A 121,896-nucleotide genomic window follows, 5' to 3' on the forward strand; every position below is an offset into this window, starting at 1 on the left:
CTTATTGTTCCTCAGTGGTGGAAGACATTCTAGCAAGTCATTTCGAGCTTCTAGTCCAACGTATCACGCTCACTAGATGGCAATCTCAATTTAAACAACACAACAAGAGGTTCAGAATTTCGCTGGCTTGGCTTTATTTGTCAGTCTTGTTTATACCAGAGTATGGAATGAAGCACATATTAGTATCAGAAGTCCTTACAATGATACCAGACTTATTACTCTCCTCTAGAATTATCCCAACAGAACTGTGGCTAATAAATATATTAAGATAGTAACTGTTCTCAAAAGAACAGATACAATTGATGACTGTGCAGATTCTCTGAAATAAATGATAATTAATTGAAACCCTCAGCTGCCAACAGGTGGTGCTGAGAAAATGTGTGCCCAGACCGGGACTCGAACCCGGGAACTCCTGCTTACGTGGTATACACTCTATCCATGTGAGCCACTGAAGACACAGATGAATAGTGTGACTGCAGGTACTTATCCCTTGCACGCTTCCCATGAGACCCACATTCTCAACTGTCCACAATCTACATACGTACTGTACGTAATAGATATTTGCCCATCCACTCATTACTCGCGCACACTAAGGTGACGATTCCCGTAAGAGTTCGGGCAACCTGTGCGCATTTGCACAGACAAAGATCAATGGCTGGGTAGCCTATAACTATATATATGAAGATAGTAACTGTTCTTTCAGGAACAGTTACTATCTTCATATATATATCTAAAAACAAAGATGATGTGACTTACCAAACGAAAGCGCTGGCTATCGATAGACACACAAACAAACACAAACATACACACAAAATTCAAGCTTTCGCAACAAACTGTTGCCTCTTCAGGAAAGAGGGAAGGAGAGGAAAAGACGAAAGGATGTGGGTTTTAAGGGAGAGGGTAAGGAGTCATTCCAATCCCGGGAGCGGAAAGACTTACCTTAGGGGGAAAAAAGGACCTGTATACACTCGCACACACACACATATCCATCCACACATATACAGACACAAGCAGACATATTTAAAGACCAGTCTGCTGAAGGTGCGTGATCCACCAAGTTTGACCAAGGGCAGATTGTGATGGCTCAGAGGCTCTTCATGAGCATGTTGGAAACTGCACAGCACGTTGGGTGTTCAAGTGGTGATGTAGTGAGCGTCTTCGACATGTGGCAAAACCAATGTGAAACCACATCCAGACGTCGTGGGGTTGGGCGGCCACCCATCATTGCACGTGTCGAACGTCATAGGCTGTGCAGACTGGTAAAACAGTACTGGCAGTGAACTGGGGTGGAAGTAACACCAGACTTAATGCTGGGGAGATTACAAGTGTGTCTGAACACACAGTGCACAGACCACTCCTAATGATGGGCCTCTACAGCTGAGGACTTGTACATGTGCCAATGTTAATGCCATTACATCGGCAACTACGACTGAAATGGGCATGTGACCATCAGCACAGGATGTTGGCACAGTGAGGGCGTCACACCGTCTGATGAATCCCGATACCTTCTTCATCATGCCAATGGGAGGGCGCGATTCTGTTGTCTTTGAGGGGCACATCAACTCGACACCTGTACTGCGGTACGGAGACGAGCTGATAGTCGCTCCATTTGTGCTCTCGGGAACATTCACATCGGCATCCATAGGTCCAGTGGAGCTCGTGAAAGGCATCATGATAGCCACAATGTATCATACACTGTTTGCAGGCAACATACGAGGTGCATTCAAGTTCTAAGGCTTCCGATTTTTTTTCTAATTAACTACTCACCTGAAATTGATGAAACTGGCGTTACTTCTCGACCTAATCGCCCTGCAGACGTACACATTTTTCACAACGCTGATGCCATGATTCCATGGCAGCGGCGAAGGCTTCTTTAGGAGTCCGTTTTGACCACTGGAAAATCGCTGAGGCAATAGCAGCACGGCTGGTGAATGTGTGGCCACGGAGAGTGTCTTTCATTGTTGGAAAAAGCCAAAAGTTACTAGGAGCCAGGTCAGGTGAGTAGGGAGCATGAGGAATCACTTCAAAGTTGTTATCACGAAGACGTTAGCTCGATGTGCGGGTGCGTTGTCTTGGTGAAACAGCACACGCGTAGCCCTTCCCGGACGTTTTTGTTGCAGTGCACGAAGGAATTTGTTCTTCAAAACATTTTTGTAGGAGGCACCTGTTACCATAGTGCCCTCTGGAACGCAATGGGTAAGGATTACGCCCTCGCTGTCCCAGAACATGGACACCATCATTTTTTCAGCACTGGCGGTTCCCCGAAATTTTTTTGGTGGCGGTGAATCTGTGTGCTTCTGTTGACTGACTGGCACTTTGTTTCTGGATTGAAAAATGGCATCCACGTCTCATCCACTGTCACAACCGACGAAAAGAAAGTCCCATTCGTGCTGTCGTTGCGCGTCAGCATTGCTTGGCAACATGTCACACGGGCAGCCGTGTGGTCGTCCGTCAGCATTCGTGGCACCCACCTGGATGACACTTTTCGCATTTTCAGGTCCTCATACAGGATTGTGTGCACAGAACCCACAGAAATACCAACTCTGGAGGCGATCTGTTCGACAGTCATTCGGCGATCCCCCAAAACAATTCTCTCCACTTTCTCGATCTTGTCGTCAGACCGGCTCGTGCGAGCCCGAGGTTGTTTCGGTTTGTTGTCACACGATGTTCTGCCTTCATTAAACTGTCGCACCCACGAATGCACTTTCGACACATCTGTAACTCCATCATCACATGTCTCCTTCAACTGTCAATGAATTTAAATTGGTTTCACACCACATAAATTCAGAAAACGAATGATTGCATGCTGTTCAAGTAAGGAAAACGTCGCCATTTTAAGTATTTAAAACAGTTCGCATTCTCGCCGCTGGCGGTAAAATTCCATCTGCCGTACGGTGCTGCCATCTCTGGGATGTATTGACAATGAACGCGGCCTCATTTTAAAACAATGCGCATGTTTCTATCTCTTTCCAGTCCGGAGAAAAAAAATCGGAGGCCTTAGAACTTGAATGCACCTCGTACACCCCATGACGACGATCATGTTTCCTGACAGCAGTGGCATTTTTCAGCAAGATAATGTACCACATCACAGGACCAGAAGTGTGATGGGGTCTTCTGAGGAACACAGTGGCGTGTTCTAATTGATGTGCTGGCCCCCAACCCACCAGGTCTGAACCAAATCGAGCACATCTGGGATGTGATTGAATGTGGCGTCAAAGCTCATCACCCCCTTTATGTAATTCATGGGAATTAGGTGACGTGTGTAAAGATGTGGTGCCAACTCCCTCCAGTGACATAACAAGGTCTCATTGCTTCCAAGCCATGATGCATTGCCACTGTTATCGATGCCAAATGTGGTTATCATGTAGGTAGTCATTACATTCTGGCAGATCAGTGTATATGTACATCTAATGAAATACTAATAATAATAAATTTTGATGAGTACATGTCTATGAGATATGGAGGTTCAAATAAATGGTTCAAATGGCTCTGAGCACTATCGGACTTAACAGCTATGGTCATCAGTCCCCTAGAACTTAGAACTACTTAAACCTAACTAACCTAAGGACATCACACAACACACAGTCATCACGAGGCAGAGAAAATCCCTGACCCTGCCGGGAATCGAACCTGGGAACCTGATATGGAAGGCAAAAGTGCAGCAAAGAATATTTTATTCTGATGTTTCCATGTGTGTGTTAGAGTAACAGGCTTGAAGGCAGTATTTTGCATGAGTAAGTGCGTGATCTGGTGCAATCTTGGAAAACTGATTACTACAGTGTCAGTATATGCTGGTTGCAGAGTGCTACTACACACACGGTAGTTGAGTCACATTGCTGGCAGTCTGCATTGGCAGAACTGTTTCCCATTAATGTGGTTTCAACACAGAATTTATGTCCTTTTTGGCTCACAATGGAGTCCCAATAAACCCACACCTATTCGTGCTATAAAGTCACACACAGTTATGATGGGTTGGCATAGCGAGTGTGTTATTAAAACAGTTCTTAAGGAAATAAAGTGATGAAGATTAATAACATACCAAGGACACGAACCCCATAACTCTATTATATGTATGTAAAAATGAAGTGAAAAGTGCACTAAATGTTAGACAAAACTTACGTGATTATCAAAGAATGTATACAATCACATTGTTAGAACTAAGATGTTTTAACCACAACAGAATTCAGATTACAAAAATGTTGGCAAGAGATGTCATATATTGATGGACAACTGACTTATACGTTGTTAAGTTGGAGATTGTTGGGACCCAGTGAGGACAGTCCAAATTAGGGAGTAAACAGTAACGGGAGGTGCATGCCAACTGAGGGAACTGTAGGAAGTTGCCCCACAGTAAAAGTTTCCATTCAAAGATAGATCAGGGGTGTCCAACCCTCAGCATGCATGAGACACAAAGTAAGTATCAATGCGACCCAAGAAGTTAGCATCCATCACACAACCAGTAAAAGAGAAAAAAAACTGCATAAAATTCCATTTCATAAAGTTATGATCCAAGTTTTTATTTTTTGCTCAGTGGTTAATTGGTAGTGTGTTAAGTACACTGATGCTCATAAACTATGATAATTGCAGAATGTGGTGCCACACAATGTCGCACTACACAAAACTGGCGCTAATAGCATAGGCACATAGGGAACATACGTGACACAGATATGTAAGTCCACGGTATTGGTGATAAGTTGAGAAAACTGTCCTGAAACACATGTGCTACAAAACGCCACTGTTTCCTGTGCATGTACCCTGACATCAATGTGGGATATGATCACCGTGCACACGTACACAGGCCGCACAACGGGTTGGCATACTCTGGATCAGGTGGTCGAGCAGCTACTGGGGTATAGCCTCCCATTCTTGCACCAGTGCCTGTCGGAGCTCCTGAAGTGTCGTAGGGGTTTGAAGACGTGCAGCGATACGTCGACCGAGAGCATCCCAGACGTGCTCGATGGGGTTTAGGTCTGGAGAACAGGCAGGCCACTCCATTCGCCTGATATCTTCTGTTTCGAGGTACTCCTCCACGATGGCAGCTCGGTGGGGCCGTGCGTTATCATCCATCAGGAGGAAGATGGGACCCACTGCACCCCTGAAAAGGCGGACATACTGGTGAAAAATGACATCCCGATACACACGACCTGTTAACAGTTCCTCTGTCAAAGACATGCAGGAGTGAATGTGCACCAATGATAATCCCACCCCACACCATCAAACCATGGCCTCCATACAGGCCCCTTTCATGGACATTAAGGGCTTGGTATCTGGTTCCTGGTTCATGCCAGATGAAAACCCATTGAAAATCACTGTTCAGACTATACCTGGACTCGCCCGTGAACATAACCTGGGACCACTGTTCCAATGACCGTGTACTGTCTTCTTGACACCAGGCTTTATGGGCTCTCGTGTGACCAGGGGTCAGTGGAAGGCACCTTGCAGGTCTCCGGGCAAATAAACTGTGTTTGTTCAATTGTCTGTGGACTGTGTGTCTGGAGACAACTGTTCCAGTGGCTGAGGTAAGGTCCCGAGCGAGGCTACCAGCAGTACTCCGTGGCCGTCTGCGGGCACTGATGCTGAGATATCGGTCTTCTTGTGGTGCTGTACACTGTGGACGTCCCGTACTGTAGCGCCTGGACACGTTTCCTGTCTGCTGGAATCGTTGCCATAATCTTGAGATCACACTTTGTGACACACAGAGGGCCCGTGCTACGATCTGCTGCGTTTGACCAGCCTCCAGTCGCCCTAGCATCCTACCCCTCACAACGTCTTCGGGCAACGGCCTTGCCGCAGTGGATACACCGGTTCCCGTGAGATCACTGAAGCGCTGTCGGGCGTGATCGGCGCTTGGGTGGGTGACCATCCAGCCGCCATGCGCTGTTGCCATTTTTCGGGCTGGACTCAGCCTCGTGATGCCAATTGAGGAGCTACTCCACCGAATAGTAGCGGCTCCGATCAAAGAAAACCATCATGACGACTGGGAGAATGGTGTGCTGACCACACGCCCCTCCTATCTGTATCCTCAGCTGAGGATGACACGGCGGTCGGATGGTCCCGATGGGCCACTTGTGGCCTGAAGACGGAATGCATAACATCATCAGTATGTGTTCTTTGAGCCATTTTCAACACACAGTCGCCATTAGCGTCTGCACACTTACTCGCTGCACCGTACTCTGACATGCACCAACACACCTCTGCATATGTGGACTGCTGCCAGCGCCGCCGTGCAGTGACTGCAGGTCAAATGCACCGCATTGTCCTACCCCGAGGTGATTATACATGCAAATCGCCAACCTGAGCATTGTTTCACCATGCATCAGCATTATCCTTAATTTATGAGCATGAGTGTATATTGTGTGCAGCCCAAAGATAGTCATCTCCTTCCAATGTCACCCACGTAAGCTAAAAGACTGAGCACTCCTGATCTAGATGCTGTTGTAAGGTGTAACAATAGGTGGTGGTTGTAAAGAGGCACGTCCCAGCCTAAGCTGCTTCTTCTTTTTCATTTCAGTGATCATAGGTCATGTCGACCAAGTGCTGCATCAACGAACTGCTTCCATCTTCTTCTACATCTCACTGTCTCCCTCCACCCTGCAGGGATTTCTAATACTGCGACATCCTTCTCTATGTCATCTTTCCAACGTGTGTGAGGTCGGTCCAATGGTCTTGTTGCTTGGAGAGTGCCCTCAAATGCCTTCTTAGGAATTCTGTTGGTTTCCGTTCTAGCAACATGCCCAGCCCACTGCAGTCTCCTACTTTTTAATTTCTGGACGATAGCGGGCTGCTTCATTAGCTGATAAATTTCAGTGTTCTTTCGAACTCTCCATATGCCGTTCTCCAACATACATATGCAGAAAGCTTAATACTTGCTCCTGAGAACAGCAATGTCGGTGGATTCATGGCAGGTTAGAGTGAGGTGGGAATAAGTATAGCTGCTGGAACAGCAATCCCCACTCCTGAGACTTTACCCATCGGGTGGGGAAAAGTGAAACAAAACAATGTTATTGCTAGCCCTATCAGGAAGAGTATGGACGTTTAGCTTTCAGCTGAATGCTTTTGCTTCCAAACATGGAGTTTTTTTTAAATATGAAGGCCAGGAATGACCATACTTACAGAGACGGAGAAGGGAAAGGACCTGAACATGTCTGGCCAGAGCCACCACGGAGGTGCAGAGCCACAAGTGACATCGATCTGTGCCTGCAGAGTGGCGATCGATTGGCAGGCCGACTACAGATAGGGAGGAACGGTGTGAAGCCACAATCTTTTGAAAACGCCAGATTTTTGTGTCCAGAAGAGTTCTCAGTCAGTTTGGTGGGGTGCCCACTCTGTGTCACTCCACACCAGCCTCAGCTAAACTCCAATTTAGTCTGTTTTCTCACTTGGAGTGCTGCTCAAATGTCTGTAGTCACTGCTATGTGTGTTAACTGTCACTCCACAGATTCAAAGACACTTTGCGTTGCGCCAACAGTCGAATTCCATGTTTTCTTCTAATGCTTAGAAGTAGTGTTCAGTCTGGATGCAATAAACAAGTGTATTTCAGACACCTGAGTTCCTCAGTTCTCCTACAAATATCCTTATAGAATCTCAAAATTTGCATGTCTCTTAGGCACCCTGTGACAGCCGATCCGAGCAAGCAGTCATCTGCTATCACTGGAAGTTTGTCTTTCTGCATTTTCTGCTAACTGCTTAGAAACTGCAAACTGATTTCAAATCCCCTTAATGTTGACAATGTTTTAATTTTGTCATTAACAAACTCGTTGGATTACACTCGTGTAATATTTACTCACTCTGCTCCCAATTAATTCCCTAGTTGTTTATGAAATTTATATTTAAAAATGATTGTGCAAAAGGATGATTTCAGATGAGTGAATGTACATAAATATTAATAAATAGAAATGTACAGGAATTGATTTTAGTAGATGTTAAATCATGTTGTTACGAGGGTCACTCCAAAAGAAATGCACACTATTTTTGTAAAAATACAGTTCTAATTCTGCATGTGTGAAAGTTTTACAGTGTGTAGATACATCCTTCCCGCTTGTTTTCGAACTTAGTTCAACCTGTTCCCGTGAGTGGCGCCGTGACAACACATCTTCAAGATGGCTGCTACACTTGACGTTCGTCAGAAGCAACGTGCTGTCATAGAATTGCTGTGCTGTGAAAACGAGACAGTGGCAAACATCCACAAGAGGTTGAAAAAGGTGTATGGAGATGCTGCTGTCTATCGCAGTAGAGTTAGTCGATGGGCGAGCAGGTTACGTGACGAAAGCGGGCACGGCAATATTGAGGATTGTCCTGGCCTCGTACTGCAGACACTCCAGACAATGTGCAGAGAATTAACGAATTGGTGACTGCTGACAGACGCATCACAGTGAACGAATTGTCATGCTACGTCAGGATAGCGCAAGGAACTGTTTGCAGAATACTGAAAGTGTTGGCGTTAAAAAAGGTTTGTGCCACGTGGGTTCCCAGGATGTTGACACTGGCTCACAAAGAAACAAGAACAACGGTATGCAGCGAACTTTTGGAACAGTACTAGAATGGTGGAGATGAATTTCTTGGAAGATTTGTGACATGTGATGAAACATGGCTCCATCATTTTTCACCAGAGACGAAGAGGCAATCAATGGAGTGGCATCGTGCAAATTCACCCAAGAAAAAAATTCAAAACCACACCTTCTGCTGGAAAAGTTGTGGCTACGGTGTTTTTCGATTCCAAAGGACTCTTGCTTGTGGACATCATGCCAAGTGGAACCACCATAAATTCTGATGCATATGTGACAACACTGCGGAAACTTCAAGTTCGACTGAGTCGTGTTCGACCACATCGGCAAAAGCAGGACGTTTTGCTGTTGCACGACAATGCACGGCCACATGTCAGTCAAAAAACTGTGGAAGCGATCACAAAACTCGAATGGACAACACTGAAACACCCGCCTTACAGTCCTGACCTGGCTCCATGAGACTATAATCGCTTTGGGAAACTGAAAGACCATCTTCATGGAACAAGGTTTGAAGATGATGACTCCCTTGTGCACGCTGCCAAACAGTGGCTCCAACAGGTTGGTCCAGAATTTTACCGTGCGGGTATACAGGCGCTGGTCCCAAGATGGCATAAGGCAGTTGAAAGGGATGAAAATTATGTGGAGAAATGAAAAATATTGTTCCTAAAGGATGTATCTGCACACTGTAAAACTTCCAAACATGTAGAATAAAAGATGTATTTTAAAAAAAATAGTGTGCATTTCTTTTGGAGTGACCGTATTTTATAGCACAATGTTTCTCTTAATTTTTGGTCATGATTTCTCAAATATACTACTTTGCAGTGTCACAAAAAGCTTTCAATTTCCAGCCATACATTTTAATGCTGGCCAGGAGGTGCACTCCACACATAAAGTACGAGTGACAAAAATTATACGTGACATGCATATTTCAAAAAGGAAGAGTAAGGAATTTAAAGTCATATTTTCCCTTGTTCAAAGTTCAATGCCAGGTCACAAAAAACCTTTTGTATTTATATCTGATGATGAACTACAGTTTCAAATATTGAAATTTATCCCCGAAATTCAAGTGAACTGTAATATGTACAAATGCACTACCTACAGCGACATGTGAAAATTTGTGTCAGACTGGGACTCTAACTTGGATTTCCTGCCAATTGTGAGTGGACATTTTACTACTTAGGTCGTCCAAACATGCTCCCACTTAATTTGAAATTCAGGAATAAATTTAAATAAATATATAAGGTGAAGATGGGCCTGTGACGAAAATGACAATGACGGCCTATGATTGAATTTTCTCATTTTGAGAGTACTGAAGGGCGGTCTGTTTTAATTATTAAAAACAATTCAACAGCCAAGATTGTATAAAACACTTCTTTATTTAAAACAATTGGTTTCAACAGACTTTGCTGACATCTTCAGGTCTTAAAATGTTGTGTTGTAAAACATGTTCATTTTACGCTGCACCTTACGCACAAGATGTCAAGTGGACAAATATCCGCACATTATAAAAAGGATTTTCGTCAGCAAAATATTTAAAAAACTAAAAACATACCTTATGGACATGGCCTTTTGCACATGGTGCTTTTATGTTTTAAAATAGTTTTTTAAACATTTTAGCGATGAGAAACCTTTTACAAGGTGCCGATTTTTATCCACTTGACATCTTGTGCGTGAGGTTCAGTGTAAAGTGAACATGTTTTACAACACAAGATTTTAAGACCTGAAGATGACAGCAAAGTCTGTTGAAACCGGTTGTCTTAAATAGTTTTTTATGTGAGCTTGGCTGTTGAACGGTTTTTTACAATAGCCCATGATTTCACATTTTCTTGATTCTAAAACCAGGCACAGTTATCGCGAGATGTGCAAGTGTGGGTAAATGAATTAATAATCTACGAAATGACATAGACAGATTTGGGTTGGACCGGGGAGTATGCTCAGATAGTCTAAGTGGTGAGACGGCCGCTCACAATAAGCGGGAAATCCGGATTCGAGTCCAAGTCTACCACATAGATTCATATGTTGCTTCAGGCAGTAAATTTATACCTATTAAAGTTAAATTGAATTTCAGGAATAAATTTCAGAAACCTTCTGGTTCCCGGACACGCACTTTATCCCTAGTTCATGATTCCTACCCATAAAGTATAAATGAAAAATATTAACATCAAGGACGTGCATTTTGGGAAGGAAGAGAATGATTTTTTAACATATTTTTCCATATTTTAAGTTCATTAGCACATCACTTCGAGTGCTGTAGTCTTTCTCTGCTTCGGTATCGTAACACAAACCTTGCACTGGTTATATTTTTGGCCTTCTGCGGGAGAAACATCACATGTACAGCAGAGATATATGCTACCATGATGTGCTTCGTGAAGAATGTTGTTTCACCAATTCTGGTCAACAGCAGAACAGTACTGTTGTCTATGACAGCAAACTATTTACGCTGCTGGATTTCACATTTTATCAAGGTCAAATTCATCATTATGATTAACCCCGTGGCACATGATGTCCGCTGTAGTGGATGGCTGTTATTGGTTACTTTTACCTTCATTGTGACCATGTTTTTACGTCTCCAATGCATGCAGTCTACTCCAGTGGACACTCTCCACCTGGTGCTGCCATCTGTAGGATGATAGTGGAACTATTGGTGTCTGTCTGCATACAAACATCACAACTGATCAAGATGGCATTTTCGAAGCATGGCTGTGCACCAGCATGTGCTATTTCAGTCAAAAGCTTCTATGGGTGTTCAAGATGCAGGGTAGGAATATTGTTATTGAATCTAGGTAGATACTGCTCTATTTCTAAATAATCAAAGATTGCTAAAATATATTTTTACAGTTACTATGAAGCAAAAAGTATCTGTTCACTGCAGTGGACATCATGCAATAATGGCGTTGATCATGAGCTGTCTTACAACGTGACGTAGTAACTCAGCACTGAAACAATTAGTTTGTTTCTTATTTTACAGTTTTTAGTATAGTTTCTTAGTTTAGCATAGATCTTATAATTTGTGGCACATGAAATCCTATAATTAGTCCCAACATTTCAAAATTCAGGAAGTAATCAAAGAGTTGCCATCCAATTCAGAGTGCACACTGACAGACGAAACTGACAATGAAGTCAGAGAACCAGCCATTGAGAAACGTAACTGTGGAAACAAGTTCCCGCTCTGACGATAATGGCTATGATTCTGAGGATAATGAGTGTAAAATTCCATGTGATGCTACAAGTTCCCAACTAGTGAAAAGAACACGGCTGTCAAATTACAAGTGCAGCAGATCAACAGTAATTACATACCACGACCAAAATTTACCGGTGTGGGAAAAATAAATATAACTGGAGAAAGTCCTATTGATTTCTTCGCAGAAATAATTTCTGACGAAATGCTGGAACACATTATGTTTCAAACTAATCTGTATGCTCTTCGGAATGTCAAATTCCTGAACTGAAAACATTTTTAGGTGTGAACATAGTGATAACATATATCGAGTACTATTGTAACCGATCATACTGGTCATCAGATGAAGGTCTAAGGACGGATTTAGTAGCCAACTCTTTACAGTTAATTGGTACAATAACATATGGCATTTTCTTCATTTTGTGGGTAATAGCACAGTGGTTCAAAGCAACACAGATTGTCTGTACCAAATCCGTGCATTTCTGGAGCGTCTGCAAAAAAAAAACTTTCTCATGCTGCAGAAGCTGAGGAGCGTCAGTGTATTGATGAACAGACGATACCTTTCAAGGGACATAGCAATATCAAATAATATGTTGCTAACAAACCAAAGAAATGGGGACTGAAAGGCTGGGTGAGAGCTGGTTCTTCTGGTTACGTCTACCGTTTTGAAGTGTACCAAGGTGGATCTGGTGGGAGGCAGCCAGTTAGTGAGTTTGGAGCTTGTGCTGATGTGGTTCTACAACTTTGTGATGATATCAAACACAAGAAACACAAAGTACAGAGTGCCGCACATAAAACCGGCCCCTGTGCTGAAAGGAATATAAATTAAGAAAATCAACGTACATCATCACTTTCTTGCATTTTTATTGTACAGTTTCATTATTAACTATGTAATTAACAGTTTAGGTAAGAGATTTACTTATAATCAAACAATGTAAAATCCAGGATGGAATGTAACAATACCAGAGAAGGAAAGTTGCTACTCACCATATAGCGGTGATGCTGAGTCGCAATAGGCACAACAAAAAGATTCACACAATTGTAGCTTTCGGCCATAAAGGCCTTTGTAGACATACATACACACACACTCATGCAAATGCAACTTGCACACACGTCTGCAGTCTCAGAGAGTTGAAACCACACTGCGAGCAGCAGCATCAGTGCGTGATGGGAGTGGCGACTGGGTGGGGTAAGGGGGAGGCTGGGATGGGGGGGGGGGGGATTTTATTAGTTTAATAAGCATATTTTAGAAAGGAATTTAAAGTCTGTGTTCTAAATGTTGTCCGCCAAAATCCAAGCAAAGTTGTACACGTCGAAGCGTGTTAAGGAAAACACTTTTCAGTACTCTTTGGGGAATGTTCAAAATTTCTTCACATATGTTCTTTTTTAATGTGTCAAGTGTTCTGGGATTGTTGCGGTAGACTCCAGTCTTTAGACGTCCCCAGAAGTAAAAGTCACAAGGTGACAAGTCAGGAGAGCGGGGTGAACACAAGCCCTTACTAATGGTCCTCTCTTCTGTAAAAATCAGTATGTATATGAGCTAAGGACAAATCTGGCATATGAGACGTTTCCCCATCTTGCTGGAAATATGCACAAGGTTTTTCGTTTGCAGTTAACAGGGTTGAAAATTCATTGTAGAGTTGCTATTAAACATGTGTGTTAAGTTTCATAATGGCCCAATAATTCTGTTACCACATACAGCACACCATCCACCAATTTTTAAATTGTGTAATAGCTTTTGCAGTATGCCATGGGGACTCTTTGTAGCCCAGTGTCTTGTGAATTAGCGTAACCCGGCAGATGAAACTGAGCTTCACCTGTCGAAAAAAAGGAGGAACAGATCAAGATGTCCCCCAGTGACATTTTCCAGCATCAATTACAGTAATGTGTACGCTTACCCTTGTCTGCTTCTTTTATTTGCTGAACAACACTCACACAGTAAGGTTCCATTTTTAAGCCACGAAGGATGCGTTGACATGACCTGCGAAATATTTCTCATTTCTGTGATAATCGTCTTGTTGACTTGTAGGGACTTCTTTCAATGTGTGCCGTCATGTGTACCACAACTTCTGGTGTACGTACAGCCGGTGCCTTATTTCTCTTTGAATTAATAACACTGCCTGTCGAATGCCACTTTCTCACTAGTCTGAATCGTTGATTTTGCAGGAATATTACTTTCAGGAAACTTTTCATGAAAAAGGTCACGAACAACTTTACTGGATTCAGATTGCATGTAGTCTTCAACAACGAACACACGTTCTTCAATGGAGTAAGGCATGACAATGAAGTACACGGATTATAATGACAACTTTCCGTATGAACTACTTACACGCTACTGCTGTTGGAAGGTGGCAAAGAAACTGACAAGCTAGTAATGCTACTAACGCATGTTTGCATTCCGGTTCAGGCCAATTTTATGTGCGCCACTCTGTATTTTTCAAGAACTTATTTACACTAATTCAGGAGGGGGGGGAAGCATTTGGGGCACTGGGACATGCCTAGTAAACCAGCTTTTGAGGTGCTCAGTCAGTGCTTCCTTCAGACAAAGACATGAGAAAGGGCACACGAGAGACTGTGCACCTGTCATGTGTAAAGAGGGCATTACCATTATAAAATGGTTTGACAATAAGTGTGTGCATATTAGTTCCACCTGTGCTGGTGCACAGCCAATATCACAAGTTCAGCATTGGAGAAAGAAGGAGAACTAGACAATCAGTGACCTCAACCAGTCAGCGTCACATGTTACAATATTGTAATATAGGAGGTGTAGACATCATGGCCCATTGCACATCCACATCACTGATGGAAACAGGCAGTGGTACCTGTGTGTCTATTTTCATTGATGTGCAAGGTGGTGCCAGTAGGTCAGTGCAGTGCTGCATCAAACTCAGTAGAAAAGCGAGTTTATAACAACTTGGTGTGTAAAAAATGCAAAAAAAACATGTGATGAAGGGCATGCTGTATGTGAAGAGCAACTTCTGGTTACATGAGAGGTGTGTGAACATTAACCTAAAGTTTGTAAATGATGATATTTGCTAGACCTGTGGTGATTGTGTGCGTGACGAACGTGAAGATCTTCTCAATGTGGTACACACAAAAAACAAAATTATCAAGTTATTAAATCGTGATATTGAAACCCTCAAGAAAGAAATAGCATTCCTGAAACAACAAAACAAAAAACTCTTAAGTGAAAAAAGTTTGTGGTCCAGTGAAACAGTGGTGGAAAATAGGCACAAAATCAGTTGTATTGATATTGTTAAACGTGATTTGCAAACCAAAAAAAGTGCAATTTATGATTAAACAAACGTAATATCAAACTCAGAATATGTCAAAACTACAAATAAATTTATATGGAATGCAGTGAAGTCCAAAAACAGAACATGAAGCCGTCAAGAAAGTGAAAAACAAAAACAAAGCACTAGAAACGGTGTGCCAGTTACATTGAATAAGTTTTCAGCTCTAGACTCAGCCAGCAAAACAATGAATAGTGCAAGTGAAACTAAATATAACAAATCCTCCGATAAAGGCCGAAACAGAAAAATTCTTACGCCAGGGAGCATAAAAAAGTTATTACTGATTGTGGACAGCCACAGAAAAAGGCTTTTAGCTCCCCTTCATGAAGCTTTACACAATGAATATTCTGTATTCGGCAGGAGCTACATTATGTGCTGTAGTCGAGAATTTATCAGAAATAAACATTCTGAGAAAACACTACCTCATTGTAATCATTGGCGGCATAACGATGTTTACAAAAACGAGAGCAAGTCAGCACTCGCAGTTTACAGGAAGTTATTGCCAAAACTGTACAACACAAATGTTACCCTAATAAACGTAACAGTGTGACATGATCTCCCGCAGTAGTTGTGTGTTAATACAGAAATTGAGTGCTATAATTTAGAACTGCAGAAACTGTGTAAAAAAATAAATCATGTGTACTTGCTAGACATAAGCAAACTGAAGCGTGATGAACATACCAGGCATGGGTTTCACTTAAAACAGACCTGGAAAGCTCAAGTTAGTGAACCAGATAACAGAACTTTGCAAGGAGCTGCATAAAACCACAGACCCAACCATCTTAGATTATAATCAACAAGTTTTTTCAAGCAACAAGATGCTACTGAACTAAACCCCTTGGATTGGAAAGAACCCTGTTCACATGCCAAAGAAACTGACTTGGAAGTGAGTAAATTGTCATTACAGTGCAGTGTAAAAGACTTGTGTAATAATTCGACTGATTCAGAATATCGTGTCACATAGTGTTGTAAAATATCAGTGCCCTTTAGAATAATGCATCTAAATGTGCAGTATCTTAGGAATAAACTCAGTTTGCAGCAGTATTTGTGGATGAGAATTCACCACACCTGTTAGTAATTAGAGAACATGGGCTAAAAGACAATGAAATTGAGTATTACAAATTAGGTGGTTATGTGATATCAGACAGTTACTACAGGCAACAACACAAAAGGGGTGGGGTGGCAATATTTGTAAACGAACATCTTCCATTTAAGAAAATCTCATTTGTTGAACAATACTGCAAAGAAGGAACGATTGAAATGGCTAGTGTTGTAGGCCACATAAACACTCATTCAAGTAGATTAGCTAAACATAAAATTATTGGTATGTACCACCATGCAAATACAGATGTGTTCTACTATTTTGATAGACTTAACAGGGCAATTAAACAGGCCCCACTGAACTTAGCATGGTTGGAGATTTAAATATTGATGCAAACTCCTGTAGTATAACCTATTTGAAAATAACAGATACATTAAACTCTTATAATCTCACAGATATAGTGAACTCTGACACTAGAGTAAGAGTCAAGCTCCAGTAGGATACATTATGTAATAGTCAACAAAAATGTAAAAGACAGTGTTAACTTTCAAAGTGCCGATTTTCATTACTCAGATCACTATTGGCAGGTGTTAGAATGTTTAAGGTTTACTGTACATACAGCCCGCCCCCCCCCCCCCCCCCCCCCTATGAACCATGGATCCTGCTGTTGGTTGGGAGGCTTGCATGCCTCAGCGATACAGATTGCTGTACCTTAGGTGCAACCACAACGGAGGGGTATCTGTTGAGAGGCCAGACAAACGTGTGGTTCCTGAAGAGGGGCAGCAGCCTTTTCAGTGGCTGGATGATTGAATGATCTGGCCTTGTAACACTAACCAAAACGGCCTTGCTGTGCTGGTACTGCGAACAGCTGAAAGCAAGGGGAAAATACAGCCATAATTTTTCCCAAGGGCATGCAGCTCTACTGTATGATTAAATGATGATGGCGTCCTCTTGGGTAAAATATTCCGGAGGTAAAATAGTCCCCCATTCAGATCTCCGGGCGGGGACTACTCAAGAGGACGTCGTTATCAGGAGAAAGAAAACTGGCGTTCTACGGATCGGAGCGTGGAATGTCAGATTCCTTAACCGGGCAGGTAGGTTAGAAAATTTAAAAAGGGAAATGGATAGGTTAAAGTTAGATATAGTGGGAATTAGTGAAGTTCGGTGGCAGGAGGAACAAGACTTTTAATCAGGTGAATACAGGGTTATAAATACAAAATCAAATAGGGGTAATGCAGGAGTAGGTTTAATAATGAATAAAAAAATAGGGGTGTGGGTAACCGACTACAAATAGCATAGTGAACGCATTATTGTGGCCAAGATAGATACGAAGCCCATGCCCACTACAGTAGTACAAGTTTATATGCCAACTAGCTCTGCAGATGATGAAGAAATTGATGAAATGTATGATGAGATAAAAGAAATTATTCAGGTAGTGAAGGGAGATGAAAATTTAATAGTCATGGGTGACTGGAATTCGAGAGTAGGAGAAGGGAGAAAAGGAAACGTAGTAGGTGAATATGGATTGGGGGTAAGAAATGAAAGAGGAAGCCGTCTGGTAGAATTTTGCACAGAGCATAACTTAATCATAGCTAACACTTGGTTCAAGAATCATAAAAGAAGGCTGTATACAGGACAGAGATTTAGGAACCAGGTTTTAAATTGTAAGACATTTCCAGGGGCAGGTGTGGACTCTGACCACAATCTATTGATTATGAACTGTAGATTAAAACTGAAGAAACTGCAAAAAGGTGGGAATTTAAGGAGATAGGACCAGGATAAACTGACTAAACCAGAGGTTGTACAGAGTTTCAGGGAGAGTATAAGGGAACAATTGACAGTAATGGGGGAAAGAAATGCAGTAGAAGAAGAATGGGTAGCTTTGAGGGATGAAGTAGTGAAGGCAGCAGAGGATCAAGTAGATAAAAAGACGAGGGCTAACAGAAATCCTTGGGTACCAGAAAAAATATTGAATTTAATTGATGAATGGAGAAAATATAAAAATGCAGTAAATGAAGCAGGCAAAAAGGAATACAAACGTCTCAAAAAAGAGATCGACAGGAAGTGCAAAATGGCTAAGCAGTGATGGCTAGAGGACTAATGTAAGGATGTAGAGGCTTATCTCACTAGGGGTAAGATAGATACTGCCTACAGGAAAATTAAAGAGATCTTTGGAGATAAGAGAACCACTTGCATGAACATCAAGAGTTCATATGGAAACCCAGTTCTAACCAAAGAAGGGAAAGCAGAAAGGTGGAAGGAGTATATAGAGGGTCTATACAAGGGCGATGTACTCAAGGACAATATTATGGAAATGGAAGAGGATGTAGATGAAGATGAAATGGGAGATACAATACTGCGTGAACAGTTTGACAGAGCACTGAAAGACCTGAGTCGAAACAAGGCCTCGGGAGTAGACAACATTCCATTAGAACTACTGACGGCCTTGGGAGAGCCATTCCTGACTAAACTCTACCATCTGGTGCGCAAGATGTATGAGACAGGCGAAATACCCTCAGACTTCAAGAAGAATATAATAACTGCAATCCCAAAGAAAGCAGGTGTTGACAGATGTGAAAATTACCAGACTATTAGTTTAATAAGTCACAGCTGCAAAATACTGACGCGGATTCTTTACAGACGAATGGAATAACTGGTAGAAGAAGACCTCGGGGAAGATCAATTCGGATTCCGCAGAAATACTGGAACACGTGAGGCAATACTGACCCTACGACTTATCTTAGAAGAAAGATTAAGGAAAGGCAAACCTACGTTTCTAGCATTTGTAGACTTAGAGAAAGCTTTTGACAATGTTGACTGGAATATTCTCTTTCAAATTCTAAAGGTAGCAGGGGTAAAATACAGGGAGCGAAAGGCTATTTACAATTTGAACAGAAACCAGATGGCAGTTATAAGAGTCGAGGGGCATGAAAGGGAAGCAGTGGTTGGGAAGGGAGTGAGACAGGGTTGTAGCCTCTCCCCGATGTTATTCAATCTGTATATTGAGCAAGCAGTAAAGGAAACAAAAGAAAAATTCGGAGTAGGTATTAAAATCCATGGAGAAGAAATAAAAACTTTGAGGTTCACTGATGACGTTGTAATTCTGTCAGGGACAGCAAAAGACTTGGAAGAGCAGTTGAATGGAATGGACAGTGTCTTGAAAGGAGGATAACGAGGATAATGGAATGTAGTCGAATTAAGTCGGGTGATGCTGAAGGAATTAGATTAGGAAATTGGACGCTTAAAGTAGTAAATGAGTTTTGCTGTTTGGGGAGCAAAATAACTGATGATGGTCGAAGTAGAGAGGATATAAAATGCAGACTGGCAATGGCAAGGAAAGCGTTTATGAAGAAGAGAAATTTGTTAACATCGAGTATAGATTTAAGTGTCAGGAAGTCGTTTCTGAAAGTATTTGTATGGAATGTTGCCATGTATGGAAGTGAAACATGGACGATAATAGTTTGGACAAGAAGAGAATAGAAGCTTTCGAAATGTGGTGCTACAGAAGAATGCTGAAGATTAGAGGGGTAGATCACATAACTAATCAGGAGGTATTGAATAGAATTGGGGAGAAGAGGAGTTTGTGGCACAACTTGACTAGAAGAAGGGACCCGCTGGTAGGACATGTTCTGAGGCATCAAGGGATCACAAATTTAGCACTGGAGGGCAGTGTGGAGGGTAAAAATCGTAGAGGGAGACCAAGAGATGAATACACTAAGTAGATTCAGAAGGATGTAGGTTGCAGTAGGTACTGGGAGATGAAGCTTGCACAGGATAGAGTAGCATGGAGAGCTGCATCAAACTAGTCTCAGGACTGAACACCTCAACAACAATGTACCTACAGCAACTAAGAAAACTGAGAAGGAGTAGATTCTGAATAGCATTAACATCAGAACCTTCAAAACTAATTTAGCAGAGGAGAAAAAGGGTCAGAAAACAAATGGGAAAATTTTTATAGGACAGTGCTGAAGCATTTCGACTGCTGCTGCCCTCTCACAGAAATAATCAGGATAGTAACCAACTCTTGTCTTGAAAATAATACTCGGCTGAAACTTACACTTAGGCTGATTAAGTTAAGGCAGAATATATATGATCCTGACTATTTATATAAGAAACAAAGCTAAATATATTTAAGGAAAGTACAATCAATCCAAAAAAACTTTTAAGACAGACCTTTCACACTTGAGGAAACAGGTAAATAATGATGCACTAGAGCATTCAACCAAAATAAGTAAGGTATCTTGGAGACTAATTGATAAACATCGTAAAGTCACCAGCAAGGGACAGAGAGAACCAGTTAGTATTAGACACGAGGGCCGTCTACTGAAAGATCCAAATTAAGTATGTAATTTATTCAATAACCGTTTTATCTCTCCTTTTGTCCAACCAGCCCCTATTATAGATATACAGGCTGGAACACCAAGTGATGTCATGGTTGATATAGAACTGGAATTTATGGAGGTGAATCAACAGGAAATATTTAACACAATACAAAAGCTAAACAACAAGCATTCATCTGGATGGGATGATATCACAAGTGTGGTGTTAAAGAAATGTGCCAATTAAATAACTAAACCCCTTACCTACCTTATCAACTGTACTATTAATGAAAACATATACCCAAATGCCTTAAAAAAAAGTGTAATACAGCCAATCCATAAGAAGGGAAGTAAAGAAGTAGTTTCAAATAGTAGACCGATATCACTAATCCCTATCTTCAGCAAAATATTTGACACAGTTATCCTATCATAACTCACAATATTTTTCTCAAGACACAAAATGCTTACCTAAGCAGACCTAAGCACAGCCACTGCTGTTACTAGTTTCTTCCATGAAGTATACATCAATATAGAACGGGGTATGCACACAGCTGGAATATTCTTTGACCTGAGCAAAGCTTCTCTTACAAAAAAATGCAAGCATAGAGTATCAGTGATGCATCAATCAAACTAATATCTACCTATCTGGTGGATCGGAAACAGTGTACTAAACTTACACATAAAACTGACAATAAGATCTTAACTTTTGTATCCACAAGTGAAACAGTGCACAGAGAGTCCCTCACAGCTCAATTCTTGGACCTTTCCTCTTTTTAGCATACATTAATGACGCCGTACACCCCTTTAACTCACACACTGTAAATTGTGCTGATGACACCTCAGTTCTATTTCATGGTAAAGATTGTGAGGAACTGAAATTTTCAGCAAGTAATGGGATACTAGAATTAAGTTCATATTTTCATGCACAAGGATTAAAGGTCAATGTAAGTAAATCCCAGATGCTAATATTTGCAACTGGCAGCTCACACCACTCATGCATAAATGAGGTATGCAGCATAGTGGCAGAGGAAGCAAACAAGTGTAAATTTCTAGGGGTTCATCTGGATTCAAACCTCCAGTGGATTACCCACATTAACGGTGTATATAAAAAAGTCAGCAATGGGCTGTATCTTCTTAGCCAACTCTCCAAAATTGTGCCCACCCACACGCTTGAAGCTATGTACTGTGGGACAATCTATCCCCATCTTAGCTACTATATTTGGTTGCGCTGCAGATATACACCTTAACAGAGTAATATTGCTACAAAAAAGGAGGGTTAAGTATTATACATAGACTAGGTTATAAAGACTCTTGCCATAATGTTTTCAGACAACATAAGTACTTCACCATATACTCTTTGTATCTTTATAAATTAATTACTTTTTTGTCTCACAGATAACTGAAGTAACTAAATGTAGTGGTATACACGACCACAACACCAGGTCCAAAGGAATCGACAAAGAACAAGATTAAAAATGACGGAACATATACTAATGGACTGATATGGTATAATAAACTGCCCGAGTCCATTAAAAACAGTAATAAAAAGCAATTCAAATCAAAACTAAAAGAATTCTTAACTGAAAAGTGCCTCTATTCACTCAATGGATTTTAAATGGTTAAGTTTAAGAGCTGTAAAATAATGTATAAAAAATAATTGGCTGTATTAATATGTGCAGGATGTATTTTGACAAGCATCAATTTACTGTTTAATTACTATCTGTAAGGCTAAGATTTAAATGTAAATAGCTCTGGGCACAATGGGACTTAACATCTGAGGTTATCAGTCCCGTAGAACTTAGAACTACTTAACCCTAACTAACCTAAGGACATCACACACATCCATGCCCCAGGCAGGATTTGGACCTGCGACTGTAGCAGTCGCGCGGTTCAGGACTGAAGTGCCTAGAACCGCTCGGCCACAATGGTCGGCATCTAAATGTATTTCATGTTTATAACTGTACTTGACATGTGCAAAAGCCATCATATTGATGACTCCACCCAAAAAGAATCTAAATAAATAAATGTGGCTATTGTGAACTCTTGGTTGCTATATAGGCAGGCAAGAAATGATATCTGTCTCCTTGATTTCAAGGTGTCAGTGGCATGATCCCTCATAAACCTGGGAAAACAGGAACAGTCACCAGGAAGGAGAGAAAGACCTGTTTCTAGTCCCAAGATCCTAGAAAAAGAGACCAGTTTGTAAAGCAGCAGATGAGGTGAGATTTCATGAAGGGAATCATTGGCTGAAACTTTTGGACATAAAAAATGCAAACAGATGTAATGATCAATCTTGCAAAAGGAAAACTAAGTATGTTTGCACTAAATGTAAGGAACCCCTATGTCCAAATTGTTTTGAGAGTCTCCATACAAAAAGAAATAACTGACAGATGAAGACTCGGGAGTTCCTAAGTGCATAGTGTCTACTACAGCGGACATCTGTGCATTTTTTTTTGTAAATGACAAACTTGAATAAAACTTTGTATTTTGTGATAACAGGCATTGTTGTTTACTACATAAACCACTTTTCAAACTTTTTTTTTCATTTGTTAATAATTCATGCATCACAGTGTTAATTCAATCTCTCCCCAAACATATCTCAATGGCTTACCTCCAAACTGAATCCCAGAAAGATGATACAGACATTAAAATATGGATGTTCTTGAAGTCAATAACATGGCCTGCTTGAATATAGAGCTCTGTCGCGGTGGATTTATCAGGCTGAAGCACATCGGTGTAGTATCAATGTCCTGTACAATTTTGTTGAGCTGTACTTAAAACACATCTGATATATGGAAATACACAATGGCAGAGAATCTCATACATACTTCACTTCTGTAGAAACAAGTTGCCCTTCACATAACCAATGAGCTTGGCTATCTTTGGTGCTGCTGGATAAATATCTCTGACTACATTTAAAGAGGATTTGATGGTTAGAAATCAGATTCTGTACAAATGGAATGAAGGCCGTGGACTTGAAACTTTCTCTTCAGCTTGTTGAGGCGAGACATGTATGAACTGTGAAGCATTGCGGACCTTCCATTAAGGTCAGCTATTAAAATCAAAAACTTTTTTGAAGTATTTGAGTTCTTCCATCATCCTTATTGGCAATGATATGAACCATGATATGAACCTTGCATACAAGTGTGCGACCATTGGTTCGCACAGGATAATGACTGCTGTCAACTAGCAGCTACAGATCTGTTTGTGGCAGTACAAGAAAGACACCATGTCCCAGGAAGCCATCGATTTTACAGTGAACCAAGACTTCCAAGAAACTGAGCCTTTTCTAGGTGTGCGGCAAATTGGATGTTGGCACAAATGGGATTCGTATGATTGAAAAGTGATGAAATTTCTCCTCATCATGGAGCTGTACTACAAAAGTGTGATCCATATATCTCCGGAGGATGACAGGCTCAAAACATGCAGGGACCAATATCTTCTCCTGGCAGGCAGCTATGAGTTACAAGGGACTTTCCATGGAAACCCCATACAATTCCATATTAAACTGACTCACCCTACAGTGGAAGGGAGCATTTTACCACGCCTGTGAGACCTCGACCAGAGTTGGAGTGTGAGACTGTAAGCATATTGTCATTTCGCTGGCTTAGTTGTGGAGTATCTTTGCGGGCAGCCGTGTCTGGGGAGTCGAGCGCAGGACACGGAACAGTTATGATGTGTAGTGTGTAGCTCTGCATGTGTGAGGCATTGTTAGTATGGACAAAATAAGTAAATGATTCAGAGGAAAGTGCGTCAAGAAGTAATTTAAAAATGAGCAGTGCTGCTGTTAACATATTTGTGTATTCTCTCATTGCGTGTCGTACCGTACTGTATCAATCATCCGCGCCGTGTTCGGTCTCCCAGAATGAACTGATGTGAGTCAGTAGAAATAAGTTACCATAAAAGAGTGCAGTCAAGTGCCAGTGTCTTGTAGCGAGAGTGAGAACATGCGTTCGGTCATTGCGTTCCGCATTATCAACAATCAGTCGCGCCGCGACGGTTACGCACACGCTCGTACAAGTGAGAACTGAATAATTAACTCTATAATCAGTGTTATATCATTACTAGTGTCAAGGAGGACTGGTATCAAAAGAAATCTGTGTATGCATGGCGAGTGTAAGAACTTTCGTTCGATTACTCGGCTTGCGCATAATCAAGAATCATCCGCACCATGTTCGGTATGCGTATGCTCATCCAAGTGATATTGAGGACAGATAATCAAGACTGTCAATTGGGATAAACATTTATGACTTAGAGTGTAAACAGTGCAACCTGTGATTTCCATATCGCCTCAGAATAAAGATGTTCATACCAGACGTAGAACAGTGTTGTGCTAAACGTTGAGTGCTCCTCTTACTCGCTTACATATTTCGATAGATAATTTCAGGCAAGCCAGCAGCAGTGTGGAGCAGAACAGTACGACCGCCGTGGGATTACCAGGTACGTGGTGTGGACAGGGCGCACGGTCAAGAAACGAGAAGCCAGTTTAAGGTACCGCCACAAAATTAGTACTCCTGGGCTGTTACAAGACTTACTGCTAGCTGAGCTGATATTCCGCAAGGTGAAAGTTAAGATCCTTGGAAAAGGCTATAGCAAAAAGATTTTAATTGATAGTAGAGCTAAGATAGCAATTGTAATTTTATTTTTATGTGTGAAGATTACTTCAAAAGTCATGGAAACTAATTTTTGTCTCAAAAATTAAGAAATTCTGAAATGTGCAAATGGAAGGTTAGTTCTTATGTAAACATTACATGTATGGAGATCGATGAACACACACACCACCATAAAGATATAGCACGAGAAAAAAGACCAAACAAATTTTGTCATTTTAAACGCATTTCACTGTCAGTTTCTACAGGGCAGCAACACGGACGTGTGACATCTCAAGAGTCCCTCGAAATCCATCACACACTGCCAATGCTGTGGGGGACACCGAATACCTGTGGTCTCACCATAAGTGAATTGTTAGATCTCACGTGTCACTGCTGTGGCAATGTTTCCATCTGTTCAAAAGTATGTACCACGCGATGACTCTTTCAGTTGTGGTATGAGGTCAAACGCACAAGGTGGGGCAGTGGTAGCACACTGGACTCGCATTTGGGAGGACGATGGTTCAATCCCGCGTCCGGCTGTCCTAATTTTGGTTTTCCGTGATTTCCCTAAATCGCTCCAGGCAAATGGTTACTTTGAAAGAGCACGGCCGATTTCCTTCCCCATCCTTCTTTAATCCAATGAGACCGATGACCTCGCTGTTTGGTCCCTTCCCCCAAACAACCTCTCATTTCCTAATCTAATTCCCTCAGCATCACCCAATTGGTACAGCTGGTGAATATGGTGCATGCTCCAGTGCTTATCATCCTCATCACATGAGCAGATTCCACATATGTGCTGCTGTAGAGGCTCTCACGTTCTCCTGAAGAATTAATGCATTGTGTAAACGTTTTGGATGTTTCTCCCGAATAGCGTATCCTAAGTGTCATTGCATGAAAGTGCGACAGTAGTACAGTGCATTAACAGTTTGTCTATGTGGGACAAAATGGCACAAAATCACTCCTCTAATGTATAGGCTATGATGACCATAAGCTTGGCAGGAGAGGAATTGCGACAAAATTTCTGCCTGCGTAGTGAACCTGGATGACACCGTTCTGCGGTCTGGCATATCAGTTCTAGCTCATAGGCCCTGGTCCAAAATTCATCTACGGTGACAATTCTCACACGCATATTATCAGTTTCCACTTCACTTAGCACACAAGGCACCCACTTGGCAGCAACTTTACACACCTGTACTTGGTGTACAACTTTGCTTCCGACGTTTTTCCCCCAACATTTGAGTCTTTAATGAAACAAATTGGCTACACATGTATCATTCAAAGTATTTTCCATCGCTGGCCGCTACTTTCTCCCATCTTTCGGACATTGTATGAATCCCGCATCAAAAAAATTGTTCATCTTTTGAAGCGATCCACGAAACGATCCAATTTGTGACTTCTTCGTGAGATCAGAAGTGTTGGCCACCCAGGCCATGCGCCATTGATCTAAACATGTGATAGTCAGAGGGAGCAATGTCTGGAGAATACGTCAGGTGGGGTTTCCAAGTACATTTTGACCTCTTTTGCAACATTTGGTCGAGCGTTGTCGTGCTGCAAAATCACTTCATCATGCCTCTCCCTGTACTGCGGCCGTTTGTCTTTTAATGCTCTGCTCAAACGCATTAATTGCATTCCATAATGAGCACCTGTGATTTTTTCACTTGGCTTTCACACCTCATAGTACACGAAGCCAAGCTGGTCCCACCAAATACAGAGCATGATTTTCGAGCTGTGAATATTTGGTTTGGCCGTCGACGTGGAAGCATGGCCGGGATATCCCCATGATTTTTTGCATTTAGGGTTATTGTAATGAACTCATTTTTCGTCCCCAGTCACAATGCTGTTTTCTTCATATTGAAGCAAAACCGTAACACCTCCCACAAATGACGAAAATTAGGCTCATAAACTGACATTTTCAATTAAGGACAACTTTATGATGCAGACACAAATCGACTAATGTTTGCATGAGGTTATGTTGACCGAGGTCCCAGCTAACTGGCTGACATCTGCGATCTGTTTCTTTCGACTGCTACTTACCATTGTCGCCACCTATTGGAAACGGTGGAAGCAAAGTTGTACCCTTGTAGCTTGTCACGTAAAATCCTGTTGATTGTTGTCTTCTCAATTGCAGTATAGTGCTGAAATTCCTGCAGTGTCTATCTTCTCTCCTTCACCAAGCACTGTGTGTTCTGGGTATGAGCACAGCCCATACACATACTGACAGGCTGCCTGGATTGGTGCATGTCGGCTGTTGAATCTCTGCCACACCTGAATGCACCAATCCACTGAGCAACTATTCAATAGGGTAGAGCAGCAGTTCCTACCATTTCCACAAGCTCCGTGTGGAATTATTGCGCATTCCTTCCATGGTGAACTGCAATCTTTATGTAAGAGCACTGTTCAAGTTGGCTAACATCCTTCTAGAATGACTGCTGCACTCACACCGTGGTCTCTCTTTGCACTTTGTTCTCTTGAGAAGAATTCCCATCTAGCATCATGTCATGTCACTGGAGGTTCTTGGGGACACTATTAATGCCATGTAATGCTTGTAGTTTGTCATGTACTATCGAGTAATGTTGCAATTGACAGTAAACATGTTTGCAATGACAAACTTTTTTTTGTCTTTTTTCTCCGGCTATATTTTATGGCAATGTGTGTTCATCCATCTCCCTAGATGTACTATTTACATATGAACTAACCTCCCATTTGCATATTTTAGAAGTTTTTAATTCATTGCCATTTTCGACACAAAAAATAGTTGCCATGACTTTTGCAATGACCCTCATGTACATTAGTACATTATTAAATTTTAAATAACATATTTTCAAAGAACCAGAGTGTGAGGACAGCCAGAGCCAGAAAATTGCTTATGCAGCTGAAAGTGCAGTGGAAGAAATCTGTTTGGGCAAAAGATCTTGATGCCCACTGCCTGGATGAGCGTGAGTTCCACCTGTTGGTGAGTAAACACCTCCACAGGGAACTCACTCATGAGGAGTTCAAAGAGAAATTGGGGACACTTTGACACATCTATTCTATCAAAATGAAGGTCAGACGTAACGGCAACCTCATTTGCATCCGCAAAATTAAGATTAATATTAAGAGGGGGGGCAGTTAAAAAGCAGCCTATATAGGCAGCAAATATGAGGGCTGCCCGGAAATTAAAGGCTGTTTTCTTTCTTAAAATCAGGAAAATTTTTCGGCCCGCAACCAGTTTGACACTACAGGGTGTTCCACTTATCTGATGACTGCCTGTGCAGCGCAGTAGAAGCCGGGCAGCGAGCGCTCTGCTGCCTGGTGATCGGATGCCTTGTCGCCCGTTTACTGCTGTGGTATGACGTGACTACATTTAAAGTACAAGCAAATAAATTTTTTACTCACCCGTGTCAGGCAAGGAGATGCTGGAAATGCCTGCCATTATTTACCACGCATTTCTGACATCTACTCAATAAATTATTAATCACATGATGTTCTCTGAGATATCGAATTAATTTATTCATGGATATTATCCTTGATATCCTCTATCATGTGAGGATTTGTTATGTACACTTTGTTCTTCCGTGCACACCACAAATAAGAATCACACAGACCTAAATCAGGACTTCTAGTGGGCCAGATATAATTACTAATCACTCTTTCATTGAACACATTGTGGATTGTGTGCAAAGAAACATTGGCTCTATGAGCCCTTGCCAAATCCTGCTGAAAAATGTGAAGCTGTGCAAATATCTCTCACTTGTAACTGTGTCATTAAAAAAAATTAGGCCTATTATTCTGTCACCACTAACTGCGCACCACACTCCTACTTTCTGATTGTGACGGGGTTCCTCATGAAGCACAATAGGTCTATCTGAACTCCAATGTCGACAGCTTTGGGAATTAACATACCAGTGCAAATGGAATTGAGCCTCGTCTGAAAAGAGAATGAGGCAAGGATCCATTTCAAAGTCATGCACTTGTTTTAAAGCCTGTTTGCAAAACTTAGCCCAGTGCACAGGATCATCAGGTCGAAGTTCTTGTACTCGTGGTACTTTATACGGCCTTAGCCCAAACAGCTTAGCACCTCTTTGTAGAGAGGTGCATGATATTTGTGTTTGCTTCAATTGGGGAATTTTCCAGGCCTTTGAACACTTCCCATTTCACAAAATTTATTCACTACTTTGTGAACTGCATCTCTGAACAGTACGAGCAGACTCTGTATGCACATATGAATCTTAAATAAACACTCATTGTGGAATTGAATAATTCGCTCTTGCCACTGTTGCTTTGCAAACTTTGCATTTGCAAACTTCACTATTATACTTTTGATGGCTGTATCACTGTTCGAATGACACAGGCTGACAAAGTGTGTATGTCTGTACCGCCTTTAGGCTAAAACCCACAAGAAAAGGAGGGGCACACTGCAGTCCCACGAAACCTGTCCAACTGGCAGGCACGGTTTCCGTAGCCGGCCGGCAATATGCCGAGCAGGCGGTCATCAGATAAATGGAACACCCTGTATTACTGGACTTCCTCATCAGCTTTCCAGACAAATGTTTCTTTAGTTGAAGGACGAGATGGAAATCGCTGGGCATCAGGTCAGGTCTATAAGCCGGATGGCTGAGGACATCCCACTTGAAAGATTGCAGGAGAGTGGTGGTTACAGCTGCCGTATGGGGCCAGCCGTTGTTATGCAGCAAAGAAATGCCCTTGCTCAATTTTCCTCTTCACTTCTTTTGTATCATTCTTCAAAGTTTTTTTAACACTTCACAATAATGATTAGTGTTGATTGGGTTCCACTTTAGCAAAAATTCAGTGAGAACTCCTTTTTGATTCAAAAACACTCTGACCATGACTGTGCAGTCAGGGATCGCCTGATGAAATTTGCAGATGGGAGGTGAACTGAGGTGGCACCATGCCATCGATTGCCTTTTGGACCCATACACGTGACAGTAAGCCCTCGTTTTGTTTCCTGTGACGACTGAATTAAAAAAACTCATCACCTTCCCTTTCATTTGCTTGTGAACCTCTGTCAAAATTTTTGTCACCCATCAGTGCAGACCTTCTGTACCCTTTTTTTTTCTTAATTAAAATGGTTTGGATCATTGATCTGCTGACTTCTGGAACCAAAATTGCGATGTTCTGGCCTGTCAGACAGTGGTCTTCATGAAGTTTACCATCCATTTTCTCCATGAATGCACCATCAATTGAAAACCTCGTTCACCTTTCTTCCTCATCATGCACACTAGTTTTACCAGTTGAGAACTTGGCACACCACTTCATAATATTGTACCAATTAATCGCATAGGCATAAATGACAAATTTCAACTGGAGGGAACTTCTCCATGTTAATAAAGTGAATAACTGTGCACATTTCGCATTTGGCAGTAGCCTGCAGTAGAACGTCCATCTATAACAGCAGCCACAGACAGACTGAATAAACTACCAAGTTGCATGACTGCACATTGTGAAGAGGGAAGCCTGCACTACAAGCAAGTGTTGCCAATTAGGGAAAAATGGTGCCTGTACCACTGCAAATGGCAAATGGTCTTTAATTCTTGGACAATTCATGTAAAAATTGAAAAGATCAGAATGTATGATACATCTAAATACATATGGGGTTTTATGCCAGGTCAACATTGAAAGTTTCAGACTGTGGTGTCCTGCATATTTTTGTCGCAATATTATATAATCCACCGAGGGACCTAATACCTTCGGTATTCCTCAGCTACCTTGCAAATTTAGGTTCACTAATATTAACAGGAGATTTTGACACTCGAGCTATAGCCTTTGGTGACACCATGACAATTTGAATTGGGCCACCTACTTTAATTTCTACAGCAACCTAACTCGAATTGATTGTAATATTGCCACCTTCATCAGCAATGTCGGCAGTTCTACACCTGATCATGTAGATTAACACCTCCATTATGCCAGTAAATATCAAGAAAGAAACATGAAAGGTAATACCTCAACAGATTAGATGTCAAAAAATGTAAGCAAACATTAACAGTTTCATTCCATGATTTCGAATGCTGAACCAAAAAAGATGACATAAATGAATATTGCGAAAGAATTCTTAATGCCTTAAACAGGGTACCTGATGTGTGTTCTCCTAGGACTTGTTATTACATGAAGACAGTGATGAATTAGACTAAGTAATGTAGTAGGAAATCAACTAAAGTATTTTGCACACAAAAATGGATCAAACCATTCACAAGTTTGACCATATATACTCATCTCTTTTTTGGAAAACCTTGAAAAAAAATATCTGGTGATGCCAGTGAAGTAAATCCGCAACTGGTCCATCAAGGAACAATTGGTGCTGAAAATAACAAAAAGTTGAAGAATTTAAAAATGTTTTAGATCAAATTCAACATCCTTCTGATGACATGTTTGATTCACAACGTGAAAAAGTACTGAATGAACAAATAGAAGTGCTGATCGATACTGACTTACAGTTAGGCAAAGATTAAGCCTTATTGCTCACTAAAATTACTTACCAAGCAATTACTGCTGCAATAAACAATGAAACAGTGCACCAGGTACTGATGCTATAACCTGGAAAGTGTTAAGGTCAGCACCACATGAATTGATTAAATCCCTCTGAAATTTATTCGGCATCATTATTAAGTAACAAAAAATTCCAATGTAATGGAAAATAGCCAAAATTATACCAATCTTAAAATAAGGAAAGCATCCAATGTCATATTGTCCTGCATCATGACTACCCATTATAGGTAAAACTTTCAAAACTATACTTCATACCAGAATTCAGAATACTGCTGAGAAAAATAACATAAATACCTCGATCCAAGCAGGTTTTAGGAAGGGAAACTCTGCTGCAGACCCAATATTTAGAATCTCCAGCAGCACTCATGCCTTAAATTTTGGAGACTGCACTGGCACTAATGTTAGATATTGAACTCTTGACTATATTTTATTTGAATAAAGATTGGCTTCCCAAGCAAATTTGTTAAATTAATAACAAGTTGTCTAGAAAATAGGCCAACTATGCACCAGATAAATCGCAGTGCATAAACACCATTCTTTTCAAAGATTGGAGTTCCTCAAGGCGCAGTTCCATCACGAGTATTATACAGGGTGTTTCACTAAATGTGTTTGCCTCTATAAGTTACAAATTAGGTAATGGAAATATTTATTGCAGTAGGTCACCATAAGAAATGTTACACTGTCTGCGGAGCTATGAACATAGTTTATTGTGTTATTATCCAGAGTTACAGCAAAAAGATACAATATTTTAAATGGAACAATAGTTGTTTGTATCATGCACTGGAATCAGTAACAACAGCTGTGTAAACATAAATTTAAATTACATTCTTATCACTTTTAGTTTGGGAGCTACATCCCTTCAAAGTTTCAGGGGCAGATACCACACGCTGTACATAATACATGGCTGTGTGGTAGGTGACAGATGTTCTGGCAGTGGGAAGTTGATTTAAATGAGATGTTCAAATGTGTGTCTATGTTCCTGACTGCACAATTCCATGCGCCTTCTAAAGGATCTGTGGATGAGATGTAACATCGCCGGCGTCACGGAGCAACATGCATCCTCGATGCGACGTTTTAGATCATGTGGGGATGTGGGCTCAGTGACATAAACACGATCCTTTCGATATCCCCACAAAAAGAAATCTAATTGTGTTAAATCGGGCAACCTTGTGGGCCATGAATGAGGACCGTGGCACCCCAACCACCTTCCTGCAAACCTGTTGTTTAGTTCTTCCACAACAACACGCGGGGAATGGGCTGGGTGACCATCGTGCTGCATCCACATATGGACTCTTGTGTGTAGACACACGTGTTCAAGGAGAGCACCCAAATTGTCGACTATGAACGTGCGATATAACTCACCTGTTAGTGTATATGGGAAGTAGCATGGACCGATGATTTCATCCCCAAGGATTCCACACCATACATTAATTGACCACCTACATTGACGGTCGACAGGTCGTACCCACCAAGGATTGTCTGCGGCCCAGCAGTGCATGTTATGGCGATTCACTGCACCATAATTTGTGAACATGGACTCATCAGAGAACATAACACCTTATAAAGATGCCAGCATGAAATTACGCATGGCCCATTCACAGAATGTAACTCTTGCACGGAAATTGTTCCCATGCAGCTCCTGGGTCAGTGACAGGCGGTATGAGTGAAACCTGTGTCCATGTACTATACGCCACACAGATGTGAGACTGACAGCAGCGACTGCAGCATCAGCTCGTAACCTGCCATGAGGATAGTGGTGTACTCCAGCTAATACAAACGCCTACGTCTCCTCACTTCTTGCAGTTCTTCGTCTGTTCCTGCGGCACATAACCAAGCTACCTGTTTCCCAAAGTCGTCTTTCGGCACGTAAGAACGTAATGGCTGCCGAAGTTCTTCGCCTAGGATATCTCACGGCATACGCCATGGCTGCTTCAGTGGCACCGTGTCGGCACTCACCGAGCATCGGCAACAAGTCAACGTACTCGTTGTTCGTGTATGCCATCTTCATCCGATGTCAGTAACTGTGGTATATTGAGCCCCGTTTGTTTGTGTGGCTCGAACTGTCGGGTATACGGCCGTGTGCGGCGACAGTTGGGAGTCTAACAGCGCATCGAGGAAGCTTCTCGTTCCATGACATCGGCGACGTTACAACTCGGGTGCACCACATTTAGAAAGCACATTGCGTTATGTGCAGCATGTGTGGTATGTGCCCCTGAAACTTTGAAGGGTTGTAGCTCCCAAACTAAAAGTGACAGGAATGTAATTTAAACTGATGTATACACAGCTGGTGTTACTGATTCCAGTGCATAATACAAACAACTATTGTTCCATTTAAAAAATTGTATCTTTTTGCTGTAACTCTTTGGATAATAACACAATAAACTGTGTTCATAGCTCCACAGACAGTGTAACGTTTCTTATGGTGACCAACCACAATAAATATTTCCGTCACCTATTACTTTGTAACTTACAGATGAAAACACGTTTAGAGAAATACCCTGTATATGTTACACACTTCAGACATTCCATTACCAACTAAATGGAATGAAGGACTGTCACTGTACACAGACGATGCTGCCTTCTCATGTCATGCACCAATGGCAAAAAGTCTAGATAGACTCATTACAGGATATGTTCACATGTTGGAAACCTGGATAGCAGAGTGGAAGATATACACAAATGCCCAAGAAATCCAGCTTATAATCTTTCACTTCAAAAACCTCACTCAGTACCTGGCATAAAATACTGAAAATCTATGTATATTACTATGGGGAAAAGAGGGACTACCAAGAAACACTGCCAAGTACCTCGAAATAATTTTAGACAGTACCTTGACTTATAGATGATCAGTTATAGAGCTAATAATGAAGGCTCGGAAAAAGACTCAAGACTTTTAAAACTTATAAGAGGAAACCTTAATGGTACACGTATCTCGACACTCATTTGTACATACAGCAACTTCACTAGCCAAGTTATGGAGTATGCAGCATCAATTTAGATAACATCTAAAGCACATGCATCCAACATCTTTAGTACTGAAAGAGAAATCATACAAGTAGCTGCTAAAACTAACCCAAGCACCAGTAGGGGCATCTTATATTGCTTGGTCAACATGTAGTCACTGGAGGAATTGCTCTCAAGACTAACAGCAAATTATGGAGTGTCCAGATTAATAATGGAATCAAAAACAATAGAGTTATTCAAGCTACCACAATTTAAACTCATTTTTCCAAGATTCAAATATCAATATTGAAGGGTGACATCTCATTCTGGGTCCGAGATGCCCCACTTCCCATTGGCCGACAAAGGATATTCGCAAGTTAAGGTAGTCGGTAAGTAGGACCCAACCCACTTTCTGGAGGTGTTTTATGGTCTGCACAGATTGGAGTTGTGCTGATCCTGTGTTATCGACGAGCCGGGTTGCGAACGGGCACTTCTATCCGCTGAGTGGAGTTGCCTAATCTCTGTGGTGCTGCGGATGAAGGGCACGGATAGAATGTGATTCCACGACATCAAAGAAATGCTTGCCAGAGAACAAATGATGTCAAAATATTTTTGTACCAATTGTTAGCGGTAGTGTCTTGATGGGCTCTGCTAGATATACATTCTCTTATATGACTGGAATATGTGAAGATGTAGTCAATCTGTCACAATCTAGAATTGTATATTATAGGCAATACCTCAAGTTCAAACTAGCTCAGTACATTATTCCAATGGATATGTCGAACAACAGAAATCTCTTTCAGCACCTTTCGATACAAAAGCAGTAGTAGTCTGCCAAGTAGAGCTGATCCATAGCTAAAGGGGCACTGGTTAGGTTAGCAGTGCCCTTTCCACACAAGAAATAAGGTGACCAATAAATATATCACAAGTAATTTGAAGAATCAACCTACAAAAATTCTACAGATTGACTAATGAATCATTTTGCATATCATCACCTATCACCAAAATATGAAAAGCGGGAAGAAACATTTCAGTATACACCTACTGCTATGAGGGGCTTTTGAAAAGTCTGTGCAAAAATAAAAACTGCTTACTTGTTTGGGGTAAACCTTTTTTATCTTTCGACATAGTCTCCTTTTAGACTTATACACTTCATCCAATGGTGTTCTAATTTGTTGATCCCTTCCTAATAATAGGAATTGTCCAAGTCTGCACAATAGCTATTAGTTGCTGCAGTCACCTCGTTTGAATAGAATCTTTGTCCTGCCAGACATTTCTTCATATTGGGGAACAAACAGTAGTCTGAGGGAGCCAAGTCTGGAGAAGAGGGGGGGCTGTGAAATGAGTTGGAATCCTATTTCCATTAATTTTGCGACCACAACTGCTGAGGTGTGTGCTGGTGTGTTGTCGTGATGGAAAAGGACTTTTTGGCGGTCCAATCGCCGGCGTTTTTCTTGCAGCTTGGTTTCCAAACAGTCCAATAATGATGAATAATATGCACCTGTAATAGTTTTACCCTTTCCCAGATAGTCAACAAGGATTATCCCTTGCGAATCCCAAAAGACAGTCGCCATAACCTATCCGGCCGAAGGACTGGTCTTTGCCTTTTTTGGTGCAGATTCTCCGTTGGTAACCCATTGTTTAGATTGTTGTCTGCTCTCAGGAGTATAGTAATGTATCCAGGTTCCATCCACAGTGACAAAACGATGCTTAAAGTCTTGCAGATTCTTCCTGAGCAGCTGCAAACCATCCTTGCAACACTTCACATGATTCCGTTTTTGGTCAAGCATGAGCAGTAGCAAAACCCATCTTGTGGATAGCTTTCTCATGTCCAAATGTTTATGCAAAATATTATGTACCCATTCATTCGAGATGCCCACAGCACTAGCAATCTCACACACCTTAACTCTTCTGTCATCCATCACCATATCATGGATTTTATCCATGATTTCTGGAGTCATAACCTCCACAGTGCGTCCAGAATGTTCAGCATCACTTGTGCCCATATGGCCACTCCAAAAATTTAGAAACCACTTAGTGCGGAGTCACCATAATGTTTATCAAGCTACTCTTTAGTCTCCTGAGGCGTTTTGCCTTTCATAAAGTAATGTTTAATCACCACACAAAATTCTTTTTCGTCCATTTTTTGGCAATCAATCGACTTCCTTGATTCACACTTGGTGTGTGTTCTTTCCAAAGATGCTACTAACTAAACATGACCTTGGTATGCATTGGTGGTGTCATCTCTCGCACTTTGCATGGGCTTTTCAAATGCCTCTTGTATAGCACAAGCAATAGTAATAAGATATCTGGGCCTTTACAACTTCGAGGGAGTTCTAGAAGACCAGGATTTACTGTCCAAATGAACAAAATGAGCAAGATGAGAACACTGACTAAATGATATCAAACCCGACTGAAGTTTTTAGGGAGGTTTTTCCTCGGTAGTCAGGCAAATGTCGGGGTTGTAGATACTCCAACATACTAACAAAGGAAAAAGAACTTGCAACAACAGAAGACAAGACCTCAGTCCCAAAAATTTCTAAATAAATAGTGTCAATATAAAATAACTGAATTACCCCAAGGTGATGATGTGCAAATTCCACAATATTTACTCGGAGCAATTGTCCGACATCTTCAGGTGGTTCAACCCTGCTGGTAGCTAGGTACGACTGACGGTATCCACGCGTTGGTGCCCTGTATACATGCGCGCAATGAATGTGCAGGTGCAGAAATCACAAACGCGCAATGATTTGCAGATAGATGGTGCAATACTAAAACGCCCTCAGTCAAAAATCGCAGAGTGGCCCTCCTATGCATGCACTGTACGCTATGTTTGCTAACAGTGCAGCCAGACGTCACTAAAAAACTATACTAGATCAATTTTATGATGAGTCTGTTATCAAAAAGATCTTAATTTTTTCATAATTATTTAATAGCAGCCAATGCACAGTTCCAGGCTCAGTTGAAATCCCCCATCCCTGTTGGTGAGATTATCAGCTGTACAGATACGTATTGCTTCCTTAATGACGCAATTCCAGAAAGATGATGGCGGGGATAAAACTTCCCACCTTTTCATAACTCATGTGATGTCCTGTATTCAGACAGTGTTCTGCAATTGCTGACTTTTACAGTTGACGTAGGCTTGTATGACGCTGATGTCCGTCACAGTGTTCTTGTACTGTGCGATATGTCAGCCCTAACATACTGCCCCACACTGACAAGGAATCTTGTACACACCACATTTACTCAGGCCAAGATCATCCTTAACCGAACCCAACAGGTTCATCAGTTTTGCAGATGGTCAAAAAACACATTTAATGTTATATCTTCCGAGGACACTTCCAATTCTTGATGACATGGCACCAAAATATGGCAAAAAGGCCAAAATGGTGGATGTCTTTGTATTTTCATTCTGCCCCATAGACTGAAATCGCTTGGCCCTGAATGCATTACGTATCTGTCTCTCAGAATAACTGCTTTGTTGGAACACTGTCTTCAAATGTTGTATTTCACTTGACAGGCTTTCAGTATCAGGTACCACATGCGCTCTATTAACTGATGTACGTAACGCACTATCGCATTGCGCAGGACGATGGCAGCTTGTGTCCTGCAGATATAGATCTGTATGCGTTGGCTTGCAGTAGATGCTGTGTCCCAAGGTTCCATCTGCTTTCCTTCATACCAAATCCTCAAGGAAGGTAAAGTACCGCCTTTTTCCACTTCCATTGTGAAGTGTATATTTTGATGGAGTCAATTCAAATGCTAAAGAAATGTAGGTAGAGTATCAAGCTCATGTGGCCACACCACAAATGTATCATCCACATACTGCATAAAACAAGAGGGTTTGAGAGAGGCTGACTGTCATGCTATTTCTTCAAAGTCCTCCCTAAAATAACTGGCCACCACAGGAGATGAGGGCTTCCCATGGCAACACCGTCCACTTGTTCAAAATATTGTTCATCAAATAAGAAGAATGTTGAAGTAAGCACGTGTTTAAATAATGCTACTATGTCCTCCTCAAACTTGTTGCTACTTTGCTCCAAAGAGTCCTGCAAAGGCACCTTTGTAAATAAAGACACAACATCAAAACTTACTAAGAGATCTGACGATTTCAATCTAAGAGTTTTCAAGTGACCTATGAAATCTTCAGAGCTTCGAATATGATAATTGCCAACGAGAGGTCCCAACAGTGATGTCAGACATTTGGCAACAAAATAAGTAGGTGCCCCTATGTTACTTACAATGACATGGAGAGGCATCCCATTCTTATGGATCTTGGGTGGGCCATAGAGTCTAGGAGGAACTGCAGCCCGTTGACGGAAACCCTAAGTGACTTGCGCTGGAATCGAGCTCTTCCTGATGAGTTCTGAGGTCTTTCTCTGGATCCTACCCGTCGGAACACTTTAATTTGCTGTAAGTGGGATCGTCAGCAGTTTGTATATCCTGCTATTATATTCTGTGCTTGAGAGAAGTATAGTAGCATTTCGTTTGTCAGTAGGTAAGATGGCAATGTCTTGGTCTCCTCTCAATTCTTGTAGAGCATTTCTTTCAGCTGAGGTGATGTTAAAGTTGGACTTCTTAGGTGAAGTTCAAGTCACGATGCGACATATGTCATGCCTAATCTCTTTGGTAGCATCCTTAGAAAGTTTCAAAACAGCCTGCTCTATTCCATTAATGACATCTCGGATGGGAATGGCTCCGGTGTAGGTGCAAAATTCAGACCCTTCCCAGCACTGAAACTGCAGTCATCCAAAGTCTTCAGAATGAGATTTTCACTCTGCAGCGGGACCCGAGATCGAGTCTCGGTCCAGCACACAGTTTTAATCCGCCAGGACATTTCATATCAGCACACATTCCGCTGCAAAGTGAGAATCTCATTCTGGAAACATCCCCTAGTCTGTGACTAAGCCATGTCTCCGCAATATCCTTTCTTTCAGGAGTGCTAGTCCTGCATGGTTTGCAGGAGAGCTTCTGTAAAGTTTGGAAAGTAGGAGACGAGGGACTGGCGAAAATAAAGCTGTGAGGATGGGGCGTGATTCGTGCTTGGGTAGCTCAGTTGGTAGAGCACTTCCCCGTGAAAGGCATAGGTCCCGAGTTCGAGTCTCGATCCGGCACACAGTTTTAATCTGCCACGAAGTTTCATCCAAAGTCTTCTCCATGAGATTAAACACGGTACGTCCTCTTGCATTCGGGCTTCGAGTCAATCGTATTTTGTCATTTGACGAACCTTAGCTTGTCGTTCAGTCCAGTAAGCCAGTGCCCAAGCACTGTCAACCCAGTTCCAAGCTACTGCTGAAAAGTTCACTGAAATCTTCAGATGGAGTGATAGTAATTGTCCGGACACCACATACAATTTCTGACGCATATAGTGCACCCTTTCTCTCACAAGTGCCCCACTTGCCCATCGTTTAAAATTCTAATGGCAGCTGCAGAATTTATACAATGTTTAAATTTAGCAAACGCAGGGATGGTTTGCTTGTCATGGTATCTCAGTAAAAATGCAAGGCTGCTTAACAATCTACCTCTCTTGAGACGTCACTTGTCAAACTCACATATGTTCTTCGTCATCTCCTCCGCATAAAGGAACCAGATTTGACTCTTCAAGCTTTCCCAGTGGATCTGCTGGGAAAGCCTGAAGAGTCACAACTAAATTACCGCTTTCCCAAATGAAACAATGACAATTCAAAAATGGACCTGCTATTCCCTTCAGCGATGGAGAAAAACAACAACAAGAAGTTTACAGTTAGTCTTTATGGCTTCCTCAGCAGATGGCTCAATGATTTGCAGCTGAAGTATTAGCAGAAGACAAAGTCTGGTTACAGCTGTATTTTCTCCCTTTCTCTGCAACTGTTATCGTAAACACAGCAAGTACTGAGTCACACAGAATTAGCACTCCTCTTGACATTGGTTTCTTTATGTACGGATCGACAGCGAACCCTTATTTTTTTAATGATAATGCAGTTTTAAATGTCTGCCACGCAGTTGCATCAGTAAAATATGTGTCATTCAGTGAAACCCCGCTTTTACACTTTTCAAGGGACTTCAACAAAATGATGTAAAATGCGGGAAAATGTAAAACGTGGGGAATAATGTTTTAAGCTGTAAAAGTTACATACAGGATTACCCCCGTGAACTTTATGTGTGATATATGCACGTAACTGGCAGCAAAAGACTTGTCAGAGACTTGTTTATTATCTAATAAAGGTTTTCTATGTAATAAAAACCGCTCATGTAACTGGAACTGATAACTATCTGGGAAGGAGGGACATCTGACTTAATTTCATATGTCATAATCGATGTTTTTGAAAGCCTGCAGCTGCCATCCATTATTTAAATAATGAAATACTGCACTAATTACATATTTTTTCATGTTTAACAAGGCACGTTTCGAGAATTTTTTCTCGCTGTCAAGTGCAAATATGTCAATAAGTATTTTGTGTGGTGATGAATACGTGTTATTTGGCACCTCTTGCGCTGTAGTCGTCTTTTTGAGATTATCAGGTACTGTGCCTCATCAGTTATGTAGAAAACCACACACACATGCAAACTATCACTCACATTGTTTGTTTGTGTAACATCACAAAAAATACATACATAAAGACAGTCTTCGACGAGAATATGTCAGTAAGTGCAGTGACGAAATGAAAGAAGAAATCAGAGATTCTGTGAAGGATGTACTTATTGTGATTATTGCTGACAAAACGAGTGACAAAAATGGAAGGTGCGTATTTGCGGTTTTATTTTGGACAGTGACCTCAACTTCCGAACAGAAACTGTATCTGGCTTCATGCAACTTTTAGATGTTGCTAACAGAAATACTTGTGCCCAGACCATAGTGGATACCCTAAAAGACTACAGCATTAAATATGAAATGGTTGTGGGTTTAGTATCAGACTCTGCTGCATACATGGGATGCTGTTTTGAGGCACTTCAAGTACTGATTGGAGACCATTTAATACATTTCAAGTGCTGGGCCCACAAAATGAACTTAGTCGGTGACGTCTTTATGAAAGATCTAAAGGAGCTAAATTTTGTTGTGAGTAAAGTGAAAATGGCGTTCCTGCACTCTCGTAAAATGAAAAGCACCTACCTTCAGTTTCTCCAAGAAAAAATATCCCCACCTGCCACAAAACCTTTTTCCCGACCTGATAATCACGAGGTGGAATTCTTGGTTCCATACAGTGAAGTACTTGGACACATACTTGACAGCTATCATCGAATTTTTCAGATCACTGCAAAACAAAAATGCTGCTATTGAGCTCATTCTGGATCACTTAAAAAATGAAGCTGCCTCAGATATAGTCGTCCTGCAATGCAAATCTGTAAGTGACATATGTGCTAGCATTGTTAGTTTCATCACAACACTAGAGGGAACGGCTTACCCATTTGCACATTTGTTATGGGAGGAACTTGAGAGTATTAAATCAATACTGAAAAGAAATTCTGAAGGTTGGTTTTCAACAGGCACTATTAATTATATAAACACACTCCAAAATGAGGCACAGAAAGCATCTGCAAAAAGTTGTCTTAAATCTGCTGCTATGAAAAGTTTACTAAAGCTATGTAAACATGCAGCACCAGACCCAGCTAATATTTTTTATGAAAACACTGGCAAGCTCTTCAACCCTGCAGTTTGTGGTGTGAAGTTAAATTTGGACAATTCTGCTGTTGTTAATATAGCAAAAACAATTCTGCAATTTGAAAGCATTCCAACTGACGGTTTTATTGAGGCATATTCATCATTCCATCGACACCTTATTTACTGTTTGAGGCATGATGAGAAGCCTGATATATTGCAGCTTCTACTAATTGAAAAGCTTAAATATGATGAATTTGGAAATGCTGCTTTATCTGCAGTACGGGCACTTATCAATAGTGTGGATGCGGAGAGGTCCTTCTCAACATACAATTTAATTGTAAGTGACAGGAGGAGGTCAATGAAGCCAGGCACTATTGAAACAAGTTCAGTGATTGCATTCAATAGATAAACATTTTTATATTGGTGTATAGTGAGTGGTAATTTCAATGAGAAACAAAATTATGATGATATGTTCCATAAATAATCAATTTCCTATTTTTTCTTCTTTTTGTTATTATAAGAAAACTGGGAATAGTGAAAAAGAAAAATCAAACTTTAAGGTAAGAATTTTGTTGTTTAACTGCATAACGAAACCAAAAAAAGTAAATGCTAAATTCAGATATAAAAAGCTAAATTCAAATTTCAAAATGCCAAATTTTCGAAGTTTATTTGCTAATCTCATGTAGTTCTATAAATACTGCACTTGACAACAAGAATAAATTCTCGAAACACGTTTTGCTCAGCTTGAATAAAATGTGTAAGTGGCGCTGTGTTTAACCTAAAAACATTTGAGCAACACAATGACGGTGTCAATTTGCACTCCAAGTGGCCATACGCCGAAACACCCTAAATATGGTTCGACAAAGGTGTCACGATGATCACAACAATCATGAAACTGCGTTTGCGCAGTAGAGACACTTTGGAAATGGCCGTGATTGGTCACGATATCTTCATTCGAACGAACCTAGTTACTGCCATCAGCCATCATGCCAAGTAGAGCTTGGCAGTGGCGGGAGATACGGCACAAATAGTTCCAACTTTTGCATGTTTACCGGTTCAAATCCACTGAGTTGATTGCCCTAGTGTCAAGAAACTTAACCACTTAATATTTGTAAACACTACTGGATGGCCAACATCATGCCAGCATCATTTTTTCTCCACAAACTTTTTTTTGTAATGCATATATCGCGGGAAAATTATAAACATGTTGATGCAAAATCATGTGCAAATTAACATTGTGGGCATAGTAAATTTGACCGGACCAATAAAAAATGTCGTAAATGGCAGGAAACCGTTAATTCTGGGAATGTAAATGCGGAGTTATACAGTATTTGAAATTATTTAGTGATTCATGGAAACATACCACTGTTCCTACACAAACCACACACACACACACACACACACACACACACACACAAAAAGCAGCATATATCGTCCTGAACATCACATACTGCATACGGTAATGCATCATGTAGCATGTCATATAACTCAATTCCCTTCCTCAGAGATAAACACTTACTTACATCCAAGTGAGTGAAAGGACAAATTGTGCTGTTAAATACACTCCTGGAAATGGAAAAAAGAACACATTGACACCGGTGTGTCAGACCCACCATACTTGATCCGGACACTGCCAGAGGGCTGTACAAGCAATGATCACACGCACGGCACAGCGGACACACCAGGAACCGCGGTGTTGGCCATCGAATGGCGCTACCTGCGCAGCATTTGTGCACCGCCGCCGTCAGTGTCAGCCAGTTTGCCGTGGCATACGGAGCTCCATCGCAGTCTTTAACACTGGTAGCATGCCGCGACAGCGTGGGCGTGAACCGTATGTGCAGTTGACGGACTTTGAGCGAGGGCGTATAGTGGGCATGCGGGAGGCCGGGTGGACGTACCGCCGAATTGCTCAACACGTGGGGCGTTAGGTCTCCACAGTACATCGATGTTGTCGCCAGTGGTCGGCGGAAGGTGCACGTGCCCGTCGACCTGGGACCGCACCGCAGCGACGCACGGATGCACGCCAAGACCGTAGGATCCTACGCAGTGCCGTAGGGGACCGCACCGCCACTTCCCAGCAAATTAGGGACACTGTTGCTCCTGGGGTATCGGCGAGGACCATTCGCAACCGTCTCCATGAAGCTGGGCTACGGTCCCGCACACCGTTAGGCCGTCTTCCGCTCACGCCCCAACATCGTGCAGCCCGCCTCCAGTGGTGTCGCGACAGGCGTGAATGGAGGGACGAATGGAGACGTGTCGTCTTCAGCGATGAGAGTCGCTTCTGCCTTGGTGCCAATGATGGTCGTATGCGTGTTTGGCGCCGTGCAGGTGAGCGCCACAATCAGGACTGCATACGACCGAGGCACACAGGGCCAACACCCGGCATCATGGTGTGGGGAGCGATCTCCTACACTGGCCGTACACCACTGGTGATCGTCGAGGGGACACTGAATAGTGCACGGTACATCCAAACCGTCATCGAACCCATCGTTCTACCATTCCTAGACCGGCAAGGGAACTTGCTGTTCCAACAGGACAATGCACGTCCGCATGTATCCCGTGCCACCCAACGTGCTCTAGAAGGCGTAAGTCAACTACCCTGGCCAGCAAGATCTCCGGATCTGTCCCCCATTGAGCATGTTAGGGACTGGATGAAGCGTCGTCTCACGCGGTCTGCACGTCCAGCACGAACGCTGGTCCAACTGAGGCGCCAGGTGGAAATGGCATGGCAAGCCGTTCCACAGGACTACATCCAGCATCTCTACGATCGTCTCCATGGGAGAATAGCAGCCTGCATTGCTGCGAAAGGTGGATATACACTGTACTAGTGCCGACATTGTGCATGCTCTGTTGCCTGTGTCTATGTGCCTGTGGTTCTGTCAGTGTGATCATGTGATGTATCTGACCCCAGGAATGTGTCAATAAAGTTTCCCCTTCCTGGGACAATGAATTCACGGTGTTCTTATTTCAATTTCCAGGAGTGTACTTTAAGCAAGGATGTGGAAGCAATTTGTTACCAATCCAGTTATATGACATGCTAAACAATACATTCCAGTTTACAGCATGCAGCGGCACATGCAGATTTTTTATGTATGTGTGGGAACCTCTCCATCCACACAGCAATAAATAGTTTTTAATATAACACACACTTTACCAATGCAACAGCATCTGAAAATGGCCACAGGCCAAAACTCACCATTAATGTGATAAAATAAAGTTCATCTGCATAAAAAAAAACTGCATACACATTTAAAATTGCTTTAGCACTCTTGTCAATACTGTCTGTAATTCGCAAACACACATGACGAAGCCTGTCAGCTGTAGTTTAGTGACCACAAAACTGTCACAGACCGTGTAAGCACTTACACTGTCACTTCCTTTCAACCGCAATTGTCCTCACTTTACGATCAGGTATCCAAAAATTCACTGTCACCGTTCCGACACAATTCCAGGAGAGGTGTGTACATGCCTAACAGACAGCTGGTGCGTAGATGGTACGTCAGTTTTGTCTTCGACTTGAACGACTTCCCACAGACGGAGCACGCGAACGAGGCAGAGTCTGCACGAGAGCTCTCGGGCGATCCGGGTGCGTCTCCAGTGTGCGTCCACACGTGGAGCCTGAGGTTGACCTGGGTCCTGAAGGACAGCCCGCACACGGCGCAGGGGAACAGCCGCTCGCCGTGGTGCGAGCGCTCGTGGTACGTGAGCTTCGCCTTCGTCCGGAACGCCTTCTCGCACGACGAGCAGCCGTACGGCCGTTCGCCCGTGTGCACGCGCGAGTGGGTCTGCCACTGAGCGAACGTCGTGAACACCCTGTCACAGGACTCACAGTTGTAGGATTGCTTGCCCGCGTGGATGCGCGTGTGGACTTTGAGGTACACCGGCTTCCCGAACGACTTCCCGCAGTCGGCACAGAAGTACTGCCCGTCGCCAGATTCGGCATCCGGATCGGCATTCGGACCGGGCGTGTCGCTGCACAGTGCAGGTACGTCCGGAGGACACGAGTGCGGGCTTCTACACTGCGGCCCGTCATCTCCGGACTTTGCACTCTCAGCCGAAGTGGTAGTCATTCGAAGTCTCGGTGTCACGATGTCAGGGTACAAGCCGCGGTCATTTTGTCTGCCGTGTTCTTGCTTCACTGAACTGTAATTAAGAAAAGAAGGTTAATAGTCCACATGTCTGCATTATGAAAACCATGTTCCCTTTCTCTACAGGCAGGTAGGTTAGAAAATTTAAAAAGGCAAATGGATAAGTTAAAGTTAGATATAGTGGGAATTAGTGAAGTTCAGTGGCAGGAGGAACAAGACTTTTGGTCAGGTGATTACAGGGTTATAAATAAAAAATCAAATAGGGGTAATGCAGGAGTAGGTTTAATAATGAATAAAAAAAATAGGAATGCAGGTAAGCTACTACAAACAGCATAGTGAATGCATTATTGTGGCCAAGATAGATACAAAGCCCATGCCTACCACAGTAGTACAAGTTTATATGCCAACTAGAGCATTAAGGTGTGTTTCACTGGATTCAAGAGGAAACAGAAATTATTTTGCGGACCACTAAACAAAGATCTGAGAAAAAGACTTGCCAAATGTTACGCCTGGAACGTTGCACTATATGGTGCAGAGACCTGGACATTGAGGAAGGAAGATGAAAGAAGATTGTGAAGGCACTAGAGATGTGGATATGGAGAAGAATGGAAAAAGTGAAATGGGAAGACCGAGTAAGAACTGAAGAAGTATTAAGAAGAGTTGGAGAAGAAAGAAACATGCTGAAAGTTATTAGAAAGAGAAAACGGAACTGGATTGGACATTGTTTGAGGAGAGACTGTTTACTGAAGGAGGGAATAGAAGGAATGGTGGAGGGAAAAAGGGGAAGAGGAAAAAGAAGATATCAGATGCTGGACAATATTAAAGGAGACAAATATTCAGAAATGAAAAGACTGGCTATGGACAGACAAAAGTGGAAGAGCCTTAACCCATGACAAGACCTGCCGTAAGGCAGAATACCATACTACTAGTCACTGTTAAAATTCTGGGACAGTAGGTTCCAAAAACAGTCAAATACTAGTTACTAGCCCACCCCATGAACCACGGATCTTGCCGTTGGTGGGCAGGCTTGCGTGCCTCAGCGATACAGATAGCCATACCGTAGGTGCAACCACAACGGAGGGGTATCTGTTGAGAGGCCAGACAAACGTGTGGTACCTGAAGAGGGGCAGCAGCCTTTTCAGTAGTTGCAGGGGCAACAGTCTGACTGATCTGGCCTTGTAACACTAACCAAAACGACCTTGCTGTGCTTGTACTGCGAATGGCTGAAAGCAAGAGGAAACTACAGCCGTAATTTTTCCCGAGGGCATGCAGCTTTACTGTATGGTTAAATGATGATGGCGTCCTCTTGGTTAAAATATTCTGGAGGTAAAATAGAACCCCATTCGGATCTCTGGGCAGGGACTATTCAGGAGGACGTCATTATCAGGAGAAAGAAAACTGGCATTCTACGGATCTGAGCGTGGAATGTCAGATCCCTTAATCGGGCAGGTAGGTTAGAAAATTTAAAAAGGGAAATGGATAGGTTAAAGTTAGATATAGTGGAAATTAGTGGAGTTCGGTGGCAGGAGGAACAAGACTTCTGGTCAGGTGAATACAGGGTTATAAATAAAAAATCAAATAGGGGTAATGCACGAGTAGGTTTAATAATGAATAGGAAAATAGGAATGCAGGTAAACTACTACAAACAGCACAGTGAACGCATTATTGTGGCCAAGATAGATACAAAGCCCATGCCTACCACAGTAGTACAAGTTTATATGCCAACTAGCTATGCAGATCATGAAGAGATTGACGAAATGTATGATGAGATAAAAGAAATTATTCAGATAGTGAAGAGAGACGAAAATTTAATAGTAATGGGGGAACTCGATAGTAGGAAAAGGAAGGGAAGGAAATGTAGTAGGTGAATATGAAATGGGAGTAAGGAATGAAACAGGAAGCCACCTGGTAGAATTTTGCACAGAGCATAGCTTAATCATAGCTAACACTTGGTTCAAGAATCATGAAAGAAGGTTGTATACATAGAAGAAGCCTGGAAATACTGGAAGATCTCAGATAGATTATATAATGGTAAGACAGAGATTCAGGAACCAGGTTTTAAATTGTAAGACATTTCCAGGGGCAGATGTAGACTCTGACCACAATCTATTGGTTGTGAAGTGTAGATTAAAACTGAAGAAACTGCAAAAAGGTGGGAATTTGAGGAGATGGGACCTGGCTGGATAAACTGAAAGAACCAGAGGTTGTAGAGAGTTTCAGAGAGAGCATAACAGTTGACAGGAATGGGGGAAAGAAATACAGTAGAAGAGGAATGGGTAACTTTGAGGGATGAAGTAGTGAAGGCAGCAGAGGATCAAGTAGGTAAAAAGACGAGGGCTAGTAGAAATCCTTGGGTAACAGAAGAAATATTGAATTTAATTGATGAAAGAAGAAAATATAAAAATGCAGTAAATGAAGCAGGCAAAAAGGAATACAAACATCTCAAAAATGAGATCAACAGCAAGTGCAAAATGGCTAAGCAGTTAGGGCTAGAGGACAAATGTAAGGATGCAGAGGTTTATCTCACTAGGGGTAAGATAGAAACTGCCTACAGGAAAATTAAAGAGACCTTTGGAGATAAGAGAACGACTTGTATGAATATCAAGAGCTCAGATGGAAACCCAGTTCTAAGCAAAGAAGGGAAAGCAGAAAGGTGGAAGGAGTATATATAGGGTCTATACAAGGGCGATGTACTTGAGGACAATATTGTAGAAATGGAAGAGGATGTAGATGAAGACGAAATGGGAGATATGATACTGCGTGAAGAGTTTGACAGAGCACTGAAAGACCAGAGTCGAAACAAGACCCCGGGAGTAGACAACATTCCATTAGAACTACTGATAACCTTGGGAGAGCCAGTCCTGACAAAACTCTACCATCTAGTGAGCAAGATATATGAGACAGGCGAAATACAAGAAGAATGTAATAATTCCAATCCCAAAGAAAGCAGGTGTTGACGGATGTGAAAATTACCGAACTATCAGTTTAATAAGTCACGGCTACAAAATACTAATGGGAATCTTTACAGACGAATGGAAAAACTGGTAGAAGCCGACCTTGGGGAAGATGAGTATGGATTCCGTAGAAATATTGGAACACATGAGGAAATACTGACCCTACGACTTATCTTAGAAGCTAGATTAAGGAAAGGCAAACCTACGTTTCTAGCATATAGGGACTTAGAGAAAGCTTTTGACAATGTTGATTGGAATATTCTCTTTCAAATTCTGATGGTGGTAGGGGTAAAATACAGGGAGCGAAAGGCTATTTACAATTTGTACAGAAACCAGATGGCAGTTATGAGAGTTGAGGGGCTTGAAAGGGAAGCAGTGGTTGGGAAGGGAGTGAGACAGGGTTGTAGCCTCTCCCCGATGTTATTCAAATGGTTCAAATGGCGCTGAGCACTATGGGACTCAACTGCTGAGGTCATAAGTCCCCTAGAACTTAGAACTACTTAAACCTAACTAACCTAAGGACAACACACACATCCATGCCCGAGGCAGGATTCGAACCTGCGACCGTAGCGGTCGCGCTGTTACAGACTGTAGCGCCAGAACCGCTCAGCCACCAGCGGCCGGTGATGTTATTCAATCTGTATATTGAGCAAGCAGTGAAGGACACAAAAGAAAAATTTGGAGTAGGTATTAAAATCCATGGAGAAGAAATAAAAGCTTTGAGGTTCGTGATGACATTGTAATTCTGTCAGAGACAGCAAAGGGCTTGGAAGAGCAGTTAAACGGAATGGATAGTGTCTTGAAAGGAGGATATAAGATGAACATCAACAAAAGCAAAACGAGGATAATGGAATGTAGTCGAATTACATCAGGTGATGCTGAGGGAATTACATTAGGAAATAAGACAGTTAAAGTAGTAAAGGAGTTTTGCTATTTGGAGAGCAAAATAACTAATGGTGGTCGAAGTAGAGAGGATATAAAATGTAGACTGGCAATGGCAAGGAAAGTGTTTCTGAAGAAGAGAAATTTGTTAACATCAAGTATAGATTTAAGTGTCAGGAAGTCGTTTCTGAAAGTATTCGTATGGAGTGTAGCCATGTGTGGAAGTGAAACGTGGACGATAAATAGTTTAGACAAGAAGAGAATAGAAGCTTTCGAAATGTGGTGCTGCAGAAGAATGCTGAAGATTAGATGGGCAGATCACATAACTAATGAGGAGTTACTGAATAGGATTGGGGAGAAGAGAAGTTTGTGGCAAAACTTGACTAGAAGAAGGGATCAGTTGGTAGGACATGTTCTGAGGCATCGAGGGATCACCAATTTAATATTGGAGGCCAGCATGGAGGGTAAAAATCGTAGAGGGAGACCAAGAGATGAATACACTAAGCAGATTCAGAAGGATGTAGGCTGCAGTAGGTACTGGGAGATGAAGAAGCTTGCACAGGATAGAGTAGCATGGAGAGCTGCATCAAACCAGCCTCAGGACTGAAGGCCACACAACAACACAACTAGTTACTAGAACAGTAGGAATAATGTGCAGATGTGCTGCAAGCAGTAACATTGCCACTGACCCTCTAGTCTTACCACACAGTATAAAAGTCTCTTTGGCTGACAGTAGTACACACGTTTAGCCCTCGAGTGGGTGCGTGATTTTTCATAATACGAACAGGCACATGGTGCACTTTGTACACATGTAAAGAATAGCTGTCTTTATGCTACCAAGGTAAATGTGTATGAGCAAAATTACAGTTTAATCTTAGCTTAATTCAACAACGAGAAAATAAATTGACATTATATTAGCTAAATCAGTGTTTAATTAAACAATAACAAAGCAAACTTTCATTCTGTTGCTGCACACAAGTATTACCCCACAGTAATGACACACACTGCCTCATTACAGGATTGTGCTGCTAGCCCATAATCTAGGTCTTTTCTTGCACTGATTGTAAATTTTTTCTTGCATAGCTCGCTGTTGGTTTTATGTTACTGCTGGTCACTTGGACATATGACAACGCAACTTATCACAGTGTTAGCTGATGCAATAATGAAGGAATAGGTATGGGCTCACAATTGTAAAACAAACAATGGAATGGTAAAAGACAATATCATTTGTGGATGGCACACTTTATACACAGACACACCTCCTCGAGAGTTAGCTTATACGCTCTATGAATACAATTAATATTTTTCGTGTAATAGTCTGTTGTTACTAACCTATTTACCAAAGGGTGTCCCAAAAAGAATGCTAGAGTTGGAGCTGCTATAAATAAAGTTTATATATTTGAAAGAAACAAAACACACCATTCTCTTCAGATGCTGACGTTTCAATGTGATACAGAATATCAGGCATATGCCTCAATGACCACTCAGAAATAAAGTATTGTTTTGACAAGAGCAATCAGTAAGAACAATATGTGATTATCACTGTTGGATGTCATGTAGGCACCTCCTTCACGGCGTTAGGCATTTTAACTGCACCGTCACAATACATATATTTGGTATTAAAATTCATTATAAATAATTCATCATAATTTGAGAACAATGAGGTCCATGCCTACGGCATGAGAGAAAATGGCCTCCTTTATCCATTACTGAAGCTGTCAGCGGCACAGAAAGGAGTACAGTATGCAGCAACAAAAATCTATAATTGTTCCCCCAATAACAGACAAGTAAAATGTCTGACATATAGCAAAGCAACTTTTAAATTTAACCTAAAATCATTTCTCCTGGACAACACTTTCTATTCCATGGGTGGATTTCTACACTGCTGGCTGTTAAAATTGCTACACCATGAAGATGACGTGCTACAGACGCGAAATTTAACCGACTGGAAGAAGATGCTGTGATATGCAAATGATAAGCTTTTCAGAGCATTCACACAAGGCTGGCGCCAGTGGCGACACCTACAACGTGCTGACATGAGGACAGTTTCCAGCCAATTTCTCATACACAAACACCAGTTGACTGGTGTTGCCTGGTGAAACGTTGTTACAATGCCTCCTCTAAGGAGGAGAAATGCCTATCATCACATTTCCGACTTTGATAAAGGTCAGATTGTAGCCCATCGCGATTGCAGTTTATCGAATCACGACATTACTGCTCGCGTTGGTCAAGATCCAATGACTGTAACCAGAATATGGAATCGGTGGCTTCAGGAGGGTAATATGGAACGCCATGCTGGATCCCAACGGCCTTGTATCACTAGCAGTCGAGACGACAGGCACCTTATCTGCATGGCTGTAACGGATCGTGCAGCCATGCCTCGATCCCTGAGTCAACAGATGGGGACGTTTGCAAGACAACAACCATGTGCACGAACAGTTCGACGATGTTTGCAGCAGCATAGACTGTCAGCTCGGAGACCGTGGCTGAGGTTACTCTTGATGCTGTATCACAGACAAGAGCGCCTGTCGACGAAGAACCTGGGTGCACGAATGGCAAAACGTCATTTTTTTGGATGAATCCAGGTTATGTTTACAGCATCCTGATGGTCGCATCCGTATTTGGTGACATCGCAGTGAACGCACACTGGAAGCATGTATTTGTCGTTGCCATACTGGCGTATCACCCGGCGTGATGGTATGGGGTGCCATCGGTTACACGTCTCGGTCACCTCTTGTTTGCACTGACGGCACTTTGATCAGTGGACGTTAGATGTCAGATGTGTTACGACCCGTGGCTCTACCTTTCGTTTGGTCCCTGCGAAACCCTACATTTCAACAGGATAATGCACGACCGCGTGTTGCAGGTCCTGTACGGGTCTTTCTGGATACAGAAAATGTTCGACTGCTGCCCTGGCCAGCACTTTCTCCAGATCTCTCACCAATTGAAAACGTCTGGTCAATGGTGGCCGAGCAACTGGCTCGTCACAATACGCCAGTCACTACTCTTGATTAACTGTGGTATCGTGTTGAAGCTGCACGGGCAGCTGTAGCTGTACGCGCCATCCAAGCTCTGTTTGACTCAATTCCCAGGCGTATCAAGGCTGTTATTACGGCCAGAGGTGGTTGTTCTGGGTACTGATTTCTCAGGATCTTTGCACCCAAATTGCGTGAAAATGTAACCACATGTCAATTCTAGTATAATATATATGTCCAATGAATACCCGTTTACCATCTGCATTTCTTTTTGGTGTAGCAATTTTAATGGCCAGTAGTGTATTTAAAAACTAGTAGCCAGTAAAAAATAGTTGCACGAGTAGGACTAAAAAAATAATGTGTCCATTAATTTTAACACTAATCACATATACACATCCTGTAAACTGACTCCGTCCATATCATTTTGATACAAGCATCGTTCAAATGATCTACTATGTGCCTAATTCGTAATGGTGTGGGGAGCTATCAGGTACAATTTTAGGTCACAGCTGGTAGTGAGCTCTGATGGTACAGCAGTACATCTCAGACATCCTGTGTCCTCACATGTTACCTCTCTTGCGACAGTATTGTGGTGCCATTTTTCAACAAGACAATGCTCATCCACACACGACGCACGTCTCTACGAGCTGCCTGCTGGGTGTAGAGGTACTCCTGTGGTGGATAAGATCACTACATCTCTCGGTGATAAAACGTGTGTCGTGCGTGTATTTTGTGCTTACAGGCACTCGGCACAGAGGTTATCGGCGCTGATAAAACGTGTGGGCCCAGCTCGAATGTCAACACCGTGATGGTGCCAATATCCTAGAAATCAATGACTAGTTACAAAAATTCTGGGTCCAGTTTGCCTCAGCAGAGGACGAAAAGGGTTTGTGACACCCTTTCCAACCGAATCAGTGCATACATCCATTGCCAGAGAGGGGTACATTGACATATTGACAAGTGGGCTCACATTGCCAAGTTGTTTATAAATTTTACTCAATCATGTAATCTTTGAAATAACATTACAGTTCCTCTAAACCAGCGACATTTCATTTTGTTTACTGCTTCTTTTCTAGGTGTTTCACTATCTTTGTAAAGCAGTGAAATAGATCATTTACTGAATACTACTGGTGGCAGCTTTTCCTTCAGTAACATTACTATATAATTTTCCCAAGGTAGCAAGTATTCTGATTTTTCCCCAATTGTAGTTAGAACACAAAAGGGTAACACCATGGAAACAGCGGCAAACAAAACACACACACACACACACACACACACACACACACACACACACACACACACACACACACATAGAATCTTCCATTATGAACGTCGTTGTTGTTGTTGTGGTTTTCAGTTCAAAGACTGGTTTGATGCAGCTCTCTAGACTGGTCTATCCTGTGCAGGCATCCCCATCCTTTGGTTTTTCTCTTTTTCTACCTTGCAGTAGCAAATTTTTGATTCGTTGAAGCATCACAATGTGTCCTGTCAACCAGTTGTTTCTTTCAGTCAGGTTGAGATAGAAATTCCTTTTCGCTCAAATTCAGCTCAGTACCCCCACGTTAGTTATCAGATCTACTCATCTAATCTTCAGTATTTTTCCATAAAACCTCATTTCAGAATCTTCTACTCTCTTTTTGTCTGAACTGCTTATCATCCACATTTCACTGAACTGCTTTTTATCCACTTTTCACTTCCATGCATGGCTACACTCCAGGCAAATATACTGAGCGGGGTGGCGCAGTAGTTAGACACTGGACTCGCATTCGGGAGGCCGACGGTTCAATCCCGCGTCCGGCCGTCCTGATTTAGGTTTTCCGTGATTTCCCTAAATCACTCCAGGCAAGTGCCGGGATGGTTCCTCTGAAAGGGCACGGCCGACTTCCTTCCCAATCCTTCCCTAATCCAATGAGACTGATGACCACGCTGTCTGGTCTCCTTCCCCAAACCAACCAACCAACCACCCAATCCAGGCAAACACCTTCAGAAAAGACTCTCTGACACTTAAATTTATTTTAGATGTGAAAAAAATTTTTCTTTTTCAGAAATGCTTTCCTTGATACTGAAAGTCTGAATTTCATATCCTTGCTACTTCGGCCACTGTCAGTTAATTTGCTGCCCAAGTAACAAAACTCATCTACCATTTTTAGTTCCCATTTCATAAACTAATTCCCTCAACATTACCTGTTTTACTTTTGTCGATGCTCATCTTATGACCTCTTTTCCAGGCACTTACCCGTTCCGTTCAGCTGCTCTTCCAAGCCCTTTGCCCTCTCTGACAGAATTACAATGCCACCAGCTAATCTGAAGTTTTTATTCTTTCTATGTGGACATTAATCCTCTTTCCAAATGAACTGATATACTACTGTGATAGAAAATAATTTATTTCAAAGAAATGAAAATCCAGGATGGAATGTAACAATATTATGAAGAGGAAAGTTGCTACTGACTATGTAGCGGAGATCTGAGTCATAGATAGGCACAACAGAAAGACTGTCGCAAATAAGCGTTACCCCCCCTCCCCCCCCCCACACACACACACACTCACGTGTGTGTGTGTGTGTGTGTGTGTGTGTGTGTGTGTGTGTGTACACGCGCGCACGCACGTATTGTCTATTTTAGGCAAAGGCCTTGTTGGCCGAAAGCTTATTTGTGATTTGTGACAGCCTTTTGTTGTGCCTATCTGTGACTCAGCATCTCCGCTATATGATGAGTAGCAACTTTCTTTTTCACAATATCATTTATTTGTACTTTAGTGACTAATGACTAACTTAATCTACTTATGAATGCTTGCAAATAACACACCGCTAAGTGTGATGTAAATTTTCATGTTTAAAAAGTTTAATAACATTACATTTTAATTACTGCTGTTGATAACTAAATAATTTACAGTGTTTGATTAATGTTTCTTACTATAAATGGAGACTTACCTCATGGTGAAGGGTGTTTCGTGATTGACCTCCTGCAACTGAAAATACAAAATCTCAGCTACACTACAGAAACACATACACACACTTTTCAGCAAATTATCCAAACATATAAAGTGATGAATCACAAATCATGCTTCAGCTGTAATTGTTTCCATGAGATCTGATCAGGAGTGGCTTATTACAGTGAAAAAAAATCTTCAATCTGTAACACTTTTCTTCTGAAAATCCCTCTTTCTGTTGCTGCTTCTGCATTTATGTTGTGTACTCCAGTGACCCAAAAATTTTCAAGACTGGATGAATAAAAAATAGAGAATGTTAAGATGGCAGTTTTAATGCTTTAGGTGGTAGCCTCCCCTCACTTGTGTACAATGCACAGAATGTTGAAACAACCACGTGAAACTGTCAGAAATATCCTTCCTCAAGATGATGTTCATCTCACGCACTGCATTCGCCTGAATGTCAATTACATCATCAAACCACTCGCCCTTCGTGTGAATTTCTCCACTCTGATCTTTTATGATAGGATTTTGCACTTCGATCATAATGCTTTGCTATTTTTGTTTGGGAGTCAGGATGTGCAGAAAAGACTTTGCACACTCATCATCTCTTCAAAACATTTTGGAGACTGTCTTGAACATTTGATTTCGAGATATTGCTCCACTGTGATTTGTGACACAACAACATTGAAACAGCATCACCGCATGTCCACTGCTGAACACTGCCAGCTCACAACTGACTGGTCAAAAACAAGTGAGTGGCTGAATGCACATCTATTGTTTACAATTGTTAGTTTAAGTTTCCAACACAGTTACCACACTGGCATCGATTCAGCCATGCACACAGAGCTTGAATCGTTTTCAAAACATGTTTCCAGCTACTATATGAGGAGAGCGTTAGGAAACATGTTTCAAAACGTGGAGACATCTAACTGCAGCAGTGCCAGTAAAGGTCACAGGAAACAATGTTTCAGGCCAGCTACCACTTGTCACTGCAGTGCAGCAGTGGTGTGTGTTTATATGTCACGTTCTACTGCATCAGAGTTGTTAGGTGTTGTGTCTCAGCTTGCTGCCTTAAGTTTTTCTGAACTTATGGAGTGCGTGATACGGCTGTATCAGGCTGAAGGCTGCTTGCGAAAATACAAAGTAAGCAGTACAAGAACAGCAAGATGTTCTGCAAAGAATTGCTGCTTCATTTGTACTGACAAAGACTGTGTGGAAAAGGAAATAATCTTGTCAATTGAAGCTTGCTTCAAACTGTGAAATAAATAAGCAAGACTCTGAAATGAATTTCCCTTTTTCAACACATTAAGAATTACACCATGTCTTTGGTTGACTGTAATCGCTTTCCTAAAATTTTACTTCTTTTTAAACAAATGGTACTATGATGTTTGCCATAAATTCAAAATCTATAGATGACATTTGAATGAAATTACCGAAACTAGAGCTGTCTCTCATATTCAGCTCCCGTAGCAAGTTACTCCCACATGTTCTTCTATAGTATGTTTTCATCTAGCACTGACAACAATGATGCCTTTCAGTTTGTTTTCATGGCCCATTGAGTATTAGTACTGCAGCACCACATATCATTAGAGTTTCCTTGTCTCCAGAACTAATTTAGCACACAATATAAAAATAAAACGGGAAATGTTTGCCATCAGTGTGTACAGAGACAAGAAAGAAAGTCTGACACATATAGCAAAATAACACAGGAAATATGTTTCCACTGGACAGTGTGTACATGGCTTTATATGTCACGGAAAAAAAATCATTCTATTAACTTTTTGGATAGATGGTGTATTTCTTTTTTTTTTACTTCTTAGATCCTATTGTTCTTAATTTATTTTTCCAAAAACACAAAGATGCGCTTTGTCAGTCTATTGCTATTCATCCAGTATAAATGTTCAAACAGTGTAAGTCCCCTTTTCCTTATTGTTTCTGTTTTTTTTTATATTAATTTTTTACACTTTGATGCAGTTCATTTCTGCTTCTTACTTCCCAGCCTTTTTTACTTTTCACAGAACCCAAAAATTTCCTCACACTCCTGTCTAACAATTCTGGTTTGTCCACTTCATAATTCAGTGCAGGCAATCACTTGCATAGAGGCATTTTAGTTTCACCACTGTCCTGTCATGGGGTGTCTCGAACAGAATGACACCCTCCACACCAGGGACTGCGAAAACGTCGATGAAACTTGCACTTCCCTCACGTGACATCCTGAAAGCTGTGGATCAATGCAAACAAGTAGATAAGCTATTTCTTCTTGACTTTTAAAGGGCCCAGGACTCAATATGACACCTACAGTTATCATCAAAACTACAAACACATGGAGTATCAAAGTGAAACATGTGACTGGATTAAGGATTTTTTTGTAGGGAGGATACAGCAGGAGAGTCACTGACAGATGAAGAAATAACCTCAGGTGTGTCCTAGGGATGTATGTTAGAGCCTTACTGTTCATGATGCATATTAATAACCTGTGGTGTGCGTACTGTAAGACCTTCAGTACACACACCATCAGATTATTTGACTTGTCGCTCTAACGAAGTATGCAAGTGTCAACAATATGTCTCGTGGTCTTATCGTGGCGTGTTTATTTTCTGCCATTAGGTCAGACGATAGAAATGCCACTTGCACGCTTAGGGTAGCAGCTTGACGGTGGCCAACTTTAAACAGAACTTGATTAATTTTCACACACATTTATTAAAATAGTAACAAGCATAAAAATTACTTAACTTGGTTCTGGATACTATTTACAATTGACAATCTGAAGTTCCTTTGGTTTTGGTACATTAATCTTATTCTCACATATATCTCTGATACTTGACAAAAGTGTCTATACATTTATCTTCATGGCTATGTACAGGAATATGGTAATCTTATTAGGCGCAGACTGAAACTTGACTATAGACTGGTACAGACAAATGTACACTGGTACAGACTGGTGCAGACAAATGCAGACGGCCTAATCGGAGGTCTGTACACTTGTTATAATACCACGCGCGTTCATGTATCACTGCGCGAGTGTGATCTGCGAGGAGAAAAGGTTCTACGTTAGCAGCAATCTCATTGGCTGCGTTACATATTAATACGCGGATCGGCGGAAGCAGAATTTGGTCTGTCTCTATGGCAGCGCCATCTCACACTGCGGAGACGGACGAGCGCTGCGCTTGCGCTGTTGTGCTTAGCGGGGCACGCTCTAGTGGGAAAAATGTGTACGTGCTGACTACGCGGAACTATGTATACAGACAATATTAATAGAAACCTGAGTCTTTTTGCAGATGATGCTGTTATCTAAAATGGAGTACAATCTGAAAATAGATGCACCGTGTTCAGTCAGATCTTGATAAAACTTCAAAGTGGGGCAAACATTGGCAACTTGTGTTAAATGTTCAGAAATGAAAAATTTTGTGCTTCACAAAATGAAAGAATGTAGTATCCTATGACTTCAACATTAATGAGCCATAGTTAGAATTGATACACGGAAGAAGCCTGGAGATAATGACAGGTTTCAGATAGATTATATAATGGTAAGACAGATATTTACAAACCAGGTTTTAAATTGTAAGACATTTCCAGGGGCAGATGTGGACTCTGACCACAATCTATTGGTTATGAACTGTAGATTAAAACTGAAGAAACTGCAAAAAGGTGGGAATTTAAGGAGATGGGACCTGGCTGGATAAACTGAAAGAACCAGAGGTTGTAGAGAGTTTCAGAGAGAGCATAACAATTGACAGGAATGGGGGAAAGAAATACAGTAGAAGAAGAATGGGTAGCTCTGAGAGATGAAGTAGTGAAGGCAGCAAAGGATCTAGTAGGTAAAAAGACGAGGGCTAGTGGAAATCCTTGGGTAACAGAAGCAATATTGAATTTAATTGATGAAAGGAGAAAATATAAAAATGCAGTAAATGAAGCAGGCAAAAAGGAATACAAACGTCTCAAAAATGAGATCGACAGGAAGTGCAAAATGGCTGAGCAGGGATGGCTAGAGGACAAATGTAAGATGTAGAGGCTTATCTCACTAGGGGTAAGATAGATACTGCCTACAGGAAAATTAAAGAGACCTTTGGAGAAAAGAGAACCACTTGTATAAATATCAAGAGCTCAGATGGAAACCCAGTTCTAAGCAAAGAAGGGAAAGCAGAAAGGTGGAAGGAGTATGTAGAGGGTCTATACAAGGGCGATGTACTGGAGGACAATATTATGGAAATGGAAGAGGATTTAGATGTAGATGAAATGGGAGATACGATACTGCGTGAAGAGTTTGACAGAGAACTGAAAGACCAGAGTCGAAACAAGGCCCCAGGAGAACTACTGACAGCCTTGGGAGAGCCAGTCCTGACAAAACTGTACCATCTGGTGAGCAAGATGCATGAGACGGGCGAAATACCCTCAGACATATAATAATTCTAATCCCAAATAAATCACGTGTTGACAGGTATGAAAATTACCAAACAATCAATTTATAAGTCATGGATGCAAAATACTAACGTGAATTCTTTACAGACGAAAGGAAAAACTGGTAGAAGCCGACCTCGGGGAGGATAGGTTTGGATTCCGTAGAAATATTGGAACACGTGAGGCAATACTGACCCTACAACTTACCTTAGAAGCTAGATTAAGGAAAGGCAAACCTACGTTTGTAGCATTTGTAGACTTACAGAAAGCTTTTGACAATGTTGACTGGAATACTCTCTTTCAAATTCTGAAGGTGGCAGGGGAAAAATACAGGGGGTGAAAGGCTATTTACAATTTGTACAGAAACCAGATGGCAGTTATAAGAGTCGAGGGACATGAAAGGGAAGCAGTGGTTGCGAAGGGAGTGAGACAGGGTTGTAGCCTCTCTCAGATGTTATTCGATCTGTATATTGAGCAAGCAGTAAAGGAAACAAAAGAAAAATTCGGAGTAGGTATTAAAATCCACGGAGAAGAAATAAAAACTTTGAGGTTCGCCGATGACATTGTAATTCTGTCAGAGACAGCAAAGGACTTGGAAGAGCAGTTGAACGGAATGGACAGTGTCTTGAAAGGAGGGTATAAGAAGAACATCAATAAAAGCAAAACGAGGATAATGGAATGTAGATGAATTAAGTCGGGTGACGCTGAGGGAATTAGATTAGGAAATGAGACACTTGAAGTAGTAAAGGAGTTTTGCTATTTGGGGAGCAAAATAACTGATGATGGTCGAAGTAGAGAGGATATAAAATGTAGACTGGCAATGGCAAGGAAAGTGTTTCTGAAGAAGAGAAATTTGTTAACATCGAGTATAGATTTAAGTGTCAGGAAGTCGTTTCTGAAAGTATTTGTATGGAGCTTAGCCATGTATGGAAGTGGAACATGGATGATAAATAGTTTGGACAAGAAGAGAATAGAAGCTTTCGAAATGTGGTGCTACAGAAGAATGCTGAAGATTAGATGGGTAGATCATATAACTAATGGGGAGGTATTGAATAGGACTGGGGAAAAGAGAAGTTTGTGACACAACTTGACTAGAAGAAGGGATCGGCTGGTAGGACATGTTCTGAGGCATCAAGGGATCACCAATTTTGTAGTATTGGAGGGCAGCATGGAGGGTAAAAATCATAGAGGGAGACCGAGAGGTGAATACACTAAGCAGATTCAGAAGGATGTAGGTTGCAGTAGGTACTGGGAGATGAAGAAGCTTGCACAGGATAGAGTAGCATGGAGAGCAGCATCAAACCAGTCTCAGGACTGAAGACCACAACAACAACAGTTAGAATTGGTCAACTTCTATAAATAACAATGCATAAAAATTACAATACGGAAAGAACACATTGCTATTCACGATACAGAGGAGGCGCTGGGTCACAGACATGCACAATGAAAGAGACTGCTAAAATATTAAGCTTTTGGACAGAAATTTCTTCTTCGGACACATTCACACAAAGCACAACACACACACACACACACACACACACATGGCCACTGTCTCCAGTCACTGTGGCCCATCTGCAGACTGTGACTCCATCTGACATTAGCAGTAATCCTAATTTTTTAAATTGAGATTGTTGATTTAATGCAAACTGTTACATGGGCATTGTTTTTTGAGTTTAGTGTTATGTTTTTCTTGGTTTGCTCCCTTTATATTTATATATTTTTCAACTTTTTACCATTTTTAATTACATTGTGACCATTCTTTTAATGATGACTTTTACTGTGTGTTTGTGCCTTAGTCAGGAAGAGGAACATATTTGTCAATATTCTTTATAAACATTGGAACTTCTTTGACTTTGATATTTAAAATCTGATGATGGCCTTGAAAACTGGTTAACTGATTACATTAATCATGTAAAACATATGCAGTATTGTGCTTTTCATTTATTATTCTCACATTTTTTGCAGATGATTTGTCTATGCTTTCAGAAAGTGTGACACCTGTTGCAACACAAATTAGTCTTTTAAAAGAAATAGAAGTAGGCCCAGCTTAAGAATTCCTACATGAAAAAATTTTTACAAGCATTGAAAATGCACCAAAATTTCTGCAAGCAGCTATAGGAAAAATAACGAATGTCAAAAAATTTAAACATGTTGTGGAGATGATGAAAGAAAATGGTTTGGAAATATCTGTTACAGAGGAGGGAATACACAAAATAGGAAGGGCATTCGGTGTAACTAAATACCTTTAGAGTAAAAAATGCTTGTACAAAAATGCAAAAATGAGGCATTACAATACAGTGGTGAAGCCAAAATATCTGTAGGCAAGTGAATGTCTAGCATTATACTATAATTTAGATACATCAGAAGTACTAAAATGGTGAGTTATTAGGAAAATATCAGACCCACAAAAAAAACTATGGAAAGTTGAAAACTATGAAGTAGCAGTGAAATTTATCAAAACATAGAAGACATATGAAAGTAATGAGAAAAAGAAGGGTGGTACTCATATCAAATGCGAGACAAGAGATCAACCAGGAGTTTCAAAGAGTAACAGCTGTCATAAGTTCTGTAAAAGCAGATACATTGTATAAATTTATGATGAATTTAGATATTGTCTAGATGTTGTTTGTGCTGCTGCTGGTGGACACATAGAGCATTTGTAACAGTATAGGTGAAACTTTAAGATTTTGTCAGTATTTTTGCAGTTCACACCATGTGGGTAGTACCTTTCTTTATATAAAAAATGTGGAGTTTTGAAATCAGGTCATTATTTTTGAAACACCATGTATATCTACATGGAGGTACAAACTGTTTGTTGCCCATCTGGATGCCCAGGAACTTGATGCATGGATGCTCATCCAGTGTATGTTCACTGAGCTATACTTCTGGTACCTGTAACCCACTTTTATTTGTGTTGAGTTGAATAATACAAGTTTTTGCAAGATTAAATGTCGACCATCTATCAGCCTGTTCAGTGTATTCTCCTGCCTGTGTCTGCAACGAGGGCACTTTATCAACATACTTGTGACATCAGCAAACATTACAGTTTTTGAAGAAACCAACACTGTTCCCGAGCAAACCATTTATGTAGACAAAGAGCAGGTCAGCACAAAACCCTGTGCCACACTATATTTAATGTTTTCTCACTCTGAATTTAGTCTTACTCCTGTTGTATCATTTGCTAATGTGAATCTCCATTTTCTAATTTTAAGATAGGACTCGACCCATGCAAGGGATTGTCCTTTAATGCCATACCATTGTAGTTTTCATAGTAGAATTTTAAGGTCTGTACCACAGGTGGGCAAACGGCAACCTGCGGGCCGGATCGAGTCCACAATTGGTTTCTCTCCAAGCTGTTTGGGGAAATTCGTGGTACAGAGAGTGAGGTGTTGCAGAAATTTTTAAGACAGCTACTGTAAAATGTTGTATACAAACAAGTCAAATACATGTAACCATCGATGGGGTGAACATAGAATGAATATATGTGCTGTCAAAAATGAATGTTTTGAGGCTTAATTTGTTGGCCTGGCTATTCAGAGAAGCAGTGCCATTCACATTGGCACATTACCCCATAAAGATTTAAGTCACAGACTATATAGTTTTACTCTATGCATTAGGAGTGTTGTTGTCAGGTCATGTGACAAGGTGGCTCATGAGCTTAAGTAAGTATGTGAATCCGGCCTGCAGGTCAGCAAAGGTTCCACGTGCTTGGTCTACAGCCACGGGGGTAGCCACGCGGTCTGAGGCATTTTGTCACGGTCCGCGTGGCTCCCTCCGTCAGTGGTTCGAGTCCTCCCTCGGGCATGGATGTGTGTGTGTTGTCCTAGGTGTAAGTTACTTTAAATTAGATTAAGTAGTATGTACGCTTAGGGACCTATGAACCAAGCAGTTTGGTCCCATAAAATCTTACCACAAATTTCCAATTTCCTGGTCTACACAATCAACAGGGTTAGCAAGATGGCAGAAAATGCCAAAACAGTAATGTTTGTTGTTTAGCTCTGCCAGAATTCTCTCTCTGAAACCATATATTGCCTTCACAGTAGAGAAGTCCAGCTGAGTCTGCCCCATCCATGGCCATGTGTGTGTGAGTTGCTAAGATGGTCTTTTGGCTGAAAGCTTAAATGCATAACACCTTTTTATTGTGCCTGTCTGCAAGTCAGTGTCTCCTCTACATGGTGAGTAGCACTATCTTTTTTATAATATTGTTGTCAATAAATATTGAACTTAAGTAAAAAAAGATTACCTACTATCAAAATCTGGTTCTCTAATTTTACAATCACAAAACTTTTATGCTACACACTCACCTACCAGCAATTGTAAGATAAGTTGCAAATGTTTACAGCTTAACTATGCTCAGAAATCTTCTACTTTTTTCAGGTACTTAGCTTCAAATCCTATTACTACGCAATTGGAGCAGATGTTCGTGCTGTTTTTACAATGCCACGATGTTACTAATATAAAATACCTTACATTACATCAGAATACACAATAACGCGACTGATACACTACATCATAATTTATTCAGTGATGTAATCACAATCTTTGTCAATGACCACCCCCCAGCATTCAGGTAAGAGTTTGCTATAGCAAGAATAATTGTGGTTTATGGAAAATAGTACTCTATACAGAAAATGTAAGATACAATGAAGTGCAGGCTGTCTAGTACTGAACACACAGACTGGACAACAATGACACAGGTTACAGAATAGGTTGAGCACTCATTTGCGATCACTTCTTGTTTCTTTGGTGACTCGCCAGTGCATGCCAGGGGGCAATCCACGTGGCCTCTATAAACCAGCCTGTGAACTGTGTGGACGCACGATCTTTGAAATCGTGCATCATGAGTGGAGGTACATCAGAGTTCCATGCCTCTCTCTGTAGAATTTTCACAGTTTTGAGTTGAAGAAATCTGTTAACCACTTGTTAAGAGAAACTTCATCATGAATCACTTGTACCTGAATGTTACTGGAGAGAGAGACTGGGCTAAGTCTGGTGAATGTGAAAGGTGAAGAAGTGCTTCAAAATCAAGCCCAGTAATTGCGTCTGAGATGGTTCTGGCCATATGTAAGTGTGCACTACTGTGGAGTAACAAAAAAGGTTCAACACATGTTTTGTTCTCAGCAGCAACAGCAATTCACCTTAGTTGTTCAGAATAGCAACAACAGTTGTTATTGTTTCATTACTTCGTGACAATACATAATGAAGGATGTCCATCTGATTTCACCAAACAGTACAACACAATTTTTTTGAGGGGCTGCAACATCCTCGTTTTTTCGATGGTCTCAGCCACTCTTCCCTCTTTTTTATATTCACATACAGGCACCATTTCTTGCGATTTGTAACAATGAATCCAAGAAATGGCTTGTGCCTACTGTGAGTCAAACAGTAACAGGCAAGCAAAGATGAAAATACAGTTATTCACCAATATCTGCTAACTTCGCTTTACACATGTGGTACCCATGTGCCCAATTTTTGCACATTACCAATGAATGCAAATGGCGTGCAATGATTGTGTGATTACATACCATAAATTGTGCCGATTTCTGAGGCGTTTTTGCAAGGATTATTGTGAAGCAACTGACTTGGGAGCTTTCAATAAAATGAAGAATTTTTTCTGAATATTGTTCATCACACAAGTCAAATTTTCCTTTTCAAAAACAAGAAAACCATTTCCGTGTCATCCGCTCAGCACATGCTTCCCTTGCATAAACAACACAAATTCTTCTCATGGCTTCTGCAGAATTAGATACCCGATTAAACTTGAAGTGTAAAATGAGTCAAAAGTGTTCAATTTTCTCTGCCTGACACTCTGCACCAATTAGCCTTCAAAATGGCCAAAACGAACTGTTACTGACATACAAGCTCCTGTTCATAAGAATCAACCTTCAAACTGATGAAAAACAACTGAATGATGAAAAATTAAGGCTTTGCAATGCAGTGGTGCCAACCCAATGAAGACTCCTGTGGACTTAAAGCACCAACCCAATTTGAAGAAAATCAAACGGGCCAATCTGTAATTTCCCACATGGGAGAGACAGTCCTATATTCTGTAGTAAGCTACTTTTTTAAAAACTTTTGAGAACACGGGAAGGAAGTCAGTTGCTTATCTCCACTTTTTACAACTGCACAATTGGCAGTGTATCCAATGTATACAGGGTGGTCCATTGATCGTGACCAGGCCAAATATCTCACGAAATAAGCGTCAAACAAAAAAAAACTACAAAGAACGAAACTTGTCTAGCTTGAAGGGGGAAACCAGATGGAGCTATGGTTGGGTCGCTAGATGGCACTGCCATAGGTCAAACGGATATCAACTGCGTTTTTTTACATAGGAACCCCCATTTTTTATTACATATTCATGTAGTACGTAAAGAAATATGAATGTTTTAGTTGGACCACATTTTTCGATTTGTGATAGATGGCGCTGTAATAGTAAAAAACATATGGCTCACAATTTTAGACGAACAGTTGGTAACAGGTAGATTTTTTAAATTAAAATACAGAACATAGGTATGTTTGAACATTTTATTTCGGTTGTTCCAATATGATACATGTACCTTTGTGAACTTATCATTTCTGAGAGCACACGCTGTTACAGCGTGATTACCTGTAAATACCACATTAATGCAATAAATGCTCAAAATGATGTCCGTCACCCTCAATGCATTTGGCAATATGTGTAACGACATTCCTCTCAACAGCGAGTAATTCGCCTTCCGTAATGTTCGCACATGCATTGACAATGAGCTGACGCATGTTGCCAGGTGCTGACAGTGGATCACGATAGCAAATATCCTTCAACTTTCCCCACAGAAAGAAATCCGAGGACGTCAGGTTTGGTGAACGTGCGGGCCACGGTATGGTGCTTCGACGACCAATTCACCTGTCACGAAATATGCTATTCAATGCCGCTTCAACCGCACGCGAACTACGTGCCAGACATCCATCGTGTTGGAAGTACATCGCCATTCTATCATGCAGTGAAACATCTTGTAGTAACATCGGTAGAACATTATGTAGGAAATCAGCATACATTGCACCATTTAGATTGTCATCCATAAAATGGGGTCCAATTATCCTTCCTCCCATAATGCCGCACCATACATTAACCCGCCAAGATCGCTGATGTTCCACTTGTCGCAGCCATCATGGATTTTCCGTTGACCAATAGCGCACATTACGCCAGTTTACGTTACCGCTGATGGTGAAGGGCACTTCGTCCCTAAATAGAATGTGTGCATAAAATCTGTCATCGTCCTGTAATTCCTCTTGTGCCCAGTGGCTGAACTGTACATGACATTCAAAGTCATCGCCATGCAATTCCTGGTGCATACAAACATGGTACGGGTGCAATCAATGTTGATGTAGCATTCTCAACACCGACATTTTTGAGATTCCCAATTCTCACGCAATTTGTCTGCTATGATGTGCAGATTAGCCGCGACAGCAGCTAAAACACCTACTTGGGCATCATCATTTGTTGTAGGTCGTGGTTGACGTCTCACATGTGGCTGAACACTTCCTGTTTCCTTAAACAACGTAACTATCCGGCAAACGGTCCGGACACTTGGATGATATCGTCCAGGATACCGAGCAGCATACATAGCACACGCCCATTGGGCATTTTGATCACAATAGCCATACATCAACTCGATATCGACCTTTTCTGCAATTGGTAAATGGTCTATTTTAACACGGGTAACGAATCACGAAGCAAATACCGTCCGCACTGGCGGAATGTTACGTGATACCACGTACTTATGCGTTTGTGCCTATTACAACGGCATCCATCACAAAGCGAAAAAAGTGGTCCAACTAAAACATTGATATTTCTTTACGTACTACACGAATATGCAATAAAAAATGGGGGTTCCTATTTAAAAAAACGCAGTTGATATCCGTTTGACCTATGGCAGCGCTTTTTAGCAGGCCAACCATAGCGCCACCTGGTTTCCCTGTTGAAGCTAGACGAGTTTCGTTCTTTGTAGTTTTTTCGTTTGATGCTTATTTGGTGAGATATTTGGCCCGCTCACTATCAATGGACCACCCTGTATATGCAGACTGAAGTAATAAATGAAATTTTGCAGCAAGGCTGGGATTTGAACCCGGGTCTTCTGCTTGCTAGGCAGATGCAGTGACCACTACACCACCCTGGCACAGTGGCTTTGTACGACTGCACGGACCACCCTAGCATGCTGCCCACCTCATTCACACCTTTGCTACTTGACATTCCTGTAAACTCGAACAACACTGCAGAGGCTCTCGAACTTTGTTGGAATAGCACCTCAGCATCGAAAGAAACTGGGGATCCTGTCTGAAACCCAGGCATAGGGGAATACCCCGTGGGCTGAGGTGTGAATGAGAGTTTGGATTCAGGGGGGAGACATGCTAGGGTAGTCCGTACACAATTGTACAAAGCCGCTGTGCAAGGGAGGTGTAGTGGTTAGTTTATCTGTCTAGTGAGCAGGAAACCTGGGTTCGAATCTTGGTCTTGGTACAAATTTTCATTTGTCCCTTCAGTCTCTATATATACATCACAAATGTTTGAGTTTTGTAAAAGTTTCTGGAACCATACAGTTTCATTTGAATGTGTCAAATATTGTAGTTCAAGACATATGTTTGTGGCTTGTAAAAAAATTCAGTAGGCTACCAAGATCTTTTCTTTAATCATCAGACATTAAAGTCTACACTGAAGAATTTCCTCATGGATCACGCCTATCCTGTCGGGGAGTTCCTGGAAAAATTAAGCTAATTCCTTTGTACATAGTTCATTATGGTAACATATATTTGCAGTCTGTCATCTGCTTAAGATTTTTCTACATTTTATTTTATTTATGTTAATTTCATGTACTTCATGTACTGACTCATTCCGTGACCATAGAGATTTTTCCTCAATTTGATCCAAAAAAATAGAATACTTCAGTAATTCAGAAAATACATCTCGACTCAATGACTGGTTGCAAAAGTAACTCAAAACAGCACAAGATGTCAGTACTTTAGTAGAGATACCATCTTGCTCAGCAGGGTTATTACTTTTTAGTGACATAATAATTTTTGTGCCTCTCTAACAGATGAGAGCCGGGAAAACTAATTTCTAGTGATGGAGTATGCATTGCATATCCCACTAAGTTTATTGGATCTGCCTTTGATAGACCATTTTTCATCCCCATGTTTTCAGCAGCTACTTGCAAAAAATCTAGACTGCACAAACAGATTTGCTATGGACAACATACAGGGTGTTTCTGTGAGAGTGTGGAAAAATTTAACACGGCATAGAGGATGCTTCACTGAACGATTTGAGGTAGGGAACCTGGGATCACAGAAGAAAGCTCAAGGATATCATAGGAATAAAATCACATTACTGTATACTTTTTTGTTTACATTAGTTACAGTTAACTGCAAGTACCACCATTGTCACAATGAACATGCCACTTGAACTGTAACTTACAAAATGTGCTGAAACTGACAGCCATCCACCCCAATGCAAGCATGACATCTGAAAACAAGGTTCTGACGCAGCCTCACAAATATCCCTGGCACGTTTCGAATCACATCATAGGCAGCTACAATTCTGGCAAGTAATTCCATCTCCATATCCACTGGGGACTGATACACAAGCCAATTTAGATATGCCCATAGGAAATAATCAAGTGGATTCAGGTCAGGTGACCTTGCAGGCCTTGGAATAGGAACTACCCTTCCAACCCAGTGACCAGGAAATACAGCACTGAGATGGTTGTGGACATCCACAAGGATATGAGGCGGCACATCGTCATGTTGTATCCACATCCTCTCACAAACAGCCAAGGGTACATTCTCCAACAATTTAGGTAGAACTCTTTGCACGAATCTCAAGTACAGGCAGCCATTCAGACAGCCAGGTAGATGATATGGCCCAATGGGACTGCCACCTACAATGCCTGCCCAGATACTCACAGCAAAATGTACTCGATGATGTGACTACTACAGCGTGAGGGATTTCCTCATCACACACATGGCTATTCCTGCTGTTTGAAATACCATCACGATCATCTGAGGCCTTGTCAGTAAGCACCATGATTTGGAGGAAATCTGGTGGATCAATCTACTGTTGGAGCAACCGCTGGCACAATGCGCCCTTGGTGCAAAGTCAGTCACAAGCACTGCGGGGACTCGTAGTGGGTGATATGGGTGTAATTGAAACTTCCTGGGCAGATTAAAACTGTGTGCCGGACCGAGACTCGAACTCGGGACCTTTGCCTTTCGTAGGCAAGTGCTCTACCAACTGAGCTACCCCAGCACGATTCATGCCCCGTCCTCACAGCTTTACTTCTGCCAATACCTTGTCTCCTACCTTCTAAACTTTACAGAAGCTCTCCTGCGAACCTTGCAGAACTAGCATTCCTGAAAGAAAGGATATTGCGGAGACATGGCTTAGCCACAGCCTGAGGGATGTTTCATAGAATGAGATTTTCACTCTGCTGCGGAGTGTGCGCTGATATGAAACTTCGTGGCAGATTAAAACTGTGTGCTGGACCGAGACTTGAACTCGGGACTTTTGCCTTTTGCGGGCACGTGCTCTACCAACTCCTTTCTTTCAGGAGTGCTAGTTCTGCAAGGTTTGTAGGAGAGCTTCTGTAAAGTTTGGAAGGTAGGAAACGAGGTACTAGCAGAAGAAAAGCTGTGAGGACAGAGCGTGAGTCATGCTTGGGTAGCTCAGTTGGTAGAGCACTAGCCCCGAGTTCGAGCCTCAGTTCGGCATACAGTTTTAATCTGCCAGGAAGTTTCATATCAGCGCACACTCCGCTGCAGAGTGAAAATCTCATTCTGGGCGTAATTGTTGTTCGTAGAGTACTCATCACATGCTAGCATGTGCTGTGCTTATTTCACATGAAATACGATGAGTACTTGTAGTGGGGTCTGCTGCAACACGTTGCAGCACCTCCTCTTCAAAATCGGGTGTGCGAGTGGTCCTCACATCGCTACGTCCCTTGTTTCTCCTCTCCAATGAACCAGTCTCCTACATTCGTCAATGGAGAGAAATAAACACTCGTTGTGACGGATGAAGCCAGTTAGGAAATTGCTGCCTGTACAGCCTTTCAGCAGTGAGAGCATTGCAATGTACTTCCCCATACACAAGGTGCATGTCAATGAGTTTTGCAAAACTGTACCGGTACTGCTCCATTGTATTGTACTGTATGTCTCTGAAAAGCACTGGGTAGTGAATGGGTCCATCCTTGATTCATAGCATGTTCTGTTGTGGGACAATGGAAAGATGATACAACAGACCCACCTTATTTCCTTGCAGGAAATAAGGAATGTACATGTAAATAAACAGCACGGTATGTGTAAGCTAGTACACGTGTTAGTTGTAAGTAAGCTGGTAAACAGTAATGTTAGACAAGCAGTAGACAAGTTTACTTACATACCTACTTAAACTGGCTTTTCCGACGCCTGGTTCCCTACCTAAAATTGTTTTGTTGGAGCGTTCTCTATGTCCTGTTACATTTTTGCATGCTCTTATGAAACACCCTGTATTTCTATTTTTGCAGGATGTTAATAAACAATGTTGCATTGAGAGTATTTACCTATGAATGAAATTACAATGTGTTTAAAGATTTATTGGAAAAAAAAGAATATAAAGGCAATTCACGCCTACAGCATTAAAGAAATTTACACCAATACAAAATCTCATTTTAAAAGAAGTGTGCGAACAACTGTAGTACAAGAGCTCAAAAACAGTCTTGTAAAACTGATAATGATTACTTTAAACAATGTGAACAAGAATGGCTGGTTCTACATAGACAACAGATAAAATATTGACTCGCAGATAAGCACAACTAAAAGCTTTCGGCTGATCGCCTTTGTCAACAATAAAAAAACACACACACACACACACACACACACACACACACATGATTGCAGTCTCAGGCAACTGAAACCACATGGATTTTCCTTTGTTAGATAAAATATTGAACTTTTTAAAGGAATTAATGAAAGAAACCTTCTTTATTCTTTTTATGATTTATAATGAACCTGCAATAAAATAATGTATGATATCATTATACAAACAAAATATTAAATATATTCCAATGAGAACATAAGGGGAGAAGAGTATCGTAGTTTACCAGTATATTGTAATGATACTCACTTGACATGTTCTCTCCACTTTAATGTCTTTGACTTCTAACATACTCCTCACCTCTTTTCCCATGTTTTTATATACCTGAAGCAAGCAGATGACCAAAAGTTACTTTCAACAGGACAGCAGCAGGCAGTAAAGTACTGTAATATGATTAACATGTGCCTGCCAAAGAAAGCAAAAAAGTGCAACATGTGTACAGTTTGGTTACAAAGCATCCTGCATAGACTATGGTTAAAATATCACAATTTGTAAAGGAATTAATGGAAGAAACCTTCTTCATTCTTTTTATGATTTACAATAAGTGTGCCACAAAGTAATTGACACTATTAACCAAAAAAATATTATTTACATATTGTGTTGAGAAACATATTGCAGATGACATTTTTGGAGGAAGTAAGTCCACTAATCTAATACCCAAATCAGTCTCTCTCTCTCTCTCTCTCTCTCTCTCTCTCTCTCTCTCTCTCTCTCACACACACACACACACACACACACACACACACACACACAAAAATAACAAACACAGTGACCAGAGACTGGTCATGTGCATGTGAGTTGTGCTCATGTGAATTTGTGTGTGTTTTCTCCTTCAGAAGAAGGCCTTTTGGCCAAAAGTTTAACTGTGCAGCAGTCTTTTTGCTGTGCCTGTCTGCAATTCAGCATATCCTCTATATTGTGAGTAGTAATCTATTCTTTTCATAATGTTGTTTTGTGTATTTGTACGTACAGTAGTAGAAATCAGTGTAAAAGCATGGGTCTTTGTAGAAAAAATAACACTGTTTGTTGGAACAGTTGTGCACAGTGTATATGCATGTCAAGTGAGTTTATGAAAACAAAGTATGGAAAAATTAAAAGAGTTGATAAAGTAGTAAAGGAGTTTTGTTATCTGGGGAGCAAAATAACTGATGATAGTCGAAGTAGAGAGGATATAAAATGTAGACTGGCAATGGCAAGGAAAGCGTTTCTGAAGAAGAGAAATTTGTTAACATCGAGTATAGATTTAAGTGTCAGGAAGTCGTTTATGAAAGTATTTGTATGGAGTGTAGCCATGTATGGAAGTGAAACATGGGCAGTAAATAGTTTGGACAAGAAGAGAATAGAAGCTTTCGAAATGTGGTGCTACAGAAGAATGCTGAAGATTGGATGGGTGGATCACATAACTAATGAGGAGGTACTGAATAGGATTGGGGAGAAGAGGAGTTTGTGGCACAACTTGAAAAGAAGAAGGGACCTGTTGGTAGGGCATGTTCTGAGGCATCAAGGGATCACAAATTTAGCATTGGAGGGCAGTGTGGAGGGTGAAAATCGTAGAGGGAGACCAAGAGATGAATACACTAAGCAGATTGTAGGTACTGGGAGATGAAGAAGCTTGCACAGGATAGAGTAGCATGGAGAGCTGCATCAAACCAGTCTCAGGACTGAAGACTACTACAACAACAACGACCTAATCAGCAATTTACTTGTACCTTGAACCATTTCATGTGACCGACTTCCTTATCATCTGCAGATGAATAATTTCAGAGTCAAATTCTCACAACTGGCCCATAGAATCAATCACTATGACAGCTCAACTACGACTCTAATGACCAATAACCAATACCTACAATAATGAACACATGGTAAACTAGAAGTAACACCAACGTCCTTCACTGAAATTAATAAAAGTAGAAAAATTGACAGAGACTGCTAGTTATACATTCATTCATCAAACAGTATAAGCCTTAAATGATAAAATATTGCCAGTTGCTCTTTTTTGTGATTTTTGCAAGGGGTCTGATTATGTCGAGCATGTTATTCTCTTAGAAAAAGTTTTGTGTAATTGGTGGCTTTGCACACAGGTGGTTTGAATCACAAACAGAATGCTAAAAGTCATGCTGAATAATTCAAACAATGTTGAAAGAGTAGAAAATTTTAAGGATTGAGGAGAAATCACAAAGGGAGTCCCAAAGGTTTCAATTTTGGGTCCACTCCCATTCTTTATATATTTGAATGACCTTTAATTAATGTTCAAGAAGCAGACTGGCACTTTTAGTGGTGACGTTAAAGTCATAATAAATCCTTCTATGGCAGAAGGCAATGGATGACATTGTACATGTTTCCCAAAGAATTATTAAGCGGCTCTTAGAAAATGGGCTCTCCCTAAATTTCAAAAAGACACATCAAATTCAATTCTCCACAACAAATAGTCATACCAACAATTAATGTAGCACATGAGCAGGAATCAGTAAATAGGGTAGAATGCTCTAAATTTTTGAGTGTGGATACTGAGGAACATCTGAACTGAAAGAAGCACACTACTGAGCTTCTCCAAAAACTAAGTTAAGCTACTTTTGATCTTCGTATCAATGCTAATCTTGGAAACAACTCCCAGCATATTTTTCCACTCAATAATGTCGTATGGAATAATTTTCTTCGGTAACTTGCCACTTACAAAGAAAGTACTATTTGCACAAAAGCAAGCAGTAAGAGTAATATGTGGTGTCCACCGACAGGTGTCATATAGGTTCCCCTTCAGGGTACTAGGCATTTGAACTGTGCCATCACAATTCACTGCAATGATACATCATGATTTGACAAGAACACTGAGATCCATACCTACAACACTAAAAGGAAAAATGATCTTTATTATCATTAATTAAAGCTGTCAATGGCTCAGAGAGTAATTCAATATTAATGTTAATCATGTATACACATCCTGCAAACTGACTCATCAACATCATTTCAAAAAGAATCATTCAACTGCCCTATGGAACATGTAGCTAACTGACCAATGCACTTTTGTAGTCACAGATGCAGTTCTGCTTATTCTCACAACTTGCCAAGGCCACTGGCTGATATAAGTGCACACACACATTATTGTAAGGTAATGATACTCACTTCAAGAGTTCCATCCAATCTAGTTTCTTTGACTTTTAAAGTACTCCTTCCTTCTCTGCCTGCATCTTTATTTGCCTGTAGCAAGCAAAAACAGACAATTACTTCTTAAAGAACAACAGCAGGCCGTCTACACAAAGCATTGCAGTAAAATTAACATATGACTGCCAAAGGGACAAAAAAGTCTTGCTCCACTGCAAAGACTCACCTGGTGTCTGTGGGGAATGAAATTGTCTGCCAACTGTTGCACGGCAGCTAATGCTCCTGAAGAAATCTGCAACACAGCCACAAAGGAGTATTTAACAACAAGCAACAACAACAGCTTCAGTAACCCTGTCAAACAAACATCTTCCAACAGTGGAATCACAAAAGGCATAAATGAGTTCAGGTTTATGCTTATCCATTATGGGTGATCTAGAAACCATACTTGTGTGTCTATACATAGTGAGTCAAAGAGGACTTTACAACTTTGAAATAATATAGAAATTCATAGATGTGTCTTTTGTGTAGAAAACAACCTCAAGTTCCACACAAAAGTATCAAGTGCCATTCCGGTTCGATGTGACTACCATTTGTGATGTGACAACCATCCCACTGGTAATCAATTTCTTCCCACATTCGTTACAGCAAATCGGACATAACTTGTGCAACAGCAGCTTAGATTCGATTTTTTCAGGTCAGCTAAATACGCTCTTTGAAACTCTAAAGGCAACACGGGTAAAATATAGGAAGCGAAAGGCTTTTGACAACTTGTACAGAAGCCAGACAGCAGTTATTAGATTGAGAGGCATGAAAGGGAAGCAATGGTTGAGAAAGGAGTGAGGCAAGGTTGTAGCCTACCCTTGATGTTCAACCGTACACTGAGCAAGCAGTGGAGGAACCCACAGAAAAATTTAGAGTAGGAATTGAAGTTCAAGGCGAAGATATAAAAACTTTGAGGTATGCTGATGACACTGTAATTCTTTCAGAGACAGTAAAGGATTTGGAAGAGCAATCGAATGGAATGGACAGAGTCTTGAAAGGTGGGTATAAGATGAACATCAGCAAAATAAACCAGGATAATGGAACATAGTCAAATTAAATGAGTTGGTGCTAATGGAATTAGATTAGGAAATGAGATACTCAAAGTATTAGATGAGTTTTGCAATTTGGGCAGCAGAATAACTGATGATGGCTGAAGTAGAGAGTATGTAAAATGTAGACTGGCAGTGGCAAGAAATGCGTTTCTGAAGGAAAGAAATTTGTTGACACCAAATGTAGATTTAAGTCTTACAAAATCTTTTCTGAAAGTATTAGTCTGTGATGTATGGTAGTGAAACAAGGATGATAAAAAGTTTAGACAAGAAGAGAATACAGCTTCAGGAATGTGGTGCTACAGAAGAATGCTGAAGATTAGATGGGTCGATCACATAACTAATTAGTAGGTACTGAACTAAATTGGAGAGAAAAGATATTTGTGGCACAACTTGACTAGAAGAAGGGATCAGTTGATAGAACACATTCTGAGACAGCAAGGGATCACCAATTTAGCAGTAGAGAGAAGAGTGTGTGTGTGTGTGTGTGTGTGTGTGTGTGTGTGTGTCTGTGTGTTTGGGGGGGGGGGGGGGGGGGTTAAAATTGTTAAGGAAGACAAGGACATGAATACAGTAGGCAGATTCAGAAGAATGTAAGTTGCAGTAGCTATTTGGAGATGAAAAGGCTTGCACATGGTACAGTAGTGTGGATAGCTGGATCAAACCAGTCTTAAGACTGAAGACCGCAACAACAACAACTGCTAAGGTTAGCGATCATCTATATAATTTTTAAGATGAAGTCACAAGAAGATCTCAGGACTTCAAGAAATCTGAGCCTCAACTCAATTTGTTCTCTTATCCTACCACTCCTGATATAGACACAAGAACAGAGGAGCTGCAGCTTGCTTGCTGACACGCAGTCAGATCACAATGTGAAAGAAATATTTAATGCAGTGACATTAGTTGAGTTTTACAAATATTTGTCTGTTAAAATGTTTCCATGTATAAAGAAATTTGTTGGGAAAATGTCCTCTATATTATTTGCTAGAAGAGGAGTATTTTCACAATAGCAAAGATGCACATGTTCATAATTCTTACTGTATGCAATGTAGAGCCCACATTTAATGAACAATTTTTTATAGTTTTGGTTCACACTACCTCCTCCCAAAACATGGAAAGCAAAGAACTTGAAGCTATCAGAGGTATTGGAAAGATTTTCGCTTATAACTTTCGACTCGCTCGTTCCCGGACCACCTGAAGTTGACACCCTTACAGTCCTCCACCATTTCTGGAAGTTTGTAATGTCATCATGAATCACCCTGTAGATGCTCTATGGCAGACATTAAATACAAGTCTGTGATCAGAATTTCAACAATCAATCTCACTTTTGATTTTTTTTGTAGGAAAGGGTGATAGGATACATCTCATTAAACTGATTCTAATATTAAACATGCTTTCAGCTATAGATCATACAAAATTAGCACAATAAACAAATTCAATAAAACTGCCACTGTTTTATTTAACTTCTACTTGTTGATTTTTATGGTACAGTTTATAGCTTTTCTAATATGCAAATTTAACTAATGAATGTAACCATTTTAAAAGGTACTGATAATTTCCTCTTCCACAATGCGGCCCCTGAGCCAAAAACAATTACCCTACCGTGCCCTTTGGCATAATCTACACACGCAGCCAATGAGAATATTGTGTAAAGTTGATAACCAAATACCTTCCAGTGGCCTGTTCAGGCACCTAGTGATTCTTGCACTTATATGTCAACAAACATATGCTCCCTAATGATGTTTGTGGTTAATAATAATAATAATAATAATAATAATAAAAAGAGTGAATTCAGATGAAGTCCAGCAATTCACAACCACCTGCCCCCCCCCCCCCCCCCCACACACACACAGAGAGAGAGAGAGAGAGAGAGAGAGAGAGAGAGAGAGAGAGAGAGAGAGAGAGAGAGAGAGAGAGAGGGGGGGGGGGGGAGGGGAGGGGGAGGAGGAGAGAGAGAGAGAGAGAGAGAGAGAGAGAGAGAGGGGGGGGGGGCCTTACTGTCATCTGTTACACAACACATTATAATCAAATTTCTCATAACAGAGGCGTAAAACCAATTGAAATTTTGAAAAGACATGTGGCAGAGTTTTGGGACATTACCCTAAGAAGGGCTCAAGTGCATGTATGGCACAAACAGTTTTTACAGGCACGAGAAATACTGGGTGATTCAAAAAGAATACCACAACTTTAGGAATTTAAAACTCTGCAACGACAAAAGGCAGAGCTAAGCACTATCTGTCGGTGAATTAAGGGAGCTATAAAGTTTCATTTAGTTGTACATTTGTTCGCTTGAGGCGCTGTTGACTAGGCGTCAGCGTCAGTTGATGCTAAGATGGCGACCGCTCAACAGAAAGCTTTTTGTGTTATTGAGTACGGCAGAAGTGAATCGACGACAGTTGTTCAGCGTGCATTTCGAACGAAGTATGGTGTTAAACCTCCTGATAGGTGGTGTATTAAACGTTGGTATAAACAGTTTACAGAGAATGGGTGTTTGTGCAAAGGGAAAAGTTCTGGACGGCCGAGAACGAGTGATGAAAATGTAGCACGCATCCAGTAAGCATTTGTTCGCAGCCCAGGAAAATCGACTCGCAGAGCTAGCAGAGAGCTGCAAATTCCACAATCAACTGTACGGAGAGTCCTATGAAAAAGGTTAGTTATGAAACCTTATCGCCTGAAATTGGTTCAAGCACTGTCTGCAGCTGATAAGATTAAAAGAATTGATTTCTGTGATTTTATCCTTGCTCAAATGGAAACAGATGAATGTTTCGTTTCAAAGATTGTGTTTAGTGATGAAGCAACTTTCCACACTAACGGGAAAGTCAACCGTCACAATGTCTGTATATGGGGCACTGAGAATCCGTGGGAAACAACTCAGTATGAACGTGACTCGCCTAAGGTGAACGTTTTCTGTGCCATTTCAGCCAATAAAGTTTTTGGTCCCTTTTTCTTCTAAGGTGCTACTGTAACTGGACTACAGTATCTGGAGATGTTAGAGAATTGGCTGTTCCCTCAGCTCGAACAAGAAGCACAACAATTCATATTTCAGCAGGATGGAGCGCCACCACATTGGCACTCATCTGTCCGTAACTACCTGAACGTCAACTACCCGAGGCGACGGATCGGCCGCCAGGCAGCCCGTGACAGAGCACTTCATCACTGGCCTCCAAGAAGCCCTGATCTTACCCCCTGCGATTTTTTCTTATGGGGGTATGTTAAGGATACGGTGTTTCGGCCACCTCTCCCAGCCACCGTTGATGATTTGAAACGAGAAATAACAGCAGCTATCCAAACTGTTACGCCTGATATGCTACAGAGAGTGTGGAACGAGTTGGAGTATCGGGTTGATATTGCTCGAGTGTCTGGAGGGGGCCATATTGAACATCTCTGAACTTGTTTTTGAGTGAAAAAAAACCTTTTTAAATACTCTTTGTAATGATGTATAACAGAAGGTTATATTATGTTTCTTTCATTAAATACACATTTTTAAAGTTGTGGTATTCTTTTTGAATCACCCTGTAGTTGATAATGCTGCTCACCGACATCTCCCGAGGACCAGCACAACTGAGGAGAGTATTCCCGTTGTTAGCCAGCTCTCTGAAAACAATCGCCACATAAAGTTGCTGAACTTGCTGTCGAGGTTGGCATCAGCTACGGTTGTGCTCATTATCAGAAGGTTCGGATTTCAGAAGGCGGGGGTTTCATCTTCTCAATGCAGAGCAAAAATTTCATCATCTTGAGATGCAGAAATGGCTACTGATACCTGCTACCAAACTGAAGGGTAACATTTTTTGCAATGGACTGTGATCTGCAATGAAATGTGGGTGCACCATTACACCCCAGAATTGAAAAAAAAAGCATCACATAAGCACGTAAAAAGGACAAATCTGCACCTGTCAAAGTCGTGAACTGTCTCTCTGCAGGAAAGGTTTCTGCAATAGTCTGATTTTAAAGGAGTTCTCTCATTATTTGTTTTCCGTGAGCATTGTACTGTGAACGCTGCATGCTCTTGCCAACTTCTGGACCAAACAAAACATACATATTGTCGGAAGAGATGTGCACTTCCAACCAGGGATGTGATCGTGCTACGTGAGGACATTCGATCCCCCACAGCCACGCGAACTCTATAAAAAATGCAGGAATTGTTGTCGACCACACTAGAACATCGTCCACGTCATTTATTTGGACCACTAAAGATTGCCTATCTGCTGGGAAAAGATACTCTTACAAATGAAAAGAACAGCATGTTATCCGTGTCCTTATCCACTAAGCTATGCCGGAGACGCTATTTTTGTCTTTTGTGTCGATTATCATAGTATCTATTGAAGGTTTATGTTGTTGAGGCCTCATTAACTGACATTTAATTATAAGTGTGGCACATTTGTGATAACTCTTCAATTTACCATTGCCCTGAAATGGCATACTGCAAGTTATAGCACAAAACAGCTAAATACACCAAAATCAGTATGGCGTCTGCGACATCAAGTGACATGTCATTCTGATATCACTTCCAACTGAGTAATACTCTATGGTCCTAAACAGAGGTGGTATAATTCTCCCATTAACATATACTGTCATTGCACAGCTTTCGACATCTTTTATCTGCTCATTTAAGTGTGTGCATCTTTGTTGGAATGCATTTCTGGCTGTATTTCCATTTGAAATTTTTTGTTCCTTATCCTCTCAGGGACCGTTTCCTGCAGTTCCTCCTCATTTGGCAGAATCATCCTGTGTAAAATTATATAGAAGTAATTAACACACTTATTTGCTTAACCAGAATACAACTAGTCATAATTTTGTTGGTGGTATACTTTACAGAACAGTGGTTGCATCTGCGTTTTAAAGTACAACTTGACTCATCCCACTTCCCTTAAGCCTCTCCTCCATTGTGGGATTTACAAAATACGAGTGTGAATGAAGGAATGAATTTTATTTAGTTTTAACCAGTCAACCTGGGTTATTTCCTTTTACCAGCACACAACACCACAATTCCAATATGATGTCACACTGTTTACTTTCTCGCAGTGCAAGGTACATTGTGGAGTATACAATGTGCAGATCAAATAAATATAAACATCATACAGTATGAAACTTCCTGGCAGATTAAAACTGTGTGCCGGACCAAGACTCGAACTCGGGACCTTTGCCTTTCGCGGGCAACTGCTCTACCATCTGAGCTATCCAAGCACGACTCATGACCCGTCCTCACAGCTTCAATTCAGTTTCCTACCTTCCAAACTTTACAGAAGCTCTTCTGTGAACCTTGCAGAACTAGCACTCCTGAAAGAAAGGATACTGGGGAGATATGGCTTAGCCACAGCCTGGAGGATGTTTCCAGAATGAGATTTTCATTCTGCAGCGGAGTGTGCGTTGATATGAAACTTCATGGCAGATTAAAACTGTGTGCCGGACCAAGACTCGAACTCAGGATCTTTGCCTTTCGCAGGCAAGTGCTCTACCATCTGAGCTACCCAAGCACGATTCATGACCTGTCCTCACAGCTTCAATTTTGCCAGTACCTCACATCTTACCTTCCAAACCTTACAGAAGCTCTTCTGCAAACCTTGCAGAACTAGCACCCCTAAAAGAAAGGATTGTAGCTGTGAGGACAGGTCATGAGTCATGCTTGGGTAGCTCAGATGGTAGAGCAGTTGCCCGGGAAAGGCAAAGGTCTCAAGTTCGAGTCTTGGTTCAGCACACAGTTTTAATCTGCCAGGAAGTTTCATATCAGCGCACACTCTGCTGCAGAGTGAAAATCTCATTCTTGATCATACGGTATTGTTGGCAGTGATATTTGCAACACGTGGGTTCAGGCATGTGTCAGACAGGGTCTTCTTTCTCCGCATACACTGGCTCCTTCCCTTACGGATATGTGACAGTTGTGTCGTATGTGTATCTGTGAAGTGTAGGAGAGTGTAACGAATGTGGTGTATAGCATTGTGTTAGTCTTGTGATGTACAATGATAAGAGAAGGAAGAGGGTCAAATTCAGTGCTGTCACACAGCCTATTCACGAATAGTACCGAGCCCCTGTTCCAGTTCCACGAACAGGCAATCATTGGCAGTGTCACGTGGCCCCACTTCGTGAGACACTACGGCAATATCTGGAATTTAATCTCAAACATTGGCACAAGGATTAGAGATTAGGAACTTTATCCCACCAGCTCCCCTCCTCTTACCTCCCCTTGCAGGGTGAATACAGGCAGTGTAAATGTCATCCACGACCATAATTCAAATTGGCTTACTCCCAAGTCGAGCACAACCACACGAACGTGCGTCAGCGACATCAACTGTGGAGGTCGGTACAGATAAGGTCACAGATAGTCAATATCACTGTAATGTCCCACAAATAAAGATACTGATACGCAACACTTCCCAATCGGTAAGATAAACATAAACAACAAAGGCTGGACTCACCTCTGCCTGGCCTCCCGCACTGCCACCTGCCTGCCCTCCTTCGAGAGACAGAGGGTCTGTTAGCGGTTCACCAGCTGCCACTGCTCCGCACGAGATCTGAAATATAAGCACCGAGATGAGATACCGTATCCGTGATAAACAGATTCATGTTATCTACTAGTCATTTCGCACAAGGACATCTTATTACACTCACAAATAGAGAGAGGAAAAATGACTGTCTATATGCCTCTGCATTGACATCTACACGACAACTGAACGTATTAACCAGCTATTTTGAAAAGGCCACGACTTCTTAAAATCATGCCCTGCAATGAGATCCATCCTGTCTGAGATTTTGCCCACCGCACCTAGAACAGCTTTTCGTTGCCCTCCCAATCTCAGCAATGTCCTCGTCAAATCCTATGCTCCTTCTGCACCCGTCTCCCTACCCTATGGCTCCTACCCCTGTCTCTGCTGCAAGACTTGCCCTATGTACCCTTCTACCACCGCCTATACCATACCCCATAACTGGAAAAACAGATGCAACAAAGGGAGAGCCACCTATGAAACGACACGTCATATACCAGCTCTTACGTAAACACTGTTCGTCCTTTTACATTGCCGTGACTACCACCTAGTTATCAGTCAGGATGAATGGGCGTAGGCAGAGGGTATACTGGCAACACACAATATCCTGTTGCAGAGCATGCTCTACAACTCGACAGTCATGGCCTCGGTGCCTGTTTCACCACACGTGACATCTGGAGTCTTCCCCCAGACACCAGTTTCTCAGAACTCCACAAGTGGGAACTACCGTATTTACTCGAATCTAAGCCGCACTTTTTTCCGGTTTTTGTAATCCAAAAAACCGCCTGCGGCTTAGAATCGAGTGCAAAGCAAGCGGAAGTTCTGAAAAATGTTGGTAGGTGCCGCCATAACTAACTTCTGCCGTCGAATATATGTAGCGCTGCACAGGCATGCTTTGTACGCACAAAGATAAATTCTGGCGCCAAAACCTCTGCGTCAGTAAACAAATTAAAAAAAAAAAAGGTGGAAGACGAGCTTTTTCCTCCGCCCCGAGTTTCGACCACTGCATTTTCATACATTATTCAACGAAGTAAATACAAATTCCGTATTGTTCATCTTCGAATGTAGCAGAATTTCAATGTAATATGAAAATCCGACTGGCAAGACTGTTTGGCATGTTTGTCAATATGACCAACTCTACGTTCTGAATTTTTTCCTACCTGTGAGAAGAGATGGTTGCTAATAGGAACCTGATGAAATGTGAATCACATGCAGTATTCTCTTCACCATAAGAATAATACGAATATAAACATTACCTCATGTATTCTTTCGTGTTTGCTGCTATCTCATTTAAATCCTGTCTGCCTAATAAACTACGAAACTAGAGTGAGACAACAGCAAACGCGGAAGAATATATGTATCGTTTCATGATTATATTCGTATTATTCTTATGCCTAATAGTGACACAGTCAGAAATGAAGTACGGCAACTGACGATATTTTTAAATCTAAGATGACTCTAATTTCTGTGCAGAATTTGATGTACTAAAGAAGCGGCCACAAAGATTTTCAAACGGAGAAAAATTTTCGCCTAACTATGTTCTATCATACGCAGTCTATTATTTGGTTTTTGTTGATCATTATCAAAGAAAGCAGCAGTGTAAGTAACAACAAATAGCAGTCTCTTGCCATTGTTTTGCTAATGAGACGATTCCTCTTTTTTAATTGCAAGCGGCGGTAGCGCGTAGCGCACAAAAGCAAGCAATGCTGCGAGCGGCGACAGGCCGTAAACACGGACTATCAGAATGCGACAAACAATGCATGACACAGTACAGTAATGCATTTTCAGCTTAGAGTGACATAAACACCTATAACAAAGAAAACGGCACTTATCAGATCAAAGCAAAATAAGCAATCGATTCAAACCAGACGAAGCACGTGAAAAAGGAAGGGTACCCTTATAAATATGGACGGAGTGCCTGACGCATAGCAATGGCTACCTGGTAAAGCGTAACTGCTAAGCTTACGACTCGAACCAAACTACTGTAGCTGCATCGTCATTCATTCGACCTAAATTGTGTCTCATATTACAATGGACCAACTTTGTTTCGATTTGGAGGTGCTGCCTAAAACTTTTTTCTCCCCTTGAATTTCGAGTCTCAGATTTCAGGTGCGGCTTAGATTCGGGAAATTTTTTTTTTCCTTTATTTCAAGTCTCATTTTTCAGGTGCGGCTTAGATTCGAGTGCGGATTAGATTTGAGTAAATACGGTAGCACTACAACACGTCCTTGGTTCTCATCACCCATCTGGCCTTAATTTATGTTAATTCCCTCCATCTCAGCATTTCGTAAGAGTAACTACTCCTTCCTTCACTTGATTTTAGTTTTCAACATTTTTCATTTTCTAACTTGGCTATTTTTCACTGTCCCCCTCCCCTACACTGTTACATAAACTGCACTTAGCTTTTGACTCTTATTAACTCTAGTTCTAGTTGTAATCTCTGTCTTGCACATTACCCTGTCTTCCACCTTTAAGCCCTCAGGTTTTCAAGTCTCGTGTGGTGCAGTCCCCAACAATCAGTCTTCCCTTCTCATCCCATCCAGTAAGTGCCCCCTGACGCAGTGATTCTGGGTGACTTTTCAGAACTACACCCCTTTCTTAAACCTCTCAACACCTTTCCTTTCATCCCTCTTCCTTCCCCTCCAATTCTTCTGCCGGAAGAAGGAGCCACTGGCTCTGAAAGCCTGCATAATTTAAATTTTTTCTTTGTGTGTGTTCTCCTGCCACCACTTGGTGAGTACATTTTTTATCTATCCAATTACATTATACATGATTACTCTGCAAGTCACAATTAAGTGCTTGCCAAACGGTTTATCAAACCTCTACCATTCAACTCTGAAACAGTGGGTGGGGAAAATGAACACTTAAATCTTAACATGCAAGCTCTCATTTCTCTTATTTTATTATGGTCATTCCTCCCTGTGTGGGTAGGCACCAACAAATTTTTTATACGCTCTGAAGAGAAAGTTGGTGACTGAAATTTCATGAAAAGGTCTTGTCGCAGCAAAAAATGGGTTTGTTTGAATGACTTCCATCCCAATTTGTGTACCACATCTGGGAATTTTCTCCTTATTTCGCAATAATACAAAACGAGCTGCCCTTCTCTGAACTTTTTCTGTCCTCTGTCAATCCTATCTGATGTGGATCCCACACCACTCAGCAATACTCCAGAAGAGGGTGGACAAGCAGAGTGTAAGCAGTCTCTTTAGTAAACCTGTTATACAGGGTCATTCAAAAAGAATACCACAACTTTAGGAATTTAAAACTCTGCAACGACAAAAGGCAGAGCTAAGCACTATCTGTCGGCGAATTAAGGGAGCTATAAAGTTTCATTTGGTTGTACATTTGTTCGCTTGAGGCGCTGTTTACTAGGCGTCAGCGTCAGTTGATGCTAAGATGGCGACCGCTCAACAGAAAGCTTTTTGTGTTATTGAGTACGGCAGAAGTGAATCGACGACAGTTATTCAGTGTGGGGCACTGAGAATCTGCGGGAAACAACTCAGTATGAACGTGACTCGCCTAAGGTGAACGTTTTCTGTGCCATTTCAGCCAATAAAGTTTTTGGTCCCTTTTTCTTCGAAGGTGCTACTGTAACTGGACTACAGTATCTGGAGATGTTAGAGAATTGGCTGTTCCCTCAGCTCGAACAAGAAGCACAACAATTCATATTTCAGCAGGATGGAGCGCCACCACATTGGCACTTATCTGTCCGTAACTACCTGAACGTCAACTACCCGAGGCGATGGATCGGTCGCCAGGCAGCCCGTGACAGAGCACTTCATCACTGGCCTCCAAGAAGCCCTGATCTTACCCCCTGCGATTTTTTCTTATGGGGGTATGTTAAGGATATGGTGTTTCGGCCACCTCTCCCAGCCACCATTGATGATTTGAAACGAGAAATAACAGCAGCTATCCAAACTGTTACGCCTGATATGCTACAGAGAGTGTGGAACGAGTTGGAGTATCGGGTTGATATTGCTCGAGTGTCTGGAGGGGGCCATATTGAACATCTCTGAACTTGTTTTTGAGTGAAAAAAAAAACCTTTTTAAATACTCTTTGTAATGATGTATAACAGAAGGTTATATTATGTTTCTTTCATTAAATACACATTTTTAAAGTTGTGGTATTCTTTTTGAATCGCCCTGTATTTTCAAAGTGTTCTGGCAGTAAATCACAGTCTTTGGTTTGGTTTCCCCACGCCATTATCTATGAGATCGTTGCAATTTAAGTTATTCGAAACTGGAATATTTAGGTATTTCATTGAAATTTCAGTCTTTACATTTGTATGATTTATTGTGTAACTGAAATTTAGCAGATTTCTCTTAGTATTCAAGTGAGTGACTTCATACTTTTCAAGATTTAGAGTCAATTGCCACTTTTTACTCCATACTGATATCCTGTCTACAACATTTTGCAATTAGTTTTGATCACCTGACTACTTTAGATGACAGTAAATGACTTCTATACAAGCCCTAATTTCTTTGTTACTTTCATAGTCCTTAAAGAGAAATTTACATCAGCAGCAGCAGAATCGTTCTGTAGCTATAAGCCACAAATGACAGGTGTCAAAATTTCTTAGCTGTGTTTCACAAAAAGAAAGTCATCACTCCTCCAGAAATTTCTATTTCATATGAAGATAGTAATTGTTCCAAAAGAACAGATACTAATGATGACCATGCAGCTTCTCTACAAAGAAATGATAATTAATTGAAACCCTCAGCTGCCTTCAGGAACACTACAAATGTAGGTCATGGACAGTTGGGAATGTGGGTCTCACGGCAAGCGTGCAGGGGATAAGTCCCTGCAGTTGCGCTATCCTCTGTGCCCTCGGGGGCTCAGATGGATAGAGCATATGTCATGTAAGCATGAGATCCTGGGTTCGAGCCCCAGTCGAGGCACACATTTTCAGCTGTCCCCATTGAGGTATATCAACAACACCTGTTGACAGCTGGGGGCTTCAATTAATCATCATTTATTTCTATTTCAGTTCACAGAGATTTCTATAACACTTGTGACTTAATCAAATTACTGGTAACAAATCTAGCAGTGCTCCTCTGAACTGCAAACAATGTTTATCTTCAATCCATCCAGGTGAGGATCCCAACCACTTGAACTGCATTCAAGAATGAGTCACACTAGTGTTTTATAAGTTGTCTCCTTTACAGAAAACCAAAATTTTACTAGGAATGTTGACCATTCGCCCTCACTACCACCAACATTGCATGCTCATTCCACTTCATGTCACTTTTTTTTGCAAAGTTATGGCTTCATATCTATCAGCGTGAACTGTGTCAAGTAACACTCCACTGATACTGTATCTGAACACTGTAGGATTGTTTTCCTACTCATCTGCATTAACTTATATTTTCCCACATTTAGAGCCACCTGGTATCCATCATATCAAACAGCAGTTCTGCCCAAGTCAACCTGTATCCTCCTACAGTTGCACAAAGATGGCACTTCAACATCATCAGCAAACAGTAGCTTACTGCATCCGTCAGATCTTTTATGTATGTCGGAAACAAAAGAAGTCCTAACATACTTCCTTGGGGCACTCATGGCAATACCCTTGTTTATGACAAATACTCACCATCCAGGACAACGTTGCTTAAGAAACCTTCAAGCCACTCATATTTTAGAACCTATTCTGTATGTTTGGGCCTTTACTAACAGCCATGATTACTTCCGACTGCAAATTAATTATTTATAAAATCCACCACAACAATTTCAGCTGTGTTGTCATATTCAAGTGGAGTACTGGGAAATCATGATTCAGCACAAGTCAAAATATTAAGGAATATCTGACATGTGTATATGTCATCACCACATCCATATGTTTGGTGTTTACTGTTATCATTATATTTATCTTTTACAAAAATAAAATCACACTTCTATGCATGATAACAAAGGTAATATCAAATATCTAACATACAGAGGTGACAATCACATATATACGAGTCAGATATTGTTTAAGATTTTGATATACATTGAAGCACAATTTCAAAATACACATGGCCAAAATTGCAAGAATGGATATTATAAACAAATCATTTACAATCAATGAGTCTCATGATGTGTATTAAATAGTTTTACATAGCTGTGAGCTATGAGTAGTTAAAAAATTTGGCAATTGCCAGTGAGCCTGCATTTCTGTCCAATATGTGAAAGGATGCATCTGAATCGAATGGATAGCATCTTGGAAAGACATTATAAAATGAACATCGACAAAAGTCAAACAAGGGTAATGGAATGTAGTCAAATTAAATTATCTGATATTGTGGGAATTAGATTATGAAATAAGACACTCAAAGTAATAGACAAGTTTTGCTATTTGGGTGGAAAAATAATTGATAATGGTCAAAGCAGAGGGGATACATGATTGGCAACAGCAAGAAAAGCATTTCTGAAGTTAGAGAAATCTGTTAGCAGAGAATAAAAATTTAAATGTTTAAATTTTATTGAACAATGAAGAAAAATATAGATTGCTACTTACCATAAAGATAACATGCTAAGTTGCAGACAGGCAGAATTAAAAGACACTTACACATAAGCTTTCGGCCACAGCCTTCCACACCTCGCGCACACATGACTGCCAACTCTGGCAGCTCAGGCCAGAATGCCAGAGTTGGCAGTTGTGGGTGTGAGATGTGCTTGCCTTATTGTGCCTGTCTGCAGCTTAACACGTTATCTTTCCTAAATTGTTGATATTCCCAGGTGGAGTTTCCATTATTTAAGTCTTTTTGAAGGTATTTGTTGGGAGAGCAGACTTTTATGCAGCTGAAACATGGTGGTAAGCATGTTCAGACAAGAAGAGAATAGAAGCTTTTGAAATGTGATGCAACAGTAAAATATTCAAGACTAGATGGGTAGATCATGTAACTAATGAAGAGAAGTGAGGAAAAAAGAAATTTGTGGCACAACCCAACTAGAAGAACACATGGGTTGGTAGGACACATTCTCAGACATCAAGGGTTTTTTTTTTAAAAAAAAAAAAAAAAAAAAAAAAAAAGAGAGAGAGAGAGAGAGAGAGAAAGAAAGAAGGTTCAAATGGCTCTGAGCACTATGGGACTTAACATGTGAGGTCATCAGTCCCATAGAACTTAGAACTACTTAAACCTAACTAACCTAAGGACATCACACACATCCATGCCCGAGGCAGGATTCGATACTGCGACCGTAGCGGTCGCGCGGTTCCAGACTGTAGCGCCTAGAACCGCTCGGCCACTCCGGCCGGCAGACATCAAGGGAGCACCAATTTAGTAGCGGAGGAAAGTGTGGGGAATAAAAATCGCTGAGTGAGGTCAAGGGATGAATACAAAAAGCAGATTCAGAAGGAAGTAGGTTGCAGTAGTTACTCGGAGATGAAGAGGCTTGCACTGGATAGTGTAGCGAGGCTGAGACAGTGTATATAAATGGCGTTATTTGGCCACAAATTGCAATAGAGTTTAATCATGTCACAAGAAAATACAATGTAGTAAGGGGGTCAAAGTGTTGTTCTTTTGATGTAGTGAAACTGTGAGAGCTGGTCATGGTATATGGTCATGACCTATTGTCTACAGTCTAAAGAAGATGGGGAAAGCGCATACATAGTTATTTGCAGTAAAATATATCCCAAATTAGTGTGGGTCACTTCTGAGTGGAAAATTAGTGTAGCTACTTACTGGGGTGAGAACAGAAAAGAAAGATAATGTTGGAAGTGGCTGGGTAATTTTTGTGTGGTAGACTAAAGTGGTGCCTTTGAGAAGAAGAAATGTCTTTTGCATTATTATTTTGTATGGCAGCCATCAGACAAGAGCTTTAGGTTCATAAGGTAAAGAAATATGTGTAAATTGCTCAGAATGCTATACCATGAGTGTAAGGAAAGGAACTAATAAATTTGTTATTTGTGTTTAAAATTAAAAGCTGGGCTTTTAAAAGTGTAGCTAGCAACCATATGGGCCTAAATTGAATCTCAAAATGAAATGGACTGAATTTTATTTTTGGCTGACACAATCAGTTACTTGAAAGTAAATGAAAAACTATTTTATGTAATCATAATATGAGCCACTACAGTATCAAAGCAGTCGAGAAAAGAGATTACTTTATCCATGAAGCTCTGATTTGAATAAAAAATGAAACAAAGCAAAGTTTGAATATCCATATTTGAGGTTCAAATGCAAAAACTCTATTATTAAAAGCCAGTTACATTTTCAGGATAAAGATCATCATTAGTGAAAAAGCTCCTGATATTTATCAATTCTAGCAGAAAAATCAGATTCATTCAAAGATACATAATCAATAGATGAAAATAATAGTCAGGCTAAATGGATCTTTTTTAATTTCATTATCAACAGAAAAGTAATGTAAGAGAGGTTTGCTGATGCAAAATTGCAAGAACAAGATTGCAGCAATTTAAAGATATTGTTGTTGGCGGATGCATGATCACTGGCGCATAAAAAATACATATGCTCATGAAGAAAATATCCAGAGTAACGGATGAACTATTCAGCAGTACTTAGTAAACACTGACCAGTAATTAGCACCCCTGACATATTTCTGTGACGTATACAAGAAATAATGCAATGGAAATGGTTCGTCAGTGTACCGGGCAGTCACTTGCCGACTGAATACACAAAGCTTAGCCCCATGGGCACGTTGGGCTTAAGATGCGCACAATTAAAAACATAAAAGTCAAAAGTGAAAAGAGATGCATCAAACCAGTCTTTGGACTGAAGAACCCAGCAAACAACAACAACAACAAAAACGGCAACTGTCACATCAGGTACGCAGCAGGTGACACTTCCTTGATGGAGGTGCTATTCTTTTATTTTGAAATAAGCAATTTGTTTCAGTTTTTAGCTATACTAATGACTGCTGATGTAGTGTTCTAATTTATTTCCAGAGTGGCACATTTACAAACACCAAAAATGGCATAGTTTACAAATCTCAATCAGGACAATGTGATCCTTGGAGCTTGCTGCATTATTACTATTGCAAGACACTACTGTGTTTCAGATAAACTTAAAGTTTTACCACACATTCTCAAATAATTCACATCAGCCACTTCAAAATGTGACAAACTGCAAACACCAAAAATGTGAAAAGGGGAGATTACTATCCACTACATAGAGGAAGTGTTGGGTCACAGACAGGCATAATGAAAAATCAAACATTTAAGCTTTCATCCAAAAGGCCTTCTTCGGAAATAGAAATCACACACACACACATTCACACAAGCACACCTAACACATACATCGCCACTTTCTCCAGCAGCCAGGTGACATCGGCCAGAGACAATAGACGCATGCGTGTGTTCCAAAGAAGCCCTTTCAGTCGAAAGCTTAACAGTTTGCCTTTTCATTGTGCCTATCTGCAACTCAGCACCTCCTCTAAGTTGCGAGTACCAATCTAACCTTTTCATACTACTGTTGTTATTCCATTCAAGATTTTCCATTGTTTAAATTGCAAACAAAATATTTCAAAATTCCAGAAAAAGCCTACACAGGAAAGTTACTTCCTTTGAGAAATTCACCGCAGCTATGGATCATACATACGGAAGAGTCCTGTTGATACTTACCCATGGAGAACTCATGTCAATACAACACTGCTCTTCTTCAACTTCTTCCTTCACTTCGGGACAATCTGCTGACTCCATGTTGAGCTTTTCAGTTACCTGTAACAAAGAAACAGCACCATTCATATATATATACAAAAAGAATAAAATAAAAAAAATAATAACAAACTAGCAGTAGAGACAATGACATTGGGAGCCAATATTATTCCTAAGCAACACAGTGCAGTGGTGTACGTCGTTATTTGAAGTAGCAACACATCTCACTTCCTTCTACTATACTGACAAAAGATGTCTGTGGAGAAATTTGATTTTAGTTGGTAGTACAGACAGGAATTTCTGGTGTGCATGGATTTGTTTTTTAATTTATATGTAGATACAAAAGGAGAAATGTGAATACAGGACATCCACAAGACACAACGAGTGTCTTTACTTGCACTGGAGAAGTCATTTACACTTTGCCTTTGCAACTTCGGGATGATGAGGACTCCAGACAAGACGAGTTCCAGATGACAATGATTTCATACCAGAAAAAAAGAAGCTTGTTGTAAAAAAATCTGTTATTCTCTCTCTCTCTCTCTTTTCTCAATCTATCACTTGCAGTGTTGTAACGAGTTTCATTGAAATTGTAAAAAAGAGTTCTGTCTAACTGAGGTTATAAAATGTATTTACCTGGCATTGTCAGAGCCGAGTGATCTCTATATCAATGTAAAAATCTTCCAAAGTAGAAGTTTTATTGATAGCAGTGTATATGCTCTATCTGATGTACTTGATACCTCTGTGCCTTGCTGATCCAGTTATGGCTTTTATTTTAGTGTACTTAGCGTTGTGTCAGTGTGTCTGTTCTGTGAATTTACCGCCATGTTTTCAACAGCCAGACAGCAATGTGCCACACAGAGAGGCTTCATCATTACATATCCGATGACCCGAAGAGGTCAATATAACTTTGCTGAAACTACACTACTGGCCATTAAAATTTCTACACCAAGAAGAAATGGAGATAATAAACGGGTAAGCGTTGGACAAATATATTATACTAGGACTGACATGTGATTACATTTTCACGCAATTTGGGTGCATAGATCCTAAGAAATCAGTACCCAGAACAACCATCTCTGGCTGTAATAACGGCCTCGATACGCCTGGGCATTGAGTCAAACAGAGCTCGGATGGCTTGTACAGGTACAGCTGCCCATGCAGCTTCAACATGATACCACAGTTAATCAAGAGTAGTGACTGGTGTATTGCGCCGAGCCAGGTGCTCGGCCACCATTGACCAGACATTTTCAATTGGTGAGAGATCTGGAGAATGTGCTGGTCAGGGCAGCAGTCAAGCATTTTCTGTATCCAGAAAGGCCCATACAGAACCTGCAACATGTGGTCGTGCATTATCCTGCTGAAATGTAGGGTTTTGCAGGGACTGAATGAAGGGTAGAGCCACGGGTCGTAACACATCTGAAATGTAACGTCCACTGTTCAAAGTGCCATCAATGCGAACAAGAGGTGACCGAGACATGTAACCGATGGCACCCCATACCATCATGTCGGGTGATACGCCAGTATGGCAATGACGAATACACGCTTCCAATGTGCGTACACCGCGATGTCGCCAGACACAGATGCGACCATCGTGATGCTGTAAACAGAACTTGGATTCATCTGAAAAAATGACGTTTTGCCATTTATGCACCCAGGTTCGTCGTCGAGTACACCATCGCAGGTGCTCCTGTCTGTGATGCAGCGCAAAGGGTAACCGCAGCCACGGTCTCCGAGCTGATAGTCTGTGCTGCTGCAAACGTCGTCGAACTGTTTGTGCAGATGGTTGTTGTGTTGCAAACGTCCCCTTCTGTTGACTCAGGGATCGAGATGTGGCTGCACGATCCGTTACAGCCATGCGGATAAGATGCCTGTCATCTCGACTGCTAGTGATACGAGGCCGTTGAGATCCAGCAGTGTTCTGTATTACCCTCCTGAACCCACAGATTCGATATTCTGCTAACAGTCATTGGATCTCGACCAACGTGAGACGAAATGTGATGGTATGCATTTCTCCTCCTTACACGAGGCATCACAACAACGTTTCACCAAGCAGCGCCAGTCAACTGCTGTTTGTGTATGACATATTGGTTGGAAACTTTCCTCATGTCAGCACGTTGTAGGTGTCACCACCAGTGCCAACTTTGTGTGAATGCTCTGAAAAGCTAATCATTTGCATATCACAGCATCTTCTTCCTGTCGGTTAAATTTCGCGTCTGTAACACGTCATCTTCGTGGTGTAGAAATTTTAAAGGCCAGTAGTGTAGTAATCAGGATACGTATTAGCTGCAATCTGGGCAGTAAAACTTCTAATTTGGAAGATTTTTTGTGATGTTATCAAAGTTTAGGAGACCCGTTAAAATACAGAGGAATTACTGAAAATGTGGTTATATGAGTTTTATAGCTAGTCAACAGAGAATACAAACTCCCTTATAGCCCTTGAACCACTGCAGTTGGAACAAAGTTTGAAAAATAATTGGTGGCAATGCATAGCAGGATCGCTGCATCAGAAATTGATAAAAAGGTGACTGTAACAAGATATTTGAGGTAACTGACATTTCTACTAAAGTCAGATCTCTTCATTAATGCTAACTATACCCGGAACAAGATGATACAATTCCAATATAGCACTGATACTGAACTGGCAGTGTGGTGGCTTTTTTTCATCAACAAATTTCCTGGAATTTTCAGATTTTTCCTGGCTCAAATCAAAACTTTTATGATGTGTTGAATATGACAGCAAGTTTAACTTTATGAGTTTTTCATAGTTGCTAATGAAATGTTGTGAGTTGCCACATCAAGTTTTAGTGACTATTCAATAGTGATGCATGGCTTTATCAACAATTCTGTAAATTACATGGTCTCGCCTCATCTATCACCATTCTAAGCTATGCTGTGTCATAACCTCAAGTATACAAGAAATCCTCACTGGAACATAGTTCAAACTGTTCTGCCTGGAATGTAACATGAATTGACTTTAACAGCAGTGGCACTTCATGGTTCAAACCGGACACTCTTCACTTGTAGCAAGACACTGTGATAAAAGTTAGCAAAGTGCAACTTAGCATTCTTATTTATAACTGGAAGAAAGGAGAACAATCTGAGAACTATTTTTTTGACTTTTGCAGACAAACTTGCAATTCTAGTTGAATCTCTACAAGACAACATAATGCACATAAATACCTCACAAGAGAGAGCTTCAAAAGCTGGCCTATGCATATCTTTTGAACAGAGTATATACAGATGCAAAGGATGCACAAAAATAAATGGAAACTGATTATACAAGAATAAACAAAGCTACAAAATTTCAATATCTATGTGACAGAATTACAGAAATAAGCAAACTTAGCATGAGTAAGGAACATGGAAGTGGCTTTTCAATTAACAAAAAACCTTTATAACAAGAAATGTTGTTATAACAATAAATCTTTATCCATAAATGGGAAACTCTTACATCACAAGTGTCCTTAGACTAGATTGTCTTCATCTTCAGAATGCCTTTCATTAAATAGAGCCAAACAATTAGGTGAAATAGAAAAGAGAGAAAGGAAAATAATCAGGAAAATCTTGGGACCAAAATATAACAATGGGAAAACAAGAAGTAATAAAGAAGTTTAATAAAGAATAAAATGAATACTAGACAGAGTGAGGAAGAGAATAGATATATTCTATGTACGCCTAAAATGGCTAGATGAAAAAAGAATAACAAAGAGAGTTTGTAACTTTTTTAACAGAAACCGAAAAACATCAACATGCCCCGAGAATTCCAGGTACTGGGAGGAAGAGGATATCATAAGAAGCTGCTGAGAAATTAATGGTAAGTGGGAGAGGGTGACATGGGGCAGTTTTTCACACTATAATCTCTCTTTATTATTCTGATAATCAACACACTTTGAAATATTAAGTATTTCAAAATTTGTGATTTATAAAGCTCAATAAAATTAAATTCTAATGTTAGGTTAATAACCCAGAACTCTCTAAGATATTACAAAACTCCTGAATACCTTGAGATTTCCCTGATTTTTCCAGGTAACATGTAATTTCCTGAGAATTTCAGGTTTTCCAGAAGAATTGCTACCCTGATCAATGACATGGATCGCAGAAGTTAAATCAGACCTGATGAAAATGTAAATAACAGAGGAAGAAATAGGAGAGACAGAGAACTTCAGAGCAAAAGTATAAAGTTTCATGGGCTTCAAAAAGAAAAAATTAAGAGACAGATACAACATGGATAAAAGAAAGAAAAGAAGAGCACAAGAAAGAATGAAAAACTACTGGAAAGAAAGAAATGGGGCAACAAAGAAGACATAATATTATGAAAAGGAAAGTTGCTACTCACCATATAGCAGAGATGCTGAGTTGCAACTCTCCTTTTCCAAAAAAGACATAAGTTATTTCACATGATCCTCAGTAGGCCAAACCGATTTAAAAAAAACTTAATGATAAAGGCTGATCTCAAACATGCATGTTCAGATATGGATCTGTACTTTTTTTTTTCTTTTTTTTCAAACCTTAAAGAAATCACCACTACCCTTGTGTGAATGATTAATTCACAGCTGTGTAACAGATTATCATGCACACTGCACTCACAACAAGGAAATGGTCCTGGAGCTTATGCAAAGATCTCTCACAAGGCACAAAGAAAATTTGGTCATAAGTAAAGAATTGAGGGTAAGAAAGCAAAAGCAGATTTGCTTAACTCAGTTTTCAAATGCCTTTGCAAAGGAAAGTGCAGGAGAATAGTTCTAATTAATTCTCACAGCACTGCAAAGAAGAGTAAAATAGACATTAGTGCAGTTGGGAAACTGCTGAAACTGATAAAATGGAACAGAGCTCCAGGTCATCATGGAATCCCAGTCAGGTTCCATAAAGGATTTGTGGCTGGGTTGGACCACATTTTAACAACAACATTCCATAAATGCCTTGAATGAAAAACTTTACCCTCTAGTTGGAAGAAAGCATACCTCACACCCATCTATATCAAGTGTTGCAGAACTTAACCACAAAGTTACTGTGCTATGCTCTTGACCTCCATCTGTTGCAAAATCCTCCTCCATGCTAACCAGCATGCATTCCAAAAACATCAATCATGTGGAACGCATCTCTCATTTTATCACCTGACATCCTGAAAGGTATGGTCAAAGGCAATCTTGTGGATGTTGTATTCTTGACTTTCAAAAACCAACTGATTCAATACCATACTATAGTTATTATTGAAAGTACCAGTGAATGCTGATGTTATCTTTGATGGAGAGTCATAACTAGAAGTAGAAGTGATTTCAAGAGCAGCCCAGGGAAGTTTTTTGGGACCCTTGACGTTCATGTAATATATAGATAATATTAACAGTAACCTCAGATTTTTGCAGATGGTGCAGCTATGTATACTGAGGTACTGACTGAAAAAAGCTGCACAAATATTTAGTTACACCTTGAAAGATTTCAAAACGGTGCCAAGATTGGCAACTTGCCTTGATGAACAGAAATATAAAAATGTGAACTTCACAAAAAGAAAAATGTTGTTTTCTATGACTATAAAACCAAAGAGTCACCACTGGAATTGGTCAACTCATACAAATACGAGGGTCACTCCAAAAGAAATGCACACTATTTTGTAAAAACACAGTTTTCATTCTGCACGTGTGAAAGTTTTACAGTGTGTAGATACATCCTTCCCGCTTGTTTTCAAACTTAGTTCAACCTGTTCCCGTGAGTGGCGCCGTCACAGCATGTCTTCAAGATGGCTGCTACACTTGACGTTCATCAGAAGCAACGTGCCGTCACAGATTTCCTGTGCTGTGAAAACGAGACAGTGGGAAACATCCACAAGAGGTTGAAAAAGGTGTACAGAGATGCTGCTGTCGATCGCAGTACAGTTAATCGGTGGGCAAGCATGTTATGTGACGAAAGTGGGCACGGCAATATTGAGGATTGTCCTCCCAGCGGGAGATGAATTTCTTGGAAGAATTGTGGCTCCATCATTTTTCACCAGAGACGAAGAGGCAATCAATGGAGTGGCATCATGCAAATTCACCAGAGAAAAAAAATTCAAAACCACACCTTCTGCTGGAAAAGTTATGGCTACTTTTTCGATTCCGAAGGACTCTTGCTTGTGGACATCATGTCAAGTGGAACCACCATAAATTCTGATGTATACGTGATGACACTGAAGAAACTTCGAGCCCGACTGAGTCTTGTTTGACCACATCGACAAAAGCAGGATGTTTTGCTGTTGCACGACAATACACAGCCACATGTCCGTCAAAAAACCGTGGAAGTGATCACAAAACTCGGATGGACAACACTGAAACACCTGCCTTACAGTCCTGACCTGGCTCTTTGGGAAACTGAAAGACTCTCTTCGTGGAACAAGATTTGAAGATGATGACTCCCTTGTGCACGCAGCCAAACAGTGGCTCCAACAGGTTGGTCCAGAATTTTACCATGCGGATATATAGGCACTGGTTCCAAGATGGCGTAAGGCAGTTGAGAGGGATGGAAATTATGTGGAGAAATGAAAATATTGTTCCTAACGGATGTATCTACACACTGTAAAACTTTCAAACATGTAGAATAACAGATGGATTTTAAAAAATAAATAGTGTGCATTTCGTTTGGAGTGACCCTCGTACCTGATTGGAACAATTTGCAGGGGTATGAAATGGAACCATCACATCAACACAGTCACAAGTAAAACTAATGGCAGACTTCAAATCTCTGGTGTCCCAGTCCAGTGTGTCTGAAGACCTGCTGGACAGTAAGGATGTCAAGAACAGACACTAGACAGCATTGCCACAATAGAGGCGCTGTGGGCACCAATGTAAGTGCTGCCATAAACCACGCCTGTCCGTCTGGCCTATCAGGGCTGCACTTTAAGGGCGGTAGTCAGGCCTCTTCAATCCGTTAGTTGTGATTTCTCTCTATTACTGTACAGGTCTCGCTTCACATCATTTTATGAATGTGTGGTGTCTGTTCTTTTGGGCATGTCCAAAAGAACAGACACCACGCATTCATGTAATTGATTTGCCATGATAGGCAGTGAGTCCACAACCTTCAGTGTGGATGTACGCCAACATTTGACCTCTACCAGGACTGCGGATAGGTGGAGCTGAATGAGAATGTGCGCATGCTGGCTAGCATGCCGATGTAGTCCGCATAACTGTGATAAACACTGTGTCCGCATGGTGCAATGGTTAACACAACTTCCTAGTATGCAGGACATCTCGGGTTCGAGACCCGGTCTGGTATACATTTTCACTTGTCGCTGCAGATTCCGCTTAAAGCCCCGATGTAACTGATATTGTTAGTTCTTTCCCTTTCATCTCTATTCCTTTCTCCCTACCCTCTCCACCCTCAATTTACATAACATAATGATAAACCAAAACATTATGACCACTGCCCACCACAATACGGCAACAACAGCATGTAAGTGGAGCATAGGCCGGTATTACACTATCAAATTTCTTTGTCAAAGGCAACAACAGCATGTAAATGGAGCATAGGCCGGTATTACACTATCAAATTTCTTTGTCAAATATCTTTGTCAAAGATATTTGATGGTGTAATAGGAACTTTGTCAAATGTCGTCCAATATTTGATCAAATCTAGGGCCTCGCTGTAGATTTGATCAAAGAAGTTGCTTGTCACCTGTTCACTGCAATGTGATATGTTACCACATGGGGCGCTAGCATCGCTGCAGCGTTCTGTCGTGTGTAGTGTTTTTATAAACATTGCCGGTAAATACAATTGGTGTGTGCTGACAACTACAAAATTAATAGAGATGTATGAAGCTGATGAGGTACTTTACAAAGTTGGGCACTCTGAATACAAAAATAGATTAAGAAGATTGGAGACCTGACCTGACCTGACCTGACCTGACCTGACCTGACCTAACCTAACCTAACCCAACCCTCTCCTGTAGCAAGGAATCGGAGTGTTACAGTGAGCCTGTCTTCTGAAGATGTAGCAGTTCTTACATGAATATTGTGCTTTGTGATATGAGGATACACTTTACTGAGCACATACAGGAATGTATGCTCATCCATTCTTAAGTAATTGATGTACGACTTGACGTCTTCCACGGTAAGCTCATGTAACAAGTTTTGTTGAATGCTTTTATCGTGTCGTCGTAAAACCCATGGCTTCACCCAGATTAGATTAGTTTTTCGTTCCATAGATCCGTGCTGAGGAGATCCTCGTGAATGTGGAACATGTCAATTTTTTTTTTTTTTAAGCTAAAATAACAATACTAATAGTATGAATAAATACAATACATCATTTGTTTCTATTAAAAATTTCGTCAATGGAGTAGGAGTTGGCCACTAGTAAGTCTTTCAGGCTCCTTTTAAACTGATCTTTATTTGTAACTAAATTTTTTATGTTTGCTGGCAAATTATTGAAGATGAGTGTTCCTGAGTAGTGGACCCCTTTTTGAACTGAAGTAAGTGCTTTTAAGTCCTTGTGCAGATCATTTTTGTTCCTGGTATTGTATGTATGAACTGAGTTGTTTGTTGGAGAAAGGGCTATATTATTTAGGACGAATTTCATTAAGGAGTAAATATACTGAGAGGCAGTAGTTACTATGCCCAGGTCTTTGAAGAGGTTTCTGCAGGACGTCCGTGTATTTACTCCACAAATAATACGTATTACACGCTTTTGGACTCTGAAAACTTTTGTTTGACTTGAAGAGTTACCCCAAAATATTATACCATATGACATTATGGAATGAAAGTAGCAAAGTATGCAAACTTTTTCATTTTTATGTTGCACATGTATGCTAACACTCGGATTGCAAATACAGATTTGTTAAGGCCTTTCTGCAGTTCTGTGGTGTGCTCCTCCCAATTGAATTTATTATCAAGTTGTAATCCCAGGAATTTAAGACTGTCAACCTCGTATGTATGGTTCCTTTTTTTCCCCCACTTCTTTTCCTCATGTGCACACAATGCAATTGCGGTACATGCAACTGCTGCGGTTAATAACAAGTTGTTGTCAGCCATCTTGAACTTCGACGAAAAATTTGATGACAGTGTAATACCCCTTCTAGCACTACGTCAAAGATCTTTGTCAAATATATTTGACGGAATATTTGATCACATCTTTGATCATATCTTTGACAAAGAAATTTGATAGTGTAATACCGGCCATACACAGATGGGGGACCACGCTAACGAAGATATGGTGTGCAAATGGTAAAATCCATTGAGATAAGCTACTTTGACAAAGGGCAAATTATTACTACGCAGAGCGTGTGAACAAATATCTCGAAAATGGTGAAGCTGATCAAATGTTCCCGTGCTACTGTCTAGAACATCTACGGAAAGTGGCAGAAGGACAATGAAACTACCACTAGGTGCTAAATGTTGGACATTGATGACTCTTCACAGAATGTGGGGTTTGGAGGCTTGTCAGCTCTTTTAAAGTACGATAGATGGTGATCCGTCACATCTCTGCCAAAAGATCACAATACTCATGCATGCACAAGTGTTTCAGAGCACACCGTTCACCTTACATTGTGGAACGTGGAGCTCCTCGGCACACCAGCCCTTCGTCTTCACAAGTTGACCCAACGACATCGCAGTTACGATTGCAGTGGGGACAGGACCATTGGGATTCAACCATAGATCAATGGGCACATTTCAGCTCTTCAGGTGAATCACATTTTTGGTATGCTAGGTCGACGGTCGTCTCCATAAACGCCATCACTGAAGTGAATGGCAGCTCAAAACGTGCAACGCAACACAGGTGCAGGCTGGTGGGAGCAGTATTATGCTACAGGTGACATTCTCCTGCACCTGCATGGGATCTGTGGTAGTAATTGAGACACACTGAGAGCTGCGAACCACCTGCGTCCCTTCATACTTGATGTCTTCCCTGGTGGCGATGTCATCTTTCAGCAGTACAACTGTCTCTGTCTTGGAGCCAGAACCACGCTACAGTGGTCTGAGGAGCATTATAGTGAACTCACGTTGCTGTCTAGGCAACCAACTTCCCTTGATGTAAATCCTATGAGACCCATCTGGGTCGCTACAGGATGCCATTACTGCTTATGCAAATCAGTGGTCCCTTATTTGAGTGAATCACATGACCTGTGCTTAGACATCTAATGCCACATACCTTGACAAATCTACCAACAAACTTCCCTAATAAGCAGGCTCAGTGATATATTTCATTCCAAAGATGGACAAACAAGCTATTAAGCTCTGGCTCATCAGTGTACATATCATTGGCTTGGTTCTGAATTCGCTACATCTTATTACTCTATCTCGGTTTGACCTTTGGACTTGTCTTTCCACCGTCTCATCTCCACTGCTGGGCATTCTCTTGTCACCCACCTGTCATTCTCTAACGACTCGTTGCCGATGCTCTCAGCCAGTCAGCAAGCCACCACAGTTTTCCAGAGTAATTTCCAGACTTGTCTCTGTTTTCAGCCACTATAAAATCATTTTTAGGATAGGAGGAAGCTGAGGTCACCCTACAAAGGAGATTATTAACAAAACATTCGGGCAACCAATCATAATATATTGTTCAAGTGTGTGGGATTTATACCAAACAGTACTGCTGGCAATATTCAATGTATACAGAGACGGGCAAATTGAATGATCACAGTTTCTTTTGACACTTGGTGGAGTGTCACGGAGATTCTGAAAAACTTCACTGGCAGATGCTCAAAGATAGACATATAAGGTCAAGATCACCTACAATGTTTCAAAATATGCTTAAAAGGTGAATCTAGGAATATACTACAAGCCCCTATATATTGTTACCATTCAGGCTGCAAAGATAATGTTAAGACTAATTGCAACCCACTCAGACAGCTGAGCTCATTAAAGTGACTGCTTCCAGAGCACAGGGAGGGGTATAGCACCCAGACTGAATCTGCCTCGTGGATTACTGATCGCACACTTTTACTTGGCCCCTGCATGTAGGATGCGGTGAGTGGAAGCTTGCAATCAGCTCGTAGCACATTGGCTGCCGAGACAAGCCCCGCCTCCTTTTCCCAGAGCAGCCAGTGTACAGCTTATAGCGCATAAAAGAAACAAACATGTGATGGATTAATGTGCCACAGAAGTGACATGGAAGTTTACGGTGATTCATTAGAAAGACCAGATACAGCTTCTTCACTCATTTTTGTAAATAGAATTAACAATCACTATACACAACAGTGCATGTAGATAAACACTGTATTCACAATGGCTACTTACTGTCACAGCACAAAGCGTAGCTAAGGTTGTCAACGAAAGTAAACTTTCCGTAGTGGCACAAAGTCAGCTGACTTCTGCCAATTGCAGGAGGGCCAAATAGAGATGTGCAGTTGCTAACTACGGGGGATGGTGTGTGGGATAGCCTGGATGTGGTTTTTAAATGGTTTTCCACATCTGTGTGTTGACGGTTCTCCTCTCTCTCTGTCATGAATTTGATGTCCTGGTTCAGAAAATTCAAGTGTTGCAGGAAGTCTTGCAGGTGATGTCACCTGTGGGGCCAGTTACGAACGTTTTGTCTATATATCGAAAAAAGCATGAGAACTTGAAGACAACCAAATTCAGGACTTCTTCTCTAAGTGCCTCCATAAACGTACTGACCACCACTGGTGAAAGTGAGTAGCCCATCACTACTCAATCTGTGTGTAATAATTTCCATCAAATAGAAAGAAGGTTGAGCCTGAAGGTGGCAAGAAATCGACTTGCCAAAATATTGTTTCTTTTTGACTACACCACCTGGCTGAATAACGAAAAACTATTCAAGATTTGCCTACACCAGGAAAACCTAAAATCACAAATAAAAAACATGTTTGCTATGCAGATATCGACAGGGTGATTCACAATGCCTATTATACAGTTCTAGAGGGCACGAAAAACAGCAATATCTGGTAGTAAACCCATGTCTAGAAATTTGCCATTTGGAAGATAAATAACTTAGAAACAACATCCAACAATATCCAGCACACGCATCAACCAATTTGTCCCAGTGCGAACTAGTATATTTACTCAAAGTGGCAGTTTCTTTGCGCAAAGGTCCCTATCTACAAACAATGTTCACATGCACACAGTATAAAAGTTCTTGAGTGTCCAGAATTACCTCTGCTGCAGCCATTATGCAGGCAGACAGATCCTGTGACTCCACAGGAGTCTCGTAAACAATACTCTTCATGTAGCTCCCAAAAAAAAAAAAAAAAAAAAAAAAAAAAAAAAAAAAAAAAAAAAAAAAGAGGCATTAAATTGGGAGATTGTACGGCCAATGAATTGGTTCACCATGACCTATCCACCTCTCCCTGAATGTTTCATGAAGCTGCTGCAAATGCTGCACCTGTATGTCTCGCAGGAAGACCACTTAGCTGTGACCTGTTACACAGTGTGGTAGAATACACGGGCCAGTCGGATGACCGTGCATAACACCAGCCCACACACTAATACCGAAACAATGTTGAAATCCACTGGGATGCATGGCACAAGGATTTTCCTCATCCCAAATGAGGCTGTTATGATGGTTGAGCAGATCTTCTTTTGTGAAAAGAATGATCTGAGGAAAGTCTGGAATGTCAACACTGCAGTGTAGGAACCACATGCAGTAATCTGCACGTGGTTCAAAATCAGGTTGATTCAAGGAGTACAACCTCTGGAGGTGGTACAGGGAAAGTTGCTGTTTGTGGAGAAATCTCCAGATGCTGCACTGGGATACATCCACATAGCCTGCGATGTTTCGCATACTCGTCGACTAGTCAGAAGACATCCTCTTCCAGGTAAACAGTGCGTCGCGTCTGGTGATGACCACAATCGGCTCTGTTAGCCCTGAAGGTGCTAGTTCCCTTAAGCCGTCATTCCAATCTTGCAAAAATTGACCCGGAAATCGTTCATAACACAGGCATTGTGCTAATCGACCATTTTGTCCATCTTCTCTGGTTGAAAAATAACAGCTAGGAGCTTCTCTGCATCTTTAAAATTTATTACTGTCAGATTCTCTCACACATTTGATTAGTTGAAAAGCTAATAACGTGTCAACTGTAAAGGTAAGCATAGCCAAATATGCATAATATAGGTAATACTACACTTTGAGAACTGTTATGATAAAATAAACCGGTAGAAAGTATTCCTTATGCCTCAGGTAGACACTGTAATTGGTAAGAACACTTGAAACTGTGCTTGAAAAAGTAGGAAGATATGGTGCGGAGATGGGGCTGACTATTAATCAATGACCAAATATATGTTAACATCTAGGAAAAGATATAGTGAAGGAGAAAGAGGCACGACTTTGAACGGAGAAGAATATGAATGCTGTGAGAGCTTTAAATATCTCGGGTCACTGGTGACTGAGAACAATGATATGAGAGAAGAAATACATGCGAGGATTGCAGCTGGTAACAGGAGCTACTTTGCACTGGTTAAAGTGTTTAAAGCAAGAAGCCTTAGTAGTGATCTGAAGATGACTATGTATCATACAGTAGTTAGACCTGTGGTGACGTATAGTTCGGAGACCTGGACTACGACACAAAATTATGAGGAGCTGTTGCTGAAATGGGAAAGGAAGATACTTAAGAAAATCTATGGGCCAGTGAATGGGTTTTTGGATAATCAGAAATCATAAGGAAATCAGAGATTTGTACACCAAACCAGATACTGTGACAGAAATAAAGAGTAATAGACTATGTTGATTGGGACATGTAGAAAGAATGGTGCAGAACAGCACAGTCAAGAAAGGTTTCAAAGGAAAACTTGGTGGGCGTCGCATAAGGGGCAGACCGAGGACCAGAGGGCTAGATAAAATGGAGGAGGATTTGAGAAGGGTGGAGAGCCAGCAGAGAAGAGTGAGCAGAGATTGTCCAGGAGGCCAAGGCCCTACAAGGGCTGTAGCATGAAGGAGTAAGTAAGTATTTTAAACCGTGTTATTTACTTAAAATCACTAAAATACGGTTACGATCATTGTCTGTGACACACAGTGATTTTGTGTGCCACAGATTCGACAGGTAATTGATAGGGTTCCAGAGGTATGTGGCACCAGATGCCAATGCAGCACACACACCTCTCCCTCTCTCTCTCTCTCTCTCTCTCTCTCTCTCCCCATAATTTACGGGCTGTCAGTTTGTGAGCGTGGAGCTGGAGGCCGGTAGCGTCCCAGTTGGGTTTCATGAGATTCGGATAAGGCGAATATGACAGCCGAGACATCAACGTGAGTTCACTATCACGCTCCTCAAACCACTGCAGCACAATTCTGGGCTCATCACACACCGTTATCCTGCTGGAAGATGCCATCGCTGTTAGGGAACACATCAAACATATGGGGTTACAGGTGGCCCCTAATAATGTTCACACAGTCCATAGCTCTCACGATGCTTTTGATTACTACTGCAGGTGCTGCGGAAGCCCGGGTGAATGTCTACCATAACATAACACTCCTCCCACTGGCTTGTGTCTGTGGCACGCTGCTCGTTTCGAGCAGCCGTCCATCAGGATGAAAGCGTACCTGGACACAACCATCGACACGGTTTAACAATAAACGTGATTCATCAGACCGGGCAACACAGTTCCATTGGTCCACAGCCCAACCTCGCTGATCCTGTGTCCACTGTAGTCATAATTGACACTGTCATTGGGTCAGCATGGAAACACGCACATCTGCATGGTTACTCTGCAAATCACATTATGCACCTGGCACAGGGTTCATCGAACCACTTTCACAATTCTCTATTATTCAAATCTCGTATAACACGCAGAAAGAACGAACACCTATATCTTTCCGTACGAGCTCTGATTTCCCTTATTTTATCGTTGTGATCATTTCGCACTACGCAGGTCGGTGTCAACAAAATATTTTTGCATTTGGAAGAGAAAGTTGGTGATTGGAATTTTGTGAGAAGATTCCATCGTAATGAAAACGCCTTTGTTTTAATGATGTTCAGCCCAAATCCTGTATCATTACAGTGACACTCTCTCCCATATTTCGCGATAATACAAAACGTGCTGCCCTTCTTTGAACTTTTTTGATATACTCTGTCAATCCTATCTGGTAAGGATCCCACACCACGCAGCAGTATTCTAAAAGAGGACGGACAAGCGTAGTGTAGGCAGTCTCCTTGGTAGGTCTGTTACATTTTCTAAGTGTGCTGCCAATAAAACGCAGTCTTTGGTTCGCCTTCCCCACAACATTTTTTGTGTGTTCTTTCCAATTTAAGTTGTTCAAAACTGTAATTCCTAAGTACTTAGTTCAATTTATGGCCTTTAGATTTGACTGATTTATTATGTAACCAAAGTTTAATGGGTTCCTTTTAGCAACCGTGTGGATGACCTCACACTTTTTGTTATTTAGGGTCAACTGCCAATTTTTGCACCATTCAGATATCTTTTCTAAATCATTTTGCAATTTGTTTTGATATTCTGATGACTTTACTAGTCGATAAACGACAGCATCATCTGCAAACGATCTAAGACAGCTGCTCAGATTGTCTCCCAAATCGTTTACATAGATAAGAAACAGCAAAGGGCCTGTAATACTACCTTGGCGAATGCCAGAAATCACTTTTGTCTTACTCAACAACTTTCCGTCAATTACTACGAACTGTGACCTCTCTGACAAGAAATCACAAATCCAGTCACATAACTGAGACAATATTTCATAAGCACGCAATTGCACTACAAGCCACTTGTGTGGTACAGTGTCAAAAGCCTTTTGGAAATCCAGGAATACAGAATCAATCTAAATCCCTTGTCAATAGCACTCAACACTTCATGCGAATAAAGAGCTAGTTGTGTTTCACAAGAACAATGTTTCCTAAATCCATGCTGACTGTGTGTCAATACACCATTTTCTTCAAGGTAATTCATAATGTTCGAACACAATATATGTTCCAAAATCCTGCTGCATACCGACGTTAATGATATAGGCCTGTAATTTAGTGGATTACTCCTGCTACCTTTCTTGAATATTGGTGTGACCTGTGCAACCTTCCAGTCTTTGGGTACAGATCTTTCGTCGAGCGAACGGTTGTATATGATTGTTGAGTATGGAGCTAATGCATCAGCATAGTCTGAAAGGAACCTAACTCGTACACAGTCTGGACCAGAAGACTTGATTTTATTAAGTGTCTTAAGTTGCTTCACTACTCTGAGGATATTTGCTTCTACGTTACTCATGTTGGCAGCTGTTCTTGATTCGAATTCTGGACTATGTACTTTGTCTTCTTTTGCGAAGGCATTTTGGAAGGCTGTGCTTAGTAACTCTGCTTTGGCAGCACTGTCTTCGATAGTATTTCCACTGCTATTGCACAGAGACATAGGGGGCTCTGCTGCGGAACAAACATTTAAGGCTACGCACTGAACTTGTGCCTGCTCCAGTACTGTGCTCTGTCATCAAATTTGCTACGGATCACTGGCTGTCCTGCTTTAGAGAGGGTGGCAAGCTTCCAATCCCTAGGTTCTGTGATGAGGTACGGAAATTCAGCTTCTCGTCACCTGCTCGTGGTTTCAGCATTCTTCAACCACTTTCTGTAAATGCTCACAACAGTAGCATGTGAACAGCTGACTAGCTTCGCTGTTTCTGAGGTGGTCCCTCCCAGGCATTCTGACAACCATCTCGCTTTCGTCAAAGTCGCTTAAGTCTGCATATTTCCATATTTTCCCACTTATCCTCACTAGAATGAGTCCCCATTCATCTCTGCTCCACTTGTATACTTCTCTTACCGTGTCCAGCGCCCTTGGTGGCACCAGACAGCATACAACCTCACAAAGACAGTGATCATAAGATTCTGACTCAACAGAGTACTTTAAATCAGGTATTATCTGTAACTTAAAAACTGAATTAAATTACACTATAAGCCTTGCAACAAAATTGCAAAGCATTCTCCTGTCTGAGAGAAATGTAGTTACTGTTATTAACAGGAAGGCCAATTGCAAATATGTAAACAAACTACTTTAAGGACCTTCCGGACTGTTATTACTGAAATGGAATACAGAGAGGTTGGTAGCACGGCATGCACAGAGGGAGAAGGTGGCAAGAAGGGGAATAGAGAGAGGTAGGCAGAAGAGATAAACAGAGAAAGGGGAGGAGTTGGGGTGATGCAAGATGTACATGGAGGTTGGTTGGTTGATTTGTGGAAGGGGACCAAACACCGACGTCATCAGTCTCATTGGATCAGGGAAGGATGGGGAAGGTTGTCGGCCATGCCTCTTTCAAAGGATCCATCCCGGCATTTACCTGAGGCGATTTAGGGAAATCACGGAAAACCTAAATCAGAGTAGCTAGATATGGGTTTGAACCATCAACCTCCCAAATGCAAGTCCAGTGGGCTAACCACTGTGCCACCTCACTCAGTAGTAGAGGTATGAGGGGTAGGGGAACAAGTGGAAAAGAAAGAGGTGGGAGAAGGATAGAGATAGAGGAAGGGGAGCAAGAAAATAGTCAGAGAAAGGACGTGGAGGAGCTGGACAAATAAGAGTGGGGAGAAGGAGAGACAGAGTGGCGAGGACAAGATGGACACACAGAGGTGACACAACGAAGTGGACAGAGAGACGGAGGAAGCAAGTGGTGGACGCAAAGAAGGGGATGTCGAGATGTGTTCAGTATACATGTCAAATGTTTACGCAGGTGAAACATGGCCTAGTACCAGATACATTGACATATATAAAACTTGGCCAATTTTGTGCCACAAATGAAGTGTTTCCACCAACTGCCAAAAATAAGCACCTATGAGTTACATTTCCAAACCATTAAGCATATGTGTAAGCCATCACTGCAAGAGGAAAGTTTAGTTTGTCTCTCCCAGGTTGTGTACATGTTCGTCTTTGGTCAGGCATATGTCCTTGTTGTGGCGAGGGGGAGGGGGGGGGGGTTCCACTATATCAACCACTGACGTAAACAAATTATTATGATTGTATTAAAACATTTTATACACAGTGTTTCTGAGGAAGAACAATAAACAACCCATGCAATTTTGTCAGATGCTAGTTGGTAGATTAGCTGTGGAATTTTATTATTTATAATGTTGTATCAAGCTCATTTTTACTTTTATTCATTTTTTATTTTAGGAACTGAAAAATGAAGAAACTGAAAGTTTTTCAAACATACGAATACTGAACAGCACAAGCCAAGTGGTGCTATGCAAACTAGGGTTCATTGTTGCATTTCAACGATATTTCTCTGCTAAGTACCACATAAGCTCACTTGATGCCAAGAGAATCAAGGCCTGGAAAGAAGTGTGTCTAGAGATAGGATCTGTTGCTAAGAGGCATGGTGGTGGAGTGTCAGTAACAGTGGTGGCGGCTATTAATCACACTTCAGGTACGTTTGCAAGAAGTCCTAAGACATCTGTATGATACTACATGTGCTCCTTGTCCCAAAATCATCTATCCACAATGTACTAAACAACAGCCTAAAGCTTTATGCATACAAAGTGCAACTCTTACATGAGGTAAAACTCAATGATAAACCTAAACCTGCAGTATTTAAAATTACTCTCCTGGATATCTTCCTGTGGGGGTATGTTAGACAGGTTGTACTGTACCAAAGTGACAACTCTAGAACAGCTTCATGAGCAGATTAGAACTGAGACAGTTAAGCCACATATGCAAAAAGATACTTCGAGAGAAATTAAGTATCAATGAGACATCCTCCATTCCTCTCGTCGGTCTTACGTTGAAATGTGAGACTGAACAAACAAAACTTCAAAACTTTGTGTATTCATTATTTAGTGAATCTTTTATATGTACTGGACACATGTTGTATCACATACATCTCAAATTCAATTTTTTCATCTCTCACTCCAGTATTTTGTTACTGTTATTATTAAAATCCTAGGCATCTGTGACATGTCAAATGTGGGAGTGATGGTAAACCACATTATTTTGTTGGGCGGGTGGGGGGAAGACGTAAGTAATTGCAACCCTCTCCTCTAGAGCTGAATTCTGGAGCCATGCCTGGCTCTGATATGCAAAGCTTACTTCCTCCACTCCCCACACCCCCCAGAAAACTCGTTCATGGAGTCATGAAAACAGAATAAATGTTCAGCATGTTTCATATTTTTGAATGTTTACTGCAATTGTAAAACTGACATGTTTTGTATTGTAATGAGAGTTTGCAACTGTGATCCACAGTTAATGCAGCTAACGATACTAAAAGCAAAAATAATTACCTATAAGATCTAAAATTATTATAATTAATGACAGTGTAACAGATAGCCCACTTTCAGTATTGCAGCTGTGACACACGAAGAAATTTCAACAATGAAATTGATAACAAGATCCTAAAATTTAACAGTCTATGGAACAATTGTAAATAGGCTTTAAAACAAACCAAGAAAGAGCCACAGTTGAAGATCCAGAAAGTCATGGCAGTTCCTACTATGCTCTATGGATCTGAAACATTGGTTCCCACACAAAAGAATATGAGCAGGACCCAGGCTATGTAAATGAGATTTTTCTGTAGTGTTAAAGAGTGCACCAAAGGAGGTCACTTCAGAAATGAATACATTAGAAATGAATTGCTAGCTGATTCAGTGCACCAAAAAGTTGATCTAGATAGAAACAGATGGTAGGAATGTGTATACGGACTGCATCAAAATAGACTCCCAAAACAAATTCTTGACTAGAAACCTACAGGGACAAGACTGTGGAAGACCACAGAAGAGATGACTGGATTTTATTGACCAGAACAGATGAAACCACCAAATTTGTAATGGAAATAAACTGAAAATCTTGTCATATTTCATATCTTTGAAAGTAGTCCTTCAATACTAGGATTCACAGAATGTCGCATACAACAAATTCAAAGCATAGTTAATGTAAAGAAGGGACTTCTCAAAACAATTTGCGAATCACCAACACATTTATAACATAATATGGACTGAAAATCCTGTCAGCATGAAATAAGCAGTCATGATATTGGTCCCACATTATTACTCTCAATTAAATGATTGACTAAAATGTTCAAACAATGCATTCTTCACTTATGGTGTTGCCTCAAGTTGCAGGCACTGAAACCGTACATTGAATCAAAGATTGTTCTAACCATTTAGTAATACTCAAATACAGGGTGATTCAAAAAGAATACCACAACTTTAGGAATTTAAAACTCTGCAACGACAAAAGGCACAGCTAAGCACTATCTGTCGGCGAATTAAGGGAGCTATAAAATTTCATTTAGTTGTACATTTGTTCGCTTGAGGCGCTGTTGACTAGGCGTCAGCGTCAGTTGATGCTAAGATGGCGACCGCTCAACAGAAGGCTTTTTGTGTTATTGAGTACGGCAGAAGTGAATCGACGACAGTTGTTCAGCGTGCATTTTGAACGAAGTATGGTGTTAAACCTCCTGATAGGTGGTGTATTAAACGTTGGTATAAACAGTTTACAGAGAATGGGTGTTTGTGCAAAGGGAAAAGTTCTGGACGGCCGAGAACGAGTGATGAAAATGTAGCACGCATCCAGCAAGCATTTGTTCGCAGCCCAGGAAAATCAACTCGCAGAGCTAGCAGAGAGCTGCAAATTCCACAATCAACTGTATGGAGAGTCCTACGAAAAAGGTTAGTTATGAAACCTTATCGTCTGAAATTGGTTCAAGCACTGTCTGCAGCTGATAAGATTAAAAGAATCGATTTCTGTGATTTTATCCTTGCTCAAATGGAAACAGATGAATGTTTCGTTTCAAAGATTGTGTTTAGTGATGAAGCTACTTTCCACACTAACGGGAAAGTCAACCGTCACAATGTCTGTATATGGGGCACTGAGAATCCGCGGGAAACCACTCAGTATGAACGTGACTCGCCTAAGGTGAACGTTTTCTGTGCCATTTCAGCCAATAAAGTTTTCGCTCCCTTTTTCTTCGAAGGTGCTACTGTAACTGGACTACAGTATCTGGAGATGTTAGAGAATTGGCTGTTCCCTCAGCTCGAACAAGAAGCACAACAATTCATATTTCAGCAGGATGGAGCGCCACCACATTGGCACTTATCTGTCCGTAACTACCTGAACGTCAACTACCCGAGGCGATGGATCGGCCGCCAGGCAGCCCGTGACAGAGCACTTCATCACTGGTCTCCAAGAAGCCCTGATCTTACCCCCTGCGATTTTTTCTTATGGGGGTATGTTAAGGATATGGTGTTTCAGCCACCTCTCCCAGCCACCATTGATGATTTGAAATGAGAAATAACAGCAGCTATCCAAACTGTTACGCCTGATATGCTACAGAGAGTGTGGAACGAGTTGGAGTATCGGGTTGATATTGCTCGAGTGTCTGGAGGGGGCCATATTGAACATCTCTGAACTTGTTTTTGAGTGAAAAAAAACCTTTTTAAATACTCTTTGTAATGATGTATAACAGAAGGTTATATTATGTTTCTTTCATTAAATACACCTTTTTAAAGTTGTGGTATTCTTTTTGAATCACCCTGTATATGTAAAGTAGGCCTAACCACATATAGGCTCCTACATATATGTTTATTTGTCCATCTATTGTCTTTCTCAGTACATATAATGCACATAAGATATTGGACAGAAATTCTTTTTACCTATTGGTTTTACAAATTGTTAATACATCATTTAAATTTTGATAACCACACTAAAATTAAACTACAATAAAAAGTATGACTTACATGTTTCCACATACAAGGTACTGAGAGATTGAATCAAAGCAGTTTCGCAGTAGGCAGGATGATGGATTTTTTTAACAAGAACGTAGTTTACAAAGAGATTTTATATATCTGAGTAATCTGTTGTACAGTTTTGTTCCTGCTTGATACAGACCTTTTTGGCATAATGTGGTGTTGCACTGATTAGGATGTATGGCACTGACTTTTTCCTGTAGTCATGGACAAAGTTGTTTTGAATAAAAAGTTTTCTTTTCCTTGGTATACTTTTTTGACATGTGTAACTACTTATATAATAGTAAATATGGGTAAGATTTTTAGATCTTAACAAAAAAGATTTGCACAGTTTTCTGCTGCTTGGTTGTTTCATTATTTTTTTTATAGAGCCTTTTGTTTCCTGCAAAACTGTTTTGGTGTGGTGTACATTTTCCCAGAAAATGATACCGTACTTCAGTAATGAATGTACACAAACAAAATGTTCACCACTGACTGTACTGTTGATAAGCATTCTTAATGCATAGCTCTTTTTTGTTAGTTTTGAATTAAAAAGTAGTTCACCATGCACTGGATAAATATGTACCCTGATGTACCTACATATGTACCAGCTTGGATTTCGAAAACATTGATCATGTGAAACCCAACTTGCAGTTTTCTTTACATGACATTCTGAAAGCTTTGAATCATGACAGTCAGGTAGGTGCAGCATTTCTTAATATCCAAAAGGCATTTGACACAGTACCACGCCTACGATTATTGTCAAAAGTACAATCATATGGGGTACCAAGTGAAATTTGTGACTGGGTTGAGGACTTTTTGGTAGAGAGGAGCGTGTTATCTTGGATGGAGAGTCATCGTCAGATGTAGCAGTAATTTCACGTGGCCCCCAGGGAAGTGTGTTGAGACCCTTGCTGTTCATGTTGCAGACAATATTAAAAGAAACCTCAGACTTTGCAGATGCAGCTATCTATAATGAAGTACTGTCTCAAAGAACTGCAAAAACATCATATGATTTCAAAGTGGTGTAAAAATTGGCAACTTGCTCTAAGTGTTCACAAATATAAAATTGTGTACTTCACAAAACAAAAAATGTAATATTCTTTGACTATAATATCAATGAGTCACTGTTGCAATTGGCCAATTCATACAAATACCTGGGTGCAACACTTTGTTGGAATATGAAATGGAATGATTACATAGGCTCAGTCGTGGGTAAAGCAGGTGGTAGACTTCGGTTTATTGGTGGAACACTGGGGACATGTAATCAGTCTGCAAAAGAGATCACTTACAAACTACTCGTGCAACCAGTTCTACAATATTGCTCAGGTGTGTGGGACCCGTACCACATAGGACTAACAGGGAATATTGAACTTATACCGAGAAGGGTAACATGAATGGTCACAGGTTTTTCTGACCCACGGGAGTGTGTCACAGATATACTGAAGGAACTGAACTGGCAGACTCCTGAAGATTGACATAAACTATCCCTAGAAAGCCTGTTACCAAAGTATCGAGAACCGGCTTTAAATGATGACTCTAGGAATATACTATAACCCCCTATGTATCGTTTCCATAAGGGTCATGAGGCATTCAAACAATCATTCTTCTCACATTCCATACATGAATGGAATGGGAAGAACCCTAATAACTGGTACAATGGTATGTACCCTCCGCCATGCACCTCACAGTTGTTTGCAAAGTATACATGTAGATGGGATGTGACAATGAGATCTCTACTTACGGTTTTCTTCAACATAAATACAGATAAATTTTGCAGCATGTTAGACCTAGAGATGTGGCAAAAATAAAAGAATCAAACCGAAAAATGTATAGTTATTGCTTAAATATGGGATTTCTTTAGGTTTTGGTGCCATCAGCTTAAATACTGGATATCTTACTGGTGAAGGCTAATTTACCAAACTCAGACGGCTGTCGCAAAATGAAATACTCATGTTATCATGCTCTGCACTTAGATGTATTTTGCATTAGTTGACTTGCATATAAAAATGATGTCTTATTTTGTGTACTTTCAACCCATGTTATCTTGTGGAATGATTTTCTATAGCAATCCAAAAAAGTGCAGGAGGTCAGGTCCATATGTAGGAGGATAAGAGTGGAGAAACTTCAGGATAAGGAAATCAGGCACAAGTACATACCAGCAATCTCAGAAAGGTACCAGTTAGATGAATGTAGTCAATTACAGTCACTGCAAAAGGAATGGACAAGGTACAGGGACACAGTACTAGAAGTGGCTAAAGAATGTCTTGGAACAGTAGTGTGTAAAAGTAGAATGAAGCAAACAGCTTGTGGAATGACACAGTCAAGGCAGCCTGTAAAAGGAAAAAGAAGGCGTATCAAAAATGGCTACATACTAGAACTCAGGTAGACAGAGAAAGTTATGTTGAAGAAAGAAACAAAGCCAAACAGATAATTGCAGCATCCAAGAAGAAATCTTGGGAAGACTTTGGAAACAGGTTGGAGACTTTGGGTCAAGCTGCTGGAAAACCATTCTGGAGTGTAATTAGCAGTCTTCGAAAGGGAGGTAAGAATGAAATGACAAGTATTTTGGACGGGCCAGGAAAACTGCTGGTGAATCCTGTGGATGCCTTGGGCAGATGGAGGGAATATTTTGAAGAGTTGCTCAATGTAGGTGAAAATACGATCAGCAATGTTTCAGATTTCGAGGTAGAATGGGATTGGAATGATGATGGAAATAGGATCACATTTGAGGAATCGGAGAAAATGGTCAATAGATGGCAGTGCAATAAAGCAGCTGGGGTGGATGAAATTAAGTCGGAACTCATCAAATACAGTGGAATGTCAGGTCTTAAACGGCTACACAGGATAACTGAAATGGCCTGGGAGTCGGGACAGGTTCCATCAGACTGGACGAAAGCAGTAATCACCCCAATCTTTAAACATGGAAACAGAAAAGATTGTAACAACTACAGAGGTATCTCAGTAATCAGCATCTTCTCAGGTATTGTTGAAAGGAAAGTGCGAGTATTAGTTGAGGACCAATTGGATGGAAATCAGTGTGGGTTTAGGCCTCTTAGAGGTTGTCAGGACCAGATCTTTAGCTTACGGCAAATAATGGAGAAGTGTTATGAGTGGAACAGGGAACTGTATATATGCTTTATAGATCTAGAAAAGGCATATGACCGAGTTCCTTGGAGGAAGTTATTGTCTGTTCTACGAGATTATGGAATAGGAGGCAAACTTTTGCAAGCAATTAAAGGTCTTTACATGGATAGTCAGGCAGCAGTTAGAGTTGACGATAAATTGAGTTCACGGTTCAGAGTAGTTTCAGGGGTAAGACAAGGCTGCAACCTGTCTCCACTGTTGTTCATATTATTTATGGATCATATGTTGAAAACAATAGACTGGCTGGGTTAGATTAAGACATGGGAACACAAAATAAGCAGTCTCGCATATGCGGATGACTTAGTTGTGATGGCAGATTCGATTAAAAGTTTGCAAAGTAATATTTCAGAGCTATATCAGAAATGTAAGGACTATGGTATGAAGATTAGCATCTCCAAAACGAAAGTAATGTCAGTGGGAAAGAGATATAAACGGTTTGAGTGCCAAATAGGAGGAACAAAGTTAGAACAGGTGGACGGTTTCAAGTACTCAGGATGCATATTTTCACAGGATGGCAACATAGTGAAAGAACTGGAAGCGAGGTCCAGCAAAGCTAATGCAGTGAGCGCTCAGCTACGATCTACTCTCTTCTGCAAGAAGGAAGTCAGTACCGAGACTAAGTTATCTGTGCACCGTTCAATCTTTCGACCAACTTTGTTGTATGGGAGCGAAAGCTGGGTGGATTCAGGTTACCTTATCAACAAGGTTGAGGTTACTGATATGAAAGTAGCTAGGATGACTGCAGGTACTAGTAGATGGGAACAATGGCAGGAGGGTGTCCACAACGAGGAAATCAAAGAAAAACTGGGAATGAACTCTATAGATGTAGCAGCCAGGGTGAACAGGCTTAGATGGTGGGGTCATGTTACACACATGGGAGAAGCAAGGTTACCCAAGAGACTCATGGATTCAGCAGTAGAGGGTAGGAGGAGTCGGGGCAGACCGAGGAGAAGGTACCTGGATTCGGTTAAGAATGATTTTGAAGTAATAGGTTTAACATCAGAAGAGGCACCACTGTTAGCACTGAATAGGGGATCATGGAGGAATTTTATAAGGGGGACTATGCTCTAGACTGAACGCTGAAAGGCATAATCAGTCTTAAATGATGATGATCATGATCCAAAAAAGTCATTAATCAAATGCAAGCAGTAAGAATAATGTGTACAGTAGATAACTGCATACCTTGCAGATGTCTTGTCAAATATCTGGATTTCTTATCCCACTTCCCAGAAAATTTACTCACTGGTGTTATGAGTAATAATAATAACTTTCAGGTTATTTATAAATCACATAACCACAGTGTAAGCAACAAATATTTAATTCAATGTTGGATTTCCTACAACCCTAGGGTTCTGTATTCTGGTTCATTCATTAATTATATTCTGTAGCTACCATCAACAAGGAGAAACTGGGGATGTGGAAGAGTCAAGGTATGAAATTAACAAAAGACAAGGAGATCATACAAACTTAATTTGTATATTCTATTAACAATCATATAGTACTACACTGCTTCATGCAAATCACACCTATGTTTAATTGAGTAAACTAGAAAGGAAGTGGTTAGCTTGAAAAAACAGTTGCTGCCTCCTCAGTTTTACTATACATCTCATGTTTGTCTACTGGTGCTAGCTTAATATTTCCTTGACTACAATGGTACTTTTCAAAGTAAATATTTTCCCACACTTGTAAATACTGAGTCATATTTATGGTGCATTAAAACTTGTCTTACAGCTTTCCCACAATCACTACTACTAGCCATGTAGGTAGCAGAACTTTCCAGCCTCTGAATTTAGATACTTTGACAATTTATTTAAAAAAAATGGTCCATGAGATACATTTTTTATGTCCTCTGAATAGTTAGGAATTCAAAATTCCTTGGTTAATTATGGACGGGAGTTTATTGAATATCTTCCCATCAGAGTACATAACTCAATTTGGCACTATTGACAAGGAGGAAAGTCCACATAAAATTATTTTTGTCTTGTTTTATAACTGCGTATCTCACAGTTAAGCTGAAACTAATATTAATCACCGGCAACAGAAACGTTTACAGAGTAAATATACCAAGGGCACTTAACATGATAACAACACACAACACTAACGATGAATATGGAACTCCCACTTGAATAGGTATCATTACCCACTCCTTCAAAATTATATAATTATCAGGATTTATGAGCTGAAGATTCGCACTAACAGAATGGCAAGTTAAGAGTGATTTTCATAATCAATCTACAGTTTTTACTGGTTATGGAAACTATTATAAGAAAATATAAAGCCAGCAAAAATACTGTAGCTTTGTACTGTAACTGGATCAGTAAAAATGTTTTTCAAAGTAGCAATTTTGCTCCTAATGTCATTATTTACGTTTTATCTAGTCTAAATGCAAATAGTATATATCAGTTTGGTGACGTTTAGTTGTCAGTCCAATGTAATGTAATGTGACAGGATTGGTTCTTTGCCTCATTAGGATCTCTAAGACGAATCTATGAAACGGAGAACGAATTAAGATATCAAACGTAGCAAAAAGACAATTATGACAAAAATTCGCATTAGGTAAACCCGGTTTGGAAGAACATGTGTTGTTTCTGTTTAAATTAAATGTAAACGCGTCTGTATGTGCAAAAATGCGGCCGTCTGTATGTGCAAAAATGCGGCCCATGCATTCATGCATTTTTTTAAAATTAATTATTGTGCTAAGAAATCTACTAATCACTGCAAAGCAAGTATTGCAACTGCAACGTCGGTCAGTATAATACTCAAGATATTTAAGTATATGATAACTGCTGTTCTACAGCACGAATCAATGTGAAGGTTACTCAAAAGCTAAGGCAAGAATTTTGATCTCGCTGCTCTTTTTATGCGGCTTAACCGAAATGTCAACGCATCCACAAGTTGCAAAAAATTTGCCAGGCCACAAATACTATGCTTTCGTGGGACAAAGTCGTAAAATACCAAAAACGTTTATAAAACGCACAGACGGTCAGAACAGAGAAGCTGTTCGTCAACAAATATACGTAAATGAATAAAACTATCGAACGACAGAACCCCACAAATAGTAAATAAAAACATCTGATCCTTACAAACTCCTCCCAAAAAATTATACGCTGAAAGCTGCGTGCAATGCTGTCGTCCGCCATCCTCGAATAACGAATATTTTATTTCAAAAGGTGTCTTCTCGAATGCTGTGAAAATCTCCGATTTTGCAACAAATATCACCACGAAAAAGACGGCTTCGCGTGTCGATGAATGCTGCACATTCACTGCAGCTGCGAGTCTGCAACAATCAACAATTACCCATCCCCTGATCTTTTGAACTTCCGATCAAAATAACTTTGTGATTGACACTTGTGGGACTCGAGGGGTGGGGGGCGAGGAACACCCAATCGCTGGGTGAGCGTGTTTCGCCCACCTACATGTGCGCCATATTGGTCTCATGTATAGATTTTACGCTACGTCCTTAAATATTTAAGCAGCCTATGCCGTTACTAGCCATCTGCATGGCCATCTGTCAGTACAGGTCTACAGTACGCTCGCTCCGTCAGGACCAAGCGTAACATTATTATGAATATGAGGTAGTTTGCCACTGCTGACAAATCCGCGTGTTGTATCGAAGACAACAGAGACTTTGTATCGACTTTTGTGATCGTTCGGGACGGTAGCCATCAAACAGTTGCAGACGAATTAATTCTGCGGGTCAAAAAGCTGTTTCTGCTGTTCGTCTTTGATAAACTGTCTTATATTTTATGATCTAAATTTTGTGAATATAGAACCTGCCCATAAATATTTCTCAGCTTCACAAATCACAAACATGCAAAATTCCATTGTCGAAAAAAGCCCGATTGGTCATCGTGACCCACAGCATACCAGTTACGTAAGAATTGTTGATTCAGATCTGGTTTCTTTCATTACCTCAAGTGCAATGAAAGTTTAACAGTGGCAAAACAGTTTACTCAGGTTTTACTGATAGTAAAAATGTCTGAGACTGAACGAAACAGCTTTAGTAATGAGGAAGAAAGTGAAGCTGGTGAGATAACACATGGAGAGCGTGAACACGATTTACGCTCTGAGTTGCCTCCTAGTGAAGGTGAAGAGCGAGATACTGATAGCATTTCTTATTCCTTTGGGAAAGGAAAATAATTTCAGATAGTCATCACAGCCTCTAGAGCGCGATTTGAAAAGTCCAGCATCTAATTTGGTCAGGGTTGCCTTTCCTCTGGTAGTATGGTGAAGGAACCAAGAAGACATACAAATAAAAAAAATTAATTTTGCGAAAGCGAACTATTCAGAGAACAGCTGCAATCTAGTTAATGAATTAGACATGACTGAATCGACATTTGCCTTTGTGAAACGCGGCATGCCGTTGATAGGATACTGCAGCCTCCAGAGCCTCTCAAAATGCTTGTGCAGAAAGATTCACCAACTTCATGGAAAAGATGGTGTGTCTGCCCTTCTAATCTGAATGAGAAAGCTAACCAGTCCAGCAGCATCTGCACAAATCACATATGTGGAATGCGCACTGTGCTTGTTTGTAAAGTGTGCGTCTCACAAAATGAATGAGAATCGATAGAATATAACCTTTTCATTTTGCTTCATTGTGTACAGTAGAGAAGAAAATGTTTCGATCACCTCTTGTTCTAACAGTTACATCTATTTGCCATACATGGTAATACTTGTCATACATTATACATTTTATATGTTTTTCTGATTATCTACCAATCTTGCAAAATCCTCAAGGAGTTCATAAACACTATAATTCAAAGTTTATGTAGCACATTAAGTTTTGTAATTACCATCAAGATACTCTGTTGTATGATTTGCTAACAATTCATATGTTTTCTATACTTGTCAAAGGATCATATAAAGGATGTCTCATAATATTAATGTGAATGTA

General features: G+C 40.9%; 1 protein-coding gene across 1 annotated transcript; it reads right to left on the reverse strand.

Moving 5' to 3' along the window:
• Positions 1-45,343: 45,343 nt before the first annotated feature.
• On the reverse strand, positions 45,344-120,326 carry LOC124719733 (zinc finger protein 32-like). Its single transcript, XM_047244935.1, has 8 exons — positions 120,086-120,326; positions 92,270-92,365; positions 82,647-82,742; positions 75,369-75,434; positions 75,164-75,238; positions 72,293-72,367; positions 55,766-55,803; positions 45,344-46,079 (listed from the first exon to the last, which is right to left on the reverse strand). Exons 1-8 carry the CDS (start codon positions 120,140-120,142, stop codon positions 45,344-45,346), a joined length of 1,239 nt encoding a protein of 412 aa, XP_047100891.1. The 5' UTR covers positions 120,143-120,326.
• Between the last annotated feature and the right edge of the window lie 1,570 nt (positions 120,327-121,896).

Source organism: Schistocerca piceifrons, chromosome 11, assembly GCF_021461385.2.
Source record: "Schistocerca piceifrons isolate TAMUIC-IGC-003096 chromosome 11, iqSchPice1.1, whole genome shotgun sequence".
NCBI lineage: Eukaryota > Metazoa > Arthropoda > Insecta > Orthoptera > Acrididae > Schistocerca > Schistocerca piceifrons.

What these genes read in the sequence shown, in the direction of transcription:
- LOC124719733 (XM_047244935.1), bottom strand. Translation starts at nt 120,142, where the DNA reads ATGGCGGACGACAGCATTGCACGCAGCTTTCAGCGTATAATTTTTTGG. An exon ending in TTGACATGAGTTCTCCATGG is followed by an intron (nt 82,743 to 92,269) that starts GTAAGTATCAAC and finishes CTTATATTTCAG; the next exon opens with ATCTCGTGCGGAGCAGTGGC. An exon ending in GTGCGGGAGGCCAGGCAGAG is followed by an intron (nt 75,435 to 82,646) that starts GTGAGTCCAGCC and finishes GCTGTGTTGCAG; the next exon opens with ATTTCTTCAGGAGCATTAGC.